Source organism: Poeciliopsis prolifica, unplaced genomic scaffold (assembly GCF_027474105.1).
Source record: "Poeciliopsis prolifica strain line A6 unplaced genomic scaffold, Auburn_PproV2 SCAFFOLD004, whole genome shotgun sequence".
NCBI lineage: Eukaryota > Metazoa > Chordata > Actinopteri > Cyprinodontiformes > Poeciliidae > Poeciliopsis > Poeciliopsis prolifica.
Window position 1 is genome coordinate 17,913,679 of NW_026562379.1, and position 143,155 is coordinate 18,056,833.

Here is a 143,155-nt window from a genome sequence, read left to right on the forward strand (position 1 = left end):
TCAAGTTTGGCTAATAGTCAGTTTGGCTAAAAGTCAGTTTGGCTAAAAGTCAAGTTTGGCTAAAAGTCAAGTTTGGCTAATAGTCAGATTGGCTAAAAGTCAGTTTGGCTAAAAGTCAAGTTTGGCTAAAAGTCCGTATGGCTAATAGTCAGTTTGGCTAAAAGTCAAGTTTGGCTAAAAGTCCGTATGGCTAATAGTCAGTTTGGCTAATAGTCAGCAGCAGAAAGTCTGAGTGGCTGCGCTCAACTTAGATACTTATTTTTAAAGGCGTTATCTGGCCGCAGTTCCCTTTCTCTCTCATGTTGGGTCTGTTTGTGGCGAAGACATTCCAGAGAGTAACGGCGCCGCGCCGGTGGGCGGGGCTTAGCCGCCGGCAGCCAATGAGAGGCCGCGGTGTCGCAGCGAAGCTCCGCTCATAAAAGAGTCCAAGCAGAAAAAATCTCACTTGTTGCTGAGCAGGAGCGGAGACCGTCAGCTGACCGCGGAGCTCCGAGCGCCTCGTCCCCGTTCAGAGCCTGGAACCGAGCCGGGAGTCCGCCGAGCCGAACCGGGAGTCCGCCGAACCGGAAGTCCGCCGAACCGAACTCCGCCTGCTGCCGCCCAACAGGTGAGGCGTTTCACCGCGTTGAGACGAAACACCTTTTCATGAAATGAGCCACGGGGGGTTTTGCGCGGAGCTTCTGCTCTCCTGCCTGAACCGTTTCAGTTCATTTATCCGCTGAAACCAAACGGAGCTTTTACTGGTTCCAGTTACCTGCTGAAACTGGGCAAACCGGTGCAACTGGTGCAACTGGTTAAAGGGTGGATTCAGAGCCTTTCACTGCTGTTGATCAGGAGGATGTTTCATTGGTTATAGTGAAATGTATCTGGAACCTAAACCGACGGACAGGCGCGGTGCGAGGCCAGCGCGGGCCAGGGCCGCTCAGCAGGACGCGGTTTGGTGCCCAACCCTCAGACATGCACCGAGGTGAAACTTTGGCCCCAAAACCTGTAAATATTTCAGGACATTATGTGTATTTTTCTATCCTTTCGACACTGAACAACAACAAAAAAGATGATGGAAGAAACCATTGGATGTTTTACTCATTGGACATAAACAACTGAAATCGACCAATATGCGTTAATTCCAATATTTCACATGTCCATATTTTATAAATGCTGATTATAATTGATTAATAAGCTAGGCAGACATTTGAATGGGTTATCCCTTTTAGCATGCTAAAGGATGTTTTGTTTATCGCCACAATATTGGTAACTTATGACGGGATTTAATGTTTTTCTTGTTGTTTTTGGAGAGATGCATTTTAGAAATGTTAAAGGATAAATTCAGAAAAAGTAGTTTTATGTACATGTGACGTGTCTGCATAACAATAGCTATGTTTCCATCCAAATGACATGCACATTTTAATAAATTGTTGCAAAGAAGTAAACTTTAAATTAATTAGTAAAATGTTACCATCCTCTATTGCTTTAAAAACAACAACAAAAATGAAGTATTTTGTGGATATAATGACTTTAAACATACAGTTTGGTGTATGTTTTGGGCACCAAACTGGCTTCAGCCCAGGGGCCCAGATCCTGCTGAGTCCGGCCCTGCTCACATTATTTAAATAGAAAATACATTTACAACAGAAACAGGCTCTATTGGAAGCTGAAAACCTGATGCGAAATTCTTAATGGTTAAAACGAAACTTTAGGAGCAGAAGTGAAACTCTGATGTTGCAGAAGCGTTTTTTGGATAAAAATGCCGATTTCGTGTTTTCTGGTGACCCCTCCATGATGGAGGGGTCAAAGTTCAGGAGAAAATCGGTTTGGATTCGGCTTCCACCCAGAACACAGCAGTTTTGAGCTTCACCTGCTGGTGTTTTGAGGTTATTTTGATGTAGTCGTTCTGCTCTGGTCCGATCTGTGTCAGAGAGCAGAGATGTGGTGAAAGCCCATCCCGTTATGCACTGTCAGCATTGTCTCTGTGTGCAGAAGCATGCTGAATGGCTTCTCTCACAGCTGACTGCACATATGAGCGTAAAAACAAAGCGTCCTGCATCCCAGAGAGCTGAATGTGGAGCTGAATGTGGAGCTGAATGTGGAGCCGTGGGGCTCCATCGCTCCTCGCTGCCGGGGTTTCCTTCACCTGGAGATGCTGTGAACTCATCCAGCCTCCTGCTGCAGCTAGTGATCAACCCGACTGCAGCGTTTTCATTACAAATACACACAAATCTCTATTTTCTGCAGACTTCTAAAAACTGATAACTAAGCTGTTGCAGAGTTTCTATTTAATCAGAAGTGAAGTTAAAAAGTCATTAAAAATCATGGCAGCGACGGATCTAAACTGTTGCATATTAGTAATTCAGCTGATCAATTTCAAGGTGATCTGCCAACCAGCCAATCAGAGCTACAAGGCAGGTTATAGCGCTGTCAATCACAATCTAGTATTGTGCTGCTCAACCTCCAGATTCCTTTTGCTCTCTGCTACGCTGCAGCTAGAATAGCATGTCATCAATGCTTAGCATAGCCACTGTTGACGGCGGAATAAATAGTTTTCCTTAAAATAAAAGTCATTTTTCCACCATTAGCACATTTTTAAGAGAGTACATCAGGATGATTGACAGCGCTAACCCCCTCCTGGCTCTGAATGTTTTTGTTTCATTTCTTCAGGCAATAGCAGCTCCTGGAGGAGGTGCAGGAGATCAATCTTCAACAAAATGTCATAAAAGAAATATATTTACAGCTGTTACAAACTGCAGGTTTAATATAAAGGCGGTTTGTTAGATGTGAGCCGGCGTGACTCTGCCGTCCAACCTGCAGCTTCTTCCTGCTCAGGGTTTTCCCCTCCCAGCTCCTCCTCTTGTCTGCAGCAGCGTCGCTCACGCTTCGCCTCGTCTTCCTGTTTGTGCCAGTTGAGTCGAATGTTGTGGCTGGAAACAAAGCGCATCACTTCCTGTGTCCCGGAAGTTTTTTTTCCTAGAAAAGGCGAACGATGCTCCTCATCCAGCCTGAAGACGTGTGTTGCATGTTTCCATAACCTGCTGCTGGGAAATGTTTGCAGCAGAGCGGCCGGAGCGAAAACCCTACAGGAGGAAACATCAGAATGCTGGAAACTTTCAATAAAAAGTTGCACAACTTCAGGACCAGATTCTGGTTTACAGATGAAAGAAAATGAGGGTTGAAATGATTAATCGGTTATTCAAATAATTGTCAACTAATTTAGTAATTGATTAATCGTTAGCTGGAGTACAGACTCTAAAAAAATAAAACCAATGTGCATTTAAGATGAGAAAAACCTTCTTTGTCTGTTAAAATGTAGTTTGCAGAACTCCTCAGGTTGCAGTTTTACCTTCATTTGGTTCAACTCAGTAAAAAACCCTCATATTAAGCACATTTTATTATCAAATTATTATTATTTTTGAAAATCAACAGATCAGTAAACATTATTTTTTTAGCTGCAGATGCATCCTTTGCTGCAAATGATCATCGTTCATTAAATAAATGCATTTTAGGCAATAAAATGGTTTCAAAATGAGCTTATTTGCATATTTTAATGTAATTTTGTAAAAAAAAATCAACTTTAGTTGTTAAATGAACCTGCAGTTCTTTAATAATCTTTTTTCATCCAACTAATTGATAGAGCAATGAATTAATCATTAGAATAACTGATCACGTGAATCGGCGCAGCAGCAGCTGATGCTCATCTGGTTTATGGCTGCAGGGAATTTATGACTCAACGCAGATTTTGTTCTTTATTCTGAATTCGACACGAGGAAAATTATTTTCTCTTACAGTTTTTCTGCAGCTGAAACAAATTTGATGCTATTTTTCTCATTTTGAATGTTTGATCAGCGGCTTAAATTCTGCAGCCTGCCTGGTTGTGACGGCAGCAGGCCTAATATCGGCGCTGACTAAGGCGCGGCGCGCCCACGCAGGTCGCGGTGGCATCAGACGGAGGTGTCGGCGTGTTCGTGCTGCGGTGGAGCCGGGCCCTCCCCGCCGCTGCTCTCGGGATGACTGGCATCCCCGTTGACATGAAAGCTCCCAACACACACACCGAAGGCGGCGAAAACACTCCCACACACCCACATTTTCACACACTGTGGCATTTGGTTTGATGCCGGCGGAGGTCTGGCGCTTCACAGGCCGCGTTTGTCTGGGAAGGAAGGAGAGAGGGGCAGAAACCGGCGCCTCAGGGGCCCTGCATGTTTTCCAGATGAGTGTCGGGTCAATATGGGCTCTGTCGAAACTGTAAACACTCTCAGGTGAGGGGTTTCACTTTGAGTCGGCTGAAAGGTTGCACTGAGGCTGGGTTTCATGTTGAACATGTCAAAGCTTTACTGCAGAAGCTTAAAGTGGTTCTTTGGAATCATTTTGCATCTATTTAACTGAAATAAAAGGGGAAATTGATCAGGGTTGATTTTCTCTGTTCTGCAGAAACATTTCATTTTTTTATTTGCTGATTTTGAACGTAACTCGGGTCCAGTGAGCGGCTGATGAGGTGCAAAGGTCAACAGTAACTGTACAAATGGAAAAATAGAGAAACTGTTGATCTGAAAACGGTCGTGTTGAAATAAAAAATTTTAACCGTTTGTTGAAATAATTTCCAATTCAAATCATTTTTTCTCTTGTAGAGAAATGACAAAATTACGACTGAAACAATTAATTGAAATGATCAATTAATTAATTGTTAATTAACAGGCACTTTGCTGAAATGACACATTCAGGGCAGCAATTAAGTCAAAACTGTACAAAAAATATATATTGTGCATTTTTAATAAAACTTCTTAAATATCTTCTACTTGGAGAAATAAACTTTTTTTCCATTCGTGTTCCCAAACGTCGTCATTGTGATACTTTTACCTCCGTTTGAAGCGTTTCTGCCGAGTCATGCAGCAAGCAGAGTAAAACGCGCTGCTGCCGTTTTTAATCTGCTGCAGATAAAACACTACAAACATGTCAGACCTTCAGATGTGGGACCAGCAGAACCTTCTGCCTCTCCTGGCTAAAGTGGGTCATGTTGAGGTTTGTGCTTTGAGCCCTTAAAGCTTGGAGGGCTTAGCCCCGCCCCCTGGGAATCACCATGGCAACCAGGTTCCTGTTTACGCGGCACAATTTTGTTGTTTGCTCTGCACATTTACAGGAAGCGCAGCCTGGGCAGCCAGAATAACCAGCATGATGCCGGTTGATGCTCTGATGGTTCGCGTTTTGTTTTCCTTGGCGCTGATTGGCTGAACCCCCAGGAGCAAAGATTCAACTTTAAAAACACTTTGATCCCAAAGGGAAATTAAGTTTTGTTGTAACTCGGGTTCTTTAAAGAGTTAATGTCGATGAAAACATGTTAGTTTCTACGGTAGCTAGCGCTAACGCAGCTCTGTGCATAAAGGCGTAATTGTTAGTTTTTAGGACGTTGTAAGCATTTTATTAGTGAAATAATGCATAAAAACCTGTTTTTTTAAATTTATGGGTTAGATTTAGAGCCGTTTTTAGGCATAAATGAAATTACTAAATGAATGGAGGTCAATATCTGACTTCTGAAGACCGATGGACCGTTTGGGACCAAAAGCCGGTTCTAATGAACGAAAGTCGATGAAAAGTGCTAATATGACGTCATGTGTGTGTTTTTGTTTGTCGGTTCTTGTGAAAACCTCTTGCTCTGGTTTTTCCCAGAAACCAGAGACCAACATGTCCTCTTTGGTCTGAGCTTTAAAAATATTCGTGTTGATTCTCTGAATGTCTTGGTGTGAAAATATTGAAATAAGTCGGGGATTTTTCTCTAACTCAGGAAGTTTGATGTCGGCGCCAGTCCAGTATTCATGGCCGATCGGACCCATCTGTCTCGTCTGTGGACTCCTCTTGGTCTCCTCCCCGCTCCTCTCTGCAGGTACTTTCTTCACCTTTGACCTTTCTATTGCCTGATTCTGACTCATTCTGAAGACTCTTTCTGATCAGAATGTGAAACCTGTTTGTGTTTTGGGGTTTAAAACCTGCCGCCTGGTTTTTCTTATCATAAATGTGTTTATTTCATCCTCACCTCCATTCCTGTGGCTCAGAGTCTGCAGGCCTCATGGAAACAATCATTCTAAACTGTTTTTCTGACTCACCTTGGGCCGATGACATCACACGTTTATGTGACTTTGTTGAAGACCCGACTCTTCAACAAACTTTTCATTTGCATGCGTCAGCTTTTGACCGATCGATCGTTCTGATTTTCTTTATCAGTTGAAACGTGGAAATTTCTTGACTAAATACTGAAGATAATCGTTAGCTATGCACAGATAAATCAATAAATTTAGGAATATATCAAACAAATTTTACTTTTTTCTCTCTGCAAAGCTTTTTAAAAATCTGCCTCTTTTGCTTTGCCATTTTTGTTTTCAGGTATTCAATGATTTTGACTTAAAAAATGTAAAATTGAAGGTTTATAATGACTTTATAGTGACAGTGTTTGTCATAAAAATAAAGAAAATCGGTCCAGATTGGAATCGGGCGTTTTAAAGATCGGAGGTCGGCCAGAACACTCCAGAACCCGCTCACCTGTCTGTGGTCCTGTTTCTGACCTCTGCAGGCCGGCTGAACTGCTCTCACCCTCTGGTACCAGAACATGGAGGTTTCCGCTGCGACCCGTCTCCATGCCGCGGGTTTTCTTATAAGACTGTCATCCGGGTCTTCTGCGAGAGCGGATACCACCTGGGCAACAAGAAGCCCGGCTCCAGGTGTCACCGGGGGAAGTGGGTCCCGCCCATCCCCTCCTGCATCCCCATGAAAGGTACGAATTTATTCAGAAAGATAATCATGATGAATCTGCGGCTGTTTTCCCACCTGACAGTCCCAAAGATTTGGTTCATTTGGGACAAAAATTGTTACATTTTTAGCTGCTGTTATTCTCTTTCACGCTGCACTGAGTCAAACAAACCAAACTAATTGAAAAAGCTGTTCCCCTCCTGGCCTGTGGGGGCGCTGCACCAAGAACCACCAAAGGAAATGACACAAATACCGATGAAGAAATGAAAACAAAAATGGAGTAGTGTCAGATTTTAGTGGCTGGAAGATTTCTCTGTTGTCTTTAACGAGGCGTTAGCGCTGGGCTAGCATGTTTGTTTTGGTTGTATTTACCCAGAATGCCCTGCTCTGTAGTCCACTTCCTGCTTAATTGCATAAATCATTTTGTCCAACAAACAGGCGCCTTTATGTCACCGATTTGAGCCGTAAATTCAGATTTAAGCATCAAGCTGAGCTTTAAAATAACTTTACATGTCTGCTGCTTTTATGGTGGACATTATATGAGATCAGATCATGTTTTCAAACATTAAATGGCGATTAGAGAACAATGATATTATTTCAAAGCTAATGTTGTTTTAAGATATTGGTGTCGATTAAACCTGTTGGATTCAACCTGATTAAAAACAGTCACTTGTTCCCAGTTGAACTGCATATGCAGGTTAGCAGGTTAGCAGGTAGCTTTGTGTACATGCACTTTGGTTTCTTACTGGTTTCTGCAGCTTTCAGTCAAAACCTCCAGTTCAAAAGTAGTGAAAGAATCTTGTGGATATTGTTTTCGTAATTCCTGTTTGCGATGGTTTCAGTGAATGAATTAAAGGGCTTCTTCTCTGTGAACTTTAAAAGCAGAACAAAACAGGTTTTGCTGATGAATGCTTTTACTGCGGCTCTGACTGAAATGGGGAAGAAGCTCAACGAAGGTTCCTCTGCCATTTACACAAAACTCAGAGGAACCTTCATGAACGTGATGCACATTTTACAGAAAAATGAGCAGGATTGTGTTTTGCGTCCCGATTTCTGGAGAAGAGGTTATTGGGTAAACATTTCCCGTAGCGCTGACCGACTGCGACGTTCCTCCGTTTATGATCTACTGACTCACTGGAGCTTCTGACCCAGATTCTAACAGCTGTTAGTCATTTTATGAGGGTTTGCTGTTTTTTCCAACATTTATAATTGGGGAGTTGCACAACTTCACTTCCCTTATTTGCTCACATTCTCTATCCTTCCTAAAATAAATGAAAAAACTTTAGTTTCTTTGTCTGTAAAAATCAGGAGAATAATTTCTGTATTTTGGTATTTTGGTCCAGATTCAGTCCGAAAACTCATTAAAGCCGGTTTAAAGCCACGGTTTGCTGCAACACGCAGCAACTTTGTCACCGTTATCTTTTGACCCATTTACCAGATCCGCTCACAGACTTTCTGACTCGTTGCTGAGGAAGTAAAACCTTCACTGTCTTCAAACTGTGCTAACTTCCTCTGTCGCCATTCAGTCGAACCCAAAGCGACAAAGTCAGAGCGCACAAAGAGGAAGCGGGCAAAGCCACCATAAATTAACCAAGATAGATTTCCTTCAAGATGTCAGACTGATGGAAACCTGCAGAAAAAACAATGATCTTTGTAGCTGATGAATGGGTAAAGTTCACTGTTTACTCAGATATAATAAAATGCATAAACAGTTAAACAGAAGCTGCACATTCCTGTCTCTGCAGTGAGTAATAATGGCTAATAATCTGAGAAATTAGTGGATTATTTGAACCAAATGGGCTCCAGTTTTATTATGGGGTAAAGGGATCCAAGCACTTAGCCTTGTGGAACCCCATTTCAACAAAACACCAAAAACTGTGGAGTGAACTCAGCAAGACGTACATTAAACCTTTAAAAACCCAATCTGTGTTTTTATTTAATGTTTTGCTAGTTTTTATTTTTGAAGTTTTGTTCGGAAGAATTAAATTCAGAAACACTTTATTGATCCCAAATCTTTGCAGTAAGTTGTGAGACGATATTCCACAGCAACATGTCCTTGATGACACAATCGCTTGTTGGGAAACTCTGCTGGTCCTCATCCTTTGCTTTTGCTGCTCCTCTTTCTCTCTCTCTCTGCATCCAGGATTCTTCCTTTTCAACTCTGCAGGGGTTTTGGTTTCTTCCAGCTGTGATCGGTGTGATTTATTTTTTTGGTAACGTTTTTTCGTCTCTCCTCCACAGACGGGTCCAACATGAAGTCCGACGGCGACATGCCCAGCATGGCCACCACCGCGGTGGGCGTGTCCATCTTCCTGCTCACCACCACTGCCTGCCTGATCGTCAAGTCCCGCCTCTATCCCTGCCGATCGCACGGGTAAGGAGAGGAAAACCGACCGGTTCAATCCAGCATCTGATCCACAGAAACTGTTTTAAAATCCAAACCGGGTTGAATTGAATGAGAACTGGATCTGTGGTCCCCAACTGGTTCTGTATCAATAAAATCAGCTCAGCTTCCATCAGGCGAACCGACCCGAATCTCACATTTTCATTTTCGTGCCACTTCCACATGAAAGTGACGATATGTGGAACTAAATTGGATCTACATTCGATTGTTTGCAGAGCAAACCGTCTGATCGTGGTCACGATTTATTGATTAGTTCTGATTTTTTTGCCATGGTCTGCAGCTTCTGTAGAGAAGCCAGCATTGGCATGAATCCGTATCAGACGACTACTTGACCTTAGATTCTGATTAAAAACTAATTTCCTGACCTTTCAGTAATGTGAGGTTCCTCTTCCCGTCTCCCTGCAGCCGTCGCTCCTCGGACCAGCTGGACCTGATGGTGGACGGCCTTTCCGTGTCTCTCCCGTCCTACGAAGAGGCGGTGTACGGCAGCTGGGGGCAGCGCCTCCCTCCCTGCTCCGCCCCGGGACCGACCCAGCTCCTGCTGGCCCAGGAGGAACCCGGCTTCTGCCCGGTGGCTCCGACCGGCCAGCCGGACGGCAGCCGCCAGCCCCTGCTGTCCGCCCACAGCCCAGAGAACCCCCCGCCGCCCTACGAAGAGGTCCAGTCGTCCCGCTCCAGAGACCGGCTGAACGACGGGAACATCCGCCGCCTGTCGGACGATAAAGACACTTGATCGCTAAGGCGCTCCTGTGGAGACGCGATTGTGTCAGCTGGTAATCTTCAGCGTTTCATCTGACGAAGATGAAGGAGGAGCAGCTGATTCCTCCACCACCTGCACTTTTCCTGACTGGCTGCAGCTGCGCAGCATCAGAACAGAAATGATTTTTACACAAAGCTGACGAAATCCGATCGGCCAGCCGTCGGCGCACAGAACACGGGACTCGTGTTCTTGGAGGCGGACGAGTCAATAACACGCTTCTGTTATTGATCATGTCAGTCACACGTGTTGAGAAAACGCTGACTTGGAAAACCCCCAGTGTTGTTTGGCGCCCGGTGCGCCGCCGGCTCTGGCTGAGGAGGAGAGTTTTCTAAATGAATCCTTGATGTATTGAGTGTTTATGAATGTAAGGCTCGGGCTGGACGTCGTTTCCCTCCTGGCCGGTTTCTAAGCTGTTAAAACATTAATTTATGTAAATGTTTGGCGTGTTTTCGGTTCTGGAGACGTCGTCGTTTTTCCCTCCCCTCAGTGATGGGGCTGTGTTTCCCGTTTCCTGTCTGAGACTTTTGCACGTCTCCATCTGACGGCGGTGCAGATTTTAAACACAGATTTATCAAAGTAATTTAAGCGTTTTATGAATTGTACAGAAAATAAATATATTTAGAGAATCAAATGTAATCGGTGGACAGCAGAATGTAAATACCTATATTTTTATTATATCATTTAAATCTACTACGTAAGATTAATTTTCTTTAAATCAGACTAACGGGCCTTTTTTGTTTTGCTTTTTATTTCTTAACTTGCAAAAAAAAAATCTTTAAATGACCTGAAAGCTTCAGACACTTTCCTGTTTTTATTTTTTGCCTTCACAGACCTTGAATGTATTTAATGTTTGATTTTGTGTAGCTGTTAAAAGTATTTTGGTACTTGCAGATGATTATTTGTACATTGTGTTATTGCACAGAATCCTAATATAAGAAATAAATGGTTGAGGTGTTTATGTTGGTCTGATTTGTCATTAGTTTCGGCTGTGAACTTGAGGCTCGTTTCTCTTTGATCACCTGGAAAAGTGATGAAGTTAAATTTAAAAGCTCAAATGTAAATATGGTTGTGTTTTGCCGGATCTTTCTCCTGCTGAAGGTTCGTCGAAACTGCCCTGCGGTTTGCTTCACTGGTTTCTGATGGCAGTTGCACCATTACAGTTCTCTTTCGAGACTTTTAAAAACCCATTTATTGCAGGAAATGTGACGGTTTCAGAGGCTGGCCACATCCAACAGTCAGAGGAACCAGAGAATCAGGTGTTGCACGGTGGAGTCGAGCCAACTGCTGCTCACATCCAGACTTTTTTCAGAGGAAAATTTTGGTTTCACATGACCAGAAATGTAAATGTTTTAAGTTGGTGAGATGTTGAAATTTCAAGTTACCAAAGCAACTGTTTCAGCAGAACAGCAGTCAGTGGGGCAATAGGTTTGTTGTTTTACTTTATGTGTAAATGGTTCAGATTGTTCTAATCCTAATGTTTAAAGATAATCTGAGTAAATCCAAAGATACACTTTAAAATGATTTTTTTTAAGGTGAAAACAACCCTAAAGCGGCAGGTTGTAAAATGTTAAATTATGACAGGAGTGAAATCGGTTTTTTTTTTCTTCAATAAGCAACACATGATGTCCCAGTCAGAGGCAAGGAACTAAAATATACTGTAAAGTAGCATCACTTTATTATATTCTTATTGAAGTAAAACTAAAAAGGTTAACTGTCTAGTAAAAATATTTAATAGGATGACTAATTATAAAATGCTTTAATCATTAAAATACCAATAAGCTATGAGTAAATATGGGACTTTAACAGTCAATGTCGATTAATATTTGATAGATTTTAACGCGTTAAACATTTTAACACCAACCGGAACCTTTGTGTCCGAGCGTTTCTGGTAGTCCCGTAAATCTGACGCACAAACGGCGTCCCCTAAAGACAAACCCACCGGAAGTTCATGTTTCACAGAGGATCTGATGGGAGAAAAGATTAATGTTGTTTTAAGTTTTGCAGAAAGGAGTTAGCACATCAGTAAAGCTATGACATAGCATCGCATTGCTAAACGTTGGTGACGTCAAAAGCCCACATTTCCAAGGAAAGGTTTGTTTAAATGTAATAAACACCTGAAAGATGAATGGACAGAACAGGAATTAGCATAACCTAAATAACAGACAAAAAATATAAATATCTTTGATGAAAATGTTTTACACGGAAATCAACTTTTAAATGAATTTAAGTCTGACCATATGAATAAAGTGCTTCCAGTGATTGTATGAATAGTTTCCATATTTGTTCACCTGACCTCTAGATAACAGGAAAACAAAGCTGGTGTATAAACAAGAGGTCTCACTTCAACATAAACTGATCATTTGTTTTTGGTTGAAACATGTTCATTCTTCATTCCGTGAAGTTATTCCCAGTCTGTACATTTTACTGAAGCAATAATTCATAACATTACCCAAACATAAAACTAATCCTAAAAGTTATTTTGTCTTTTTTCCCCCCCATAAAAATAAAGTAAATGTAACTATTAACTTTCCAACTCTTGGCTCAGATCTACAGAGGGGTCAGAGGTCATGGATCAGAACCGGATTCACCAAAAACATCTTAATGATCCTGAACGTTTTAGGTAGAAAAGAGCAGAAACGTCCAAATTTGTCCCACAGAGACATAAAGTGAATAATGCGAGTCTGAACAGCGAACTGGAGCAAACCAGGGTTTAGATTCCCACTTCCTGTTTTGGTTTGAATTCCGGCCACAAAAAGCGGAAGTGGATCGATGACTGGGGAATGGAGGCGGTCCGGTTCGGTCCGGTGAATGATCCTGACCCACACTTCCAGTCATTGTTTATGAAAGAGAGGAGTTTCAAAGTTACGCCAGCGTTTGTTTGGCAACGGCTGCGGGCGCGTCTGCACGCGTTGACGTCACGTCCTGTCAGAGCAGAAATGGATGAAGAAACGGAGCTGAAATGTCCAGAAATGTTGAGAAGGTCACAAAATGTTTGTGGATGTGCGAGCAGGAGGTGACGTCATCCATTCAGGTTAAAGGTTGATATATATATATATATATATATATATATATATATATATATATATATATATATATGTATGTGTATATATATATATATATATATGTGTGTGTGTATATATATATATATATATATATATATATATATATATGTATATGTGTGTGTGTGTGTATATATATATATATATATATATATATATATATATATATATATATATATATATATATATATGATTCTGACCTGATGAATGTAAACATCTGAATTAGAAGCCAGTTTTAAAACATCTAAAAGCTTCAACATTTTCTGGTTTTAGTAAATATAATTTGACTATTTCTGCCTGACATAAAACATAAAAACTTAACTTCAGGCAACAAAAAAATAAAATAAAGTGTGTATTTAAACTCCTGGTTTCAAATAAATAAAATAAATATACGACTAAATAATGGAGAATTTTAATCTTTTCTCCCTTTTAAGGCCAGAAGTTCTGCAGTTTCCATGAATCCATCACAACGAAACGACCATTTATCGGAAATGATTTATTCCAATAAATCATTAACCTGCTGATTTGTTGTCATGAGTGGATCAGATTAGCTGCGGCTCATGTGACGCTGTGTGTGACCAGCAGCAGAAAACCCCACAGAGTAACGCTGAAATGTGATTCTGGTTAATTTATGACCAACTAACCGAGTCTGGAGGAAGTTTGACCAAACAGACGACGGGTTCAGGTTCACTGTGATCAGAACCAACAACCGCTGATGAAGTCTCAACGCCAGCGGCGTGCAGGAGCAACACAGAAATAACCCTGAGGTTTCTGTTCAGATCAGATGTTTTTGGTGCTTTTCTGTTCGATCAGACAAACTCTCAGCAGTTTTAGTTTTAAACAGTTTTATTTACTTCAAGAGTACATACAGATAAACAGTAAAAGGTTCCAGAAAACAGTATTTCTTTCTGTATGGATTGGCCCCGGTGCAGAGAAGCAGAATCAGAGTGAAGGTAACAGTCTGGCTCAAGGTTTTACTGCATGGTGAAAAGGCACAGAGCTCTGTGAGAAACAACCCGGCAGTTTTATTCAAAGTTTGTTTGTTTGTCTCCTGAAAGCGACACGTTGAATGTTTCACATCGACTTAATTCATCAAAACTGTTTTGAGGTATAATTTGTTACAAGATTCAAACTTAAAGGAAGAAAATAGAAGTAAAACACTAGTGTTCAATCACAAGCATAGACATGCTAACTCTACTTTTATTCAGCTAGTAATGGCTTTATTTATTAAGCGGTTAGTAAAATACATGATTTCCATTTCAAAACTGGAGAAAATCTGTTCCAGTTTTCCAGCCGGGTCAATCACTGGGAGGTCTGGGAGTCAATTACTAAAACGTTTCCTTTAATTGATCGCTTCGCATTGGCTTGCAGGGAGTGTTGGATGAACCCCGCCCGCCTGGGACGCCGGGACGATCACAACGAGCGCCGCCAGAGTGGTTCCGCCGGCGGCTCGTATTTGACACGGTAAATAAACTCAAACTACAGTTAAAAACAAAAAGTAGAAAAAGTTGTAAAAATTGCCACTGATATTCGCTTTTTAAAAGGTTTTTGGTGTAATTATGAAAATAAAAACGGCAGAATATTGTCGAAGTGCTTCACAAGCGAAACATTTTCCGTTTTTTGCAAGCTGTTCATCTTTAAAACAACAGAAACGATTAAAAACGTGATACATCTGAATTTTAGCTGCACTAAGAAATCTGGTTTTCCGAGCGCTCCAGATGGAGAAAGCCGGCACCGCCTGCCGTTTCCTGGGAAACCGGCGCCGTCTGGGTTCACAGCAGAGGAAAGCGTCCCGGTCGGTTGAGTCGCTCAGCGGGCGGCGAGGCGCATGCGAGGCGACCATCTTGTGCGTAAAGGTTTGTGGTTTTGTTTAGATGTGTGCGCTTAAGTTGCTGTGTTGCTGCTGCAGTCGGACTCGGCGCCAACCTCTCTCTCTTTTTCTCTCTCTCCGTGTCGCTCGCCCTGATGGCCGAGGTGGCGCCGACCCCGGAGCTGCCTCAGGTCATGGGCGAGAGCGGCGGCGACAGATCGGCCGGGCGAGGGACGAAGATGTCCCTCATCAGAGCTGCAGAGACAAAGACGATTCTGCTTTAAATATGAGGGAAAAAAACATTTAAATGTTTTATTGCAGAAGAAAAGAGATTAAAAATCCCCAATTGTAATTTAAAGTGCTTAGAATGTCGATGAACTTTTCATCTCTGAAGAAACTATAATATTGAGCTTCTTTCAGATTCAGTTTGTTTTCAAATGAAAATTTTTATGACCTGAAGAGAAGAAAAAACTTTTTCTGTTGATGTGAAGAACTTTAAAAAAGAACTATCAAGGAAATGAATCACTATCTATGAGAAGTAGAAGTAGTTCTTTTTCTACTATGGACAGGAAAGCTTGAACCAGAAAAAGAACTACTGAGGAAAAGAACTGCAAGACGAAGAACTACTATAGTAAAGAACTAATAGAACTAAAACATAACTGATCATTTGTTCTCTCCTTTCCAATAGTTTCATGCTAATAATAAATCAGAGTCTGCGGCTGCACCTTGTGGGGTTGCTGTGGGTGCGCTTGTTTTTACCTGCGGTGTCGCACAGTTCTGACAGAACCGGGTCTCTGTCTGTGAGTAGCTGACTGCGTCTGGAGTCCAGACTCAGATCCGACTGGTCGCCGTCTTCCAGCGAACCCTGAAAAACAAAAACAAGAAAAAGATCAGGGAGGTTTTCACCAATGAGGCTCAGATTAGCTTTCTTTAGCTACATGCAACATGTTAGCATTAGCTTTAAATGACTCCTAGAACTTTCTACCAACTGAATATCAGAACATTTAATTTAAAAACAACTGGAAAGGAATCTGTAAGTTTTGAGTTTGAACCTGAAATGGATCCGATTGAAAGCGAATGTTCAGAGTTAAATGCTAACGCCAGCTAGCATCCTGCAGGCCTCACCAGCAGCCTGTTGCTGAGCAGCAGCTCCTCCTCCATGGAGGACGGGTCCGGCTTGCGTCTCTTGTCCTGGATCGTCAGCAGCGGCGGCGGCTCTTTGTCCGAGTCGTGAGTCCTGAAGGAGAAACAGACGAACCGGTGAAACCAGGCGGCAAAACTGATCAAAAATATATATAAAAAAAAAACATGCTCAAAAGCTAAAACCTCAGTTTGTTTTATATTTATGTACTAAGAACAAATCATTATTTAATTTAAATATTTATCAGAAGAAAAAAAATGTTGATCCTCATTCAGTGAAGTGGAGGAAAATGTTTCCTCTGGCGCCCTCTTCAGGACAAAGACTACATTTTCTATAAACCTGCAATAAAATCAAGTTTTTGACAACAAAAAATCTCAAATTATGTCACTTAAAAACAGAGTTGATTGACACCAAATTTGTTTTTTTATGTTGTGGGGGTTGGGGCAAGTTGACCTTTCATGACCTCAGAAAACGATTACTGACATCTCTAAAGTGATGGCAGCACAAACGTTTGACAACAACTTGGTTCAACTTGATTAAAGAGGGAATAAAGTTCTGTCAGGACCTGAACAAGGATCATCCCGACAGGAAGTGATGCGACTCACCTCTTCCTGCTGACGGCAGGAATCCCGTCGGCGCCCTGGAACAGCAGCGGCGCCGGTTTGTCGGCGTCCTGCGGCAGATCGCTGAGGAAGGTGAGCTGGAAGTCGTCGTCCATGGAGATGTACGGCGCGTACATCTCCAGCTCCTTCCCCTCCACGTCCTGAAACAAGATGGACGACAGCTGGGATTACAATCAGACTCAATCCATCAGCAGGATTCTGATCCGCTGCAACATCGGAACGTTACGCCAATCTACGTAGAACAAGAGAACATTTTAACTTCCTACAAAAAAATAAGTTCAAAAAGACAAAATATTTCAATTTTGAAACTAAGAAATCTTTTTTTTTGTATAATATTTGAGATTTACCTAAAGATTTGAGTTTTTTTCTTGCGAATGTTTGACTTTTGAAAGATATCGGGATGCATTTTTTAATATACTATTATATTTCTATTCTAATTATCTATCAATTATAGATCATTTTTATCATTTGCTTTAACCGTTGTCAGTTTGTTTGCTTTTTATTCCTTTAACACAGTGCTTCTCAATTATTTTCCGTTACGCCCCCCCTAGCAAGAAGAAAACTATTCGCGCCCCCCACTCCCCACCGTGACTATCCATCTCTGCATAACATTTTTTTCCTTATTAACATTAAAGAAAAAAAGAAAGACATGGTCAAACTTACAAAGAATAACTTAATTAAATTGTGTTTTAAGTCTGCAACAGAAAAGATTTTAAGTGCATCAATGCCTGAAATTAAAAATAAATAAATCCATGTCTACTGCTGCAGGCAGTATCAGCTCCTCTGCTATGGTGTGGGGCTTTTGCACTGCGCAATTTGGTACGCCACCTTATATGATGCTAGCAGCGCTCGATGGTTTACTGAAGTAGCCTTCACAAAGCGGGATGACTGTTGGCAATATTCAGCACGTTTTCGCTGAAAAAACTCTAGCGGCTTATCGGCGTGATTGGGATGTAACGTATTTAAGTGACGCGCTAATTTATTTGGCTTCATGCTGTCCGCTGCGAGCATTTTTAGACACAGCAAACACAGCGGTCTTTCCTCTTCTCCAACTGTAGTCACAGTGAAGCCAAGCGCTAAATACGCTTCGTCGTATTTCCTCTTCTTAGCTTTCGGTTGACTTTCTGTTGTCTCATTATCTTTGTCTCTCTCCGCTTTTCTTTTCATCCCTGTGAAAAACTTTTTCATGTTGGGGGTTGTTGAATAACGGAGGCCATAGACAGAACGCAGTCGGAGCTTTTTGTTGACTTATCACTGCTAACCAAGGCAAACCTGTTGTCTTGTAAGTCGTAAAATGTTGCACTGTCGCAAACGTGACAGAAGTAACAATGAGAGCGCCACTGCCCCCTACTGTGCGCAATTACACTTTATACTAGTACGGCCAAAAAAAAAGCCTGTTCCCCAGGATCACACGCCCCCCCAGATATCGCACCGCGCCCCCCAAAGGGGCCCGCCCCACTATTTGAGAAGCACTGCTTTAACAGTGTGTGAGAGATTGTGTCAGTGACATTCATTAACTTTAAATACTTTGCAGAACTGGACTTTACGAAGTTCAGTCCATTTCCAACATGGCGGACGCTCTAACGCATCGCATCAACAGGAAGTTATGGCTCGGTTCAAAAGCGCTGTTGCTTTGTTAATGTTGTGGCGTTTCTGTTGATATTTCCAAGTTTTTAAAATAACATTTCTAGCATCGTTGTCTAAATTTCCGAGCGTTTTGGCTGAAATTCCTTCCTTCCCGTCTAAACCGGCTCTAATGCGGCGCCGGAGTTTCCTGCTTCCCACCTCCACAGCCGGTTCCTGGAGCTGCGTTTCCTCTGGGCAGATGGTGAAGAAGCGCTCCACCTCGCTGGTGTCCATCACCTCCTCCTCACAGGGGCTCTGGGACCCAACGGAGACCAGCAGTTAGACCAGAACCAGAACCAGAACCAGCCGCTGGTTAAAACAGGAGGTTTGTTTACCAGGTCGGGCTCAGAGGAGGCGGCCGGAGACGAGGACGGAGACGAGGACGGAGACGAGGACGGAGACGAGGACGGATCCAGGCCGTCGAAGATGGGCGACAGCAGCTGCCGCAGCTGAGGGCTGCACAGATCCTTCGGATTTTCCGGAACCACGTCTGGACTGGGAGGACTGGCGAACGACAGCTCCACCCGACCTGACGGGGAAAAACCAGGAGGAGGTTGGAAATATGGCTGGAGCGATTAATCGGATTAATTATTAATCGGATTAATTATTAACAGGATTTTTGAAGTGATCTCCAACTAGTTTACTGATCGATTAAACGTCAGTGACGGAAAACAACAAACTAAGAGCAGAAAATGAACCAAAACTGTCCAAGAAATAAAAACATTTCAATATTTATTTTGTAGTTTTTTAGCTGCAGGTGAATTTTGTGCTACAAATGATTCAACTAGAACTAAAGAAATGTTGTATTTGCATTTCAGGCAATAATTTATTGGTTCATTTGCATTTATAAATATTTTTAATGTTGTATAAAACAATCATAAATGGTCAAATAAAAAAATCTTCAAAATGTGTCAATTTTTACTTTGGTCAATTAACTGTCATAATAATCTATAACTGCAATCATGATTAGCTACGAACCTAAATAATTACTGTTAATAATTGATTATTAAAATAATTGTTAGCTGCAGCCGCAGTGTGCAACGGGTCAGATAACTGGTCAGATAACGGGTCAGAGCGGCGGCTCACCCGCCGTCAGCGGCGGCCCCCCACTGTCCCCGCCGTCCCCGCCGTCCGCCAGGTGCAGCAGGTCCTCCGGTTTCTTCAGGAGGAGCTTCGCCGAGCCGCCGCCCTCCTCGCCGTCCGAGTCGCAGGTATCGGAGATGCCGCTGTCCTCGGCGGCGCGCTGCGGGGAGACGGGCTCGGTTTTAGGGAGGAGGCTGCGGCGGGTCTGCTCCACGGAGAACACCACGTCCGGCTGCTCCACCGCGCTGCGGGAACACAACCAGGAGGAAGGTCAGAGCCGCTGCTTCATCGCTCCTCTTCCTCTCGCTCCTCTTCCTCTCGCTCTGCGCCGGGCGGAGCACCTGAGGATGAAGTTGAGGCAGACGACGGCTTCGGGCTGCGACGTCTTGTTGTTGTACAGGACGGTGGCTTGAGTCTCGGCCCACACGAAGCCGCCGCCGTTGGCCAGGAAGCGGTAGGGCGACGTGTTGACCTGACCTTTGGACAGAACTGCAGCCACAGGAAGAGGAACTTTAATCCACTTTCACTCATTCACACGTTCATCACTGCAGGGAGAAATTCTGCCGTATTCAGCAATAAATCAACTCATCGCATGATAAATCAATCAGTTACATTTTCATCATTTATCATTTCTCTTTCTTTCTTCCAAAAACAGGAAAGTTTTCAGTCTGGTGTTTTAGTCTCAACTGTTTTATGAAGGATAATTTTGTTTATTATTCATTTAATTTGTTGTTTTTTATTTTTTGTTTTTAAAATGTCCTCCAGTTCCAGTGTTAAATGTTCATTATAATTTTAAGTTTATTGATCTTTGAAAACCTGTTCTTGCTTTATTATGCCATCAATATAATATTATTACAAACTTTAAATTTGTAAACATTTAACTCCAGAACTGGAAAACATTTTAAATATCAAAAATAAAAACAGATAAAAACATCACACAACTGAAACCATAAATACAATTCATTAATAATACTGTATTTTTAATACTTTTATATTTTATTTAAAACTTGATATTTTTCATGCATTTTAAAAAATATTTTAAGTCATTTTTATAACTTTGTATGGATCCAGATTTGTATATTCATATTTCTGCCTATTAATGGTATTAGAGGTTAAGCTCTTTTCTGGAAATATATTTAATATAATCAACATAAAGTATGATTAATAATATTTGATCTGAAGGAGTAGATTACATACATTTGTACTTCTTCAGGTATTTGATTTTATATTATCCTTTTCTTCAGATGTTTTTATGTTGGTAAAAACTGGATGTGAATATTGGGAGTAATAATTCTTAAACTCACGGGTCAGCAGGCTCTTCTTGATGCGATCCAAGTCGAGCGTGTGATAAAACTCGTAGGCTGAGCGTCCAATCAGGTCCTCCGGTTTGTACCCCACCAGCTCCGTGACCCTGATGACAGAAACCCGCAGAGTGAAGCCCGGTGGGCGCAGGGCGGGGCGAGGCAGGGCGAGGCGGGGCGGGCGAGAGAGAGAGCGACCCACCTGCCCTCGCAGTGGGTGAAGCGCAGGTCCATGGTGTGGCGGGTCAGGAAGGTGCAGCTGTCCAGAGGGAACTCCACGCTGGACGGGTGGGGGATCGGCTCGCACAGCAGCGTCATCACTCTGGCAGCAGGGGGCGACGCTGAGCCAAAGGGGCGGATGTGGCCGGTGCAGTGGAGAACCTGAGGGAGAGGAGAGAGGAAAACTGTTGCTACCATCCGGAAAGCAGGGAGGAAAACAAATAAAAGCCAACATTTTTTCATACAAGATTCAACTTTTATCTTGTTTTCTTATTAAAAAATAAATTACAAATGACAGAGAAGTGGATTTTGTTTATATCCTTAATGTGAGCCAGGCTACGAGAAATGTTCAAAAATAACAATGGAGTCAAAATATTAGAATAAAAACATAATGCTACCAGAACAAAGTCTTAAAAAAGGTTTTTTAATGAGACATTTTGTTATTTTTTGTGTTGATATGATCCACTAATGTTAATATTTTATTCTCATATGATTTCAAGCTTACTATCAATTAAGAAAAAGAAGAAAAAAGAACCAGCCAGAAGCTGTAAAACAAGATGGCCGCCCCAACATCATGCTGAAGTTTTTGGATAAAAATAAATAAATCCTGATTTTCCAGATATTAAATCTCCACCAGAGACGCAGCGATCAAATATTAAAAACTGTATCCGCCTCAGTAATTAAAGCAAAAGTTTTTTAGGGTTTTTATTGCATGACGTTTTGTTTTCATATGAAACACAATGAAATGTCAAAGTTCACGGTGGTACTGAACGGTACCACCTGCTGGAGCGCGTCTGGACCGTCAGAGACCGGTCCGGCGCGCTCCGAGTTCCTGGGATCGCTGGCGTTGACGCAACCTTGGCCCGTCTCCACGGAAACGCTCAGCATCCCGTGTCGCTTTCATCCTGGACTCACATGAGGGACAAATTTAACCGCCGCGCAGCGCCGCCGCCGCCGCGCAGCCGCGCCCTGCTGCATGCTGGGAACGACCGCATCACAAGTACTGCCTCACTGTAATCAGATTACTTTTTGTTTCCAAGTACTCTGTAAAGTAACCACTAATAAAAGTAATAATACGTTTGAGTTATGAAATCGTGACTTTGTTTCTGAGGATAACCATGCGTTGTCACGGTAACCGGCATCCTGCTACACAAATGAGATTTTGATTTTTTTTGTTTAATCATTATTACTCCTCTCTGTACTTTAGAGAAACTTTATTCATTTGTTGCACAAGAAAGATTTATTTAAATCATTGTATCATCTGTTGATCAAAGGCTTGTAAATGCAAAAAGCATAAAATTAGGCTGAAAAGTAAATTGTTTAAAGTGTATCTAGGTTGTGAATTGTTTGTTTTTTTTTGTAACTAAATATTAAATGAATGACTTTAGAAAAGAAGTAAACAGTAAATGACCAGATTTCTCTCTCTTTACCTTCCAGGTTGCAGATTTGATGTTGACGGTGCGCCCCCTGCTGGTCAGGGTGCTCTTCATTCGCAGGAAGAAGTTTCTCTCGCTCGGTTGCTCGGCCATCAGCTTCTTACTCAGACCTGAAGACGCAGAAGCAAAAGTTCAAAATATGACAAAAATAAAAACACGGTTCAAGTTTAGTTGAACTTTTTCTCGAGTATCTGAAAAATGTTTTCTTATGGCAGATATGAGATTCTACGTCTTTCTGCTCCTTTTCATTCATGACTTATTTTAGCTGTTACATGAATTATTTATGTTAATGGTTCTGATCCATGAAAACGCCGCCCAGCGGTTCTGACCTGGACGCGGAGTCAGAAGGTCTCGCAGCTCCTCCTGATCGCAGGGATGAATGAAGTCGTAGACGCTCTGGCCGAGCAGCTCCAGCTGTGAGACAGGAAACAAGCCGGTCAGACGGATCCGGCCCGGATCGGATCGGAACCGGATCGGAACCGGGCAGAACCTGCGTGATGCCGATGTGCTTGTTGACGTTCTCCGTCAGGAACACCATGTCTCCCTCCTCGGTCATCACCATGACGAAGCCCGCCAACGCCTGGGGAAAGAAAGCGTCCATCGGATCTTCATCCTCCTCCTCTTCCTCTTCCTTCACACTCTCTTCTGCTGAACGACAAAATTTATGCCTATAATTAGCAAATTTCAGGCTAATTTACTTTTAAAAACTGAATTGAAGACATTTTAAGGACGTGCAGACACCCTGACTTGTTTTTAGTGGATCTAAACACGGAGAGTTAAATCTAAATTATGTTTGTGATGTTAAAAGTTGCAAAGATAAAGAATAATGTTAGTCAAGTTAAGGTGTCCAAAGGGTGGCTCGGGGGCCATTTGAGGCTCTTGGATTGAGTTTTTGCGGTCCCCATCTGCAACTCAAGAATGATACAAATTTTACCCGGTGATGCAGATGTAGGCGTTTTATTTTTAATCTGGATGAAATCATTACCGACATAATTTAAAAAATAGAAGTATAGCACAAAGTTTTCTATAAAAAGCTTTTATCTCCATCCATCCAGAGATTCTGCTGCACAGAATCCAGAGGATTTCCGTCTCACCGGGTCGCAGGAGCTGCTGCATCCGCAGGAAGCTGAGCGTCACCCTCATGATGCCGGCCTTGTCCAGGTGGGTGCAGACGCGGCGCGGCAGCGGCAGGGTCCGGGCCAGTTCGTAGAACACCTCGGTCTCCTGGCTGCGCCGGCAGCGCGCCGCATCGCGAGAGCGGAGCTTCCTCTGCTCCGAGCTGCTCCTGCAGGAGGAACAGGAGGCGCATGAAGCAGATTGTCATTGGTACCGAGCCCAGTTCTGGTTCTGCTGCAGGTTTCTTCCTGCTAAACAGGAGCTTTTACTCTCCACTGTCGCCTCATGCATGCTTGATTTGAGAGAATGCGCTGAAGTCGATGACACAATGCGATACAGGAGCACCGATTTATCGACCAGCCTGTTTATCTGCACCAATTTCCTTAATTCAACCTTTGGTGATCAGCCGATACGTAAAACTGAAGCTGATTTTATCATCATCAGCAAATATGTCAAAATCAGCCGCTGTCCTCCTCTGACCTGCAGTTAGAGGTTTCACTGACAGACCGGACCATCAGGTCAATAATCAACCCACTGCTGCCAACTCAGCCACTTTCCTGCTATATTTAGGAGCAGCAAACAGTTTCTGCCATACAGTTTAGATTGAATTAAAACAGAAATGTGTTTGTATGCATTTATAGATTTTAGAAAGGGAACAACAGAAACTCAGCAGAAGACCTCAAAGAAAACCAGAAATCGTCGTTGGTCGGTAAAAACTGGATCTGTGTTTCTCTACTCTGAATGGTTTCTGTTTCTGAAGTGGTAAAATTTGTCCAGATCGACCGATTCCCGTCACCTGCTGTTAAATACAGTAAAAAGCTGCAGCTGTTTGGATCCTGACAGAAGTGAAAATGTTGAACGTGTTGCAGCTTGAGCTTATCAGAGTCAATCAGAGACGCAGCCAGTCCAGCCAAACATGGACGTCCCACACCCACTTCACAAGGCTAGCAAAACAATCTCAAGTGGAAAAATACCAGCAGGATCTGTAACTTGTGACATGGAGCGCAGCCTGGAGCCGGCCTCTTCCTCCTCCTCCTTTTGCAGGAAACCTAGTGAACTCTGCAGCGATTGAGTCCTCGGTTTGGACCGGACCGGACCGGAGAACACACACAGACCTTCCCACCATGTGTGGGGAGAAACTGAGATGTTTATCCTGCTTTGCGTCGCCTCAAATCAGAGCCAAACATGGCGCCTCGGTGCTGGAGGAGACGGCGACGTATATCTGAGAAGAAACTAAACGTTTCTCCCGTTTTCGTTCCTCAGATGTTTATCCATCCTTCCTGACTAAATCACTTCCTCTTTACTTCCTCTGAGAGATTCCCACTCTGGCTGCCACTAACGATTATTTTACTAATCAATTAATTGATTATTCTGACAATTAATAAATTCATCATATAAAAAAAAGATCGGAAAACTCAGCAGATTTCTGTTTAACTACAGTCTTTTTTAGTTTAACATAAAAAATACATTAAAGGATGGAAGTAAACTAATTTTCAATAAAATTTTTTAAATGGGAAAAAACATTTTATTGCCTAAAACGCAGTAACAGCATTTCCTTAGTGAACGCTTGATCATTTGAGTCGATGTCCAACATGTGATCTGATTATTTTTAGATCAGCTAAAAGTGATTAACAGGAAATTTTTTAAGGAATTTGAACAAAGTGAAGCTAAAACTTCCACTTGAGTAAAGCATATTTACAGAGACAGAATTTCTTTTTTTTTTTTTTTTTACTTAAATACAAATCGTATATAATTTTTTTTTTTTTTGTGGCAGTTTTGGCTTAATTTCTGCTCTGGATTTGTTGTTCTTTCAACAATTTTTCTTTATTGAGTCTTCTCTGGCTAACAATTAATAAATAACTAAATTAGTTGATGAATTGAATAATCGATTATTCAGGATGAATGATTCCATCCTGATTAATCGATTATTCGATTCATAACTGGGGTTTTCTGCCAGAACAGCCCAGTTCCCACCGGCCTCCTGCTGCAACAGAGCAGCTCCCAGGGACACCTCAGCGTCCATGCAGGAGCGTCCATGCAGGAGACGGGTGGCGCCGCCTCTGCTCACGTGAACCACGTTGTGGGTTGTTGTGAAAGTTTCTCCAGGGGGAGGAGGGAAACCGCAGAGAGCCTCTGGTAGGCATGCTGAACTCAGAAACCCCACAGGCTCTCAGATGCAGGACTGAAACCGTGCCAGGGGTCAAATGTCAAATACCTGCAGCAGATTACAGTGAGATAAAACCTGGGAGGAGACTGGAGGAACGCTGCAGACACAGATTCACGTGAAACCGGCAGGACCAGAGCAGAGAGGCACTGGAACCAAAATGACTGCAGCTCAACACAGAGCAAAACACCCAAACTCGTCACGCTGACTCATCGCCTTTAAATCTGTCACTTCTTCTTCTGATGCCGACATCAGGTAGTAAACAGTTCTGTTCAGTCCGCTTGGATCAAACTCCAGTCCGTTTCACTAGAAAGTCCGGTTCGTTTGGGGAGGCGTGAATGCTAACTGAACCAAAAAGTGAACTCTGGTTCAGTTTGAACGCATATTTAAACGCTCAGCAGACCAGAGACCAGATCACCAATATTTATCAGACTTATATACAGAGAAGTTTAACTGAAGCTTCAACCACAATCCTTATTTAAAAAGGAACTGAATGATTTGTGTATTGTATTGTTTTATGCATTTCTAATATATTAGAAAATAAGCTTCAGTGGTTAATTTTATTTTTTTTTTTAAATCAGCAGAATGTCAGTTTTTAAAAAAAATCTGATTAATCATCAAAATAAATCGATTGATTGAGGATGAAAAATTACCCAAATTAACTGTTAGCCCCAAAAAGCTGCTCAGGTAAAATGCAAAAAAACAAAAGATTGATATGGAGCAAAACAACGTGCCCAGAAAAATTTGATTGCGCATCACCACAGTGAAGCATGGTGGTGGGAGCATAATGCTGAGGGAATGCATTTCTTTGGCAGGAGAGACATAAATCCTGGAGGAAAACCTGTTAAATGCTGCAGAATTTAAAACCGAAGCTCTCGATGTGACGCAGCTGGAACGATTTCAAACAGGAAATCTTCAGTTTGTTGCCAAGTAAAGCTGGTAGCAACTTGCAATAAAATGCATTTCTTCATTACTTCATGTTGCTCCGCCATTTAAAACTGTTCAAACTGTGCAGCTGCTGCATGACGCCAAGCTGCTGCAGGCAACCAGAGGCTGGAATTTGGAATTTCACTCAGGATCAACGCCGATATAAAACCTCCAGCTTCAGTTCATCACAGTTAAACTTGAGTTAAACTTGAAAGGGAAAAAACCAAAATCCCAGAGCTAAAAGGTGATTGCAACACCTTTTAGATCATTTGGGTTGTTCTCGTTTACAGCTTAACTAGTTTACAGCTAATAAAACACGACGATCTCTTCCTGGCTGGCTGGTTTGTCTGAGCCAACTGTGACGTCCTCAAACTGCAGAACTCTGTGTACTGAGAACAGGAAGTACAGTTTACAGAACAAAAACACGGCGCATAAACAGACACGACGTTTCAGTTTGATCATGTTGCATCAGCAACCAGATCCAGATTGAGGTCCAAAAGCCGCCGTGTGCAGGCGGCGGAGCGTGCCAAGTCATGCCCACTCCCACAGCTGTCCTGAAACTTCACCGCGACTCCGCAGGAATGAGAAACTCCACACATCGGCTCTGCGGATTACCGTAAGGGAGGAAAACGTTTCTGCTTTCAGGGGTCGCCACATGAGACCAGGGGTCAAGAACGGCAAAGAAAACATTCTAAAATATTCCACAGGATGAATTAAGGATAATTTACACTAAATAATTTGAATCAGTGGAGGCAGGAGAGAGAAGCTGAAAGAGCAAATGTAAAGCTGCTGTTTAGGGCTAAAACAATTAATCATGATTAATCAATTACTCAAATAATATTTAACCAATTCCATAAATGTTTAATCAAAAAATGATTGAGCAACAACTGTACAAAAATTATGTACATTTTACAGTTAAGATAAAGTACAGTTTTTGTTTGTAAATACTTTCTATCCAGAATTACTCAACCGTCAATTTTAGCTTCACTAGGTTCAAACTGTGTAAAAAACAAACAAACAACAACAAAAAGAAACAGATCAGCGTTTATACCACGTCCAGAAAGGGTTTAACTTTTCATGTTTATGTTAGAAGAGTTTTCAGCTGCAAAAGACCAAATGCTATTATTGCATTTTAGGCAAGAAAATGTTTATCGTCTTATCTGAAGGAACTGAACTATTATTATTTATTTGCATCTTTAAATGTGTTTCTAATACTGTATAAATAAAATGTGCCATTCAGACACAATCAGGGTGTAACAGCTTGGCCTGAAAACAATAAATTAAAACAAACTCAATCATTTCCATTTGCATGATTTATCGCTTTTCTCCTTTTCTACTGAAGTCCTTTTTGTGAAGGACAGTTTTGTTTAGAGAGACTTCATGTTTAATTTATCGTCCGATAAAATTAGTTATTGCGACAACCGACTTTCTGAGTCATTTCCAAGGAACTCTGTGAAGTGTGCCAGGATTTTCACCATTAGGGAAACAACAACTGCTGCCCTGAGGGCATCATCCACCGTTACGGCTTTGAAACAGACAACCAAGCTGTGGAACAGCGTTCACATCGAACACCAAGTTGAAGATGCTGAACCAGTTTCAAGAAGGACTGCCGCACCGCGCCGCACCGACTGAGGGAACAAACCGGGCTAGGCGCCCAACTCGCTCATCGAACTCGCTGGAATCCATTTGGACGGTGGGAAACAACGACATTTATCATGAAATTGCCACCACATCACCCAGACGTATCGATAGCTGCAGAATGAACTGTTTATTTACACTTTTGTAAACAGACTGTCCACCCTGTTATAATTACAGGCTTGGATTACTTGGAGTAGTTAGGATAGATACTGATCACAGCAATTAGCAGTGTTCACCTGAAGCCAGGTGAGTTCAACCTTCCACAATAAAACAGACACTACATAAACAACGCTGCTGGCTTCTGAGTTCAAAACAAACAGAAGAAACACAGATCTGCTCCACACCTGTCAAACTGAAAGTGACTAAAAGTGTTTAGAAATGTGCAAAACACAACAGGAAGGAAGCCAGACTTCAAGAACGGAGACCTCTGCAGTCAAAATCGGACAAAAAAAATCACAAGAAGAGAAAAAACTTTGGCAAGAGGGCGGAGTTTAAGAGAACAAACTGTCCTAGATCAGAGGACAAACTGTGGTCATCATCTGTGTCAATGGCAGTGTGTGTGTTTATGTCCTCTGGAGTCTGAAACTGACTGAGAACATAATCTGGATTGTGGCCATGTGGATGAACTATATTTACCGAGTAATGGAGGATTACAGCAGGAGCTTTATTACTGTCCTGCAGCAGGAGAGGGACACAAATACAAACACTGGAGTTATTTATCAAACAATGGAGTAAGAGCACAGATAATTTCAAATTGTTTTTTTAATACAATTAATTGAAATTACATTTATATAAATAATTTAGACTTCTGCATAAACAAAAATAAAACACTTTTACCCTGAATGTCACCAGAACAGAGGAACTATCTGACCTTCTGCTGCAGCTCATTTTTTACAGGAAATACGGTAAAAACAAGCAGCACATAAACACCGACTCTCAGCAGACATTTCTGGCCAACGTGAAATTAAAAGCGAGTCTGAATCCACGCAGAAAGCCTCCGTCTGTGACCGTGGCGTAAACAATGGGGCAGAAACCAGAAGCAGGGCCCCACCGGAGCCCCTCCACGCCACACATAGGACACATTTTCCCCGGTTTGGCGAGCAAAACGGAGAAATTAGCTTAACACGCAGCAGCGGATTTAGCTCCTTTAATTCAGACACCAGAGATGCGGCCGTTTGTTCTCGCAGCCGAATTCGCTTCGGAAAATTTCGAGTAAATTCTCCAACATCTGAATCATGTAAACCCAGTTTTCATTAAAAAAAAATAGTGATAAATAAATGGATCTCACCGTTTAACCGCCACGACCGCGTCTTCCTTCTCCATGTTTCATCAGAACACCAAAGCAAAGTCTCTCTGTTTCCTCACGACGTTCAGTGAAGTGCAGAGCGGCGAATAAACTGATATCACTGCGCGGAGATAACGACGTCAACGGCTAGCACGGGCCACTTCCGCTCTTCCTTTCAGAATAAAAGCCTCACACAAACTCAGCACCGAAAACAATGCAAGTTAATATGAATCAGTGGAGGGAATGAATTACAACTTGCCCAGTTATTGTTTTATTAAAAATAAATAAATAAAATTTAAAAAGATCTCATAACTTTACCGAATTTGGGGTGATATTTTTACTCAGTCAAAATAAATATTTCAACGGCAAGTATTTATTTTTAATATTTTGAATAACCGAATAAATCACTATATGTACTGTATCCATACACGGGTTGCACATTTTAAATTTAAATGAAAATAAATCAGCTTTTCAACGTTAATAGCAAACGTTGGGTTGCGTTTACATTACCTGGGAATTTGGACTTTCAAAATGACGTCACGCTCAGCGTTGTTGCTCTGGGCAGCGTCCAGGCTAACTGTTGTTAGCAAAACATTGTGTTTGTTTGCGTTGTGTTAATTCAAAGTCCCAACATGTTCAGGGACTGGAGTTGAAAAGCTGAGAGGATCGCGGTGCTAAGGAGATGCTAACAGTCCACGCTACAAGGCTGAAGCCTTTTGGGAAATCTGCTGTCGGGTTTATGGAAGTGCTTCTCCAAATACACCTTTTCGGATCGGTGATTTGAATTATAGGGACGTTCAAATTGTCTGCGTTGGCCTTGAAGTTAGACATTCTTCCTTTCCCGGCGGGACTCGAACGCATCATGAAAGTAGGTCAACCAAGCGAAGGCGGCTTTTATTTTCTGTCTCTCTGTTTCCGCCGGTGCTTCGTTTCCAGCTTGACTCTTTCCACGCTGCCGTATCGCCTACACATCCACTCTACGTCACTCTACGTCCTGTTTGTGTCTTTTCATAGGCTTTGAAGAGGGGCGGTGCTGTTGAGGGAACAGTACACGGAGTATTACATAACCACATTTCCCCCAGCAGAGAACTGAGCATTTAAATCTAACTCGGCAGCATGCAGGTACAAAAATACAACTCTGAAACCTGGACACATCTCTCTTATAATAAAACAATGTATTTGGCAGAAAACACGGCAATACTGCAAAATAAAACAAATTATCGTAAGTTTTTATTTCTAATTTTAGTACCTATAGACACAAATTCCTCGAAAGTATAAGACAATTTCCAGATGTTTCTGAAGTTTATACATAAAGTCATTCTGCAAATTGCATCTTGTATTTCACAATTCCTCAGGTGAATGTTTTTAATTCTATATTTTTGTTTCTCCATTTCTCGTGTTGTTTATTTTTATTGTTTATTATGTTGTAATTTATGTGAAACAATTGCAGAAGGAGCTTCTTCCGCCCTCTACTGGCCAACTAAGGTCACTTTTTTAGGTAATTGTGCAGTAATCACATATTGTCTTATTTGTTAAAGCTTCAATTTTTCAAAATACATCATATATAGAGGGAAAAAAATCTAATTCACATTTTAGATGGTGGATAATCTCAATGTTTTCACAGATTATCTGTCTCATATTGCACTGACAACATTATGAGTTTTATTCTCCTTTTGGGAAAAGTATTTTTTAATTGATAACCAAGGAAGAGATGAAACCGCAGAGAGATGAGATAATCCAGTTTATTTTTGTGATCAGAGTGTTGGAAAAGAAAAACTGCACAGGTAGCAGAAACCCATGGATTGCCTTTAATGATGTGAAACGGCGTTGATTCAAAACTCACTCCAGAACCAGGATCCAGGTCTAAGCTGAGCTCGGAGGGCATGCTTTGACAAAAACATGAGAAACGCAGAAATTAACCCAGGATCACAAATTAATCCAGGAATGAGGTCGTTCTGTGGGTTGCCATTTGTAAAGTTACAGTAAAAAACAAACAAAAACAGCAATAATTTGGTTTATTTAGGTTGTCATAGAGAGAAAAGGGTGTTTGTTTTTTAAAATCATATTTTCACCATATTAGCTACATGTCAGACTTTTTTTAGAAATTAAAACAATTTCTAATTCTGAAATTTTCAAGTTTTCCCCAGAAAAATTCTCATTAAGTTGATCTAAAAATTTCAGCATTTTTTCTCAAATTTTTTTATTTGTTTTTGTTTCAAACTCAGAAATTTCCAAGATTTTTTTCCAAGCAAATTTTCAAGTTTGCAAACTTAAAAACTTTCAAGTTGTTTTTCAAACAAGTTTTTTTTTCTAGAGCATTTTTGATTTTCGGAGATCAGAAAATTTCTTGTTTTTTCTGCAAAATGTTTGCAGAAATTTACTACTTTTTTCCATTTACTGACACAGCGACATAGAACTGACTGTCTAGATGACTGTGTTTGATTTGTGTGAACATAGATCTGTCTGTCATGTTGTTTAACATGAGCTGTAAAATGGAGGAATTAAACATGTTTGGTAAATAATTAACATTTCACATAAATCAGCTTTAGAAGGGAACAAGTTCATTTGTTCTTCTATATACAAGCGGAAACTCCAAATCTGGTGCATTTAATCATAATTTAAAATAATATTCAACTTTCAATCTGATTATTTATTTTCTTTGAACGTTTAAATAGATCTTTTACATTTTATTACTGAAAAAGGTATGATTTATTATACTTAAAGTGACTAATTTGATCAGGTCTGCTGGGCTTCTTTAAAATTCTGGACTAATCTTTGACTCTGATCCACTTCTTGCTTTGTGACTTTATTTGTTGCATAATGGCACCAAGGAAAGGAAGGAAGGATAAAAGGAAACAAGGAATGGAGGACAGGATGGAGGAAAGAAGAAAGGAAGAAAAAAGAGAGAAGAAATGAAATGAGGGAAAATGTAAAGGAGGGATGGATTGAGTAAAGGTGAAAGTTGGAGGGAGAGGAATTCAAAGGAATAAAAGTCTGAAAATATAAATATGTCTGCAAATTTCATGTTTTATTTTCCCAAATTCCAGGAGCACTGATTCAAGTGCTCCTGGTTGCCCCCTGGTGGTCAAACAATGCAATAACACAAAATCTTACCAAGTATTTTGTTGTAGTTTTTACAGTGAACAGCTTCCTTCACCAGAAATAAGACAAAGCTAACTTACAAACTTGCAAAATGCACTGATTTAAAAACATAAATTAGCCTACTGTAATTTATTTAGTCAATTTTTAATTTTGCCTGCTCAACAATAAACTTTAATATTTTCATCAATATTAAAGCTGCAGTGTGTAAATTTTACAAAAATTTCATATTTTTTACATATTTTCTAAAACTGTCACCATGTTGTAACAGGTTGTTATCAGGCAGATAATTTGTGGAAAGGTCGACCTCCTCCTCCGAGATGCTATTGGTGTCTGAAGAAAACCACCAAAAACAACCAATCAGAGCGAGGAGGAGGATCTTAGCGCTGTCAATCAACCTCATGTAGTCATTGCTAAATGTGCTAAAGGCAGAGAAACAATTTACTATTAAAAGAAACTTATTTATCTGGTGTCATCAGTGGCTATACTAACTAGCATTAGCATTGACAACACAATCTGCTTGTTCAGGGTAGCAGAGACGCATAAAAGCTTGATTGACAACGCTAAGACCCGCCTCCTGACTCTGATTGGTTGTTTCTTGCAAGAACTGGGAGAAAATATTTTTTTCACAAATTATGTCTCATAAACTGACGGTGAACGTTTTAACAAAAATGTAAAAATCAAAACATTTTAAAAATAGAAGTTACAACTAGCAACTTTAAGCAATAACTGACCACTATAAGTTGCTGAAAAGTTACTTGTAAGTTTTATCTTATTTAAGAAATTTGCTCTAGAAACTAAAGCAAAAATAGTTGGAAATATTTTGTGTTTTTTCAGTGTGGCGCTGCTAAGCTGTGGCATATTTTGCTTATAACTCTGGCCGGCTCCCTTTAAGGCTTCTAACCTGCACCTTAAATTCAAACAGAAGTGATTCAGATTTAAAGGTTTCTGTTTCCGACGCTCGCAGCCGTGCACTGTGGATTTATTGGATGTGCAAAATGTTGCAAGAGGCAGATCAGGTGACAGTGATGCTACACCGTGACGGGCTCGTGTGTGTGTGTGTGTGTGTGTGTGTGTGTGTGTGTGTGTGTGTGTGTGTGTGTGTGTGTGTGTGTGTGTGTGTGTGTGTGTGTGTGTGTGTGTGTGTGTGTGTGTGTGTGTGTGCAGGATGAACCAGGACCGCTCTGACAAAAACACCAAATAAAAACACAGTGACATTTTCAGGCTCCCTAAACAGAAGACAGTTTTTATACAATAGAAGCTTCTTCATATATTAATAATCTTCGTTTTTTTTCCCTCCTCTGTCGCTGCAGAGTCATTTTCTCCCGTTTGCGTTTATAGAGCTTTTAATATTTACAGTATAAATTACTACGCAGTCCTGTGGCAAAAACAAATAAAGCAAACGGCCGTGGCTTTGCTGCACGATGAAACCGAGGCTTTGCTGAGGAAGAGGAGCAGAAAGAAGGCGGAGAATTCGTCCTGAACGCTGCAGCGTGTGGATCCAGCTCAACCAAACCGAGAAACGCTCAACCAGACACAAAGATGGAGGAGGAAAGTATAAAACCCAGACAAAACACATGATCTGAGAGTCACTTTGTAACTGTTTCTCATTGAAAACATGAAGAAAAAAGAAAGTACACCCATTTTGAACTCTCCAGATTTTTGTTTTGCTTCTCAGAGAGAACGCTCGGTTTCACCGGGAGAACGTCCAAACTTAATCTGAGAGCAGAATAACACAGAAAAACTGTGGAAAAACTAAGTACACCCCTTGACCTAACTTCATCCGATCACAGCAGAGAAACTTTTGAGATTTGTTCCAGCAGACCTGGAGCCCAGAGCATCACTCCTCCTCCACCATGCTTCAGATTCAACATTATTCCATTTAACTTCAGCTGAAACTAACAATTACTATAAATAAAAATTATTTTGACCATTAATTAGATTAAAAAATTGGCACATTCTGCAGATTTTTTATGAACCGCCAAAGATTATTTTATACAATGTCAGAAAAACATAAAAATGCAAATAAGAAAATAAACATTTTGGATCCTAAATTGCAATAGCAGAATTCTTTAAATTGTTATTTTTAAACTGCAGCTGAAACTCCGGTAAACGAAGGGTGTATTTACTTTTTCATCACTCAGATTGTATATTTAGGATTTGTTTTTGTGTAATAAGTAACGACTGTGTTGCACCTGATATGTTTCTCCCCTGAGGTTGGATTTAAATAGTTAAAGAGGGTGTACTTTCTTTTTCTGGCATCTGTGTTAGCAGTCAGTATCTAACCAGCAGCAGGAAGCAGTCAGGGTGATCTGTGTTTGGACAATCAGGGGAAATCTTGGTAATAACAAATGGCTTCTACAGATTGAACTTAAAGTAAAAAGTTAAAGTTTTAAGCACATTTAAAACATAAATTTGGGCATTTTAAAGGATTTCAGTCAAATTTCCTGTTCTCAGAGTTTTCACCTGAAATCTGACTCCCGTCTGCTGCAGGTAAGATACCACCAGCTCAAAACTGTCCTGCATAACCGCGGTTCTCTAATACCGACTTGTAAGTTTTGCATAAAATGGAAATAAATATGAGATTTTCCTCCAGTGAAAGTCCAGGAGGGTCAGAGTCAATTTCCACCTCAGAGTTTCAGCGACCAGAGACACTGAGGGTTCGGTTCTGGTCGTTGGCCCCAAAAGGAGGTTCAAGAAGAGGAACAGAGAACTGAAACTGAGGGACGAGTGCAAAGCTTGTCCTCCAGCTATACCACCGTTCCGCTCGGAGAGTTCCCGTTCTGCGCTGCCAGGTTCTGAACAAGAGAGGAAAACAGAATCAGCTGCAGATCTGACATCAATGAAGCTCTAAACTTTTATTCTTCCTTCTTCTTTAATTCCTGCTTAAACTGCAGCAGGTTCCTGACATCCAGGGAGACATTTTATAGAAAACACTTTGAAACATCTTCAGTTTGAAAAGTCAAAACATTTCTAGTCAAAAATCTGAATTTTCTTTAACTTATTGAAATTTTCTACAAAAAAAAGAAGAAAGAGTTGGAAAGTCAAAAATTTGCTAGAAAAAAATACAAAACTGAAATTAATCTCAGAAATATTTGAGAAAAAGACAAGAAAATTGAACATTTTCTTTTTAAAAAAAATAACATTTTGAGGTTGAGCTAAAAAAATGTTTTTGAGTTTCAAAGTTGAATGTTTTTATTTGTTTTTTCCTATAAAATTTCTAATTCAGTCTCAAAATTTCAGATTTTTCCAGCAACTTTCACAACTTTTGAAGCTCAGAAACTTTAAGGTTTTTCTAGAACATTTTTGAGCATAGAAATGATTTTGATGTAAATTTACTCCAGTTGTTTGTATCTAATGCTTTGTTCTGTTCCTCACGGGAACATTTCCAGCTGTTGACCTCTGAACTTTGACCTCACAGCTCAGCAGGAACCTTAAACTGCAGCGTTTGGCTGCAGTTTGGCTGCAGCGTTTGGCTGCAGCGTTTGGCTGCAGCGTTTGGCTGCAGTTTGGCTGCAGAGCCTCGGTGGAGACGTACCGTCTTGCCCGGCCGCGCCCAGGTGCAGATCAGGCCCTCCTGGCAGGCTGTGATGATGCAGTCGTCCATGAACACCAGGACGGTCAGCCTCTCGTGTGCGATCTTCTTGCAGACCAGCGGCTCCAGCAGCGGTACTTCGTGCATGCGGGGGCAGAGCGTCGTGCCCAGCACCTTGGCGCCGTCCAGCCGGTTGCTGCGGGGGGCGACGTTGATCTTGTCGTTGCTCTTGCTGATGTTGCCCAGGCTGTGGTAGCGCTTGTGCTCCTTCTCCACGCTGCCGCTCCCGGACTTGTCCGACTTGCGCTCCTGCAGGGACAACGTGGCGAAGCGGCCGATGCTGAAGGGGGCGCTGTTGCCCCCGCCGCCGCCGCCCCCTCCTGCGCTCACACCTCCGCCGCCCTCGGAGGCGCCCGGACCCTTGGAGGCGTTCGCCACCGCCGGGTGGGGCAGGGAGTTTGAGCGGGACAGGGAGCGGGGCAGCAGCAGGGGGAGCGCAGGCGGGTTGGCGCTGCCGGTGTTGGCGCCCGGCGGGTGATGGTGCCCCTCCACGCCGCCGATGCCGCCGCCGCCAGAGCTGCTGTTGACCCCGCTGCTGCCGGAGTTTGGCAGCGAGGGGCCGAAGGTGTTGGTGAAGGCGCGGGACAGGGGCAGGCGGGGGTACAGCACGTCGTCCGTCAGGTCCCACAGACAGAACTGCGTGTCCTGACCCACCGAGCCGAAGCGGTACGTGACGGACGGCGAGCCGCCGCCTTTCGAGCTGTGGCGCGAGAGCCGCGACAGCGTGCTGCTCGTCCGCACCCGGCCGAAATGCGTGGAGTTATTCTGCGCCCCCTGGTGGAGGTCTTCCTCGCTGCCGCTGAGCTCCATCGGCTCGTCGTCCTCCAGCGAAGTGGTGAAGGGGTCGAACGCCACCACGTTGACCCACGACTTGTGGCCGTGGCCGCGCGCCACCACTCGGCTCTCGGCGAACGACCAGACGGTCACCAGGTCGTCCTCGCCGCCGGTGGCCAGGTACTTCCCGTCGGGGCTCCAGGAAACGCAGAGCAGCCCGCCGAAGTAGCTCTTCATCACACCCTGCAGCTCCATGGAGTCGAAGTGGAAGACGCGCAGGCAGCCGTCCTGACCCACGCACGCCACGTGAACGCCGTCCGGCGAGAAGGCGAACTCGTTCAGGCCGCCCTCGCCCACCGCCCACCGCAGCAGGGGGTTGCGCGGCGTCTTGCTCTTGCAGGCGTAGACGGCGAAGCCCTCGCCCTGCCGCAGCAGCGAGTACTGCGGAGCCGTGGTTCCACACGGATGATCCACGTTGTACAGGTAGAGGTGACCGCTGGCGTGGGAGGCCAGGAACAGGTTCTCCGACTTGGGCAGCCATTTTAGACACGTCACCTTGGATTTGTCGATCAGCCTCTTGAGGACGAGAAGGAAATCCCACAAAGTTGGTTTGTTATAACAATTAGAAAAACACACCGATTACACAATGAAAAGTATGTGACTTATGCTGTGCATTTAAGATGTGACACTGATGAACAGGAAGGAGTTTTTATAAATGTTGTCATGAAGTGACATCCAGTAAATGAAACAGGTTTAGTTCTACTAGCAGAACATTTCACTGAAGACATGGGAAAATATCATGAGTGAAATAATCAGCCAGTGGAGCTGAACTTCCCCTCAAACTGGATGAATGTCAGAAGTCGTACCTCCTCGTTGAAGAGCTTACTGGTTTCCTTCTTGATGGGGTCGAGGTACTGGACCTGGCCAGCGGAGAAGCCCACGATGAGCGCCACGCTCTCCGCCGTGGCCGAGTACTGGTTGAAGTCGTGGCACGTCGGCTGGGTCCCCTTGTAGATCCTCTTGTCTATGGGTTTACTGAGGTCCACGGCCTGCAGGGCAGAAAGGTCACTGAGGAGAAACTCCTGGTCCACAGCGGCTGCAAAGCCACTGAGCACAGAACCCAGGAAATAACTGAGCTTCATAGGAAGAAGAAAAAGCAGCAAAGCTTCTTGTTGTAGGATGAGGAGACCTGGTGCAGTAATTAATAATTAATCACATGACTTTCATGACGAATCGTTTTCCTCTTCCTACCAAAAACTGGATGATAAAAATCTTCAGCTTTCTGCTTTGGACTCAATAAACCTTATTTTACTGAGACTTCAGAATTCATTTCATTTGTTGTTTTACTCATTTATTTTAGATATTTAAAATGTTTTCCAGTGTGAAATGATCATTAAAAATGTTAAGTTTATTGGTCAGTCAGACCATGTTCTTGCATTATTACCATTATAAAAATAAAGATATCATTTATTGCGATAACTTCTGGGACAATTTATCAGTATCAAAATGGATGTATTTTACAAAACTGCAGTGGAAAGTTATTTAAACCGCCAGATGTTACCACTGGCAGAAATGATGAAGAAGACAGAAAGTAGCAGGATGATGACGGCAGCCGCTCACAAGTAGGCGGGGCTTGTTGCTTTCTCACCTAAATAATCATCCTTTGATTGGCTGATAGGTTATGAGTGCCATGGTTGAACTACTGATTTATCTCCTACCACTTCCTGTCTTCTTCTTTGTTGTTTTCGCCAGTAGTAACATCTGGCTGTTGATCCCATGACTCAGTAGTAACATCTGGCTGTTGATCCCATGACTCATCTGATGTGGAAAAAATTATTTCTGTTGCACTTTCTATTCAAAAACCATCTGATCCTACAGCATTAAAGGCTTTTATTCAAACAACACAATTTTGTTTTTAAATGTTTCAATTCAGCAAAGGAATTTTCTTCATGTAAATTTGCTCAATTTTACATTAATGGACATGCAGTTTGTGAGAGCTCAGCTGCACCAAAAAACAAAAACAAACCATCATCCTCCTACTTCCTGTCGTCTTCTTTGTCGTTTCTCCCAGTAGTAAGATCTGGATGGTGATCTGGAAGTGTTTCTATTACAGTTTTCCCAAATACAAAGATAGATGGATGTAAATATCCTCCTCCTTTCGGAGGTTGAGTGTTTCCCTTAAGAAACTGGATTTTCGATGTTCTGTTATGGTGATTATGGTTCATTTAAACGCAGCAGTGAGGATTTCCGCTGGATCCTCCTGCAGCATCACCGGGGCCCTCGGACTCTGCATCCATTTTGGCCCCTCATCCAGGTTAGCAGGCTGTGCTAAAGCTGGGCTCACCTTCTTGATGTTGGTGTAGGTGTAGAAATACAGCTCCCTGCCGATGTTGAAGCAGACCCGCTCCGACTCCTCGCTCGGGTCTTCGGGCTGCAGCTTCACCATGGAGACCCGGACAGGCGGCAGGAAGCCCGCCGGGGAGGAGTTGGCCGCCGCATTGGAGGAGGACGAGGCTGCGGCGGCCCCGGGCCCCTGCAGCAGCCCGACCCCTGCGCCGGGGATCGGTCCGGGTCCTGCGCCGGGCCCCAGCGTGGCTCCGGCGGCCGGGCCCCGCGGCAGGCCGCCCCGCTGCTGCGAGTCGGAGAGGGTGAGCAGCTTGTAGAAGCCCTCTCTGGTCCGGAACTGGGATTTAATCTCATTGATATCCTTCAGAGCGCCGCCATCTCCGGCCATGTTTAGTGCAAAGCGCCGCACAGGAAACGCTGGTTCTGACCTGGAAACAAAAACACCGCGACGGGAGGAAAAACAGGAGAACCGAATCAGGACAGATGGGGATGGAAGAGAGCAGCAGCCGAGCTCAGCCGGGCCCGCTCCAGCACGCCAGGTCCGGTCCGGTGCATCCTACAGCCGCGCCGCCGCCGCCTGCAGCCGAACCCCGCGGAGGAAGCTGCTCTGCGCGGGAGCGAGCGGCAGCATCCTCCCGCCGGCTTCCAGTGTGCGTGGAGTGCGTGAGGCGCGGTGGGTCAACTGCTGCTGCTGCTGCGGGTCGGCCTGGCGCTGCGTCGGAGGTCCGAGGGAGGGCGGGAAGAGACGAGACATCCGGGCTGGGTCAGCCCGCGGCACCGAACCGGAGCAGCTGGGAAACCGGCGGTCCAATTAAAACACATGGAAAACAATAAAACAACAAAAGCCGCAGCGCGTGAGGGCTGAGGATGGACAAGAGCAAACATCAGCCAAAAATCTGAAATGTTCATGAAAACATGAACATGTGAAAAGCTCATTTTGAAAGAAAAAAATAACATGAATCATCTGAGAAAAATTTTCCATTTTTTTTATTAGTCTCAAAAGTTTTCTAGAAGAACTCAAGAATTTTTATAGTTAAAAAGTTTAAAAATTTTCTGGAAAAAAACTCGTAAATTTTGAGATCAATCTCCAAAAATTTCTACAGAAAATATTGAAATTTGTGAGATCCAACAATCTAAAACTTTTCTAGAAAAAAATATTTTTACTCTGAAAAAATTGAGAAAAAAACTTTGAGAAGTAAAAAAAATGGCAGGATTTTAGATTCATATCATAGGTTTTAGGTTTTCTAGAAAAAATGGCAATTTCTGAGTTTTAAAACTTGAAAATTTGCTAGAAAATGATCAAAATTTTAGAGTAAGAACAATTTATCAATTACTGCTAAATTGGAGCTGTAAAATTTGAAACAAAAAAATGAAAATGAACAGTCTTTAAACTGAAAAAAATATTTTAAACTCAAAAAATTTAAACAGAAAAAAGTTCAAAACTACTTTTCAGATTCACGGGTTTTAATTTTTTTTTAACTAATATTTTGGCCCCAATTTAGCTCCATACGGCTCCTCTCCCATCCCTTAAAATGACACTCATCCAGCCTCTTGTTGTATTATTTATCTTTATTAGAGTGTAACGGCAGTAACACACACACGATGCAACACTGACACACAAGCTCAGGTCACACAACGCAGCTCAGCAGCTTGTTTGTGGAAATGTACGGAAGCCATTTTGTCAGTCCCTGCAGGCTGCGGTCAATAACTGTGCAGCAAGGAGGCTGCAGTGGGACCTTCTTCACTCATTTTCAGGGTTTTCTCAGTTCTCTGGTGTCTCCAGAGCGGAAAAGAGCATAAATAGAGAGCAGGCTCCCTCTGACCGAGGCAGAAGAGCTGCAGACCAACCGCCTCTGCGTGTCGTCACGTCGTCCTCTGCCTCCGCATAAGATACAGTCGCAGCAAATGTTCAACAAATGTTCTGCCTGCTGTTTTTTTGTCTGTTTTTCGTTTCCAGCTGGTTTCTGGGAAACAGGAAGTTGTCGCGGCGCAGCGTCAGGGCAGCAGGACGTAGTTCTCGGCAACTTCCAGGAGGTAAAGGTTGGAGAGTCCGAGCTGGTCCTCGACCTGATGCGTCTCCAGAACCACCATCCTGCTGGACAAAACACATTTAAATCATTTAAACTAGCTAACATGCTTCACTCTACAAAAAACACTTTACAAAATGATAAAAAAAAACACAGTTTCAACTCACTATCATGTGATAATTTATTATTAACAGTCTTGTGAAAGTATTCTGGGTAAACAAATGTAACACAATGTTTATGTTTGCCAATTTCAATAATGTTGCAAAAGATATGGAATGGAAGACAACCTTTATTTCAAGAGCAAAGAAAGACAAGATACTAAATTGTCACAAAAACAAACAAAAAAAAGAGTTCTTGCTAAATTTTCTGGCATTTAGAAAATAAAACAACATTTTGTGATTCTGTCCTAAAATAAGAAAAGTTTATTCTGATTTAACTAGACGGTGAGAAAAACTGTCTATTTATTGGTGCATGAAAATATTTGGTTTCAAACAAGTAATTTTACCCAAATTTAGGCTTTTAATCCAACATCAAGAATTGCACTTTAATACAAAACTGAGCAGTTTGAATATCAGGAACTTTCAAGGACTTTATTCAGAAATCAAGCACTTTCCAAACCCTGAAAACCCAAAATTCAGGGAATCAAGCACCAATATGAACTCTGAACTTGAAACATAAAGATACCCTGGAATATCGAGTGTTTTTCTTTTTCGTCAATAAATATTTAGTATCGAATGAGAACGATACTAAAAACAATAATTAAAGAAACAGATGAAATGCTGCTTGTAGGGGAGATATTATGTGTTTCCAGGCGCACAGAGTCATTTCATAGCACAACAGAGTAACTATGTAGAAATGCTCAGTGGGTACAGAAAGTATTCAGACCCTTTTAAAAATCTAAATAAATAAAGTTCAAATTATTTCTCAGCGTCTGGACAGAAAAACCCCAAAGTGTAGAACTTTCTGCAAATTTATCAAGAAAGAAAACTCGACTATTATTGACAGAAACAGAAACCAACATGGCCGCCGTCCCTCACAATGTGAGAGCGCAGCAGGTGAACGACTCACCTGTCTGACTTCACTATCCTGTAGATCTTCCTGTGATCCGTCATTTCGTCCAGAACCTCAGAGAAACTTTTCGTTCTCCTCTGCCAGCCGTGACGCCAAACAGCCAGCAGTGTGTCTTCAAAATACACTGGAGACAAAAATGTACCTTTAATATGTGTATGTATTCAGAATGAAGGAGTTTAGAACAGCTGCATGGTTTCTAAACTCCTTCAGGAAGTATTTTGGCCTTTCAGTGAGAGTAATAATAGTTAACTGTTCAGTGTCTATCAGCTGATTGATGGCTTTTCTCACCTATAGATTCAACGTCATGAGAGAAAACGGTTTCCTGAGGATGTCGGTTCGTCTTCAGCTCTCCGTCCAGGTTGACGACTTGAACCGACCCTGCAGGAAAAACCCGAGTTAAAAAGAGGCGAAAACCAAGGATCTGAAAGCAGAGCGCAGACGAAAGAGGAGGAGAAAAATACAGAAGAATGAAAATGAACAGAACAAATTATACAGTGGAAAAGAAAAATGTATAAAATATAAAGAAAAAATAAGAAAAAAAGAACAAATTATAAAATATCAGAAAATTGAAACAAAAAATAAAGGAAAAATCCAAATTTAAAAAATAGAAAAACAGGAAAAAACTGATTAAATAAAAAAACTGAAAAAATACAGAAAAGAAAATAAAGTAAGAAAGGAGAAGAAAGAAAAAAAATAGAAAAAATAATTTAAAATAAAACAGAAAAAAATAGAAACATTTAAGAAAAACTATTAAAGGAAAGTATCTGACAATAAAAAACAAAAAGAGAGAATGAAAAAAGAAAATGAAGAAAATACTGAGAAAGGTTAGCTACAATCCAAGATGGCCGACTTCATATTTGTTGTAGAGTGTAGGCGCAAGAGACTTTAACTAGACCTTGGGAAATTTACTACCTTTACCATAAATTTAACTGAATACGACTGACTGGAAAATTTGCTGAGTGTTTGTTTATATTTAAGCTTAAAAAAAGCTAATTTATTTGACAGAAGGACAATAATAATAAGCAGAAAATCATGCAGATAATTTTCACATCAGATCTGCTTCAGTTAGTTTGAATGACCTTTTACAGTTTCTAATTTTTATGAGTTAATACTAAATATTCTGTTTAGTTTCAGTTTTTTATATACTTAGGTTCATTTTTTGGTGCAGAATTGAAAAAGGTTAAATTATTGTGATTATGTACATATAGTTTGGTAATGAATCCTAAACAGATGACAGTATTTTCAATAAATATAATTGATTACTGTTGAAAGTCGGCTGACTGGAGTTTCATCCTGATGTTTGCTGCCACCATTTTGAAGCACAGAGTGCCATAAATTAACATAAGTTGGTTGTGTGGGGAAAAAAAGGCTGATAATCAGGTTCATAGACACAAAAACAAAGGATATGCCATCAATAATTTCAGCATGTAGTTTTGTCATGTCGTCAGTGTTATTACAGTAACCGTGGGACTTACTCTCCATGAGCACCAGCAGCGAGTTTACGTCCAGCTGGTTGACCTGGACGACGTCGGGACAAGGCTTCTCTGTGGGGACAGAAACGCCGTCAGCGACTCGACGCAACGGCTGCTGGGAAACGTCCTGAGGGGAGCGGCAGCTCACCTGAGCCGGATTTGAAGAACCAGGACGTGTTGGAGTTCAGGTTGATGTATTCCAAGCTGACTGGAGCGCCGGGGCTGCAGCCGCGCGACACGCCGATGCACACCATGGGATACTCCTGCAGCGGCGGCACCACCATCTCAAACACCCGCAGGGGGCTGGGCAGCGGGAAGTCGAAATGCTGCGAGGCAGGGAGACAGCGTTCACTGAATCAGGCCTCATCTCTGGGACACATCGATTATCCAAACACAAACATGTTTTACCCAATTTTTTAACTCAATTAATCATTAGAATAACCGATTAATCATTAGAATAACCGATTAATCATCATTATTAAATGATTCAATTAATCATTAAATAACCAATTAATCATTAGAATAACTGATTAATCATTAGAATAACCGATTAATCATTAGAGTAATGAATTAATCATTGGAATAACCGATTAATCATTAGAGTAATGAATTAATCATTAGAATAACCGATTAATCATTAGAATAATGGATTAAAATAATTGTTCATTGCCGTTTGATAATTGTTAGAAAACTTTTCTGATAGTTTTCTAACCCTCGTTAGCGCATCTCCTCTGAGTTCCTGTGGTTTATCTGAACTGTGGCGTTTAAATGCGCGTACCTTGATTAGCATGAACTTGTGCATCGGCTCGTACCACTGCAGCAGAACCACGCTGGATTCCAGAGCGCAGCAGAGGAACAGGTTTCCCCCTGGAAAATCAAAAACAGCACAGACGCTCTGAGTTTTCATCTGAAACACGTCAAAAATCCGTCTTTGCAAATGCTTGTAGATTAAAATAAAAAATCCCGTTCAGTGACTCGGGTTTTCCTGCTCACCGACGGCGCAGGTCTTGCAGCCCTTAGTATCCGGTATTTTGCTCGTCACCGGACATTTTCTAAGCAAAACACAGTTTTAATGTGGCGAATTCTTCCATCTTTTCACTGTGAAATAAAATGGCGGCTGAAATACAGCCCTCCGTTACCTTGACAGCAGCCTGTGAGTCGGTAAGGGAACCATCCGCTGGTCTTTCCTGGCCTGTTCGTATAATTCTTTTAGTGAGTGCGAGTGGAGCTGCGACGATTTACCTGGAAAACAATCAGTTTTAGAGAAATTTTCCTTGAACAAAATCCACAAAGTTCAGCTGAAATCTAAATTCTACAAACAATGTTATTATTTATGCATTTGCTGTAAATTAACTAGAGATTAGAAATGGGAACTTTTGACCCATCAGTGTAAATGTAGTTATGATGCTAATTAGATACCCTTAAGGAGTCAGAGGCTTTTTAATCCCAGTTTATTAATTGTTTCATTGATGCTGCTTTTGCTCAAACAAAATGTTCAAATTCTATAAAAACATTGATTACAGTGTTTTAAGTGCAGCATCTGCATTGTTCCATTAGGTTTCATATTGATTTTTGCAACATGAGGCTTCATAATCAAAATATTTGATTTGATTTTGAATTAACTGTTTGTACAATTATATTGATTCTTAATATTCTTTACTTCATTTATTATTTCCATTCCACTTTTGCCCAGAGTTTCTAAAAAACTTCAAACTCAAAATTAGAATAAATTTAGAATTATAATTTTTTTTCTCTTTTAAAGCATCTTTGAGTTTCTACATAAATTTGATGTATCATAAATAACTGGTTATTTGGGTTACATGTTGTCTATTTTAATATATAATAAATTGAATTTAGCAAAGAGTTAATTTTATTTACTAAAATGTTGTTCCATGAACCGCCTGCAGTTCTCACTTTGACCACCAGATGGAAGCAAAGCGCTTCCAACAGAATGAGCGATTAAATATCAACAATAAATGAAATTTTGTTGAAATGGGGAGTTTGTTTATATTTGGGGTTTCTCGCCATTTTGTTTGAACTAATTTCTAATTAATATTTTATTTCAGATGAGATTTTCACTTTGTTTTCCGTTAATTTTGTTTATTTTTATGCTTGAAAACTGAAATATTTGATTTCTGTTTGTAAAAATTGGTGGAAAAATGAATGCTTGAGATGCTAAGTAGATTTTTTTTTTGTGCCATCACGTTTAATTTAACATTTATTACTCTACGGGGGAAGAAAGGTTTAATAAAAAACTACAATCAATACTATTAGTTCAATCTTTTGAGCGTTTAAATGAGCAAAAAATTTAGGAATATTCACATTGATGGCTAAAAAGCATTAAACTCAATATTAGAATTATTTTATCTGATTTTTTTGTCTTGCAAAGTATCTTTGAGCGTCTTAAAATGCACTAGAGAAATTTGAAGTGTTGTAATTATTAGAAATAACTTTGTTACCTGTTGCAGAAAACATTCGTAAGTTTGTATGACTGAATTTAAATGATGTGTTTGTGTGTAAAATGTCTGGAGTCGACGCTTGTTGTAAATTCCTGCAGCCTGAATAAACCAAACTGATCCGAACTGAACAGCTGTGATTATTTACCTGACACAGACATGAGGACGTTATTAATGGTGTAAACCCAGGAGCATTTCCCAGGAAACAACTGGAAGAGAGGAAACAAACACCGAGTTCAAACGTTTGTCCTTTCAGTTGAAATGTTTAGTTTCAGGCAGAGCGTACCAGCTCCATGGTCGCCTCGGAGCCCTGGAGGTTCAGGGTGTAGATCCCCTCCTCGGCCCCCAGGATCAGGTGCTGCTCTGCAGGACGAAGAGGAGGAAGAGGAGGAAGAGGAGGAAGAGGAGGAAAAGGAGGAAAAGGAGGAAGAGGAGGAAGGGAAACAGGTCACCTCATTTTTATGCATTTCTAAAATAAATAGCTGTGTCTGCATTCGGTAAGGACTGATTAAAATTAAATAATGTTGAACATCTGTCTACATTGGAGAGTCCATCTTTAATTTCATAACTGTTTTCAATCCAAAAAATATTGCATTAGTACTTATTTAATAACCATTATTTATTTATTCTTTTCAAAATAAATTCAATAAATTTCTTATTTCTACAATTAGATTCTTAATGCTAGATTTATTTCTCTGTCTATAAAAAGCTTCAAACTCAAAATTATAACAAATTTATAATAATTTTCTTCTCTTATAAAGCATCTCATTCTGTCCTAACAGCTCTATGCGAATTTGATGCATTATTATGATTAGAAATAACTTTTGGTCGCATTTTGTTCATTTTAATATATGTGGAAAACTTTAGTAAGTTGAAATATATAGAAATATATTTTCACAACTCAACTGTGTGAAAAGTGAGAATGTTAGCTTTTAACATAATTAGTTTTAAATTTTTTCAAAAATGAACAAAAATTATTATTTTAAAAAAATAAAAACAATAAAAATGTTTTTATTTAAAAAAAATTAAAGAAAATTATTTAATAAATTATTTTAAATAATTTAATTAACAAATTAAATAATCTTAATCTTTAGTTAAAACTTAATTTGATCTTAATTAAACTGTTTTTGTGATTTTTTGCAATAAAACCACAGATTGTCTGCCGCTAATTTAAAACTACATGCAAGAAATTTGGCTCATTTTTCATTTCTGTGACGATAAACGTTTTAAAAAGTTTCTGGCTGTATTGAAATTGAACTTCACCTCGACATTAACTGAGGCTCAGCCAGCAGTGGAGCAAAAGAAACACTGCCACCTGCAGGTGGGAGTTAACATCACTTAGTCCCAGACATGTTTTACTTTTATCCACTTCAGGATCAGGAACGTTTTTTTTTATTGAATTTGAAATTCTGTGATGGGACAATCACATAAACTGGAGGGATTGATTGATGTGATTTAGGGCCACATAAAAAGCTCTGAAGGGCCAGATTTGGCCCCCGGGCCTTAAGTTTGACACATGCAGAGAAAACGTAAAACAGCCGGCGGTTCGGGACAGGAAGGAACCTTTGGACGTCGGGTTTTCCCAGGTTGTGGAGCAGTTTATTTTCAGAGGGCAGCCGTGAAAAATCTTTTTAAAATAGACCTGAAGGCAGAAAGAGAGAAGGCGACTCAGATTAAAACAAATTAAAATGAGTTTATTAAGTTTATATGGAGGAGGAACTCACAGGATGTTTCTTCAATACGGGGCTGGGGCATTCTGGGAGATCCTGAGGAACAAAGACGGAGAAAAAACTTACAAATCTGACGGGATGAGCTGGGAAGCAGGAGAGACCATAAGATCTAATATTTCATAATCTAGATTAGCAATCTGCAAACTGAGGCTTGTTGGACCTTCATAACGTTGGCTAAAAACAACAAATGATTTTAAAGATAGATGTAACAACAAAATGCAGATTTTGTACTTGTGAAAAAGATGCTATTTTACTTTCCGTGTTTTCAAATTTAACTTGAAAACAATATATATATATATATATATATATATATATATATATATATATATATATATATAATATGCAGAAAACAAAATCTGACTGATTGCAGATTGAAATCAGAGTTTATGATTATAAAGATGTCGACGCCATACCTCATGATTTTATAAACATTTTATTGTTTGAATGAACCTAAAAACCATTAATAAGATGTTTACTCTTATTTTGTCTCAGTTTGTCTTTTTTCAGGCGGTGATTTAACTTTTATAGTTGTTGTTTTTTTTGTTTTTGTTTTTAGCTCTTTAGACTTTAAAGTTTGCAGATCTAAAAACTGATTTGATTTTCCTGAAAACTTCTTCTTCTCTCCCACCTTCGGTTTCCGTCTCCGGAAATCTTTAGGAGGCAGTTCTGGAGGAATCGGGTCTGCTGGGATGTTTTGGATCTGGGTCGGTAACAATGGAGGGTCTGGATCACACAAAACACAAAAACAAACATTTTTAATTAATCTGAACCGGAGATTAATTTACATATCAATGTTAAGATCGATATCGGACGATATTTGATATTTTTAAGCATATCGTTATCGGCCGGATAAATAAAACCAATATTTCTTTCCTTTTTTCATTTTCTGTTCATTCTACCTTTGCTCCTTTTTTCTTTCCTTCCCTTCATTTCTTGAGTTCCTTATTTTTTCTCTTCCCTTATTTTTACCTTCTTCTCTTCCTTCTTTCTCACCTTCCTGTTTTACTTTTTTCTTCTTATCTTTCCTTGTTCCCTTTTTATTTCCTCCCTTCTCTCCTTCCTTAGTTTTTCCATTTCCTTCTTTCCTCTACCCATCTTTCTTTACTTCTTTCTTTTCTCTCCTTCCTTGCCTTGTTTCCTTTTTTCCTCCTTTTCTTTCTTTTATTTTCTTCTTCTCTTTTTCTTTTTCTCCATCCACCTGTTGGACGTTTGCTCCTCTCTGATTGGCTCGGCTCACCTGAGTGCCGTGAGGCCCGCGGGTGCGGCGTGGGTCGGACGTGCGTCCCGCTGGAGGTCCGTATGAGCGGCGTGGGGGGACACAGGGAGCCCAGTTTCTTCGACCGGTCGTCCTCCGACGCCATGCTCTCCTCCGAACTGGTCCGGGCTTTGGGCTGAAGGAAAACGGATCGACAGAAACAACGTAAAGGCCCCGGACAGAAGAACCGGTCCTGAAGGCGAAACCATCGATGATTTTTACTGGTTTCAACAACATTGAACATTTGAGGATTGAGGCTGATGACGCCCAAACTTCATCACTTCGACTCACAGCTGATTTTTCTTACATTTGATCACTGATGGTGCACTTAGTTTCTCCATGCACATCTTTACCAGCTCAGCGAAGTTTGTCCCTCCACACTTCTTTATATTTAATCACATTGGAGTCAAACATTTCTGCAGTAAAACTGTTTTGTCATTTAAAAGATAAAAAAGCTTCCAGAGGTCATGAAAGGTCAACATCTTGAAAACAAAAGCAGCGCAAATGAACATTTTTTTGCTTCACTTTAGGCAACAATGTTGTTTGATGTGAGTGATGTGGAGCGACTGGTTGACCTTTTGACCTTCAAACCTTCATAAACGTCTTCAAAGCAAAAGCGGCACAAACGGTTTTGACGCCAATTGTGTCTGATTTGAAGGTCGAGACTCTGGTTGACCTTTCGTGACCCCTAGAAACTTTTATGAATATCTTTAAAGTGACAGCGGCACAAGCAAGAACATTTTGCAGCACAAAATATTTGACACCATTTTGTTAAATTCATGTATTTAAACGAATCTTCAGTAATGAAAGTGAAAAATGTGATGTTTTGTACGTCAGAGGTTTATTTCTCGTTCTGCGTTTTGGGCCGGTTTTCACCTTTGGAGGAAGCGGAGGAGGAGTTTCATCGTCTGGCATTATGAGGCTGTCGGAGAGAGAAAGCTGCGTCATTAGTTGCCTTGGAAACAAGCCGAAGACGTTACGATTTATCGCAAATGCTTCGCAACATCGGCGTGAAGTAAAAAACCGCCGGAGAACGGTGACTGTTGGCTGACATATCAACTTTTGTTTTTCATGTTAGTGTAAAATCAGGCATCTGGACGGAGTCTCGCTCTGAACAGCAACAATATTGACCTAAAGGTTAAAGGTCACAGAGTGAAGGGGGAAACAGGCAGAGGCCCAAACTCATCATTATGTGACAAGTGAAGAGAAAAGTAGAATAACGTTAAAATATTATCAGAAAAAAAGAAAAAACTAGACAATAAAGTTGTAATAATATGAGACAAAAGTTGCAAATTTATGAGAATTTATTGAAATATATAAATGAGGAACGTTGAGCTTCTTGTTAAGTTACATATTAGGAAAATCTTGACCTTTTATCACATTGTCATAAAATGATATAAGACTTTTCTTTTGGTCATATTGAGTCTTTATTATCATAAAAATGTGACTTTATTCTCATAATTAAATAAACACTCTGTGTCAAAGGTTTTCTGTCATCATGCAGCAATAAAACAAACATGAAGGAAAGTTAGTTGGTCTCACCTGGACGGCTGCATCGTTGGTCTGAAGCCACCAAGAGAAAATATAAATGATTTTACAGCCAAAAACATCATTAAAGACCCAAAGACTAAAAACGTATTTTTAATTATTTCCTCACATGTCCACGTCATCGTAGTCGTCCGAGTCCGAGTCCTGATCCCTGAGAGGTGAAAGGTCAATCAGTTTGCTGCAGATGAATTGCTGTCATGTGGGATTTAATGGGATTAACTGGTTACCTGGGCGGGCTGTTGATGCTGCCTGTGGATCCTGATGACGGCGTTAACTGTGAAAACAAAAAGACGTTTCATATAAAACACATCAAATGACTCTGGACCGTCCGATGAAGGGCAAACACCAGATCATCATGAACTTAAAGTGGACTTTTAATGAAAAGTTACATTTTTATCCATTAAATAGATTTTGTTGTGTAATTTAAATGTGTTAATATCTTTATATTCTGTTTCAATTTTTTATTTTTACATCTCAGTTTTTGCTTCAGAACAAAGTCACAGCTGTGAACCAACGTCAACGTTTTGATTTCTGGCAGCCATTTTGAAGATGCAAGTTGTAAAGCCAAAATGTTTGATTAAACTTTATTGAACTAGAACATTTCTATCCACATTCAGGAATTATTTATCTAAAATAAGCTCCTACATCTTGCTAAAAGTTACTTTATAAGGTCATCTTGACTGATTTAAGACACTAGAAACTAAGTCAAAAAACTTGCCGGGATTTTTAGACACAAATATTGCGAAATTTAAATCAGAAATTTAATTAGCAAAAAAATCACAAAAACAATTGCAAAATTGTGGAGGGACTGATCAATATTATTTAATTTTAAAGAAACACATTGATTACAGGGACAGCTATTTCCTGATACTTTATCAGTTTTGATCAATATATTCTGGCGCAACCGGCCCTTTAAGAACAGTCAGAGCAGGAGCAGGCGAGGAATAAAGAAACTGGAACTGGAATCGTACCGTTACGTTTGGCGATCCGGTCTTCATCGGCCTCTTAGTGTAAATCTGTTCGACTGATCAGACAAAGACGATTGAAATGTGTCCAGATGGGCTTCCAGTGACACTAACGAAGCAGAGCGGGTTTCTTACAGCTGATGTCGGAGTTGGTCCTCTCGGCCCGGTTGTGTTTGTTGATAGACTGGATTCTTCTTAACGACGCAGGAGGCGCCACCTTCAGTGACAAAGAAATGAAACAAAAAAGCAGAAAACGCACAGAGTTTCAGAGGAAGGAGCTAATCAGCTAATCTGAGGACGGCGTGTTTCATCCCAGCGTCTGATCCGGACCTCCATGTCGTCGTCCTCCGTCGACACGCAGCTCTTGTGTTTCTCAGGATTCTTGAACTTGTCCAGCAGATCCAGAGTCAGTTCCTGTTTCAGACACTGCTGGGTCAGAAACGGATGCTGCACAGAAAAAATAAACATCAGAGGATCTGAGGAACCAAAGCTGCAGGTTAGCAGTAAATCAGGGGTTCAAAGTGTGGCGTGGGGGCCAAATGTGGCTCTAAACGAACTCCTAATTCTTGCTGACAAGATATTTGTAAGTCGGTTTTGTCTTAATTGAGTTTTTGCAGTGTAGGTGAATGTGATGCAGTCAGATAAACCTGATGAATGGATGAATGAATGCATGGATGAATCTGAACTCACTGAGAGCATCTTGGCGGCGCTGGGTCTCTTCTTGGGGTTCCTCACCAACATGGCTTTCACAAAGTTGTAGAAGTTGGACGACCTGTGAGCAGGAAGCGAGTCGTGAGATCAGGGACCAACCGATCCTTAAAAAGCACAAACAGATCAAATCCATCCGCTGCGGCTGATGTTTGAAATAAAAAGGAACAACACTAATAGTCCAGCAGACTCGGTGCAACACTGGTTCCACCTGCAGCTGCTGTGGTTCTCTTCCTCAAACCAACCAAACCCTTTGAGAAACCTGTTCCCCTCCTCACCTGTGGGGGCGCTGTGACTGAAGGAAACAACAGGAAAACCTCACACAACTTCACAAAACAAACAAAAGTGGAATGGCACCAGATCTTAGTGGCTAGAGGAGCCATTTCTCCTGCTAGCTCAAGGCTATCGTGTTTCTATTGGTTAGCTTTACCCAGAATGCCCTGCGCTGTAGTCTGCTTCCTGTTTTTGGAGCGGCCTCTGGTCCGAACCAGAGTTCACTTCAGCCGAACCCAGACTGAGGTTTGTAGGACCAGAGTTAGCGTAGCGTTCACGCCTCATGAAATGAGACATTTGCACTAAAAACTAGACAAAAATACCAGATAAGATTTTGTGTTTGTGCCCATTATTCTGCTGCTTTTGTTTTTTTATCTGGTTTAATCAAGGTTTAATGACATAAATAATAAGATTACCATTTGGATTTGTCCTTCAGTTTCGGGGGCTGGTATCCGCTCTTGGACATGAGGAACAGGACGCTGCAGGAGGGACGAAAACAGATCCATGAGACACAAACCAGCAGAAACTTTGTGTCTTCAGAAAATTATCTGCAGCTCATTTTGCTTCAGGCAGATAAAAAAAAAAGTCAGATTCTGTTAATGATCAGCAGTGGAGCAGTTGATGGACAAGAGCCAACATTTACCACGATTAAATGTCTGCACAAAGAAGAAACAACGGAAATCTTTAAATAATCTGTGGTGTGACTGATGGCAGCTGGATATATTTATGCTCCTTTTTATAGTTTTCTTGTAATAATTCTGCTCTTCCACTGACTGTAAACATGTTTATTCTTATAATGCTTTTTAGCATTACCCAACAGTGATAAATAATTTTTTAATATTGATTTTTTTAAAACAATGCTAATTCCACTGGATGATTATTTCACTGAAAACATTTTTCACTCGTTAAAAGTGAAATAATCTGCCAATAGAACTAAAACGTTTTCATCAATATTAATGAATTAGATTTAAAATAAGCTCTTAAGTCTTTACTAATAAGTCAGTTTGTATTATTCCAACTGTATTTACACTAGAAACTAGATTTTTAAAAAGTATCGGTAAGATTTTGTGTTTTTGAAGTTTTGTTGGTTTAACTTACAAAAAACTTTTCAGGAAGACATAAAATCCTATTTTGCATAAATAATTCATTAATATTCATGGAAAAGTTGTACTTCCAGTCACAACACGATATTTTCTCTTTTCATAAGTGAAACAATCAGCTAATTGGTTGCTAGGCAACGGCACAGAGTCCGTAGGTTACCAATTAATATCCTTCAGCAATTTGAACGTTTTCGACAATAATGAATTATTTATTTAAAATCAGCTGGAAAGTTACTTGTAAGTTACTTTTCACTAGAAATGAGAGAGAAAAAAAAACATAAGAAACTTAAAAACCACAGAAATGGAAGAGTTTGCAGATTTCCCAGACGCGCCAGCCCAGCAGAGGGCGCCATCGCAGGAACCGGCGGCTCCTCCGGCCTCCTGCTGTGAGTGCGAGCGCTTATTCACCGCAGGGGGTGGACGTCGAACAGGGGCGGCTGCAGCTCTGCCAGCTCGATGGCGGTGATTCCCACTGACCAGACGTCACACAGCTCGTTGTAGCCGCCTTTAATCTCCACAGCTGCCACCTCTGGCGCCATCCTGAGGACAGGAGGGAGAACAGTTTTGAAAAACACAAAAATCTCCAAGTAGTTTTTTTTGGATTCTTGTAAAAATATCTTAATATCGTTGAATTAAGACAAAACTAACTTATCTTTTCAGCAAATAGCAGCTTGTTTCAAGTTAATTATTCCTTAATATTGCAGTGTAAATGTAAATTTTTTACAGAAATGTAAATGTAACTAGTAACTATCTGCGTCTGCTTGTCGGTTAGTTTTGACTTTTTTCAAGCTTTTTGCAATATAAACTAAACAGTTTGAGGTTTATATTTGTCTTTCTAATTATTATAAAAGCCATGAAGAAGCCTCCAGGTGGGCGTCTTCATTTGAGGCTTGATTTGCACAATCATTGTTTTGTTTCGTAATAAACTGAGACTACAGTTAGCAACACGCTGCATTCACAGTGATCTGAGCTGAGGAGGAAACGGCGGCGGCGGCGCGTCTCACCAGTACGGCGTCCCGATGAAGGACATCCTCCGAGCCAGAGTGGCTGTGATCTGAGCCGAGATCCCGAAGTCGGCTGCAATTAAACAGAAACAAGAAAAAGACATTTAAAATCGAAAACATGCGACTTATTGAGCATCTCTTGCTGCTGAGGGCTGGAGCGTTCACTCAAGCGATGTGAAAATAAGCAGTTGTAAATGTTTGTGTTTTTGAAGTGATGCCACAGTTTTACGAGGCTGCAAAGGTGTTGTGATGAGATCTGCCACCTTGGCGGTGAGTGACTCACGCTAACCACACCGCGACATTGCAGACGCTGCAAACTTCCACCTACCCAGTTTGACCTCGCCCTGATCATTCAGGAGGATGTTGGCACCCTGCAAGGAAAAGAAACGCAATGTGAGAGCAGCTGCACCACAGAAACCTTTCTATGCTTCACAGCTTCTCCCTCTATCTGCCCGGCGATCCGTCAGCGAAGCCGCGCAGGGCGGAGAGCGAAAACACACGACTGACAGCTGGAGACTGATTAGCTGGAGCTCAGATACCCGACGGTTTACCAGGAATGTTATTTCTGGACTTCAAAACAGAAACTGTCATCAATCTAGTTCTGCAAAAGCAGAAAAAGTGTTTTCCAGAAAAAGTTCTGCACTGCAAAAACACAAAGTCTGACCAAATATTTTAGTCTAGTTGAGGAATTATTTAGATTTGCACAATGAGAAAAACTAACTGACAAGAAACCTTTCAGCAAAATACAGGAGCTTATTTTGAGTCAATAATCACTGATTATTGATTAAAAAACGTCTATTTCAATTGATTTAAGATATTTGCACTAAATTAAACCAAAAATACTTTGTTAGTTTTGGTGTTTTTGCAGTGCAGGAGTCTGCATGTTCAGGTGAACAGAACCAGGTTTTGTCTCGGTTTCGGCCGGCTGACCTTGATGTCTCTGTGGATTTTCTTCTGTGCGTGCAGATAGTCCAGGCCCTGCTCACACAAACACAGGAGACTTTTACTTTGAAGGTCCTTAAAAATATGCAAAGAAACCTGGAAAACAGAGCGGTTACCTGGAGCATCTCCCTGCAGATGTAGGCGATCTGTGGCTCGGACAGAGGGCCGGTCACTGCAGGACAGCATTCATGTTTAATCATTACAACCAAACGCAGCCGTTATGGCCTTCAAAATAAAATACATGAAGAATACTGAAATCAAAGAAAAGACAAATGAACAAAACAAATGCAAACTAAAAATGCTGCAGACACAGAAAGTAAGAGCAAGAAAAATGCTACAATTAGTGAAAACAGCAAAAAGTTTTTGGTTTTTTTATTGTTTGGGGTTTTGACCAGGTGGGGATCCACTGCACCTGTTTCCAAATGAATAAAAAACAAACTATTAACACAGAATCTAATTTTGATGAAAGATTTCTGTTTTAGTTCAACACTGGAGTCAATTAAAACCTCAGCATTAAAGCAAAGATGTGCTGCAGGCTTCAAACAAAAAAACAAAAACCGAACTAAACTAAAAAAAAAAGTAATTTAAAGTTTGTTGACACATTTACAAAGTGAAAAAATTCAAGTGTTCAGTTTTATTGAAAAACAGTAAAAATATTGGCAGATTCTTTCTGATCACCAGGATAAAGATCAATATTAATAGCAGTAGAAAAAACTGATTTTAGTAATAAAAACAAACTACAATGTGAATCAGGGAAACTGTAAAAACTGTAAAAAAATAAAATAAAATAAAAAAACAGTAAATATCCGCCCAGAAACTCTGATATTTTTGAGAATCTCAGACACTTTCAGAACAAAACTTGGAAATTTCTGAGTTTGAAAAGTCTAAAATTTTTTCAGAAAAACATAAAAATTCTGAAATTTTGAGATTAATTTCAGAAATGTTCTAGAAACAAGCTTGGCAAAGCTGAAAAATTGCTTAAAAAAAAAACTATAACTAACAGATCAACTTTTTTGTACAAATTTCTGAGTTTTAAAGCTGAAAAGTTTCAACTTTTCAAACTCTAAAATGTTCAGATTTTTCCTTCAAGATTTCTATAGAATTTCTGAGTTTTTAGAGGGAAATTAACTCCTTCTCCTTTCTGTCCCATCTACAATATCCTTAGAGAAACACTGCACAAAATAAACATGTTCATTTAAATTTGTGGAAAATTCAACTAATTATGGTTTTGTTTAAATTTTTTAGTTTTAATTACTGGATTTAAATTTTTCCTCCATGCATAATGTCGCCAATGCTTACCTGTGTAACCAGTAATACTAACATTCTTTAAAATAAAAATCTATTCTTTATTTATTTAGAAAAAAATGTTTTTGGAGACTTACTGGAGGATTTTAAAAGAATATTTTAACAAAGAAGGGAGTGAATACAGAAAAAGTCTGACCGTGGTAGATGTCCTGGAGGGAACCGCCGCCACAGAACTCCATGCAGATCCAGAGTTTGTTGGCTCTGCAGGAAGACAGAAAGTTAGCGACTGCGTTCGAAATAAATAAGCAAACGGAGAAACGGAGACGTCCAACCGTATGTAGCTGCCGTAATACGCCACGATGTTGGGATGCTTGCAGCTCTTAACGATGACGATTTCCTGCTGGATGATGGAGAAATCGTCTTCTGTGGAGACACACAGACACAGCCGCTTTCAAAATAAAATGCACCCAGACTTTTTTTTCTCGTTTGTCCGCTTGGCAACAGGTGAGTCATTCCGATGGGCTACAACTTGTTTACCATGAGTCACGTTCTGTTTAGGGCTCGGATGTTTTTCTCATGTTTTGCGCGGGTGGAAGGTTTTTTTTCCAACCACAGTTCCTCCTGTTTACAGATTACAACATTCAGGCCTGGGGGGAAAGTGCACCCTCTTTCCATTATACACTGCAAAAACACTAAATATTACCAAGTGTTGTTGTCTAGTTTATAGTGTAAGTAAACTGGTCTTACTACACTTGAAATGAGAGAAAATGAACAAATAACTTTTCAACAAAATAAAAGATTTTATTTTCACAAAAGAAATCCTTCATATTGATAATTTCACTTATATTATATTATATTATATTACATTATATTATATTATATTATATTATATTATATTACATTATATTATATTATATTATATTACATTATATTATATTATATTATAAAGATGTCATAAGGTATAACAAGATATTTTCCCATATTAAAAGTGAAATAAGTTTTTGTTCATCAATATTAGTAAATTATTTACTTAAAACAAGCTCTTCTATCTGGCTAAAAGTAACTCTAAAGTTACTTTTGAGTTTTGTATTAATTCAAGTGTAGTAAAATATTTACACTATAAACTAGACAAAAATATTTGAAAATGTTTCTTGCAGTGTAAAGTTTTTAAAGGTTGAAGATTCAACAAAAACTTTTTATTTCACCAAGTTCTATAGATATTAAAATATAACTTGTGGTTCCATCCTGTCATTTTCTGCTAAACAAAGAGATGCAAAGTTTCAGTGGGGGACTTATGACAAGATCAAAATGAAAAGATAAAACAATTTAAACCGATGCTAATGCCAGTATGTTGTGCACAGCATGTTATAAAGTGACAAAATAAAAACTCAGAGGGATATGAATCACTTAATTTACAGAGAATTTTATTAAAAAATAATTTTTTTTCAATATTTCCTAATTTCTCAGGTTTTCTTCTCAGAATTGAAGCGGATGAATTTAGTGGATTTTAGTTTCTGGAAGTAAAGAAAATAACCCAAAATATTTAATGGTTCGATAAAATGTTGATGCAAAATCTCATCTAGAAGTAGAAATAAACTTCTTTATCCAGCAAATTAACATTTCAGTGCATTTGAGTTTCTGGGAAGCCTGAAGAAATCAAAGAGTCTGAAGGTCGAAGAAGTTCTGAAGTTTTATGCAAAGTTTTGCCTGAAATCACCTGAAATATTTATTTATGAAGCAGATTTGGCCTTTTTTTCCACTGGAAACGGTTTTCAGATTTTAAATACGGGTGACAACTTTCTGCCACCAAAAAAAATAAATAAAAAAATAAAAATGAATAAATAAAAAGTAAAACAACTGATTTTTAAAAATCATTTTCCACACATTTATAACATTCAATCATAATAGTAGAGTTAAAATATGATGAATCTAAACTATTTGTTACAAGTTAACACAAAAACAGTTCTGATGATTAATCGATTATTCTGATGATTAATTGATTATTCTGATGATTAATCGATTCATTGGATAAAACTATTGTCAAATTCTGCAGATTTTTCATTCAACCTTTTAAATCTTTTCACACAACATTGGAAAAAACCCATTAAAAATGCAAATGAATAATTTAATTCCCTTTTTGTATAAGAAGATAAACAATTTGTTGCTGAAAATTCAACTACAAAGCATTTATTTAGTGATTATTTGTAGCAAAGAAACTGTATGAAACTAAAAAACATTTCCAACAACAAGTGAAAACCTCTAAACTTCCTGTTGGACTTAAACACAGTGAAGGGCAGATTATTTTTTGCATTAACAGATTAATAATCAGACAGCAAAACAGTTTGTTTATTATGATTTTGCCATGTTAACATGGCAAAATAGATACTTTATTAGCATTTCCCTCTGAATGCTAATAATATTTCTGATCCGTTGGGTTTACAAGGAGAAAAAAGTAAACATGAAAAATATTGATAGAAAATAAGAAAAGTAAAGGACAGCATTGGTTAAAATCAGCTGATATTTTCACACAAATATGCAACAATATTTTGCATAATAATTTGAAAAATTAACCTGAAGCCTTTTTTCTCAAACTCAATAATCTGAATTATTGCAGTTTATATTTGTGTAAGCATAAAAAGGGTTCTAAAAATACCAATAAATTAAATTTTGATCCAGATTTAAAGTTTAATTCTGGATACTTTTTGGCAATTTGCAAGAATCTGAGTTGAAATGACGAACGTCGGCAGCCATGTTGAGCTTTTCCACTCTGAGCACCGTATCAGATGCATTCGGCAGAAAAGTGATGCAACTGCTCTGCTTCTTTTGGGCCATTTTGATGATGCAATTTGTCTTAAATGCCTGTCCGACTAAGAGAATAAAAAAAAAATCAAACATCTTCCAAGGTTTGAAGATGCTAAAGCGTTTCTATTTCAACTAAACTGAGAATAGAAACTAAAAATTGCACTGAGTTCAGAACGAGTTTGAGGTTTTTATGCAGGTTAAGCTGCAACACAATTCAAATTTTCTTAAAGACGCAGTACCTTCCCTTCCAACAAGCAAATAAGAAACATTAATTACACTTAAAACTGTTAAAAAGAAACAGATTTTTAGATCATATTAAAAAGCAGAGGTGATTAGGGTCAGAGAAAGATTCTTACCTGGCTCCATCTTGATGACTTTAATAGCTGCCAGCTCTCCATTCTGCTTGTTGCGGGCCTGAAAAGAATCCAAACATGAATATTCACTGTAACATGAGTTTTTTGACAGTAGAGCTCTCCAACTGCAGAGGTTAATGTGCATGTTTGCAGTCCACATCTGTGGAGTGCAAGAAACAGCCCACGACACAACTCTGTGGCTTGCACACACACACACACACACACACACACACACACACACACACACACACACACACACACACACACACACACACACACACACACACACACACACACACACACACACACACACACAGCAAGCACTCAAGCGTCAAACACACATGCATGCCATGACCTTTAGAGGTGTGGCACATGGTGGTGTTACTTCTCTTTACAGGTCTGTGGCAGCGATAAAAAAAGAAATAGAAATGAAATCATTTTCTGTGTTTTTTGTTTTTTTGGGCCACAAAAATTTAACATCCATCAATAGATTCTTGCATGTTGATAAGAAAAACCTGAACTTAGTAGACGAAAGGAAAATAAATCATCAGGGGTAAACGAACACCAAACAACTTTTGATGTGAAAAAGTCAGAAATTTATGAGAAAAACTGACAGTTTTCCCTGATTAAAAACATAAATTTAAGATATTAAAACTAAACTCAGACATTTTCCCAGAGGGCTTTGAGGAGAGACGAAATACATTCCAACAGGCCTGCAGCCTTATAACTGAACCAACTGATGTGTGTAAATGGAGAAATGGAAACACATCCAACTGGTTTTAAATAAATCATAAAGATGAAAATGGGCTGATAGACAATACATGTCTATCATTGAATAGGAAAAAATTCTTAAATTTGTTCAGTATGAATGTAAATACACTCCTATTCATGTCTTAAAAAGATCAGCAAAGTAGCTAAAACATGGATCCAAAACGCAAGCAATTGATAAGGAAATCACTCCCTCCTCCTCCCATCCTTGTATTCTTCTCTATTAATCGTTTTCTAATAGATGACTGTGTGTGTTTTAAAAACTCAATTGTTTGTAAAAGCTTTGTGTTTCTTTTTCTGTTTAAGTTAAGAGTTAGTCAGGTTTTTATTTCACTTTTTCAAAAGAATGACAACAAAAGTATCCTCAACATTATCTTAAATCTATTTTTCTCGTCATTAGGTTGAATACTACAGTCTACGCTGGTTTTGCATAACGTTCCACAAATATCTACATCCTCTTTTTTATGAAGATTTTATTTTTTCTTCATTTTAAAACCTAAAATTAGAAGCAAACTTGAGGTTCCTCTAATAGTTTTACACACTGAATTTTTTTTGCAGGTTGTGTAACATTAGCAGTTGACTTTATTCATCTGGACTGAAGATACAAATGGCTGTTTGGATCATAAAGATTGCTGATTTAGGATATATTTTCTGCATTCTTTCACATTTATGTCCCTTGGCATTATATAAATGACTGATTTTATCTGATTGGTAAAATAATATGTGCGTACACGACTGTTATCTTGAAATAATGGGGCCACAGAAAAAGATAAAGTGGGCCAGAATTAGCCTGAGGGCCTCGAGTTTGACATATGTACTTTATGTCAGAGTATATCTTACATTAATATAATATATTATGGCTAACGCTCTGTGTATATTGATAAAATGTTTAGTTGTACTATCCCTTTAAAAACAAGTAAATAAATAAAAACTTAATTAAAATTTTTGTTTAAATAATGAAGCGCCATCGGAATCTGCAGCCATCGGAATCTGCTACCATCGGAATCTGCTACCATCGGAATCTGCAGCCATCAGAATCTGCAGCCATCGGAATCTGCAGCCATCGGGATCTGCTGCCATCGGAATCTGCTGCCTGCTGATCCCTTTACGTCAGAGATGGGGAACTCCAGGCCTTGAGGGCTGGTGTCCTGCAACCTTTAGATGTGTCCCTACTTCAAACACATCCGAGTCAAATAATAGCAGGACTCTGGAGAACTTCACTGCGCTATTTGATTGAAGCCTGTTTACATCAAAGAGTTGCAAGACACCAGCTCTCATAGACCTCAAATGCCCACCACTGCTTTAGGTTTTAGGTCGACAGTAGGAAGTCAACCTAAAACAAGAGCAACAAATATCACAAGAAAAAGGGCAAAATAGCTTCAATTAGCAATGAATTTCCTCTTAAAGTGGGTACATAAAACAGAAATAACTACACATTTCACACATGGCAGAGCAGCCTTCCCACGACAAGCAAAGGAAACACCGATTCACATTGTAACTCCTCAAAGAGAAAACAGTCATCTGCGTACGCAGCCAGCCAGTCAGGGCAGGACAGGTTGCACAGAGTGAAACGGAAACTCAGAGGGAGTTTTCAAAACAGCAATTATGGCATTTAAAGCTCACGTTTCTCCAAAGTAACAGACGCTGTAAAAGTGTTGAAAAGACTATGAACATCATCGTCAAAAGAAGTAATTCAACCTGAATCAACTGATTCATTTTGTCACTTGAACCGTAACCTTTACATCGTGGCAAAAAAATGTCATCAGGCTGAGTTAAATTAATATTACGATGTTATTTAAAAAGAGAACGTGGAACATTTCAGGGACTCGACTGGAGCAGCGGCCAGCTCCGCGTGATGAGCTTGATTTGTCGGAAAATCGGCAGCGTTTTGATGCAATGGAAGCAGCAGTTGTTTTAGCTGTTGGTCTGATTTAAGCGTTACTCTGACATTAACATGGAAAGTTGTTGTGGTTTGGTTGCAGTGGGGGCTTCACAATAAACTGCATCAGACAAACATTTACATAATTTAACCTTAGCTCAGCTTCTACGCTGCCTCACTGACTGAACTCTAAGTCAAAGACGCGTCTACACTGTGATTTAATTTCATGTTTACAATATGGAAATCTGATCAAACTACAAATATCTGAGTTATACATCTAAATTTGATTATCATCAAATCTAGGGTTTATATAGCTACATTTTATCAATTATACAAAAATGTTTGGTGGAACATTTGATTTGTGTCCCATCAAACTTAAATTGACACAAAATGTTTCTGAAATGAGATGAGAAACATACAGATTATATACAATCTATTTTTCTCTAACTAAAAATGAAACAATGTCTTATCTTTATATGGAGCAAAAGGAATAAAATGGCACTAATTCTGTCACAACAGCAGACCAACAAAATAAAACCGTTAAAAACTTTTGTGCTTGTTTTAATTCATGATTTACTGCATTTATTACATGAATGATTCATAATTATCGGGTGAATGAAATAAAAAACAGAGACAAAAAATATGGAGAATCATATACTTATCACCATTGCAATCAGTATGACAAAGAGCTGCATGGATTATAATAAAAGTAATTATTTAAGCTCAACACTGTGGTAGATTTGGTGACACTTTAGATCAAATATATTTTTAAGTTAAAAAGGTGAATAAGAGGAGCTGAAAAGCCGAAATGGGATCTTTCTACTCCAATGTAGAAAGATGTTGGAGCACATCCCCTACTCCAACATCTTTCTAAACATAAAACCAGACAGAGATTTAAAGAGGCAAAAGCAAATTATGTAGATTAGCAGAGCTTTCCAACAACTCGCCGTGTGGCAAAAATGGTTTTATATAAGAATTACAATTCTCATCTACTACTATTCCTGTCATGATAAATTTTGCTGGGTGATAAATTCTCCCACAAGTTAAACAACAACATTGTAATTTTCAGTCCATTTTCAAGTAATATAATGACAATAATTCAAGAACCCATTGTCAATTCCAATAAATATTTAACAGCAACTGGAAGACATTTTATTGAAATGTATCCAACAAATATAATGAATTATGAAATCTGCAAACAAAGTTAATAGGCTTGTTTACTATGATTCAGAATCAATATAAAATGTTTCAAGATCGATTTAAAAAATCAAACAAATTCAAAAAGTTTGGATTTGTTTGTAGCTATGAGGAAAGTCCTAGGAGCTTGTTTTAAGTTGATAATGCTTTAATATTAATAAACATTTCTTCTTCCCTTAGATTATTTCACTTAAACATGGAAAAATATCTTTTTATAAGTGAAATGACCTAAAAGTGGAACTAGTGCATTTTTCTATCAATGTTGAGGAATCATTGACTTCACAATAAAGCTTCTCTTTCTTCCTGAAAAGTTACTTGTAAGTTAGTTTTATCTGATTTCAAGTGCATTGAGACCTTTATGCTGAAAACTAGTCCAAAAATTCTTGGTAAGATTTTGTGTTTTTGCGGTGAATATCTGCAGAATGAAACTAAGATGTTAAGAAATGATCTGGATCAGCAACTCGGATGTGAAATCACTTCAGTCCATCATATGATCAGAGTTGGGCTGAACCTGACAGAAAATGTTTTTTTGGTGAGTTTGTGTGAATTTGGAGACGCTGGAAGTTACGCTGAACCTGAGCATCGATCTGATGTTGATCTGTGTTTCTGGGAAAGGTTAGTCACTCACCATTACAGAGCAGATATGTCTGTGCAGAACTTTGTTCTTGCACAATAATTCTGAATAAAAGCGAGCCGCACGACGCGTTCAAAGAAGTCAGGTAACTTCTGGGAAGCCGAAAAGCAGTGATGTCTAAACTTTCTGCACCTTGAGCCAAAATCACAACTTATTTATGCATCCAACATATTTTTATAGTAAATTCTTTTATTTTTGCATCCTCCTTTAATTACAAAGGATCGTCTTAAAGTTGTTCAGTTTCCTAACTTGTTGGTCAAAATTTATTTTATTTTAATCCCAACAACATAAAAGCCTTTAAAAGCATTTATCCGATTTAAATTATTGGATGTGACTGAGTCTGTTTAGAGTAAAAGGTTTCTGAAGGTTTATGGCCCTACTCACATTAAATTGAAAACAACACAGATAATGATTTGTTATTGATAATCTGCCACAGAGGAAAAAACACTCCTAAAATGCGACCACACAATCAACTCCTGGGGCCACAAATGGCCCTCGAGCCTCATTTTGGAAACCTCTCCCCTTGAAGAGAACCAGTCAGGCCTGCAGTATCAGTAACACATTTTGCTTGATGATAAAATGTCCCATAAGTTATTGGGATAAACAATAATACACATCAACATTTAACACTGAAACTGGGAGACATTTTAAATACACAAAATAAACAAAACAATAAATAAAAGACAACAAAAGAAGAAGCTATTTGAGACACCAAACTGGAGGCTTTTATCATCCAGGTTTTGGTACGAAGTGAGAAACGATAAATTATTGAGCTGGTTTCCAATTATCATGCGATCGATCGATTTATTGACATGCCTGGAACCAGTTCAGTGAGGCAGAACTGCTGAGGTGACACCATGAAAGCAGCAGCAGCTACAACGGAAAAAGTGTTGAAGTGAAGAAGAGTCAGTGGCAGGGAGACCAAAGAGGTCAACGAGGGGAAAGACGAGCAGCAAACAAACAAAAACAGAGCAGGTAAATGTCACATTTCCACCAGACGTTTCCACTCAGGTCCTTCCACTGACCGGCGCAAAGATGATGAAACACAAACATGCTCTGATTTTCATTCCTTAAATGAGGCTGATTTTTACGATCCGCCAGAACAGAAATGAGGAAGTGAATCCCGGCCGCTTCCTTTTACTACCAATCACAAACATTTGACCCTTTGCAGCAGAAAGGTCACAGGGGACAAAGTGCTGCTAGCACAACCATCACATGAAATCCACAGGAAATTCAACATAACACAGCGGTGTGTGTGTGTGTGTGTGTGTGTGTGTGTGTGTGTGTGTGTGTGTGTGTGTGTGTGTGTGTGTGTGTCACTAATGCAACAACATAAAACTTTACACATTTTGTAGGGGGGTACCAGGTTCTAATGTATTCAAATTACGCCACAAGTGTAAAAAAAAAAAAAACAAGTCTACGCCGTCATTTATACATCAGATATTTATGTGTTGACAAACTAAGAGTGCATTCACAAGAACACAAACTGCAGTCAAAATGCAGATGTGAACACCAAGCGGACCAGAGTCCAAATTACACAAACATTTCATAAAAATGTTAGGAGGCATTCGACTCGTTTGCATAGATCAGAAGTGATTGGAACGAAGAATCCCAGCTGCTGTTTTCCCACTGATTTAAGGTTTATAAATTATATAAAATGGTTCTAACAGGCAATTATGGATAAATGGAAAACAAAACGTTATTTTCTAAAGTCATTGTTGATGTTTTTCCACCTTGGCAATGGTTGCAGTGAGAGTGCATATTATGAACAGCATCTAGATTATACTTTCTATCAGAACAGCAGGGGTGCACTTAGTTTTACTCCATTTCCCTTCTTTCTTAAGAACAGAGTAAAATCTGAAAGCACAGAAGTGAAAGGTTTGCTTTCCTTTTCTGCTGCTATGACTGTCTATAAAACCACAGACCCAACTCTCAACCACATTTATCTCTTATCTTCCAGACGTTCCCTCATTTTAAAGATCAATGAACTCTCAGACCGATCGAGTCTGATCGTTTCGTTCAGCAGTGGGATGACAACGCGCCTCTTCTCCCAGTTCAACGACAGAAATACAAACAGTCAGGAGGCAAAAAAACACGTCAGCATATAAACGCTTCATACCAGTCGATAATTATTGATTTGTTTTTTGTTTTAAACATAAATATTGCCAAACTGGAGAGTTGACTTAACCTGATCCATGAAAACTTCAAACTGCTGCTGCGCAAGTTTCCCAGCAGCTTGTTGCTAGGCAACAGAAGAGCTAGTTGATTCCACCAACCTAGCTTAGCTAGCAACGAGACGTTGAGCAGCTGAAGTCTTTTCTCATATTCGCCAACTGTTTTCTGAAAAAACTGAAAAGACACATGTTTTCTTTATTCATCATTTCATATTTAACCAGGAAGTTACTAAAACTAAAGTGACAAGTGTGTTGCTCTCTCAGCTCTTCATTTCTATAGTCTGTATATTTCTGTTAATGTTCAGTCAATTACCGAATTGGTCAATTTTTTATCAATTAATCTGCTTGATCGTTTCAGTCCTAATCCAGACTACCAGTCTCATCCCAGTGAGGCAGGATTATTATTTCTCAGTGGACATAATTTAGACCAGTGGTGTGCAAATCAAAGGAGCCAGCAATATCACAATGAAACGATTCATTTTTAAATGAAATGGCAAAAACTGATCTATTTTTATTTTATGCGAAATGTTTGGATGCAAATGTTTTACTATTTGCTAAAAGCCACAACAATATACTTTAAAAAACACTTTCTTTAACCTGTGAAGCTTCTCAACAGTTTGCTGAAGTTCTGGTCCATTCCGCCTGACAGAACCGGTGAAACTGGGTCAGATTTGAAGCACCTTTTCAGATCTGCAGGACTTTTCTGACCTTCAGCCATTTTGTATCTCTTTGAAGGTCGTTGTCCATCTGGAGCCATTTATGTCTTTAACTTTCTGCCTGACGTCGTCAGACGTTGATTTGATACTCGATGTTCTTTCCACATGATGCAATTTACTTGGTGACTCACACAAGTTACAACCCCACATCATGATGCTACCTCCCCCGTACTTCAGTTAGGCTTCCAAATTCACCTTCTACTTCCTCCAAATGCAGTTAGTGTCATCATGTCCAAAATGCACCAGAACACAGGACATGTTTGACCTAATTTGGGTTTCTATGTTCATCTTCAGCCAAAATCTTCATATATATTAATGATTAATCAGATTAATTGTGATTAATCAGTTATTGAAATAATCGTCAACCAACTCAGTAATCGATTAATCGCTATCTGGAGCATACAATCTCAAAAAAGGCCCTTTGATGAAAGAGCAACATATTCAAAGTGGTAATTACAAAATGCATATCAATTTTATACAAGCATTTTGCAGTTAAGATAAAAACACCTTTGAGTTTCAGGTAAGAGAACAAAGATTCACAAGATGCCTATTTGCTCGAACAACAACATCCTCAGTAATCAAACCAAAATTATACGTTTAAGATAAAAACACATTTGCACGTTTTATTCAAAACTACTCAACTATGATTTTCATATTCACCCTGTTGAAATCCACTAACAAAATGCTGTTATTGCATCAAATGTTTTTTTTAAGAAATTGTTTATTTGCACCTTTTAATGTATTTGTAACATTTTACATAAAAATTATTTTACTGTAGAATATTCCAATTTCTTTATTCGATTCTTCTAATCGAATAAATATGCACATTCTGCATATTCGATTAATCGTTAGAATAATCTATTAATCAATTACACATTCACTACATATTATATGTATAGTGAACGAGTCATGCTGCTCAGTCAAATCAGCGCCGTTTTCTGCTGGAGATGAAACATGAGGGGAACCTCATGGTTCTGTCGTTCGTCAAGCATCTGTCTTTGAAAGCTGAACAGTGGAGTGAGACCCCGACACCTTTCTCACCAGGTCTCACCACACAGCACCGCCTTCCTGTCACCCGTTCTGCACTTACTGTATCGAATGTGATGCATCAGGATGCAGAGGGGGATTCTCGCTCGCTTCAGCCTCCTGAGGAAGCGCTTCCTCTGCTGAGGTTTGTTTCAAACCAAGCTTTGCACCTTCTTTACCACCTGCACTCCAGCGCCATTAATCCAATCCGCAATACAAATCTGTACCTTTGTTCAGGTTTTCTGTCCGAATGATCAGCTATTTCTATTCAGAATGAGTTCAAGAGTCTGTCATTATTCACATTTTACATGGAAACTATTTAAATCGACAAAATGTTTGAATAAATGTCCAGGTGTTGTTTGAAAAGATTAGAATGCAGCTAAATGGAACTCAAAATCTCTGTTTCTAACTTTAACTTTGTTGAACAGGCCAGGATGAACAGGATATGTCCTACACAAAACATCAATCTATTTTCTTCCACACAATCAATCTTCAATAAAGAGAAACAGTCTGCTCCTGTCTGAGCTCTTTTAGGGCCTCTGTCGCTTTAAATCCAAATAAGCTGCTGATGGCCACGCCCCTGCAGCAAATTAAAAATGGCTGAAAACAATTATACAACCGCATATCTTTGAAAAGCAGAAGTGGAGCCTCCTGCACAACTAACAAGAATGCAGCAAGTGGTTTATGGATGGTAAGTCAAAAAAATAAAAAATGCCAGCAGCCATTGTACAGCGCAAACAGCGGTAAAAGCAGCTGAACAATCGTGCTGGAACCCAGATGTGATTGCTGGGTAACAAGCAGCGCCTGCTGGGTTGTAACGTTATATTCTGGAAGTTTCTGAAACGACTCGTTTTCCAGACACCAAAAAACATTAAATTATTGCCAAAAACCAGCTGGACGATTTTTTTTACAAGCAGCTGAAACACAAATGATGTAAAAAACACACAAAATGTAAATTTTGCATAATAAGTCCCCTTTAAAAACCTATTTTAATGGATGTGTGGTATTCTTCTCATGATGATCACTTATTCATAAAAAAAGGAGGGAAAGGAACACACACACACACACACACACACAAACACACAGCACAGATGCCAGTTATGCTTATTAGCAGTATTTGTCTGCAATTTGTTTGAAATTCTCAGCATCAAAAGTCATCTCTCTTCCTCTTTTTGAGTTAAAGATAAATCCAAACCAAAAAAACTCAAGAACACACACACACACACACACACACACACACACACACACACACACACACACACACACACACACACACACACACACACACACACACACACACACACACACACACACACACACACACACCAGACCGCACTGTTTCAGCAGAAACCTGACACGGTTATTGTCTCTGCAGGCAGGTCTTCTTGTGCTGCTTTCTGCTCCTGTATCTCACTTCTTCATTTTGCTTCTGAGGTCGTGCATAAACCAGGTGCAGGCTGCAGCCGCCGCGCGTCTCTGCGCCTGAAACTACAGGCTGCAGCGCCTTGTAGAGCAGAGAACAAGCCACATCAGATAAGGAGAGTCAGGTCGTTTCTGTAAGAGGAGGAAGATCCTGACATGGCAAGATGTGAAGCTGCGCTCTGCCAAATCTGAGTCAGTTCCCAAAAGGCGGCAGGTTGAGCCGTGATTCAACGCACCGATGTTTCATACGGTGAAAATCTCTCCATCTCCTCCTGCCTCTCCTTACTTTAAAGCAATATCGGTTCACTTAGAACATTTGGTTTTGAAATTGGCTTCTGCAGGACACAGTGATTTATATCACTAAATGAACTGCATTCATCATGTTTTCTAATCTACTTACATCAGTGGAACACAGAGTGGAAAAAATAGTGAAGAAAAAATAAATAACTTCATCATTATTTGTAATTTATCAAGACCAAACTATATCAAAGTTCTTATAAGACGTTTTTCACGATAAATGATAAGCGATGCGATAAATGCCCAGCCTGAACAACCTGTGCTTTAGGATTTGAAGGAAAAACTTTCACAGCTCTTCTTCTGCTGTCATTCCTGCTGTATAGCAGTATTACTTCCTCCACACTGACCCCTACTGTTCAGAAAGCGTCCTGCAGCCATGATATCACGGCTGCAGACCTCGATGTGGTCGTCCACTTCAAATCGGTTCATTAGATTACAGATAATTTAGTAAACTAATCGTTAACTTGAATATAAGGGCTATTAAAAAGGCAATTTGATGAAAAAGCAACATATTCAGAGATTTAATTGAGCCAAAACTGCACAAAAAACATAAATGTTTCATTTAAGACAAAAACATATTTTTCTGTAAAAAGGGTTTAACCATAACTCCTCAAGCAGCTCCACCTGTTATCGCATTTAAGGTAATAAAATGTTTTTTTCTTATTTTTTCAAAACATATTTGTTTATATTGCATCTTTTAGTACATTCATAATATTATATTAAAAAAAGGCTTAAGTGGATAAATGAAAAATCTGTACAATGTGTCATTGTAATTGGTGGTAAATATATCAAAGTTTAAAGAGTGCACACAAGAATTAACATGTTACAACTCGGTTGTATTTACGTTAAAGGAACAATAACATGTAACTGATGGTTTTTCTGTGCTGTGTGCCGCCATGCAGGTCCAACATGGACATATTTTTATTGACTGATCAAGTTTGGGAAATCCTGACACTGAAGATTGCACTAAACGATTTTCAGCTTGGTAAATCAATAAATGATCCAAATTAAGTCAAGTTTAATTGCACAGCCCTTTCCATAAAAACATAAAACAGTAACCAACTGTAAAACAAGCAAAACATTTTACATTTCGTCCAATGCAATCAGCAAAATCATCAGGCAGATAATATGAATCAAAAGTGAATCTACACAGGTGGGTTTTTGACCTTGATTTGATCAGTTTTCTGGAAGTTTAATAAACTTTAATAGCTTCAATAAACCAGTGATATATTGCATCATTGCTCATTCTAACATAAAAGTGGCTGAGAAAGTACAACTATCAACAATCCTGACATTTTAAACCCTGTTTATACTAAATAATATACAAAAAAGCAACAATTCAATTCAAAGGGTGGAGAAATTTTGAATCTCAAAGTTTTCCAGACGTTATAATGCTCCATAAATTATACTAAAGAAGATTTTCACGCGTTATTAGCTCTTTTAAAAGTTGTACAAGTGAAGCTCTGGATACATTTTAAGAAGGAAGTAGCTTGAAGGGGGAGAATTATGTACTTTCTAGCCATAATGTGCCATTTTATAACATAATCAAGTTGCTAAGTTTCCTTCATTTGTCTGTAAGAAACATGACTTGGAGAAATTTGACTTTGTGTCTGACGCCTTGAAATTGGGCATTTGTCTCTTTAAAAGGCTCCTGATTTTTCCGCACGTCATCACAACAATGCTTCTCCATGATGCTGTTTAAAACAGTTCTTAGGAGTTCTGCAGACGCACTTCCACCAGGTGTATGCTAACTGCTGCTGCTAGTCTGGAGGAGCTTCGTGGGGAGGAGCTTCGTGGGGAGGAGCTTCGTGGGGAGGAGCTTGGCTGAAAACTGAAGCTTTAAGGTGGAGCTTTGGGTAAATGGGCGGAGCTTTGGGTAAATGGGCGGAGCTTTGTGTGAGCAGGCGTTAACCAGCATCCTGATCCTGCTTCATAGTAACTGTCTGAGGAAAGATACTGACTGCTCATACATACTTCACATATCTAGCAACCGAAGTCCAGTTGTCTGGGAGATTCGTTCACTTGTATTAAAGTTATTTAGGAGCTTATGCTAAATAATAAAAAAGTTCCACTGGCAGATTTTCACACTTGTCACCAAATATTTCTCCCATTTTTCCAGTGAAATAATCTGACACTTTTTTTAAAAAAAATCTACATTAGCTTGAATTAGTTTTGTCTTAATTCAAGCTAAGCTATTTCCAGTAGAAGATGGATAATTAAAAAAAAAAACACTTGGTGATATTTGGTGTTTTTGCAGTGTGATGGATATGTTTGGTGAATTAATGTAACATAAAAGTTCATCTGGACTCGGGTCCATGTGGGATCAGGTTACAGAACCTGCCCATGAACAACTAGTTTAGCAGGTTTATTTCAGTGCAGACAGACAGAATGCTTTATGTGGTCAGAGTGTTTTCCAGCGTAGAGAAATGTAGACTGGACCAGAAACTCCAGTTCCTCCAGTCAGTCAGCAGAAAACCCCATTTATCATCAACTCCAGTATTCCTACTGCTTAGAAACCGAAACAAGTTTTTATAACGATTTTACAGGTGGACATTTTGTTCATGAAGAATCAAGTTGCTCAGTGTCTTCAAAGGTTTTTAGGTTGTTCCCTTCAGTGGTTGTTGGTGCAGCGCCCCCACAGGACAGGAGGGGAAAAGGTTTCTCAAAGGGTTTGGCTGGTTTGACTCGGCATCAGTGTGAAAAAGAACCACAGCAGCTGGAAATGGAGCATCTATTACAAATGTGAACCCAAGTAGAGCCAAGTCTACCGGACTATCAGGTGTGAAAACAAACTCAGAGACCCCAAGAGGTCAGGTTAATCCCACTGTGACAGACGGTGAAACTTCCTATCAACCCACAGTGAGTGAACCGTCTCCACGGCAAACCGAGATGAAGATGTCATCATTGCTGCAGCGTGGGGGCGTGTGCATGTGGGCTTCACATGATGCGGCAGAGCTGCGACACCAACGCTGGAATCTGACGAGTTGGTTGGCTAGTTCAGATCAGACTGTAGGAAAGCAGTGGGGGAGTGATAACTTTCTGACGTCACGCCTTCTGTGACCAGCGTAAAGATGGAGGAACTCTTAAAACGACATCACAAACTGAATCTGACAGCATCAAACTGAATCTGACAGCATCAAACTGAATCTGACAGCATCAAACTGAATCTGACAGCATCAAACTGAATCTGACAGCATCAAACTGAATCTGACAGCATCAAACTGAAACGCGTATGGGAAAGAAAAAAAGTAGGAAGTGAATACGCTTGAAACTCCGGAAAGCTGAACTTTTCTCCAATCTGATGGTTAAACAACCTGAAAAACAATAAATATCTTTATTATTGAGCTCCTAAGTCTATTCATGCAATAATTTAGCAACAAAATGTTGTTTTTTTATTGAAAATATTGCTTATTTTGTAAATACTGTTTGATTAGACCCTGAAATTAATCTGATTAAAATATTTAACTGAGCTCTACCATTTGTAATATCAAAATTATACATTTCTGGACTTGTTTACATCCAGATTATCCAACATGCATCTTGACGCATGTCGGATAAAATGCGACGTGATCTTTCTGACTGCAGACCCTTCAAAAAATTACTGGTTACTGAAATGAACTTGATTTAAAATTACATCAAATCCCATAGATAGCATTGAAAACTGAATTGTAATTTATCTTTTATTAAAGTTATACTAAAGATAGTTCTTGTATTTTCATACAAGATAAATTTGTCATCATCTGCAGCCAAAGATGGTTAACATGCATGTGAATAAGCAACAGAAATATTTCAGGTATTTATAATCAAACGTATTGAAAGCGAAGAAGAAAACAAACTAAATATAAGACAGCTTGAACTTTTTTCTTAAATAAACTTTTATAAAAATGATTAAAGGGTTTTTATGTGTTTTGGCTTCTTCATCCACACTAAAATTAATATCAACAAAACTCCGACCAGATTTGAGAAAACTTTGTATTTTACGTGTTGCATTCCTAACCGGAAGTCATGGCAACAAAGATATATAGAAAAAAATTATTTTATATTAGTTTTCAGTTTTGAAATTACCAGAAAGTAAAATTTTGAAATTTTGATGTTGGTAAAGTTGAGATTTGTTGGTTTTCTGGCACTGAATTATGGAAACAAGCTTTAAACATATGTTGCATTAGTAGCTGGTTTATTTCTGCAGCTTTTAGGACGCTGATCTACTGCATGACTTCTGTAACACAAACGATGCGTTTGGACACGAAGCAGGTTCAGATCTAAAAACAGCAGCAGACTGAAGTGCAAATGCATGAAGCATCACCCTTAGTGAAGGGTTTCCTTCACACTGAAGTGAGAGGAGGAAGTCTCTGAAAAACTGACTTTAAGATGAGCTCAAAATTCCTGGTTTTACTGTCCAAACGGAAAAACAAACAGTATCACCAACTTTCTAGTGCAAATATCTTAAAACACTTGAATTGAGATTAATCCAACTTAAAAATAACTTTTCAGAAATGCATATTAAGCAATTATTGACTTAAAACAAGCAACATATTGCTGAAAAGTTACTTATAAGATTTACATTTTTTTTCCAGTTTATGGATGTTTCACTGAAAACTAGACCAAAAATATAGGTAACATTTTAATTTTTGCAATACAAATAAGTCTGTAGGAGGAATTCCTGAAGATTGTGACCAAATCTGAAGAACAAAATCTAACCAGCAGATTTTGGCTCAACGTTTTACCAGGTCACACCAACCGACGCACGGCTGCGAAGAACCAGAGACTTTCTGTACAGGAACGTCTGCTTTAAGTAAAAGCAATTCGATCGGGGCGAACGCTTTAGCTTCAACGTTTTTGTGGAAATGAAGTGAAACTGAGGAGCTTTGACTAAAGGTCAACACAATCTCATGCCCACTCCGATAAGTTGCCCATAAAGTTGTTCTGCTACCAGAACATTAGACGATAAACGTTGCAACAAAATGAAGCTATGAAACCTGAGTTGCTGCTGATCGCAGGCAAACTAAATTAAATCTGAGCTGCTCCAAACCTTCAACTGCCAGGTTGTCATCAAGGTTCGCACACGAGCCGAATATGTAAACTATATTTAAACTGCTTCTTTTTCTGCCTTTACACCACAGAGAGAAGAGAATAAAAACATTAACATGCGTGAAACAGACGGTTGAAAACAGGGAAACAGTTTTCAGGCGATTGTGATGCAGATGTTCTGCTGGGATACCAGAAAATGCGTTAAAGGGAACTAATTATGCAAAATTCATATTTTGCACATTTTTGCACTTCCATCTGCTTTTCAACTGCTTCCGAAAACAGCCCAAACGTTTAAAAGAACAAACAACCAGCCGTTTTTTGGCAATACATAGTTCCATAACTCTGAACCGGAAGTGATCTACGCCGTCTTAGTAGGCAAGCGCAGCGCAAAGCGTAGCGGACTCATGGCTTCCCGGCCAACAAAAAGCAAACAATCTTAACCGATGTGCAAGAGAAAGAAACACAAACAAAATGGCTGCTGTTAAGATCGACCCGTATGAGAAGAAAAAGGAAAATACGTCAGACGATGTGGACAAGCTGCCTCCGATCTCATCCTGTGACACAGTGAACAGGAAGAGCCTCATCTGAAATATATAAACGCATCCAATCAGTGTTTAAATGGATTTGTAAAGGATCCATGTTAGCTAGCAGCTAAATTAGCTAATTTTGTTAGTTCGGCGGCCATACAGTAAATATCAGAAACTGCTATCAAGCAACAGTTCTAATGCACTTCTGTAGTTTATAAGTCAGACAGGAAGGAGGCGAGAACTCGTTCAAAGCTGTCAACTGTCGTCATAGCAACTGCCTACCAAAATGGCGGTCGGTTACAAAGTTCACGGAAGTGCAACGTTGCATGACAGCTGTTTATAAGTTCATGTATTTTGGTGAAAATGAGCCGTTTTCCAGACACCAAAATTCTGGATCTGCAGCAGAAACCAGGGATGAACTAAAACGATGAAAATAAAAACGGCAACGGTTAATTATGCAACTTAATAACAAATATCTGCATTTACTGCACTTCTCAGCTTCTCTGCAACATGATTTTGGGAGCCAAGAAAGTAGGGTTGAAACCAATAATACGATTAATCGCAATTAATTGATTATTAAAATGGTTTTCAACTAATTTAGCAACTGATTGATCATCAACTGGAGAACACAGACTCAAAAATGGGCCATCAGCTGAAGGACAACAGGAGCAGTAATTAACAGCCGCTGACTCCTCTGATGACAGAGTTTCAGCTTCACTTGGTTTAAACTTTATTTTCAAAAAATCTCCTATCGGAAACTTTTTCTATCTGCTCATGAATCTGTGAATCAGAAGTTTAATCCCCGGATCAGAAAGAGTTTAACTTTTCACATGTTGATGTTAGAAGAATTTCTTAGCTGCAGACAGCAAAAGAAACAAAATTAGCAAAATTACTTATTTATTTGCATTTTTTAATTGCAAAAAAACAATTAGGATATTAATTACTAAAATAATTGTTGATTGCAGCTCGACAACAAGATAAGAATGTTTTACCGACTGAGAAACGTTTCTACTCGCTATAAACCAAAGCTCCAACTTCATCTCAACTAAAATAAAATCATAAATAAAGAAGCTGAACATGTTAAGCCGTTTCAGAGGCCGGTTTGCCAATATGGCCGCCTCTTCAAGCTGCTTGTGCCATTTCCAAGTCGGCCACGAAGCCTCCAGAGACTTTCAGTGACTCGGTTATTCACGCTGCTTCCACTTCGCTCTAACGCTCCAACCTGGACATTTAAAAACCTCCCAGATAACGAAGCAACTTCTGCCCGGACCGAAGCCTGGATCTCCACGTTCATCACCCCAAAAAGACAAGATCGACACCAACCACACTGCAAAAACACAACATCTTAACAAGTCTGTCCAGAGCAAATATCATGTGAAATGAGACAAAACTAACTTACAAGTTTCAGCAAGAATAGAAGTCTCTTTATAAGAGATTATTTCTCTTATAATGAGAACATTTTTACTTCTGAGGAAGTATTGTCTTTATTTGCACTGGAAATCAAACCAAAATTACTTGGTAACATGTTGTGTTTTTAGAGTGTAAGGTCCAGACAGTCCCAACATGATCAGGACAAATCCAGCATATAATCTGCTGCCTAATTCACTGGATCAACATCTCCACGGATTAAAGCATCAGCTAAACGTCTGCAGGGCAGAAACCAACATCATGTCCATTTGGTAGATTTAATAATTTAGTTTGATACAAAATGTTTAGCAGCAGGAAGGATTTCTGGTAAATTAAACCAACAAGCCACAGATGACAAGATATATTTAAGAGAAAACAGAAATAGGAACAAAACTGAATCATTTAAAATGTCATCTGAGAAGAAAAGACTCTATAGAGTCAGTCTATATATATATTACTTCATAAATACTTTCACTTCATGTGAAACCAGTTCCTCCAGCTGCCGCGTTTAACTTATGATTGTGATGAAACAGTTTAGCTACAAACGATTCCTGCACTCACAGAGGAGCTCAATATGAAAAATGAAAACTAAAACCCAACAGGTTGCTGTTCTGGATGATCGGAGAAACTGAGGCCAACCAAACTTCCCCCACACTGTACACTGTAAAAACAGAATCTGACCCAGCACTGCTGGTTAACATCTTAGTGCACAAGAACTAAAACAAATCCAACTCGCATTTAACCTTTCAGCATCTTATAGGAGTTTGATTTACGTCAGTAATTCCTTAATATTGATGAAAAAGTTCTGATTCCACTGGCAGATTGTCCTGATATTATTGGAACTGGACCTTTTTCACCAATATTACAGAATTTTTGAGCTTATATCTTGCTAAAAAGTTAGTTTGGTCTAATTTGGATATTTGAAAAACACTTAAATTCTGTGTTTGCAGATTTAAACTGAACATGATTTAAAACGACGCCGTCGCCTTTGGGAGGATTTTTTTTTTCTGATGATTTTTGGCAGCCATGTTGTCAAGCAGCAGGCCGGGACTCTGACCTTGTAGACTTCTCCGTAGGTTCCCCCTCCGACTCGCAGCAGGATCTCGAAGTCGTCCTGAGGGTTCTTGGTGGAGATATCCAGAGCAGCCCTCTGATGGAAATCCATTGCGAAGCGCTGAGACATGAATAATCCCCCTTAAGGCATGTCAGAGCTGCCTCTCACACACTCGCCGTCATCCACATCAGAGGAGGTGAGCTGCTGAGTCTGACTCGTTTTGGGCTCAACCGCCGCCGTGCACACACACACCTTCCTGTTTGTTTCTCAACCTGCAGCAGCAGCAGGTCCTCTGTCACTCTCTCCCTCCGCCTGTCACACCTTCCTCTGTTCTCTAAAGCATTTCTGCAGCTCATTTGCATAATCTCATGTTGCTTCCTGTTCAGCGTGTGTGTGATGCATACTGGCCGTCAGAGCAAAACGTTAGCAGAGCTCACTCCGGATTAGCTGGCAGCTAAATCATGAGAGTTTAGAGAAACACACAGAACACAAGATGAACACGTCTGGCTTTTTGCACGTGTGTGAAAATGATTAACTGCAGTTTGGAGTTTTTTCAGTGCAAGTTTCAGTCTCAGCTTAACACCCACTGAACTGTGTGTGCGTGTGCGCATGTGTGTGTGTGTGTGTGTGTGTGTGTGTGTGTGTGTGTGTGTGTGTGTGTGTGTGCTGCAGAAAGAGCCACTCATGCTTGGAGCTCCCTTTTCTGCTTCCTGTTCATATCCTGTTCAAACGAGGGGCACCCGTTACATCCTGTTCACAAGTAAAAATTACTTTAACGTCATCTTGATCAAAAACTTGTTTCCTTGTGCAAATATTTTCTATTGTTCGGTTTAAAAAATGCTTTATTTGTGGGTCAAACAACTTGAGTTTGTCTCTAAAAAAGAAAGTTCATTTGAATAAAACTGTCTGAACTGGAAGTACTGAGTTTGATGTACTGTAAAAACACAAAATCGTGCCAAGTATTTTTGCTGTAGTTTGTAGAGCAAATATATAAGAACACTCCAAATAACACAAAGCAAACTTACAAGTAACTTTTCAGGAAACTTAATTTAGGTCAATAATTTCTTAATATTGATAAAATAATTCTAGTTCCACAGGCAGATCATTTCACTTAAGACATTTTTCTATGTTATAATGTCAATGTTGAGGTAAATTTATTGATATAGCACATAAAAACAACAGAAATTGACCAAAGTGCTGCACAATTAAATGTAATAAAGCAAATTATGCAACCCTACATCATTGTAAAGCTGAAGTGGAACCAACAGGGATCCAACGAGTCACAAACAAAACACTCGTCTCTTCCAGCAGCCATTGTACAGCACATGCAGAAAACCAGCTGACCAAACGTGCTGGAGCTCAGCCTGGGTTGCTAGGTAACGGGCTGTTCTTTTCTGGGGTTGCTAAGTAACGGGCTGTTCTTTTCTGGGGTTGCTAAGTAACGGGCTGTTCTTTTCTGGGGTTGCTAGGTAACGGGCTGTTCTTTTCTGGGGTTGCTAGGTAACTCGCAGTGCCTGCAGATTTACGACTTTACATCCAAAGGTTTTTGAATCAGCTCTTATTCCACACACTAAAAATATGAACTTATTGCCAAAGATGCTGCAGGGTGTTTTTTTCTCAGTGCTTGGAGTGTAATTAGATGCAGTAGAGATTCAAATGAAGTACAAATATGTGCAAAATGTGAATTTTCCATAACGTGTCCCCTTTAAGAGCTCGTAGCTTGGAAACAGACAGAGGAAGGGAGGCGGGTTTGATAACGTACGCTCATGTTTCTCTATTCTCTCCTGTTTCAGTTAAAGAATCATCATGCTTGTCATGTCTGAGAAGAAGTCTCTAATGCTAGATCTGCGCGTCGGCTAGCGCAGCGTCCCGAAGCCCAAATCGCAACACCGGTTTAGTCCTTGACGATAAATCAATTGCAATTCATATTGTGACAGACACATGATCAATATCAATAGATAATGTCAGAAAGAATATTCAATAATTTCACTGAACTTCGCACGGCATTCTGGGAGATGTAGGCAGAGGAAAGACTTAACTCACTCACTCTTTGGTTGCCTAGCAACTCACTCACTCTTTGGTTGCCTAGCAACTCACTCACTCTTTGGTTGCCTAGCAACTCACTCACTCTTTGGTTACCTAGCAACTCGCTCACTCTTTGGTTGCCTAGCAATGACCTGTTGAGTAAGTTGCACAGCAGCAGTTTCAGGTTTCACCAGTTTAGAAATAAATAATGATATGGAGCGAAAACTGGATAGCAGCAAAGGTCTCGCCTCCAGTTTGACAGAACTTCAGATGCTTATGACAAATAAAGTCAATAAATAATCAACAATACTGACTGACATGAAACACTTTTATGTGACCATTTTTTCAGCTTTGCTCAGATTTCTGCTCGTATTCCAGACCAAAATAGCCACGGCTCATATTTAAAAGCTTTCATGTTGATTCGTTTTTATGTTGAGATTTCACTGTAAATACTGCTAATGGATGACGTTTTGATCTTCAGTATATTTATTTCCATTTCTGACGGCCATTTACGGCCGCTTCAGATGCAGATCAATCTCTTACTGCTTTTGGACTTTCACAGAGCAGCTAAATAAAAATGAAGCCTCCTGCTTACATGACATATGATAGAAGCAGCAAAACCTTGTGATTAACCTTCAGACTGGTGATGCTGAGAGATGTTAAAATGACTGAGATGGAAATAAACCAGTGGGCCCATTAAAGGTTAAGAAATGAAGCAAATAAAACAAGGGCCAAAATCTGTATGAGTAGATATCATCACCCTTTGACATTTATCATCGCAGGGCAAACAGCCTGCAGGCTCAGTTATGCTTCTCCCCTCACACCCACATGTGACAGACACATAAAACAGGCCAGTGAACCACAAATAACTGCCTCAACCGCAACCGAGACAGAAACGAGCGACTGAAGGAGTTTCTAAAGTTGATAAGTGTTGTGAATAACAAAAGGATGAGGAGGCCTGAGTTCATGTGGAAACCTGCCTCCAGCCGATCTGCAGGGAGCTTCTGGAACGAGCCGCCAGCCAACATCTGGGCCAAAACGATTTTATCTGTTTTCATCATTTTGTTTTCAGAACATTTAGCAATATAAATCTGAGTAGGTCAGGTCAGGCCTGCGGGAAACAGCACAAGCCTAAAAACATCCGCTCGCTACAAAATGCTAATCAGCTTCAGCCTTTGTTGCCGCCTCCGAGCTGCAATTAAAGGTCCGATTAAACGCCTGTCACTACAGCCATGGTGATTTTATTTCTAAAGAGAGAAAGTCGTCCAAACTGAAGGATTTCTCTCAGCTCTGGTTTTTAACATTTTCCGCACTGATAAATGACGTCGTCCTTTCTGAGCTCTGCTGGCCTACTTCCTGTTGTCATACAGGTTCTATTTAGACAACTTCTCGATTCAAAGTATTCTCACCCTCACAAAAAATGTGGTTATAGGGGCGGTGTTAAGTATTTTCCAGATTTAAAGTTACATTTTCTAGTAAAATGTAGTAACTGTCTTCAGTTTTTATGAAAATTCAGCATATATCAAACATGATGTAAAGTTTGTGCTTCACTTCATAGCTGTATCTGGCGTCTTGAAATTGGTCTCTGTCTCTTTAAGAACCTCTTATTCTTCCTGCTAATAGCTGCTGCCGCTAGTCTAGAGGAGCTGAGAGGGGGAGGAGCCTGGCTGGGGACTGAAGGATTTCTCAAACACGCATGAAAGAATCAAAGCAACGCTCCAGGTATGTTTTTCATGACAGAAAGACAGCTGCTAGGAATTGACATCAACTTTAAAACCCAATCTGATTGGATACTGCAAAAGACTTCTGTTGTGTTCAAGTTGTGCTAAAAGGAGTTAGCCTATTAGCAAAGCAATTCAAGCCTAAAATAGCATGTCAATGCTAAATTGACATGTTATTCAGCATCACCACAGATGCTAACGCTAATGTTAGCATCAACAATTCACATTTCTATCAACCATAAATAACAGAATAAAACAATAAATATCTTTGTTATTGAGTTCATATGTCTATTTATTCAAATAATTAGTTCTAGATTATTGCTTGTTTTGTCAATATCTGGTTTTTGATTAAAATGCAAATTATTAGTTATATACCCTGAAATTAGCCTCTCATTAAAACACAACATAAAGCTAAAAAAAGTTGACTTTGCATAATATACCACCTTTAATGGTAGTTAATTCATGAAAGGTGATGATTTTTCTTAAATAAATAATTTTCAAACTGAATTTGATCTATTATGGTTATCTTTGCTTTATATTAAAGCTACTACATTTTATTTTAAGGATCTGAAATGTGTTGCTAGTAGGTACTCTGACTTTGTTCCTCTAATGGTTTCTTCATTTCTGAACTAGAGTTTGACATATTGTGCTAATTAAAAGGTTAAAGTTGTTGTCTGAAACATGGTTGCCTCATGATGCAAACAAGTGAGCTATTCTGGTTTTCAGGTGGGCTTGACTGTAAATCCACCTGGGGAAACAGGCTGAGCAGTAGGTGTTAGAAAGACGAAACCAGAGACCCACTCCTCAGTTTTCTTCTCACTTCAGTCTAAGGAAACCCTACACACACTGACCTGTGCCTACAGATTCACTGTAGGCACAGCATAAAAAGAAACAAATTAAAAGCAAAAAGACAAAATCAGTAGAAGAACAATTAAGTTTTCACAGTTTAATAAGAAATGCATGTGGGCCTACAACCTCCAAACACCTGCAAGGAAGCAGAGCTCATAAATCTCCCTTTCCCTTGATGGATTATCCAGCTTTGAGTGAATGCTGACTGCAGCGAATGCTAACTGCTGCAAATGCTAACTGCAGCGAATGCTAACTGCTGCAAATGCTAACTGCAGCGAATGCTAACTGCTGCGAATGACAACTGCTGTGAATGCTAACTGCTGTGAATGCTAACTGCTCTGAATGCTAACTGCAGCTTGCACCTGGTCTTTCACTTTCATAGGCATGTCTAACAGAAGCTATAAACAACATAAACAAAGGAACAAGAGTCTTAAATCAACTATAACTGGTGAAAGAAGATTCAGAAACTTGAAGAAACTCAGCCTAATCTGCATCAGATAACTGGAAACTTTATTTTAGCCTGTGGTTCGTTACATTTGTTATTCACCAACTAGAATGTATTATTAAATATGAATGTTTAGCTGTAATCAGCAAGCAGTCAACAGCCTAAATACGTCTTGTTATTATGTATTTATTAAAAGCAGCAGGCCTCTGGTAGATAACGGTCTCTGAGTTATCTGAGTAAAAATCTGCCTGTCTTGAGCGCGCTCTGACTGTGGCCTCGAGTCACATGGCTGAAGGTGGAAAATAAAAGGTGACTGGAGTTATTTTGAAGGGTGGAAACAGCAAGATAAAGGTTGTGTTTTGAAGGTGTTAGGTCAGCTATTTAAATACATGTTTGTTTCTGCGCTGAGCTGGGTTTCTCTAAATAGTCTTGATAAAATAGTCCTGTTTTGGCATCTCCGGCATACCATACACAGAAAAAAGAACACAGATGATCCAACTTTTAAAAAATGGACTTAATTTGTTACAAGTATTAAATGTGGATGGTACGTGGGTTCTGGCTTACGGAGTCCAAAAAGATCAAAAAAGTCCGTATTCAGGCAACAAGTGAGAGGCTTGATTCCTGAACCTGTTCTCTGACTGACTGACTAGATAGACTGGTAAAAAAACCGTCTGACCACCCAGGTGCATCATGACCTGTGAAACACCCACGTCCCAAACTGAAATTAATTAACTAATTAAGTGAACTGATAAACTACTGAAACAAATAAACTTGATTTTTTAAACTCCATTTTCTTTTTTTCAGTGTATAGAGAAGCTGGTTACCAGCATGACTCCACCCAGCATCACATCAACCCAATGTCAATAACTGTCAACCATTTGTGTGTCAGACTGAGCAATATGGCTGAAAAACCTATCACAGCATAATCATTTCATATGATATGTGTCATTATTGATTCGTTTTGCTTTTAATTATCAAAATACTCCCAAGCTGGTGATGTGACCTTTCTTCTTATAACCACAATTTCCTTGAGCTGCTGTTCTCATTTTTCACTCCACCCCGATCTTTTTTATTTTTAAGCAGTTTATGGTTTTGTGGTGAAACCTGAAACTCCCCACACACACTCAGACGTGCCGTGTGTATTCTGTGGACCACGCTCTGTCCACCATCAGGTCAGAGGTCATATCGGCGTGAACCGATTGCCAACATTTTCAACAATCCGAATGGATGGTAACAGGTTTGATGGGTTAGTTGAGAGCCTGGCTGGTTGCTTCACTATCAGAGCTTACGGCCATTTTTTTTGACACTTTCTTTCAATATTTATAAATGACCTTTCAAAAGACATAATTTATTATTTTTAATTTATTGTGCTTGTTGACTCCAGCGATGGTTTGAGGAAACAACTGTTCTAGTAATGAGTAATCTACCAATTATTCATCAATCAATCAAATAAAAAAATCTAATTAAATACTGGAAAACACTGCCAGAGCAACAGTATTAATAATAAAATGCCTGTACTCCAGTTTTTGTTTATGAATTAATCTTCAGTCAGTTTATTAGGTTAACTGTCACTTTTTTCTAGCCATTAATTGCATGTGTGTCCTTGTTGGGATCTTTGGTAACTTTGTCACAGGTTTGCAGGTAAAAGATTGGGATCTGGAGATGTTGGTTTTGGTGCAAAGGGCAAAATAATGCAAAAAGAAACAAAATGTTGAACAATAACCCAAAACCACTTTTCTTTCTCGTTCTCTCTGTGAGCGACTAAACACAGCCTCCTTACCATCGAAACTGTGACCACAACAATGGTAAATGTATTTTCTGTTTTGTCTGTAAAGCTACGCTAACCATCAGCAACAGCAGGCCACTGTGTTCCGTCTACTGCATGAGTCTCCGCTCCACCTGGACAAAATGCACCTGCCGCGCACTTCGCCGCCGTTCCGGGCTGCAGCTCCGGGAGGAGAAAGGCTGTCCTGCTCCAGGCATCACGTCAGGTGTTTTAAAGATGCCTATTGGCCCCTGAAGAATGACAAAAACCCGGACATTATCACCTGTCAGTCAACTCAAATGCCTCAGACCGAAATTGGGTGTCATGCTATGCTACTATGACTTAGCATTCATAGGCGGGAAATGGAGGTGTGTTCTTCTTCTTCTTTTCTTTTGTGGGAGCTCGCAGGCAACTTTCAGGTGCATATCGCCCCCTGCTGTACATCAGCGTGTAGCAGCAATACGTCAAATAAATTGCATTTTTGAATTTTGTATTAAGAGGATAAATAAATAATGCTTTCCTTAATCTATAAATATTCCCCATGTTTCCTTCAGTTCCTAATAAGCCTCCATTCCTGTCCGTCTTACTATTTCTTTCAGTCTCTCCTTTTTAGGGAACATCAATACATGTTTCACATTTTCTTTCGCTTCACATTTATCATTATTTTTCCTCCCAATAAGACATAAAATGTAACTTAAATTGGTCTGACATACTCCTGATCTCATCATCATTTCTTCCCTTCTGCTTCACTGATATTTTTAACCAACGCTGATTTTTGTATTTTATAAAAATTCCTTCCTTTCTTGTCTTCATTTCACCTTTTTTCCCCCCATAATTCCATTTCTTTATACATTCTTTCCAATCCAAATGAGGCCTCTCTCCCACAAACATGATTTTTTTTATTAGAAGAAACATTTGTCAAACACCTAAAGCATAGAGAAACATTTATTTTTATAAAATGCATTTAATAAATTCCAAGTCTTTAACATTTACAGTGAGATTAATCAATTGGACTCACACATATCCTGTAGTTGATCTAAACAAACCTTTGTGGGGGTCGTGCAGCGATCCTGAGGTACTTTAATGCAGCAGTGGAGCCACATTGAGGGGTTTGTTTGACTGACTGGAGGTCAGTATTGTTATTTGGTTGTGAGCCTTAAATTAAAGTAGATTAAATTGTAAAGAACCAACATGGCACGAAGTGGACAAGTGAAGCTATCTGCTAATGAAACACCAAATGCTCGAATATTGGTTGAAAACTTAATGAAATAAATAACAGTGGTTGATATTCTACTGATGGAAAGCCATTAAATCCTTAAATTGAGATCTTACTGTGGTGGAAAAGTTCAAGTTCTCAAGTTGAGCAAATGCAGATGAACATTTCCCCGTAAATTGGAACAAACGAGCCTTCTGATTGGATGCCTAAAGGTTGATTTGCCAAATTGGAACAATTCCACCTCCACCTGAACTTATATATCCTCTAAAGGTAAAACATCAAGAAATAAGTAATTCCTTTTTAATACTTTAACACAATAACCTGCTGACCTCTAGTGGCGATAAGAGCTAACTGCAGGTCTGAACTTCTACTTGTGCTATAGAAAATACATTTGAGTTGTTACAATTTTACAGGTTTAGATATATAGCAACTTGCAACGATTAAAGCAGATATGAACAGTTATTATTTTTTATTAAATATGGTTGTTCTTCCCACATGAACTTTTCTACAAAATAAAAATCCAGATCTTTCACTTAGACTTTGGAAAATATCCTGAAGCTCATTTTCTACATTTACCCAAAAGTACAAATACTTGCATAAAAATATATTCTAGTAATAGTAAAAGTACAGGTTGGATTGCAGCAAAGCGACTGTTTTCTGTGTTGTACAGGCTGGACCAGCAGGGGCAGCCAAAACACAAGGATTCCTCTCCCTTGTGTCTGTTTGGCAGGAAATGTGAATTTTGCATTAGTTTGTTTTGTTCCAGATGTTGGAGAGGAAATTTCAAGTGCTGCTGAAATATATTGATATTTTTCTCACTTCTAGGGAAGTTTTCTTTTCTTTCTTTCATAAATTTACTTCACGTTTTTTTTATATGTTAATCTCTATTTCCAGTATTTAGTTATTTTTTTTATTTGTTTTTGCTTTCAGTTTATTAAATTATTGTTGCAGGTATTTTTGTGTTTCATTTACTATTCTATTGCTGTTAATTAAGTTAATGTTTTGATTATCTTATTAATATTTTTATTGTTTTATTGCTTTCTTTTTCTTAAGCTAGTTTACATGTACATCAGGTTTTTTTTATCAGTAATCTTCTTATGCATCTTATTATTCACCATTTTTATTTTATTTCTTAAACTGTAAATATATATAATTTATCATATATATTTATTTTCCTTAGCAATTTTTATTCTGGTTAGTTTTCTGATATTTTAAACTGTAATTATTTTATCTCTTTTATGGTTGTTCATAAAACATCTGAAATCTCTTTTGGTGTTCTTAAAATAGAAAAACTATACGTTTACTGTACATAAAACTGTTTTAATGGATCAAAGTTCATCATAACCTGATGTGGAAACATCAGCAGCTAAATCTGGGAGATAATCATTCATTCAACCTTTTAGAAACTGAAAACATTATGATATGCTGTGAATATTTCTGAGCTGACCAATCACAGAGCTGTTGATTTACAATACTATTACAGTATGCATATCCCCCAGCAGCTATAGTGACACTAATCTGCCAAGACAGTGTGACCTACTTCTGCTGGTTGCTCCTGCAGGCAGGAGAGTCACCATACAATCGGTGCAAGGCGCCTCCTGGGAGGAACGATGAATGAAACTGCAGCCCAGCTCACTTTGCTTCAGGAAACCTGTGGTTTGGTTCGACATTTCTTAACAGAACACAGTAAAAGTTTTTTTTTTCTGTTTTATGTTATGGCTTTAGCAAGTAAAGTCGGAAACAACTCATCAAAATCTAAAAACCTTTTCAATTAGAAATAAAAAGTTTCTTAACCAGCAAAATGTATGAGCAATACCAGATTTTTCTGTTAAAAGAAAATATTTTCTGTTTATTTGACTGAATGCAAATCAAGATGTAACGCTACATAAAAGTATCCCCAATAATTAGCTGCACATTTGGATGCAAATTCCACTTTATCATGTTAATAAACAAGAACATCACAGCAACATTTTTACTGCCACTTCTACTTTATTGGATAATTATTTGTGCTCTGCAAGTTGGGAAATAACTAATGCAGGAGGCTTGCTAGTCATTAGCATGCTAGGCTAGCTTCTGCTGACAGGAAGAACAGTGCTGTATTAAATTAAAGCATCCTCAAACAGAGTAAATATTCAACAGTTAATATAACAAACGTCACTGAGCTGTAATTTGAACATTCTGTGCTTTCAATAGTAACTTATTGCACTGAGGTGCTAACAGTAGTTGCACTAATAAGCTAATGTCAGTTTCTTGTATTGCCTAGTTCTGAAAGCTAACATTAGCTTGTACTTAGCATGTAGTTGTGTTGTAGCATAGATGCTAATATCTTGTAGTGTTGTAGCTAATAAGGCCAATTTCATTTGCTGCTACTTGTGCTTGTAGCTAACGATGCTAAATTTTTACAAATTCTGCTCAGCTTATTTCTATAACACCAATTCACATCACATCGTCTCAAAGCATTTTACAAACACAGTCATTTTACTTCGATCACATACATTCCACCTGATGCTAGCTATCAATCATTGCATCAAGTTCAATTAATTATTCAAATCAGTTTAAAACATTACATAAAAACAACATTTTTATGTCCTTGCCACCTGGAGACAAACAGGAATTATCTCTGTTCTTGCAAAGTGTCAGCATAAAATATGCACAGGCCTGCAAAAACTGAGAGAACGCCCCCAAAATAACTACTCACAAATGAGTTGAAACATTTTAAAAGCTTGTTACTTAGGATGTGATTGCAGTTATGTTTAAAAAAAATTTTTTTGGACTAATTATTGTAAAAAAAATAATTTTTTAACTGAAGCTAATGCTAGTTTGTATGTGAAAAGGAAACAGTTTGGATTTGATTTCTGTTATTTTTAATTAGTAGAATCAATAATAATCATTTAGCTAAAGAAAATCCAACTTTCTCTCCAGCTGTGTTGAATGAAGATTCAGAAGAGTTTAGCATCTACAGGCGATGTCCCGGGTCAACATATATAAACGTTGCAGAATTAAATTTAAATGTTCACCAATTATTTTCTTTGAATTCATGAAACATTTGAAAATTTGTAACAGAAATTCAAACCCAAGAGCACGCAGGCAATTCTTGTCTCACAAAATAAAATGTGCTTTTATTTTGAAATCTACCTATCACGTTTCGGTTTTTGTGCCTCTCATGCTCCAAGTGATTATGTGATATGAATCATGCACAATTGACCTAAATTATCTCCCTTCATTGCAAAGTCAGTATTTCTTCATTGTGTACGTATTTTTACTATTATTTTTATGTGTGTTTTTAAATTTAACATTTCATTGGTGAGCAACTCAAGTTGAAACACTGGATTTATATTCATGAGCTGGACCGGTCCATATCAGCTACAGGCAAGCACGACTCTGTCAAGCTACCAGATAAAACCAATAGAAAATACATGAAGGCTCCTTCAAAATAAAAGCTTTTTTATTTGGACTTGGACGAATTTCCAAAAAAATAAAACAAACTTCCGTAAACTCAATCAAATTTGATAATGTAGATATTGTTAATTTGGTGCTGTGCTCCACAGCAAAGGGAGAAACCGATAAAGCACAACTCAAAAACGCATCTTCTGGCTCTCTGCATCATTTATTTATTTATTTTTGTAACCATTTCTATGTCTTTATAATATCAAAAACACACAATTTCACTATTAAGTGGTTTGATTTTACCATAACATATATTTCATAATTAGACTTAGACTTAGACTTCCTTTATTGTCATTGTACAAAAAAAAACACAAGGTGAATCTTGACAACGAAATGTTGTTACTTGGCTACCAGTGTAGCAGAGCTAAAACCTTATACTACACAATAAATAAATAAATACAATACAAGTGCCATAGAATACACAGGTTCAGTGTTGTGAACAAAACTAAACTAAAGTGCATGTATTGACCATGTCCATGGGGGGTGATTTGGTTTGAGAGTGTGTGGAGGGGTGTTATGTGGCGTTAAGCAGTCTGATGGCCCGGGGGAAGAAACTGTTCAGTAGTCTGGTTGTTCTGCACAAGATGCTGCAGAACCTTCTTCCAGACGCCAGGGGGGAAAACAGTCCATGGTTGGGGTGGGTGGGTCAGAGAGGATCTGGTGAGCACGAGATAGGCAGCGCCTCTCTGCGATGTCCTTGATGCAGGGGAGCAGAGCCCCCGTGATCTTCTCCCCTGTCCTCACCACCCTCTGTAGAGACTTCCAGTCAGAGGCCCTGCAGCTCCCAGACCAGATGGAGATGTAGCTGGTCAGTTGGCTCTCGATGGTCCCTCTGTAGAAGGTCTGAAGGATGGGGGGCGGGAGGGATGCTCTCTTCATCCGACGCAGGAAGTGCATGCGCTGCTGGCCCTTCTTCACCAGTGAGGAGATGTGGGGAGACCAGCTGAGGTTTTCGTTGATGTGCACCCCCAGGAACTTGGTGCTGCTGACGACCTCCACTGCTGAGTCGTTGATGAGGAGTGGTGTGTGGGTGGGTCTGGATTTCCTGAAGTCTACGATGATCTCCTTGGTCTTGTTGACATTCAGGATCAGGTTGTTTCCACTGCACCAGTCCACCTCCTCCCTATAGGCCGTCTTGTTGTTGTCCCGGATGAGGCCCACCACTGTGGTGTCGTCCGTGTACTTCAGGATGTGGTTGGATCTGAAGTGTATGTAGAAATCATTATTTTATGGATAAAAAGAAAATAAATAAATTGCTCTTGGGGCCCCCTGGTGGCCGCAGTCGGTGCCGCACGGTTTGTCGGTATCATGAGCTGCTGTGCGATTAGCAATTAGCAATTAGCATCCAAACGTCCAAAGCTCCGGTCATAAGCTAAGTTAGCAAAACAATGTCTCAGAAAAGGACGTATCGTTCAGGGAAGGAGAAAATGAAGAGGAATAATAGAAAAGAGCCACGATAAAGGTTTGTTTTGAAGAGCCCTGCTAATGTAATGTAAAAGATTCCTAAAGCTGCTAATAGAACATTAGCTTGATAGCGACCTGGACCGGTCCAGTTCAACTGCCAAACATTTTAATCTGCGTCTTAAATGAGTTGATTCTCATGGTGGCTTTGAATATTTCTGAGGTATTTTGGCTTCAAACGCTGCTTGATAACGTTTGATAGCAATAATTAAAACATTTAGCTTGACATCATCTCGCTAAATGTTGTGACGTCAGGCTGCGTGGCTGCTACAGGCTGTAGTTTGTTGTTTGCTGACGAGCTTCATCATTTTGTGGCTAAAACAAACATTATGTTTACATCAACTTCTAAATATGAGAAACTTCTGTTAAAATCATTTGAATGCACAGAATCAGTCCAGTACCGGTACCGGTCCAGGGGAGAAGACTCACCTAGTATAAATGACATTGTTAGCTATTGGCGTTACGCTTAAGAGAAATTAATTTAATCATAGGATGTCATGAATATGTGTGTATTGCTGCACCGATTGCAGTTTTCTGGCCCATCCCTGGTTGCCGATCTTTAAAAAGCTTGACCTGCTGACTTTGGTTTTGTCTATATAATTTTTTTTTGTCTGAAATGGGATCTTGAGCGCCCCCTGCCATGAGGCAAGAGAACTGCCTGCCTCACCTCGAATCTGATCTCTGCTGTTTCTGATCGCTCCTCAGCACATGAAACACGTTTCACACACAGCTGGTGACAAAAAACACTGTAGATTATATACAAATAAGCTAAATTGTGGAAAATCAGTTCCTACATTAAATGTTTTTGAAGCAATATAAATTATTTTATCATTATATTATTTTTCCATTCCTCCCCTGACAGCACATCAGTAGTACCCAGTGAGAGATGTTTACGACTAATGAAGTGGGTTGATAAATTATTCGAAACCAATGTATTGATTTCATCATGTTAGTATTGATCCAATATTGGTGACTTGCAATTGATATTATCAATCTTTTGGATCAGTCTGTCCAGCTGTGGCATTCTTTTCTACAAATAATCAACTGCACACTATTACATCAGACAATAAAATGGTTATTAAAAACATACATTACTGTTTTTCTAATATTGTATTACAAATGATAAAATTCAGAATTCATTTTTGGAAAATATAAAAAAAATTATTTTTATTTTTAAGAAACATTTGTCTGTCGTCATCATTACCTTTACCAAAGGCACAAGAAGGCCTAAATAAGAAAATGTATTTAAATATGAATAAGTAACATAAAAAGAAAATAGAAAAATCACAAATATAAGTCCCATATTTTTAAAAAATGCCAATTGTTCCATATTGTGGACTTAAACCTGACTGAGCTTTGTGAAATATCTGTTAGTATCAGGATAACTTATATAACCTGAATTACAGGTTGAATTGCATTCAACCTGTAATTCAGGTTGAATGCAATTTCCCTTCCACATATTCTTCCATTGAGGTCCGGGGCCACACAAAATCCTTCAGAGAGCCACAGATGGCCCCCGAGCCGCAATGTGGCCAGCGCTGCTCTGAACCAGTTCTTTCTCTTTTTTCAAACTCTTCTTTAGTGATTTCGGTGGCGGCTGGTTGAGCTTTACTTTGAAGGGCATAACCGGAAGTGCTCCAACCATAATGGCGGAGTAAGTCGAGGCAGAAGGAGCGGCCGGTTCCTCCTCCTCCTCCCATCAGCCACACCGTTTCACTGAGAGCTTTTCTTCTCCGCAGCAGCAGCGGGATCTTCTGACTGCTCACACCGGAGACTGATTACCCTAAAGAGCCTCTCGCGGCTGGACGAACACGGACCGTTTCCTCGGTTATCCCTCCCCGCCCTCACCGCTCTGATTTGGGCTCGTTCTCTCCCCTCTTCGTCGGGTTTTTGTTTTTTATTTTTCGGATCTGTGACAGTTTCTCCGCGGCGTTCTGTGCTGCCATGGTGGATTATCACGCCGCCAACAACCAGTCTGCCGGCGGGGCGCAGACCTACATGGAGCAGGAGAACGACTGGGACCGGGACCTGCTGCTGGACCCGGCCTGGGAGAAGCAGCAGAGGAAGGTAAGGCCCGGCCGACAGAAAATGGACGAGTGGGGGTCAGAGACCGAACACGGGCCTCGGCGAAAGGAAGCCTGAAGCACTCTTAGAAAACCCAATGTCTCTCTGAGCGGAACCGGACGCGGATCGCTGGTAGAAACCCAAGCTGAGGTTGTGCCGAGCTGTTCGGCCCCATGATGGCTCATCAGGCGGGGTTTGTGCGGAGGGCGGCCGGTACCGCTGGCTCCAGCCCGGTTCCGCTGGCTCCAGCCCGGTTCCGCTGGCTCCAGCCCGGTTCCGCTGGCTCCAGCCCGCCAGCCCGGTTCCGCTGTTCCTCGAGTTGGTGGAACCAAGCCGAACCCGCCAAATGGACCATTTCACCACTTTAAACCAGCTTGAGTTCCAATTCTGAATTACTTTAACCTGGTAAAAACCAATTTTAGACCCAGAACGTGTTTTATTCTCTTTCTGAATAAATCTCGGTTTATAACCGTTTAATTGGCTTCATACCACTGCTTCCAATCACGCTAGATTCTTTAAATCATAGTTTTGAAACTTTTTATTGCTGAAGCTTCAGAAAGTGTTCTGTGTTCATTTAGACTGAGAACAACAAACATCTTTTAATTCTGACATTCCTTCTCAAGAATGATTCAAACACGGAGTTAATCAGACTCTAAAAAGGCCTTTTACTGAAAGAATGACAGCAGAAAGTAAGAAACACAAATCACACATTTTCCACATGAGATTAAACAAAGAAACATTTGTCTGTCAACTTGTAACTCCTTTAGTTTTCACTTGGTCCAAATTATGTCAAAATGTATCAATTATTATTCATAGTAAATTTTTAGCTGCAGATGCATCCTGTGATACAAATCTAGTGTTCATTAAAGAAATGCTATGGTTTTGCCAATAAAATGCATATTTTACTAAAGAGAAATTAAGTTATTGGTTTTTTTGGATCTTTTAATGTGTTTCTAATATTTGTGCCAATTCTGTTAGTCAAAATGATCAGCAGAATAATCTGTTACGAATTGAATTGCAGCCGTATTTGAATGTTTGTTGGTAATCTGGACCATTGTGGATCAGTTCCAGTACCAAACCCACAAAACTTAAAGCATTACTGGACGATTATATGATTATATAATAGGAATGAAAAGTTTCACAGCTCACAAACTGAGTTTAATGGCTTTATAACGAGCATATTGTCCTGCAGCCAATAGGTTGGGCGGTTGTCTGATTTTGAACTGGGTGGATTTAATCGGCCCACGTTCTTAACTAAGGTGTGAAGCATCCCTCCATTGAGGCGCAGCATACCTGTAAATCTGCTGGGATTTGGTCGCCTCGGTTTGGAGACTTTAGGATCTAAAACTGGGCTGAAATGTTTTTCATCTGAAGCAGAGCTGCTGTGGCCTGTTTTCTGACTCCTGGTTTAAACGCTCATTTCATTCCAACGTCAGAAGAACGAAGAAACATTATATATTCTGAGCTGGTTTCCCCTCCGTGTTCTCGTACCGTAAACTCATTAAAACTTTTTTCTTTACTGTTCAGAAGGGAGTGTTCCCAATGCATTGTTTAAATAGGCTGCATGCCTGTTTGGTGGTGTGACGGCATGCCAAGCATCTTCACGTGTGATTTTTTTTTACGTTCGCTGCCACACATTCCCTCCTGTGCTGGACTGGTTGGGCGTTGTTTGTGCACACACTCATTTAGCCCTCAGAAAGGAAAAACTCATCTCAGAAATGATTAACAGAGCGAGGCTCAAACCGAGAGAGCAAATCCCTCGCAGGGTTTAACGCTCGGGGGGGAAAAGTAGGGAAAGTCTCAGGGTTCATACAGGTGCTTGAATTTCCATCAGGTGTTTTCAAGGTTTGGAAGGTGCTTGATGTTCAGACTGCACAGCTTTGTAATGTTTTAATAAAGGCTTAAATATGTAAAATATTTACAGTTTATACATCTTGCTCATACGTCAAATCCGATTAAACTTTTCTTTTAGGTCGGTTAGAATCAACAAAATTATTTCTATTTGCTAAAAGCCAGAAAACATGAACATGTTAGTGTTATTTATTTTTATTAGCAACTTTCTTTGCATTTTGAGTTTTTGGATTTAATTTGAGCAGGAAGGTCATTCCCCTTCGCACAATTACTTTGGACTGTTTGAATGTGAATAATATTTACTAACGACTCAGTGATTTATTGATCGTGTTGCTGGAAAAGTTTGAAACCTTCCCACAGTCGAAGTTCTTGAATTTGACTGTGGGAAGAGAGTGAATATTGAGAAACAAGGCGAAGATGAGTGTGGGAACGTTTTTTTTTTTGTTTCCTGCACAAAAAGGTCAAACTCAAGTTGTCAACTTTCAGGTTTCCCTGAGCAACGTTTCCCTGCAGCTGCAGAACCGAGCCCAGCCGGGTCCACTTAGCTGCACTTTATTACAGGCGAAGCTCCCCCTCCTGACAAACATGTCATTAAGCTGTTTTTGTTTTTTTGTTCCTCTCCTCTGCCATCACTGCTCCAAGAGCCGCTACAAGCTGAAACATGTCGTATTACGGCGCGACGCCACCGCCGGGTCTTCCGCATGCCGGTCCTGATTCTGACGGTTGGGCTCCGAGTGATTCCCATGAAGGAGACCCGAATTACAGCTCCACTTGTTAAAAAATGTCCTAATAATTCAGGGCTGCAACTAACCATTATTTCACTAATTGATTAATCCTTTATTCTGATGATTAATCGGATAGAAAAACTGGCACATTCTGCAGATTTTTCATTTAAAACTTTTATTTTAGAAATTAGAAATGCATAAAAAAGCAAATTAGCAAAATAAAATGATTTTTTAATACGACAAACATTTTTTGGCCAAAATACAAACGCAGATTTTCTTTAAACATTTTATTGTTTCTGGCAAATGATGCATCTGCAGTTAACAAATCCTTCTGACATCAACATGTGAAAAGCTCAGCCTTTTTTGCTGGACCACAAATCAAACAAAAGTGTTCATTTGTTTGATTAATCGATTAATAATTGGAAAGCAGAAGATGTTTAGTAGAAGATTAATTTTTAGAACATTTATAAACTCAATTACAGCTCTATTTCATCAGTAAATTGCCTGTTTTTGAGTCTGTTTGCTCCATTTAATGATTAATTAAATTAGCTGGTGATTATTTCAATAATTGATTAATCATGATGGAAACGATTAATTGTTTCAGTCTTACTGTAATTTGATCAACTTTCACTGTGAAACGGGAGAAAATGGCGGATTTTCTCCCATGTTTCAGTGTTTTCTCAGTCTGGCCAGGCCTGAGTGTTTTAGGCGACTGAATCACGACCAGTCAGTGCAAAATGTCTCAGCGAAGTGTGAACTGTCTGTGTCTAATAGTCTGCTCCATCAGGAGAGAGACACACAAACCCAGCTGAATGAGGCGCCGATTTCCCAAAGATGATCTTGAATAAAACATTATTTGCATTCAGAGCAAAAAGAATTTGCAGCAAAGTTACTGAAAATCTGCAGAAAGTAATCCAACCGTTTCTATGTTATCTCAAAGAATGTCTTTAAATCTGACTCCACCGTCTGTGAATGAATTCAAAAGTGGCAGATTATCATCTGCAGTGACAGAAGAGATAAGCTAACAAAGTTCTGACCTCTGTTTGCGCTTTTTAAACATTTGTTACCAACGCTGGGAGATAGAAATGTTTCGAAATGTTAGCTTGTACTTTCTGATTGGCTTGAGTCGTTTCTGGTCCAGCGGGGCCGGAGGGCCGCGCCGCCGGGGGCCGGAGGGTTGCGCTACCTGGTCCATCATCTACGCTTCCTGCTGCAAAACATTTGTAGTTTATGAAAAATGAGGCTATTTTTGCATGCAAACATGAACAAACTGCAGAAATACAAAATATCACTAATTATATTTGTTCTAATTTCTTGAGCAAATATCTCACTTTTGTCTCATTTCAAATTTACTAGTAACTTTTCAGCAACATGTCGGAGTTTGTTTTGATAAATAATTCCTTAATATTAATGAAGCCATTGTTCCGACACCAATGCTTCATGGAGCTCCAGAGTTTTGGATCCCAAACTTCAGGTTCTCCTGCCGTAACTGGGAGCTGTGGAAAGGCGAGCGGCTCCATCCTGTTTGCTGAAGCAGCTTCCTGCCTCCCCCTCCTCTCCGCCGCGCCGCGATCCACGCTCTCATTTTTGATGCATTGTTTGCGAGGTGGGCAGCGAGACACAATGTTTGTTTGTTCTTTTTGCCGCCCACTGTGGCGAGCTTTCCCCTTTTGGCTCGGGACGAGCTGTGCTTCCAAACGGACCTCACTGCGCCGCCCGCTGCAGCAGGCAGGCGCATGCGGCCCGGTGAGGTCGCCTCCATGCGAATTAATGAAGAACAAAGATGCAACTGATTGGGCGTGGCAGAAAGAGGAGAAAGCTTTTAAAGTGTGAGCTGCACAGCTTTGCTGTGTAATCCTGAAGGAAAAGCAGCGATGCATGCCTGCAGCGATGCATGCCTGCAGGATGTTGCAGCTGCATGGATCATCTTTAAATCAACAGAAGCAACTTCATGTTCACAAAACTCCAGATCTACTTTCTGTGCATTAAGCAACAGGCTGTGAACATTAGGTTCAGCTTCTTCTCTAAATGTTAGAGGAAGTAAAATTGTTAAATTCATGTTTCAACATTTTTCCTGGTTGATTTTAGTCAAAATATTTCAGTTGCTAAAACTGTTACTTGGTAAAATTTGGGGCTTTTGCAGTATTTTGGTTTAATTTCTACTGCAAATATTGTTTTACACCCAAAATAAGACAAAACTAACAAACTTCATCAAGATGTCGCAGCTTGATTTAAGTTGATTATTCTCAAATAGTTTTAAAGTGCTGGATTCACTGGCAGATTAACTCAATAATGAGACATTTTTCCTTAAGTAACATAATCTGCCAGTATAGCAAGAACTTTCATTAACACTAAGGAATCATTGACTGAACAAGCTCCTCTGACCTGCTGGAAAGTTATTATAAGTTAGTTTTCATATTTTAAGTGTACTAAAATATTTTCACAGGAAACTGGACAGCAGAACTTGTCGTTGTTTTTGTAATGTGGACGCAGCCTGTACCCGAGTTATTTTCTCTGGATCTGTTTATCTTTTGCAGTTTAGTTGCAAAATGTTTTTGAATATGGTAAAAATCGATTCAGCAGAATTGGAGGTAATTTTCTGAATATTTAGCAACAGTCTGACGGTTAGGATGAGCTGTAGAAGAGAAATTTGGTTCAGTTTTTTAGTTTTTGCTCAAACAAAATGTCAGATGAGTTCCTGAGTGTTTGTTACTGGGATTAATAATTCCAGTACGTTTCTCCTGCTTCTTGTTTACAAGCAGCTTTTCAGTAAAACATTGTTTTCCTCTTTTCTGTGGGGCGTTTGCGAAGGTCCCCTGCAGAAACGTCTGCCCGGCTGGAGGCGCCAGCGGCCCCAGCTGATTCCAGGTCAGCTGTGGGAAAGCCCTCCGGACCGATCAGGGTTCTGCCGGCCTGAGCAACGCCCCGGTCCGGGCCGACGGAGGCAGGAATGTCTCACTGCTCCCCCTGCTTTTGTGTCTGTTCTGCCCCTGGCTTTGCTCAGAGGAAACATTCCTTTGGTGGGCTGCAGGGCCGGAGGCGGCGGGGGGGTCCGGGCTGAAACTGGGGGCGGGGTGGCCTCGTTCTGCACAGCAGCAGAACGGCTAGCAGAGCTCAGATTGGGTCTGGGTCCCTTTAAAGCTGCAGAACTCAGAGCTCCGTTTGCAGAGCATCAGATGCCGATCTGATCGTTCACTCAGGATTAGCGAGCGGCATTTCCTACCGACCAAGAATTTCCTGCTGGTCGGCAGCCAGCGGCCTGCTGATGCCGTTAGCTTCCACTCTGGTTTTATTTCTTCTTTTGTGTGTTCATTCAGCACACAGTCAGTCTCTGGGTGCGTAAAGTATGTTGAACTCGTTCTGGTCGACGCGTCCTGCTTGAATCCTGGGGAAGAGTTTGGGTTTTGTTGGAAAGCAGCGACACAAACGGATGTTTGGTTGGGCGTGTCAGCAGAGGAGGAGGCTTGATTGGGTTTAAAGTGAAACCAGGTGTGCAGCTTTTTTATTTTAATGCAGAGAAATAAACTGAGCAGCTTTTACCAAGGGCTGAAACAATTAATCAACCGATTTAGTGACTGATGAATCATTAACTGGAAAATAGACACAAAAGAAAATTTGCTAAAAGAACAACATATTCAGAGCAATAATAAAACTAAAAGTTTACAAAAATAAACATTTTGCCTTTTAAGATACAAAACAATGTTTTAAATATGTTTTACTTAGAACTCCTCAAGTTGCAGCTTTAGCTTCATCTGGTTAAATTTATGTAAATAAAATGAAACCTATGAAACAGTTTTCTATCAGTTATTTATCAGTTAATCCAAACCAGTCAACAGATCAGACCCACGATGCACCAATATCATCAAGAACAGAATCAAATTCTATAGAAATAAACAGAATTGTTAACATTTTTGTTTTTATGCCAAATTTGTCCAAGTGAAACATCAGCAGAATAGTTGATACAATTAGTGATCGTCAGTCTATAGATTAATCATGTTCCAAAATACACAATAGATATTTTGATTGTTGGAATAGACGACAGATTAATTGCCATGATAGTTTATATTTATTGATTAATGGTCAGAATAGTAGATTAATCTGTTACTCGGCTAATCTTTGGTTGTATCTAATGAAATGCTTCTGATCCACATCCTGTTTTTGTGCTGCAGTCTGTGGTAAATAAATTCTTTTTTACTAGATTATCAACAGATGTTTCACGCTAACGGCCGTTCCTGCCGCTGCAGCACTGTGATTTCTAGCCTCAGTATTTTACAGCGTAGTGATGCATCTCGTTTTGGAGATGGCTCAGCATCTCTCGTCCGTCTCCATGGCTGCAGAAAGCGCTCGCTGTTTCTATCTGCAGCCTCTATTCTGAGCCTCTCGGCTCTGCAGGGCTCTTTATTTTTGGTATCGGCTGTTCGCAGCGCCGCTGTCGTCCTGCAGCTGACTGAGAGCAGCAGAGCTCAGCACCAAACCTCTGCTTGGTGTCTCACCTCAGAGCTTATACATAGACCTTCCCACACTCCTAACACGTTGCTCAGCACCCTGTGAGGGCGGTTTGTAAGGTGCTGCTTCTATGTGAGAGGATGTATTCATGCACCGTTTGTGTGATTTGGGTTTTAGAGCAGAATTGCAGAACTTAATGTCCGAAAAAACCTCATTGTTGAAATTGGCAGGCGAGAAGTTGAGGGGGAAGCGAAGCTGCAAAAAACAAACTCCAGCATTGTGTTTAACTTCTTCCTCAGTTTTAACAACATCTATTTATATTTAAATCACCAAAATGCTTTGTAAACTTCACTTTTTCAGAAATGAGAAGCAGTTTATTGTCTGCAAGCGCTCGGTGAAATATTTTGAACGCAGCTTTTGTTTTCATGCATAGTTGCTCGTTTAAACGAGAAGTTAAAAACTAACGCAAGGGTGTGAAAAACTGATCCATGACTGCATGCATTAATGTTTTCATGATGTTTTAAGCTGCAAACATCGACTGAAAGTGTGAGACGGATTCGGTTTTAGCATGAGGTCGGCCAGTTCAGCGTGAAGACGCTGCATGTCTTTAAAAAAGCCTTTTATTGATGCCTGACGCTAACAGGTGCAGCTTTCTGGAGCAGAAACGAGGAGAGTGGATCATTCAGAGCTGCAGAGTTCAGCCACAGAGACAAAGCAGAAGGAGATCAGAGCGCTGATTATATGAGGCTTTCATGAATTTATGTTGCTGCAACAACTTCACTTTCCACTTCTGCAGTTAATCTTTTTATTCTCAGCTAACAGGCGACGTCAGGGTGGAAAATTACACAATTGCACCTTTAACAGTTTCACAAAATCTCCCCAAGTATTTTAGATTTTAGTGCAAATTTATTACACTTGAAAAAAATACTAAAACTAGCTAGGAAGTAACTTTTCAGCTTGTTTTAAGTAAATAATTCCTTAACATAGACAAAAAAAGTATGAGTTCTTCTCTAACATGTTTTGTTATAAGTGAAATAATCTAGAACTTTTTCATTAATATTATACTATAATTCCCTCCAGTCCTGTTCAATCCGATTCCACTCTGTTTGCCTAGTCAAAGTCTGGTTCATTTGAGGAGCGAATGCTAAGCTAACTCCTTTCACCTACAAACCTTATTCTGGTTTCAGTGGTTTCAGTGAACTCTGGTTCGGTTGGAATGTGAACGCCTTGCAGACCGGAGATCGCTCCAAAAGCAGGAAGTGGACTACTTTGAAGGGCATTCTGGGTAATAAATACAACCAAAACAAACGCGTTAGCTTAGCACTAACAGGAGAAAAGCTGAGCTTTGTTGACTAAAGAAAAATCCTTCAATTACTAGAATTTGACACCTCATTTTGTGAAGAAGGAATTTGATCTCAGTGTCTTCAGAGGTTTTTGTCGTTTCCTTCAGTGGTTTAAGGTGCAGCGCCCCCACAGGCCAGGAGGGGAACAGGTTGCTCAAAGGGTTTGGTTGGTCTGATTTAGAGCAGAGAGAAAGAGAAACACAGCAGCTGGAGATGGAGCAAATGTTTAACATTTTGTCCCAAATCACACCAAACCTACTATCAGGAGGAAAAACAATGCAAGACGAGTCTTTTTTCTCTGTCGTGTTATGGTTGGTGAAATGTTTGATCATGAAGAAAAACCAGCTGATTGTTGATGTTGAGTCCAGCCAGTCTGACTCCATGATGCGAGTTGTGATGGAGATGTTTGGTTGTAATGATCTGTGTCACTACTCCGTCTTAAGCAGTAATTATCCCGACAGTATCGAGATGAAGCGCCTGAGCAGCACCAAACCGGACGGGCCTGTTCTCTGTCCGTCGTCTTCCTCCTGTCGCCTCTCTTCCAGCGGTTAGCTTCGTCTCTCAGCGCTCACCAAACATCCTGCTGCTGGAACGCCAGCGCAAAGCAAAACAAGCTCATCTGAGGTGTGATGTTTAATGGCCGACCCACAATAACCTGCTTGAAACGGAGATGATTTGTCCTTATTTCTGTGCCTTTAGTCAAAGTGGAGCAGAAATGATTCGAGGTAGTTCGATGCGTTTCTGGAGTAACGTTGCTGTTCTGCAGCTCAGACTGAGTCGGATGGTCTGGGTGTGGCTCATGCGGCCACACCTAGACGGGTTCTTCTCCTTTCAGGGCGTGTTGGTGAAACGGCCTGTAAAGCCTCTTCTGCTGTGGAGCCGCGGCTCAGCTGACCAAACCTCTGAGCTCCGGCATATTAATAATCAAACCGACAACTTGTTATTGTCAGGGTTTCTGTCTTCTCTCTGCTGAGAAAGAAGAGGTTTCCAACACTTCTTGGTCACTTTTAGTCTAAATTCAGGAACTTTTCTCACATGGATTTCAAAATGTTTATCATTTGGAGTTTAAGAAAGTGATACAGATTATGATCTACAACAAATATAAATACATTTACTTGTCGTCAAGAGGCCATTTGACTCTGTTATTATTTAAACCAGATATTTTTCCATTCATTCATCATCTGTACTATTTTTATCCTTGCAAACAGGTGTCCAGTCTTTGGGCGATAATTTAGCCAGAGCTCAAATGATTAATTGTAAATAATTGATTATTGAGACTCAAAAATAGGACCATTATTGAAAGAACATAGATTGAGCTGTAATTAAGCCAAACTGTATAATAAATGGCTTCACCAGTTTAAATTCTGTAAAAAAGTATTGTGCAACTCTTTCCTCCAATTATCAGTTATTAATCACTAATAATATCAGTTATTAATCACAGCACTGCACTGTGTTAAGTCAAACAAAGAGCTGAGTTTTGTTGTCGTTTGAAGCATTTTTAAGTGCAGATGCATCTGTAGTTGCACATAAGGTGTTGACTAAATGAATGCTGTATTATTGGATTTTATTCAATAAATGTATTTTTATGTTGCTTAATACAATAATACAAGGAATTTATTTACATTTTTAATGTATTTCTTGCACAAAAAGATTCCAGATCTGCAGAATGTGACGTTTTATTTACCCAATTAATTGTTAAGTGATCAATTAATTAATAAGTTGTTGTGTGTTTTGAGCCAAACCCATCTGGGGAATCACCCGACCGACTGATTGGAGCGCCATGGCTGCCGGTTCTGGAGCAAACGGACCTGATTCAGGCTGCGTCTGATTTCTCCTCCTGAATCATTTAGCAGGTTGGAAACGGAGCGAAGATGCACCAACATGAAAACATTTGTTTTATGAAGCGTGGATAAACGCCGCTGTCGTCTTCATCTGCACGGACACCAGAGCTGGATGGTCCTGCAGGAGTTGAGTCCCGACCGAGGCCCGTTCTCTTCAGAACCGCTCCGCTGGTCGTCGGTGGAGCCCGTGTTGGTTTCAGGCCACTGAGGAGCGGCGTTAAATATTTAGCGGCCGTTCCCAGCTGTCAGGTTCCTCAGAGCTCATCAGATTGTCCCTCGATTCGCTCGGTTAAAGAAACGGGAACCGGGTTCTCTGGTTCAGGAATCATCTGGTGGGACGGGTCGGTTTCTGTCTGCTCTGCTTTCTCTGGGGGAACATTCAGACGTTCAGCTCTTTGTTTCTGTTCCACAGAGGAATAAAACCCTCAGGCTCCTCCAGAAATCCATAAACAGACAGTGAAACCCCTTAAACGAAGCAGCAGCTCAACATTTCCAAACAATCATGAACATTATTGTTCTGGATAAACAAAGGAAGACAGTGTCATCATGATGCAGCCTTTAAATGTCTGTTTATATTATGCATGCAGGCAGACAAAGCTTTACCACCAGGCATGATAATATCTCCCTGCAGGTTAGCATTAGGGTCATTATGGAGAAATTAGTAGATTAAACATTTATTTCACATCTCTGCAAGAAAATTCAGATGCTAGAAAGTTGAAAATGTGCAAGAAAACCATAATTTTTCATGATTATAAAGGCATAAATTAGCAAATTTAAGATTAAATTTGGAAGTGAAGAAAATCTCAGAAGTTTGCTGAGATTGTAGACAGATGTTTGTGATTAAAAATGGAAAAAGCCAGAAATCCTCCCAAGATTTGGAGAGTCACATCTGGATCAGGCTCCTTTCTGGATCAGAGCAACTCTGGTCCAGACTAGAGCAATATCTTGGTTTTAATATTGAATTTAAGCCTTTTAACCTTAGTGTTTTAAATCAATTTATTGGCAACTTACTACTTTTGTGAATCAGGGTGAGTAAAGGGTGACGTGCTGGTGGATCGGTGGTGTCGGCGTCCTGGGAGCCGCAGCAGAAAGAGGAAGGAGGCTCTGAGGTTTCTGTGGTTTTTCAGCTCCTCTCCTGCCTTTAAATAAAGCGGCGGGGCGAATCCTCCAAGTCGGGCCTGAAACGCCGACGGATCGCTTTGTGTGTCAGTCCGGGTGTTGGTGGACCAGATGGGGAAACCTCACTGAATCAAAGAGCAGAGAGGCCCTATAGCTTTATTAATACAAACAAAGATGGTTTTTATGTTTTAGTGTCTGTGCAAGAGCCAAAAACAGAGCTTAGTAATCAATCGTTCTGACAGCTAATCAAATAATAAATGGCATATTTGGCAGATATTTCTTTTAACAACTGAAACCTTTGATTGTACAATATTAAAAGATGCAAATAAACAATTCTGTTCTTTTTTATAAATCAGGAAATTAACATTTTTATCATGCTTAAAATGCAATGACATATTTATTGGAAATAATAATTTTATTAAAAAATCTGTATACTCAACGATTAATCAAATTGAAAGATACTTTTGATTTCGAAGGGAAATTAAATGTTGTAATGTTTGCAGAGGTGGTAAATGTTTACAGTGCTTAAAGCCGAATGTATATGCTGAACTTTAATGCCTGGTTGGTTTTGTATTTTAAATGTCAACATGGGAACAAAAGGCATAAGGTGGAGAAGTGCAGCCATTGTTTGCTGGATAAACTGTCACAAAGCTGCATCTTTTCCTGCAGCTGCACCGATCTCCATGTGGGTCAGGGAAGTCCTGCTCCCTCACGATCCCGTCTGATCCAATCAAAGCGAGCCTGCAGGGATTACCCGGCCGCTGTTAGCAGAGACGGCTGCTCTGACTCACCGCGGCGTAGTAAACGCACGGCGACACTCACGACCCCGCGCTGGCTTCACTTCATCAGCAAAAATTATTTTGGTTTGCTTTGCTACTTTTACAAACCACACTGAGCAGAAAGAAAACTCAGCTCTGATTAGTTCGACCTACAGATGCATTTTAAGCCTCCTAAAAATAAGATGCCGTGGTCTTGCGTTGCTTAGCAACAACCTCATGCTGCACTGGCGTTCATCTGTGTGGCCGAAGTCTGAGCGAGGATTTCCTCAGTGAAACTCCCGGCTGATGAGAAGCAGTCACAGGAGTCAAGAGTCGCAGAGCCGAAGCAGCAAGTGTCGAGTCATCTCTCGACCCGGTTCGGTTCTGAGAAACGGCGCTGGAGAGCAGGAAGCAGCCGAGGTGTGAGGCTGCAAGAGGAAGTTCCTCTGAGTTTTTACTCATCACAGGCAGCAGCTTGGCTCCAAAAGCTGCAAAATGAATCCAGTTAGTTCAAAGGTCAAACCACATCCAACTGCAAAAACGCAGATTATCAAGAATGTTGATGGAGTTTCTGATGTAAACATCTCAGCACATGAGACGCAAAAAAACCCATAGTAACTTTGTTTTAAGTCAATAACTTCTTAATATTGATTAAAAGAGGATTGTTTCTTGTAATAAGTAATTTTTTAAAATGTTGGAAATAATTACTGAAAAGTTACTTGTAAGTTATTTTTGTCTTATTTCAAATATACGAAGACATTTGAACCAGAAATGAGACCAAAACTACTTGGTGATATTTTGTGTAACTTCTAGAGAACGTAATTTCTAAGGATGCAGTTTTTTCTGACGGAGTCTTTATGTCAAGTTGTTGTTTGTCGATCTTGTGCATCTCACCAATATGCATCATTTCAAGAAAAACTAACAGAAAAACTTGGGTTCCTCCGTTCAACTTGGTGCCTTTTTTTAAGCTGACCGATTTAAAGTCAGAGCCTTTTGTTTTGCTTTAGGGCTGGATCCATCAAATAACACAAATCCAGATTGCAGTGGTGGTTTTCTTCATATAAGGCTTATTTTAAAGGGATCTTATGGACCCTCCCACATCTGCAGCCATGTGGGGAAATGTGGGTTTTTCTCAGCTCAATCTATGATTATCTGGAATACGAGGTTCTCTGAGTTACATTAATGTAAAGTTTCAGGCTGATGTGGTCGAACTGCCAGGAACAAAACACGATCTGATTGGTCACATGATCGATGACGGTTCACAGGAAGGTTACAGATGTGATGTTGGTCAGGCAAAGGATGACTTTAGTAATTGATTAGTTACTCTGACGATTAATTGGGTATTCAGACAATTTATTGGATAAAAAAACCTGCACATCCTGCAGATGTTTTTTGTTTGCTCACTGTTAGAAATGCATTAAAAGTTGGAAGTAAATGAATGCAGTTCATTTAAGTGAGAAAATAAACATTTTATTGCAGCATTTCTTTAGTGATGCATTTGCAGCTAAATACCTCTGATATTTGTTCTGGTCAATTTTTTTTCTTTCAATTTTTGGATTAGCCAGTGATTGAAAGTACAGGATGCTTTTTTCGCTGGAGTTTGAACCAGATGAAACTAAAACTGTCCCATTGAGGAGCTGTGAGTAGAACATTTACAGATCATAATCTTGGATGCTAAATGCATGCATTTTGTTCACTTTTGGGTTAATTACGCCTCTGTTCTTTCAGCAAAAAGTCTTTTTTAAGTCTGTATACTCCACCTTAGCGATTAATCGATTACTAAATTAGTTGACAGTTATTACAGTAATCGATTAATCACGATTAATCTGACTGAAGACATAGAATTTAAAAAAAGTTAAATTTCACTTTCAATGCAAAATATAGAAATCTGTACAGCTTTGGCTTGATTTCTGCCCTGAGCTCGACGTGCTTTGATTATATATATTCCAGTACACATAATACTGCATTTGTAAGATTAATCAACTTATAATAGTTGATTATTTCAACAACAATGAATTGTTTTGGTCCAACTTGCAGTAATGTAACAAAATAAACCTAAAGTCATGCAGCTGTTTAATTTAAACTGCGGCGGCGGCTTCGCTCCGTTAGCCATCCTGCCTGCTGTTGAGTGATGGCTGCTTTCCATGCTGATTTGCCTTTGAATCCGTTTCACTCACTCTGCTGACTGAAGTCTGTGAATCATAAAACCATAAAGGCCCGGCTGCGCTGTGGAATGTGTGACCAAGCTGAACTTTGGTAGCGGGGGGGTGGATGTTACTGCACGGGTCGTCAACAAGCGGAAACTCAGAGGAGCAAACATGCTGTTCCTCGTTCTGGAGGCCTCACAGAATCCCAACTTAAACCTTATTTCTGCAACGTGGAATGCAATCGCAACTTCATCCATCTGTAAACATCCTCAATTTGCATAAATGTTCGTGTTTTAATTACAGTTAAAGGAGAGACTTTACACACAGCTACTGCCAAAAAGTCAACACTCACCGTCTGACTTTTAACGCTGCTGAAGGAGAAGAAGAAGCAGCTAATGCAACAACCACAGTCACAAAAATGTTGAGGTTGCCATGTTCATTCCTGCTTCCCTTTCTGGGGAGCAGGAAGGAGGGGGAGCTAAAAGCGCCACTCTGCTTTGTTTTTTCATCAGACAGAAATTCAGGCTAACAGCCGGTGTTGAGGTTTGAGACGCTTCAGCTCCAAATCCTGAGATATAAAAAACAGTTTTTGGTTTTTGTTTTGGCATTTGTGCTGCATGATTTGAGATTTTACAGAAAACATAGTGAAAGTAAGTTGTTTATTACTTTAAACATTTCAGCAGGAAAGGTGCTCCGCATGAGGGAAATGTAAAAACAACAAGCATAAACAAATATTGGAATGCGATTAATAACTGCAAATTTTTTTATTTTAGTCTAATGGCAGCTCCAGACCAGTGGATTTTTAGCCTTTTATAAGGAACTGTGTTTCAGCAGTTTTGCAGTTTCTGGAAGTTTATTCCAGATCAGAGGAGCTGTGGTTTCCTGGTTTTAGTGAGAACGCGAGCAGCTGCTGTCTGCATCTGACTAATCTTTTAATCAGTGTGAATAAAGATGAACAGTTTCATCTCTAGAAGTTTCTGGGACATTAGTCCTCTAATCCTGGAGATGTTCTTCAGGTGACAGAAGGCCGACTTTGTAACTGTCTTTATGTGGCTCTGAAGGTTCAGGTCAGAGTTCAGCCTGATCTCTAGTTTCCAGCTAGAATACCTGAAGCTGTTTGGTGATGTATTAAATGGGAGGAGTCCCAGGATTGAGCCTTGGGGAACCCCACATCGTTTTTCTCAGCTCTGATAAAAAGTTACTGTCTGATGTTTTGCTTTGTTTGAGATCCTTTCATAGATTTTTCCATAACTTAACAGCAGAAATACACAGAAACTTTAATAATTTAAACTTATTCCCCTCTTGCATTGTGTCCTCCCTCACTGGTCTTAATATTTTCTGGTTATTGTCTCCTATATATAATAATCACTGTCTGCTAAGAAACAATATAATTTTGACTGTTTTAAAAAGTGGATCAGCTTGTATAATCATTCTTTTCTGCAGAATAAGTGACTGTTGAAGTTTTGTGATCATCTCTGAACGGTAATCTAAAGATGGCAGAAGAAGTGAGCAATAATCCTTCAGCTATCAGAGAACCATGAGGAGTTTTTGCTCCTAACTTGTGGTGGATGTGGGTCAGGTGGGCAGTCGGTCATTTCCCTGGACGCTCCTCCTGCGTGTCAGCGGGGGGGCGCACCTTGCCGGCCTCTTACATCACTGTTGTCGCGGCGACAGCCACTTAAACTGCTGCCTTATAAGGTAAAAGCGCGGCAGGCGGGTGGAAAGGGGGAGGGGCAGGAAGAGGCTGTTAATGTGACAATGCTTCTGCTGCCGGGCAACTGGGCCGGCCTGCAACTCCCGTCCAACCGCATTTTCTCCAACACACACAAAGATCCGACTGTTTCCTTTTACTTTCCCTCCTCTTTGATCAAACCAGACGAATAATCAGATGTTGAGGATTTTTCTTTTCTTCTTGTCTGTGGAAATACTTTGGCCCTTTGTTTGCTACCTTTGTTTCTCTTTGAGGTGTGTGCACATGCTGGTTGTCATCACAGTCTGGGAGTAAGCAACCCTGCCCAGCGTGAATGTTTCAGTTTGAATGCTTGTCATACCCAGCATGCAGAAATAACCAAGCAGGTTTTAGTTTTATGCCTTACTTTCTAATTCCTTTTCTCCTCTTTCTTTCTGTACGCTGGAACGTTTTGACACAGTCCTGGCCTCGCTGGTTTATGTTGTTTGACCAAATGGTGGAAAATAGATTCATTTGTACCTGAGGGTTCGTTCACACCGGCTCTGTTTGGTTCACTTTAATCCAACTCCAGTTTGTTTGAGTTTAAATCCAGTTCAGTTGGTGAGGTGTGAAGGTGAAATTGAACTGCTCCACCTGAAAACCTCGTTCTGGACTGGACCAGTGAACTCCCATTCAGTTTGAATGCGAAGCGGACCAGAGACCGCTTCCTCCACTTCCTGCTCCAAAAGCAGGAAACATAGGGCATTCTGGGTAAAAACAACCAAAACAAATGCACTCGGGTTGTTTTTTTAATACCAAAGACAAAAAAGAAACCCTAGAAGCACTAAAATCCATTTTAGTATAAATTTTTTCAGAGGTTTTTATGTCATTTCTTTCAGTGGTTCTTGTTGCAGCGCCCCCACAGGCCAGGAAGGAAACAGATTCCTTGGTTAGTTTTACTCAGTGCAGCTGAAAATATAATAAAAGTTGGTATTTTGGTCCCAAATCAAACCAAATTTACAGCCTACCAGATGTGAAATCATCTGCACGTTAACTTATTTTTATGTTTACGGTTCATGTGTTGCTTTTGTTGCCTAGTTTAATACTTATTCTGCTTATAGAGATGTTCACTGGAAAATATATTGAAACTGGTTGGACACCGTAGATTTTATGAATCCAAAGTGCATCTCTGGGTCGTTAGACATTAACAGGCGATTATCTCGTGAGCTGCTGACGTGTCTGACATCAGTGTGTGGAGGGAGTTTTCCCAGTCAGTTATTTGTAGTTCGCATTTGCATGCTAATGTTAGCTGTTAGCATCCTTCTTTCAGTTGAGACTTTGGTGCATGAAGATAAAAAATCTATTTTCCTCACCTTGTATAAATTGCTATGTTCTTGGATTGTTGGTTGATAGTTGTATGACTCTAGATGTTTTTGATGTTAAAACTCAGCATTGGGTTGCTAATGTTATCTTTAGCTTTGTTGGCTAACTCGGGGAGTAGCGCATCATTTTCTGTTTTCACAGGAAAATGGAAAATGAGTTGGTTTTGAACGCCACTGTGAATGTGAGCCATGTGGTTAATGAGCCATTTCTACACTGGAGACGAGTTTAAGGCTGTACTTCAGCAAACACAACTCATGAGTCATCAGGTTGAAGGAAAACTTGTATCCTTTACATATGAGGCATTTTCTATGAGATTAAATTGTGCAAGTTTACAAACGGACGTTAATTTCTTTCTCAGTTCTGCTCTCAGCACAATTACTTCAGCTCTTTCACCAACAACTTCCTCTTTCTGGTTTCAGATGGTTATTATCAGTCACTCATGAAAGAAAACTGACGTTTTGAACTTTTTGAAAACGGAAGCAGCGCAGTTTGGCTGAACCAGTATTGCAATATGCCCATTTTTAGAGTTTGAGCCTCTAACTGTTGTGTTTGTTTCTCAGTAAATGAGTGTTTTCATTGTATTATTATGAGTTGCTGATTTCGGTTTTCAGTAAAACCACATCAGCTCCTGCTAATCTCTGCTGGTGTGCCTTTCAGACGCCGCCCAGATTAACGTTAGTCAATCAATCAACTTTATTTAAAAGGCACATTTCAGCAGCCAGGCACTTCAGAGTGTTTACCTCATAAAACACAAAAGTACAAAGTCATAGAAGACATCATTAGTAAATGAGGCATTGCATTTTGCCAAGTACCGTTGATGCACATAAAAATATTGGTTGCTTTAGTTGTTACGGTTCAAAAGCAACTCTAATCAGCTGCGCTTAGATTTAAATTCACTCAGTGTTTCAGTTGTTTTGCAGTTTTCTGGAAGTTTATTCTGGATTTATGGTGCTTAGAAGCTGAATGCTGCTTCTTCATGTTTGGTTCTGGATGCAGAACCAGAAGAACCGAGAGGCCTGGAAGGTTGGTCCATCGGCAGATGTTTAAGCCGTTCAGTGATTTATAAACTACCAGCAGTGGTTTAAAGTCTCTTCGCTCAGTGGAATGACTGAAGGACTGGGCTGTCGTGCTTTGTCTTCCTGGTTTTAGTCAGAACACCAACGGCAGGTTTCTGGATCAGATTGATTCTTTTAGACAGATCTGTAAAGACACTGCTGCAGTAATCAATGCCACTAAAGATAAACGCATGGAGGAGTTTCTCTACATCTTGCTGAGACATTATAGATGTTCTTCAGGTGATAGAAGGTTGGATTAATCGCGGCGTCGCAGTAACGGCTCGGCGTCGCTCTCGGTCCGAGGCGGTTTGGATTAATCAGGTGGTTTTAATGGACAATCAGCGCGGAGCGACGTAAACAGGCCAAATGACTTTCACATGTCAGTAAATCAGGTTTCCAGGATTTCTCAGCTCTTTGGCAGCGGCAGACATCTGGCAGTCAGAACAGCCCCTGATGAAAAACATGTGCTGTCACCAAATACATTTCCATCGTCATTCAGATTCTTTTTCTTCTGTCACTGACTCGGTGGCAGTTCTTACATGAGTCACTTCCAGCTTCAAACCTTTTTTTTGTCGTCTTTCACAATAAAAACTTCAAGTAATCTGTATAAATCTGTTGCTCTGTGATGTTGCACTTCGCTAACGTGGTAAATTACCTACTTTTTGTTGCCCCAATCCATCTTAATCAGCAAAATAATTGTAGTTTAAGTCACTGCCGCGCTCCTGTGCAACCTGATCTTTATGTGTTTGGCATCTAGATAATGGACTGCTTTCTAGCAAAGAGAGGCTGGTGGCTGGTTCTGTTTTCTGCTGCCTAATCTGATGAACGGAACCAGAGAACCGACGTGTAGCTCTGGAAAGATTCAGCCAGCGGTTTTTCTAACAGCTGACTCCTGCCGCTGCCAACTGCTGTTAGCACCTGCCAAACTCCTGATGTGGATGATGCAGGGGCACGCTCACGCGGAGGAACGTGTGTGTGCTGTAATAACGGTGACCTCAGCTCATTCAGTGATTAAACCGTTCTGGTTTCGTAATGGGAGGTCAAGCCGGCGAAGGAAAGGGACACCTCTTCGGCTACTGGAGACGGCCGGAAAACAGCTGGAAACGAACAGAACGAGTAACTGAAAGGGTCGGCTTGTACGTCAGGGAAAGGCAAAGGTCAACTCAGGAGAGTCATTCGCTAAACAGTCACTGTACCAAACTATCTCCTTTCAACTGAACATCAACCTGAACTAAGTGGAGACGTCTGCTTTAAGAGCACGCGCTGAAAAAACACAAAATATTACCAAGTATTTCTGGTCTGGTTTCTAATACTTTTGAAATAAAATGGAACCAACTTACAAGTAAGACATACGAGCTTGTCTTAAGTCAAAAATTCCTTAATATTGATGTATAAATAGTTTCATTGGCAGATTATTTCACTGATAACATGGAAAAATATCGTTATAATCTAATTTATCTGCCAATGGAACAATAACTTTTTCATCAATATTAAGGAATTACTGACTTAAGAAAAGGTCCTATATCTTCCTAAAAGGTTGCTTGTTAGTTTTCTCAGTTCAAGTTAATTAAAACATTTGCATTAGAAACTAGACCAAAATACTTGGAAAGATATTTTTCAGTGCATCAGAGGAAATGACGGCATATGAGGTTTGAAAATAGTGGAAGGAAAATTACATAAACATAATCTCTGTTGCTTTAAAAAGTCTTTCTCTGGTGCAGGCTAATGGCAGAAACCAGGAGTTAGTCACAAAGGGTGAAAACAGTCACAATATTCTGCTAGCCTTTCCATGATGGACAATCACTTAGGAATAGAAACATCCGTCCATGTGAGAGAAATCGCTTAAAACCTGGGCTATAAAAACAAAGACCAAATAGTTTTCAAGTCTTTAGCATCTTCTATCATTTTAAACGCCTCACTGAGCACAACTAACTTACAGCAGCTAAGAATGATGTTGAAGCGCTACCATTATGATGCTAGCACTAGCATTACGACAGCTAGCTTAATGTGTACAAGAAAAACAGTGGTTATCAGCAAATGTTTGCTAACAGAAGGAATAAAGCTTTCAAAAGATTGTAACTACTGACTTTAAAAAAATGCTTTTTAAAAAGTGTTTTCAATGGAAAAGATGTAAAATAAAAAAGGTTGCCTTGGTAACAAAACTGATGGCAGCTAGTAGCTAAACTGGTTGCAGATTACCAAGGATTTGTTGGTGAAAATATTTTAGTTAGCTATTGAAATTAATACTGAGAATGTCATTTTAAAAAAACATAACCTATATGATCATTATATTATCTGAATTTGTTTGGATGAATTGTTGGGAATCCTATGAATTAGCATTTTACCACTCATGACTGAGTTTGGATGAAGCCACAAAGTGAAACTGTTTTCTGTTTGAACACATAAAAACATAATTATTAGCATGACAAGCATTCAGCGTGTGTCGAGTTAAACGTTTGATTTAGTAGCTTTTCAAAGCGGTGGTTCAGTAATCTGTAATCACATCATTAAGTTGAAGTAATCATTAACAATGTACAGTCGCTGTTTTCAGTTTTAAGCAAGTCTGGCTCTATTTGTAGTTTCTTTTCCTGAGCGACTTCTACATACATAAACACGGCTCAGAAATGCAGAAATGTTTTCCTTTTTCCCCTGGCCTGTAAGGCCGCCGGCTCCCTCCTGAATGCAGCCTGTTCACCTCTCATCTGGAGTTTGCATTTCTTCCTGACCTCACTTGGCTCTCTGCACGAGTCAGATTGCTCCTTCGACTCGCAGCAGCGCGGCGCCCTTTCATGAACTTCCCTGCCTTTTCGTTATTGGGCTCAGGCAGATGTGTCATGATTGGACAGGCTGTAAATGTTCAGTTTTACCAGGTTTCCCTGCGTTAATGTTTGACGTCTTGTACAGTGGGATTCATCCGCCACATTCCTGGGGAATTAACATGGACATCCTCCACTCCCACTGCTTCCTGTGCCTCTGAAACACAGGAAGTGGAATACTTAGCAGTCGATTGGCTGAGGAGGGAAAAAGTGATGACTTGATGCGAGCCGCCAACAGTGAGCTCAATACGTTGGCTGGGAGTTGGAGCAGCTTTTGAAAACTGATTAAAGCTGCTGCACCAGACCTTTAACTAACCCTGCTGAGGAGATGAGCAGGAAACTGATTTGATCATTTTACAACCTACTGCTTGGACAAAGATTTTTAAACTTTGCCTTTAAAATGGGGCTGGAAAATATGGCTGAAAAACTTATTACAATAGACACATTTCATATCAGACTATTGGTGATTATTACATTTTTTATTTTAAATACCTAAAATAATTACCAACTTGATGGCGTGACCTTTGCCCTTTCACCCAGTTTTCACTCCATTTGTTAGTTTTTATTTTTCAGCAGTTATGAGGGAAACTTGAAACCGCTTCTGCACAGGTTCCTAAATGGGCTGTTGCTAGGCAACCGAAGTTTGGGGAGAACTTGAAACTGCCTGCTGACCAGCAGGTTGTTGCTAGGCAACCGAATAGCGAGTGAGATGGTTGATCCCACCAACCTAGCTTATCTCTGTGAGAGCGGCTAAAGTCTGTCCTCTGCCTACGTCTCCCAGAATGCTGTGCGGCTCAGGGAATACTCCATCGGACAGATTATCTATTGATATCGATCACGATACACATCATTATTCGAATGCTTATGTAAACACCAAGCAGATTGGAGAAAGCTTCAGAAGGAGGAAGTGGACTACAGTGCAAGGCATTCTGGGTAAATGCAACCAAATCAAACATGTGAGCCTAGAGTTTAAAATAGTCTTGGTCTCATTGTAGATTCCAAAGTTTGCAGCTTTTATTTTTGATAAGAGTAAATTGGTCTATTCTTATGAACAAGATTATGATTTTGGTACCTTTTTTGTTTTAAAACGCTTGCTATAAATGTAATCAAACGCAGATTTAGGTCTTTTGATTAAAACCAACGGGACAGATGTGGTCACATTTCCCATGAAATTAAACAGAACAAAGTGGTTATTAAAAAATGGCATGACCTTTGCCCTTTGTTTGCTGTTGTGCATAACACTACGCATTGCAGAACGATTTTAACTTTGCATCAATGAAAAATAAAACCTCTCCAACTGCTTTAACCAGCTGGTCATGTTTAAATCAAATGGCCCACAGTTACAGGGGTATGCTTTCATTTTACACTGTTTGTAATTTAGCACAACTGTGTCAATAGTTTAGACTACAGATGGTTCATCTTAACCTGACTGACTGCTTGTGAAAAGAGACAAAGATCGGAGATCAAGCAGACGATGATGATGGTGATGGAATGAGGAAGGAAGTGAGGTCTCAGTCCCGGAGAAGATGCATCGAAGGGGCTGCAGGGAGGAAGTGCATAGCACGCATTCCTGGCGTTGTCGCGCTGAGCAGAGCTGACGTGAACGCAGTGTGAAAAAACCAGGCGTTTGATTTGTTCGGAGACGGGTCGAGTCCTCCGCACAAGACGCTCGACAAAACGTGTTTCTGCCGACGAATCGACCGGAGGAGGGAAAGTCACATCTGGAAAGGATTAGTAGTGAAAGTTTTGCAGCAAAAAAGTCTGAGCTTTGCTTGTTTTATGTCCACAAATAGCAGAGCCTGGTAGCAACTCGCTACATTTACTTTAGTAACTTTTTGGAGTAAAATTTCTGGATTCTCTGAATAAAAAACAAACATGTTTTAACCAATAATTCAGACACACACTTGCAGTCTATTTTTTTTTTTAAACTTAATTTTTTTTTTTTTTTTTTGTACTGAAACTGATTTAGATTTTTCTTTTGCTTGATTTAAATTTTTTTTACCAATATGAATAGTTGTCAGTTTTGTCCTTAAAATATCCAATAATGTAATTTTTAAATATTAATTTGATCAGTTAGAGTTTTTATCAAATATTTTTTACTCTTGAGTACAGTTTTTGAGTACTCTGCCTGTTTTAACATTTAGTAAATGTTCAGTCACGCAGAGTTTTAAAGCGTCTCCTCTTTACTTGAGTCCAGGAAGACTTCCTGTTTCCATTAAATCCCCTTCTGCTTCAACCTGCCACAGAAAAATTCAGCTGATGACAGAAAACCGTTTTAATTAAACACGTAGAGATGAACAACACAAATCAACTTTCTCTTTTGTTTTACTTGTTCAAAGGGATTCAGATTTGGAGATTTTTGATTTTCTATGGAGAGTCAGGAGTGCCAAAATACTGTCAATAATTTTTTAAATGTCATTTACTTACTAAACTTGAAAAAATACAGAAATGTAATAAACTTAGTTTGAAATATAAATTATAGTATAGATGTCCCTGTGCAGAAGCACAAAATGAATAAATTTAAACAATATAAACTCAGTGGGCAGGATTAGGGGAGATCCTGACATTTGATTGGCTGTTTCAAACAGCAAGTCAAAACAACTTATTACAAATTTGCACGACTGTCAATATTTTCAGGGTCTCTATAAAAGCAGCTCTGAAACCCACCCACTGAGATTGATGGATAAAGTTGACAGTTTTAATTAATTCATGATGTGCTTCAGCACATGAATGTTTTCTTTAATTACTAAATCATTGCATTTAAATGAGATGCATATTTTAATTCTATGTATTTATTTCCAGCTTTATTAAATTAATGGCACTCTTCACCCTCCGTAGTTTTCATGTAGTTTTCGCTCAGATGTTATTTACCCTCACCGACTCCTCAGCTTATTGCCACCCTGCTGCACTCATTACCTGCTAAAGGAATTGAAAAAGGTGGTAACTTCAGTTTTTACTTCCTCCTTAAGCTCCAGAGCCTTTGTGATTCTGCATTCTTTGAAGGATTAATATTTCTAAGCTCTTAGTTTCCTGGTGAAAACAGTAAAAAGTAGTTGCTTTGCTGAGCCTTTTATTACAAAGTGGATTCAGGTGAAAAATCCTCTGGCAGATGTTTAAATTCTCTGGTCAAACGTCGTAACAACCAAACGGGCCGAGTGAAGAAATGGACGCGAGGTTTTTTGCGGTGGACAGTGTCAACACAGTTATGCAACATCCGACTGAGATATGGAGTAAAGCTGCGTTGCCCAAGTCTCAGCCAGTTTCTGTTGACACACAGCAGCGAGATGCGGCCTCCTGTTCTGGTGAAATATTCACTCCCAGTGGGGAAGAGGCCACAAATATGGCCGACATCCTAGAAATGGGAGAGGGATGTTCATGCTGCGACCGGCGGAGGGCAGAGAACCCAAAAACTGAGCAGAACAACTTCAACATGAGTTTCCTTAGGTAAAATGTAGCAAGACTTCAGTTCACCTCAAGGAGTGAGTAACTGATCAAATTCAATTGATCTTAAATTTATTATAATTAGACCAAATTACAAAGTTAAGTTAGAATTTTGGTATATTATGGAAGAAAACTACAGTAAATGACTAAATGTTTCCAAATCAGTTTCTTTTAATAAAAAACGTGTGAAAATGTTCAACTTTTGACATTTATGAGTTAAAATTTCCACTTAACTTCATATTTTTTGTTGTCAAGATTCACCTTGTGTTTTTTTTGTACAATGACAATAAAGGAAGTCTCTAGTCTATTTTGGTTTGTTTATTAATAATTTGATCAGTTACTCAGTATTTGAATAGACTTTTTATCCAGAAAAACACATTATTTGTGTAAAACTGTTGAAGTAGTGCTTCTCTTAGTTCAGAACAAAATCAGACAAAAGTTTCCCAAATCGGTTTCAATAAAAAACTGAAACTTAAAAAAAAACTGCAGGAGTGAATCTCTGGTTAAAACATGTTTGTTTTTCATTCAGTGGGTGAAAAATCCAGAAATTTTACTCAAGTAAAAATAGAAATACTTCATAATAAAATTACTGAAAGTATGGAGGAATAAGAATACTCAAGAATTTTATTTTATTTTTTCAAAAAGTTACTCGTGTGACTGATTGAGTAAACGTAAGGGGTGACTGCCGGACGGGTTCTTGGTGAGTGTTGTAAGTTGTATTATTCAGGTTTTAGGCCATTTCCTCCTCCACCTCGCTGATGCTGATGCAGACTAAACGCTGGCTGTGGTAATCGCAGCGTTTTGACCTGGCAGGACTTGGCGACCAACAAAAGCAGGAAGAGACATAAATGGATGGAGAAATGACCGCTTCTATTGACATTTAGCCTTTTTTCCTCCCACCATCATTTCCTTTCTCTCTTTATCGTTTAAACCTTTGAGCTGTGGAGAATAAAATGCTAATTTATAAAACCTGGAACGCATCACGTAAGCACTAATGTGAGATTAGATTTTGTTTTTTATGAGCCAAGTTGGAATTTTCCAAAAATGAAACATGGGATTCAGCGACTGCAGCATTTTTGCTAGCTTGAAAAATAAACTATTTCTACTCTACAAGGTGTATGCATCAGATTTTTGTTCCTTTCTAAAAAAACAACAACAAACTTTTAGACAGTTATGATGTATAAGCATGGCAACAAGGTGGTGTTTTTACAACCTGACGTCAAAAGCTACAATAAAGCCTAAACTGCAACCCAAAGTCATGGATGCAGAGAAAGACTTTGGGCAGGGGTCAGATCCCCTACTCCAATGTCTCTGTAACCACATAGATTCAGAGATAAGCGGAGAAAGCAAATGATGTGGATTAGCTGGGTTTGCTAAAAACTGATGGCCTCATCTGGGATACGATACTGTCTTCATTCATAAAATGTCCATTTCTTTGGAATAAAGTATTTTTGTTTTGGATGCACCAGGCATCAACTCTTGTGCAAGTTGGATTATAGATGCTACTTATTAGCATCCTAATGCTACTATTGAGCAAAAATCTCTTAAGTAGACATGTAGGATGTGATGCAGTGGTTAATAAGCCTAGAAATGCTAGTTGTTGAGTAATGCATGCTAATAATTGAATGCTTGTAACCATCAGAAAGGGCCGAACAAAATCCTTTCAAGGGCCATAAATGGCCCCCGGGCCTCACCTTGGACACCCTCCTACATTTTGTGAAAAAGTGTATTTATTTCAACTGAAATAAATGTTTGTATTGTAAAGCAGATTAAAAATGTTTTTTTTTTCCACTTGACGATGGAAAAACGTGGAGAAAAGGTCATGTCGCCGTTTCCGGCTGCAGTGCTTTTATACGATTTATCTCCATATTTTCTCAGTCATTTCCCCTGCAGTTCTTCATCCTGCCTTCCCTTTTGTTTCTGTCGGCTGCTATATTAAGGCTCCTCAGTGAGCGAGGAAGCTTGTTGAAAACAGTCTGTGTTAAGTTGTTGACTCACATAATGGTATATCTGAGGGGCATTAGGCCAGCCAAGAAGTACACAGCAATTACGCCTGTGTGTGTTTGTGCCAGTCTACCTGTCAGCACACGAAGCTGGAGCAGAGGCCCCCTCTGTTTCTGTGTTTGTGCACACATGTTAATGATCACCTGTCCAGACTTGAGGAGATAATGAGACCGGAGCAACCCCTGCTCTGCTGTGGGGCGTCGATCTCCCCGCTCTGGGTCGCCGCCGCTCCTCTCTTCGGCCTGAGTCTTTCTGTTTTGCAGGATTTCTGCTGTTTTTCTCTTCTCCTTCCCAGCTGTCTGAGTTGTGCAGATGTGAAATTGCGCCGGTTGGGCCGCGGCCTGCGGGGGACGGTGTCCCGTTCCTGCACTGCTGCTGTACAGTAGCGAGCTGCAGATCCGGTTACGCCGCCGTCTGAATGGGCCTGCAGGAACCCGGCTGTGAAATCCACACTGTGCTGAGAAAACACAAAATCTAACCAAGTATTTTGTTTAGTTTCTACTGCAAATGTCTTGGTTCACTTGAAATAAGACAAAACTAACTGATAGATGGTCTTTGAGTAAGATATGGGGAGTTGTTTAAAGTGAATAATTCCTCAGTAGTGATAAGTTCTAGTTCACTTGGCAGATTATTTCACTTATTGACCCCTCGCATGTTGTTGTTTTTACATCTGGAAATGTTGCGCATGCGCACAACGCTGGAGGACAAAAACACGATTCTTTTAGTCGCCATTTGCAGCCAGGCTGCAGCGATGGAACCGGAAACCGACTGAAACTGATGGATTCATGGATCCGTTTCATTTGGAAATGAAGCAATTATTAATTTAATGCAGAAGAACAACTCAAAACCACTTTTCACGCTCGGTGTCGGCGACGCTACACGCAGAGTCGTTGCCATAGCAACCAACAACAATATTTCAGGATTCAACAGCAAAAAACTAATTGGCATAATGTTGACAATTAGTAGCAAAGATCTGCATGCATTTTATTTTATATGTCAGGTGTATATTTAGGATTTAGCGTCATATTGACAACAGCTAAACCCAATGCTAGCCATGGTTAGCCAGCAGCTAAGGAGGCGGGTAGAGTTAGGGTAAAGATTGGGGTTAGGGTTAGGGTAAAGGTTAGGGTTGGGGTTAGGGTCAGGGTAAAGGTTAGGTTAAGGGTTAGGATAAGGGTTAGAGTTAGGGCAGAAGGCGGGGTAGGTAGGATCATATGGGGAAAAATGTTATCTGTGAAATAATCTGCCTGTGAACAGAAACCTTTTCATCTATATTGACTTACAACGAGCTTCTGTTTCCTGCTGAAAACTTTTCTGAGAGTCAGTTTCGTCTTCTTTTAAGTGCACTAGCATATCTGCACTAGAAAATGAACCAGATTTTTGCACACAAACATTTTTTGAGATTTAACAATAACGACATAATTACTGTAAATTTCTGTTAAAAAAATTGTAATTTGTGGTGAAATAAGATGAAACATTAATAGTAATTGGTTGTGTGATCCACAGCACAGCCCTTTATTTAATCTAAGAATAGGAGCTCTGCAGCCGGACCGGACCAGAAGCTGGACTTCTTGGTTTTGGCCCGGTCTGGTGCAGCAGCAGATCCAGTCCAACTTCCTTGAGGTTGTTCCTCCTGCCAAAATCGTCCACATATAAAACTTTTACTGTCGCTGCTGTTCTTGTTTTTACGGTTTTCAAATTCCTCGATTTTGGTTTCAATGTTTTCTCATCGCTGAGCTGCACCATAAAAACGGTGCAGAAGTTTGATTTTAAATCACTTTTGGGTCACAGTTAGTGACCAGTCTCATCTGCTTTTTCTCTGATTCTGTAGAGTGTGTTTACAATGACACACCGACGGGCAGCAGACTAAAGACTTTGGGATCCAACATGAAACTTACTGTATATGTTGCAGTTTATCTTTTGAATCAAAGAACCTTTTTATGCCTCAGTTATTTACGTTGATAAGGTAAAAGGCTTGGAAATTCTTTTTAAAATTATCTGGTGATGAAATTTGAAAAGCAAACAACGATATTTATCTCCACTTGCTAAGTAGTAAGTAGGCCTCGCATCAGTTAATAGAGGAATCTCTGACGTATAATTGGGGCTGAAACGATTAATCAGATTCATCATTGAAATAATTGTCATGTAATTTAGTAATTGATTAATCGTTAACTGGAGTATACAGACTCAAAAAAAGACAATTCGCTAAAAGAACAAACTCACGTAATTTAGTAATCATTACGTTGAATCAACACAAATAATGTATACATTTTGCATTTAAGATGGAGAGAAAAAAAAACTTTCTCTGAACCCAGAATTCCTAAAGTGGAAATTTTAACTTCATCCGGTTTAAATTCTTTACAAAAACATCTGTTAAGCACCTTTTGTTATCCAATTATCAATTGATTAATCAAAAATAATCAACAGTCAAACTCTGTAATGCGGAGTGGAGCAGAAGTATTGTTGGGAATATTTTATTTTTCTGCAGATTCATCCTTTGCTACAAATGAAAACGTTCTTTTCAGGAATGCTGTTCAGGAAACAATGTCTTTTTTTATTTCAGAAATTTGTTTTGTATCTTTGAATGCGTTTCAAATACAAAACAGCTTTAAGTGGTCAATACAAAATCTGCAGGTTTTATTTGATTTAAGTTCTTCTGTTAGCTTCTAACTATGACTGTGAAATGTTTTGTTTTTCTGTTTTCATGGTGTAAAGTTGCTGGAATGTGCTACACAAACTAACTTTTGAAATTGTTTCTGAATTGAATCATGATCCTAAAAATCAGAATCAAATCGCTGGACGCTGTAAAGTGTCGTCCATTAAAGAGCCACATTCCCCAAAAACATGGCGTTCCCACGCAGATCCTGACTAGTCGAGGTGCTGATGATGATTTTTAGCTTTTCATGATGCAACGCTGAATTTTGGAAAACAAACAAACTTGAGTGATTGATCGACAGGCTCCAGAGACGTCGGTTGCTGTTTCTCACACCTCCGCTGGCAGGTGGCGGCTGGTTAAACTGGTTCCCAGTGGGGCAGGCGGGTGCAGACCTGCATCCAGGTAAGCTCAGAGGAGGAGGGCGGTCAGTCGGTGGCAGATTCCCTCAGAGGACAAACCTGAGTGCTGCAGAGCAGAGGATGCGCTTCAACATGCAGCCGCTGCATGTCTCATTACTCAAACCGGTGGAAGGTGATGTCACAGCACCGGTGCCATCCAGCTTCCTGTGTGCCGCTCTGAGGGTTTTATGTTAGCCGTTTGCACAGAGAAATTAAAGCAAAGTGAAGTTTAAAACTGAAGTAGAAAGTTGAGATCAGCTCGTCTGCCATCAATTATTTTTAGTGATTAATTATTCTGACGATTAATCGATTAAAATCTCTGAGCTCCAGGGACCCAGTAGAAGCTAAAGCATGGATGAGTTCGTCTAAATGTTACTGGGACATTAGTGACTTAGTACTGGAAATGTTTTTTAGGTGTTTTTCTTAGAAGGCCGTCTTTGTAACCGTCTTCATGTGGCTGTTTGTGTCAGAGTCCATCACTGCGCCCAGATTTCAGGCCTGGTCTCTAGTTTCTGGTTTCCTTCTGAGCTGAGTCAGACCTGCGTTTGAAGGAGCTCTTGTGGCGTTGCAGTTGGATGTCGGTGCAGGCGGCTAACTGCTGATGAGCTCATCGGTGTTTAACGGGGAGGAAAAGCAGGCGTGTGATCCACAGAAAGCACACGCCCTCTCTGCTGCCGTCATGAGAAGATCTCACAGCGGTTGTGCAACAGCAGCTGTCAACCTGGCTCATTCTTTCCAATCTTAGAAGGACACATCCTTATCTCTCTGTGTGTGTGTGTGGGTGTGTGTGTGTGGGTCACTAACACACGTATGACGTGTGTGTAGCCCGAACATGGCGGATGGGTTGAGAAATTGGGTGTGGGACAAATTAGTGAGCTTCAAGCATGTGGCAGGTGTGAGTAGGTGGTTGGATTTTTGTGACTAGAGTACATTCCTGTTCAAGGAGTGGTGTGTGTGTGCGTGCGTGCGTGTGACGGACTTTCAGGGGTGTGTCTGCTCTGTCGTGTCTTTTTTGCCTGGTTTTGTCTCTTTAATCTGATATCAGTCTTATCTGTAACCTTTGACCCCATCAGATCGGAGAGGAAGTGGATTAGGGATCAGATGATTTGTTTTAGAATAAACGCACGAAGGATTTATGGTCATTTTTCCAAAAAATTAAAAGATCCCAACTTTTCTTAAAAAGAAAAAAGAAACTTTTCACTAAAAATCTGATACGATTTAGTTCCACATGTCCTCAAGCGTTTTATTAAACTTTTGCATCATTAAGATGCATCGTAATTCTGTACCAAAAGAATATGCGGTAAGCAATGTCTGAAGATTAGAATGATGAAATTATGAAAGCAGTTTGTCAGTGAACGCATCACAGTTTCTGTAAAGGATGAATCAAACCACAATCTTAGCTTTTTCTCTGTTTTAGCATCATGACTAGAGCTGCCCCAGAAAAAGATTATTTGAGTAATCGATTATCCTGGCGAGTAATCGGTTTTAAAAAAGCACATTTTGCTCAGTTTTCTTTTAACCGCTGAAGTTTTTTATGTAAAATCAAAAATAGATAGAAAAATGCATTTGAGCAATTCAGTTCCTTTTCAAAACAAGAAAATAAACATTGAATTCCAGGCCTTTATGCTTGAGTTACATCAGTACAGAGAAGAAAAAATGCTTAACAGATTTATTTTAATATAAAATACTGAAACAAACCAGATTAAACCAAACCTGCTGTTTGAGAAATTCAACAGTGGATGGAAGATTGAACTTTACAAAAATGTGTCTAATTACTGCTCTGTGTCAGTAAATGCAATTTTTAAAATTTATTTACTTCAGTTAACAATAATTACTAAATTAGTTGATTATTTCAATAATCGATTGTGATTAATCCGATTAATCATTTCATGATGCAGTGGAATCTGTGCTTTTGGAATAAAAACGTATAAAACTGAAGCCACGGACAGCAGGAAAAATAAAACTTCGCCACCTTTTAATTTAGAAAGGCAGAGGTTTGACCCAGTTTCATAAGAACTTTAAATGAAACATGAAAGATTTTTTTTCTTCTTCCTCTCTACAAATTTAGCCTCTGCAGCTGTTGAACCCAGCAGATGAAGTCCTGTAACCTGCAGTTTGCTGGTCCACAGCGAAGCGGCTTAATCCTGCTGGAGGAACTGCAGGTGTCTAGTTAAAGTTCACTGATGTGGAAAACAGCCAGAAGTAAATGATTTTATGAGGCGGTTGCAGCCTGACGGAATCAGCGGTTACGTAAGAGCTTCACACTCTAGACCGTCTTAACAATCAGATCCAGATTTGCTGTCCTTCAGCTCGTTATTCTTGGCTGAGGTCAGAGGTCACGGCACCCACAGTTGGACAGATTAAATAGGATTCAGCAGCTAACTTTCTAATTCAGCCTGCAGCCTATTAAATCTAACAGGAAGTGAATGCGAGCAGATTCCCTGGAGCAGAGCTGGGCGTATTGAGCGGGATTGGCCGTCGTAAAGCAGATGGATCACATGACAGGCTGCGTATGAGTGATGAGCGCATGCCAGGGTCAAAGGTCGCAGTCACATGCTGCCCCTGACGCTCAGCTGCCCCTGACGCTCAGCTCTCCTCCCTCTGCCAACCCAAACGGGCCGAAGCGGAACGAGACACGGCAGAAAGTCAGAGCTTTTCCTTCGTGTTTCACTTGCAGCCGCAGATCCAGAACGGGATGGATGCTGAGACTCAGGATCTGATGAAAACATGTCCGCCGTTTGGGATCGCCCTGCAACATGTCGCTCCGACACGCAGCAGGTCTCCACCTGGCTGGAGTTGATGCATGATGTGCAACAATCTCACCAAGACGTATAAAACGCAATTTACAATGGATTTTTAACTCTAAAGGTCCAAAATGTTTTTTGAAAGTCTTGATGCATCTCAGCTTCACCTGAAAAACGCTGTAGGCATGCAAAGCGTCAATTCCTGACACCTTAGAGTTCATCGCTCTAAACATGATCAATCAGCTTCCGATTGATCAGCAAAAATGTAGCTTAGAAAATCCACAACCTTGTGAAAAAGCTGCCAGAAATCAGTCATTTTCTTGCGCAGCAGTCAGAGAAACTCGGCGACATGATGGAGGGACTGTTGATCCAGAGTGGGAGCAGCTCTGCATGTTCAGGCCTGTTGGGCTTAGACGGAAATCACTGCAGCGCCTCAGAAATGTTGCTCTTACAGTAAGGCGCTGTTGCGTCTGCACAGGAGGCTTCATAATGGCTGGGTGTGTTGAGCGGCTGAGCTCTGCTGGGTTTGGTACAAACGCTGATGTTGGATGAAGCGAAGGACAAAGAATCGGCTCAACTTGGCCTTCAGCTGCAGGAAAACGAGCCTTAACACGTCCCTAATGTTCCTCTGCAGACATGTAGGAGTTCACAGGTAGATCCTGCCATAAATGAAACACTTTAACCAAAGGCTGAAACAACCAATCATGATTAATTGATTATTGAAATGGTGGTCAAGAAATTCATCAAAAAGATGAAAAGCTGACTTTACTACAACCAAATCACAAACTTGGCTGAAAACATTTTAGCACAGAAACAAATAATTAGATAAATTGTGATAGATTATTTCAATAGTTGTCAAAATAATTGTCATTGATCAAAAGTTCACTACAGAAATATGTTGCGTTTTATGCAATAAAAAGTTTATAATAAAATGAATCTACATATTTCTAATATTACATACAAAAGCTGAAGTTCTAATTTCTGCAGCTTTTATCTGATTAATCGATTTACTAAAATTGTTCGTTTTAGGACATGAGTGGAAAATGTTGAGCCACTTCAACTTGATGTGTGAATGTTGCAGGAAACTCTTTCTGCTCAGCAAAATTCAGATTAAAATGAAGTAGAGTCACTATTCTGAATAAAAACGGATTTATAAAAATCTCCATGCTGGTGAGATCCAGAAAAAACCGGAAAGCAGTTTCTTGATGATAAATAGGAAGTTTTTAATAAACTTTGATTAATGAATCTTCACCGATTGTCTTCAACTTCCTGTCACTGCAGTGCCACTTCCTGTTGCATTGTTGCCGTTTCTGAGCGCCTGAGGCGGGCGGACCATTGTCCTGCCACCGCTGCCCACCGAAAATCCCTCCACCCTCCTCTTCCTCCGGCCGCTCACAGACAGGCTGGACTGTCGGCCGGTCTGGGGGAGGGGTCTCTCTCTCACTCACACACACACACACACACACACACACACACACACACACACACACACACACACACACACACACACACACACACACACACACACACACACACACACACTCGGTGGCTTTGGGCTGAAGGGTGCTATTATCCAGCGGGATCAATGGGCGCTTTGTGCCGCCGGCCCAGGGGGACGGTGGGCAGCGGGGCGGGGCGGCCAGCAGCACCCTGTCATAATGTTTTTCAACAGGAGGAATTACAAACATGGCGGGGGGGCGAAGGTGTTTTTATTCTGGGAAACCAAACCCAAACAGTAAATGAGCTTTTCAATGCTGCGTGTTTAGCAGAAGTTTTCTGTTTGAGTCCATGAGCGGCTAGTTATTCTGAAATAATTTAAATGTCTGCATGTTTAGAGTCGTGATCTAACAGCTTCCTGGTCGGTTTTATTGGTTTCTTACTTCATTGTGGAGAATCTGCTGCTGGTTGAGGTCCTTGTTCTGTTTCCGACCCGGTTTGGGTCACACGGGGTCCCGTCAACATTTTATATTGAATTTCTTTGAACAAGCTGTTCCCCTCCTGGCCTGTGGGGGCGCTGAAGGAAAGGACACAAAAACCTCTGAAGGCATTGAGCACGACTTCTTCATGAAACGTAAATAAAAATGGAGTGGCATCAGATTTTAGCGGTTGGAGGATTTCTCCTTTTAGCAGTTTTTTTTCTATTTTTAAGCTGGAATAAAAGCTGAAATTATGTTTTTGTCGTCTTTTTTAGATCTCTATGCGTTTCTGCTGCAGTGCTGCTTTGCAAGCTTTTCTGCTGAAGCTGTAAATGTTTTTTGGGGAGAGGAATCCTGTGGCGTTTATCGTGTGTTTTGGCGGATGGATTTATTGTTCTTGAATCGTGGCTCCAGCCGTTCCACGAGCCGCCTGAAAATAAAATGAGTTAAAACACATTTTTTCAGGAGTACATGTGCAGATGTTCTTGTTTACTAGATTACTAATCAAACCTTCTGGATGCGTTTGCTCCTCTGCAGTGGCGTTTGTTGGTTTATCGTTTCTTTTTATTTGTACTTGTTGTTTCCTGAAGTTGGTGAAATGTTTATTTCTCAGAAGTCAGATTGTTGTGTGAAATCAGGAGGATCATTTTTATTCTGGTTCTTTGTTTAGACGTTCACGGCGTGGTGCAACTCCCACCTGAGGAAAGCCGGGACGCAGATCGAAAACATCGAGGAAGACTTCAGGGATGGACTCAAACTGATGCTGCTGCTGGAGGTCATCTCAGGTCAGTTCTGCCGGACTGGGGACGGGACGGTCCTGGTGGGTGGACGGTCCTGGTGGGTGGACGGTCCTGGTGGGTCGCCAGCACCGGTCGGTCAGAGTTTCTGCTCCGTCCAGAAAACCTGGAAGTTATTTTAGGAAAGAAACTCAGTTCCATCAGCAGATGTCCAGTCAATCCGACTGTTTCTGTCCATCCGTCCGTCTGTCTTTCTCAGTCCATCTGCATATCAACCATTCATCGATCCAACCGTTTATTTGTTTATCTAAAAGTTCGTTGGTCTCTCCATTTCTCATCCATACATCCGTTTCTTTGTTTGTGCATTCGTCCATCCAACCATTTGCCTGTTTGTCCAGCCGTGCGTCTATCCACCATCATGTGTCTGTTTTTCCAGTTCATTTGTTGGACTGGTCTCCATCCATCCATTCAGTATCCAGTTTCTCCATGTCCAAACCTGGACGGACGGACGGATGGACGGATGGATGATATTCCCAGTAGATTTGTGTTGGACTCCTAAACAGCTTGAGACAGTTTTTGGAAACCAGATTGTCTTCAGTCAGAGGCTTTTTCAGATTCGCTGCAACACATACTGCTACAGGAGATCTTTCCTGCCAGCAGCCATCTACAAAAACTCTTTAAAGAATCTGAGTCAATGAGCTAAAACAACATTTATTTTCCCTCCGGGGTCAATAAAGTATTTTTAGTCTGAGAAACGTCCAGCTCTTCCTCCGACAGCCTGGAGAAGTTCAGAAACCGTAGAAACCCTGCGGCTTCTTCTCTCACATGCACTTCATTTTTGAGTGATGCCGACGTCGCCGCGGTAACCTTAGCCTCCCTGACGGAGCGGCCGTTCTGCTGAGCGTGCGGAAACGCGTCCTCACCCCCCCGTCCTCTGTCTCTGCAGGCGAGCGGTTACCGAAGCCGGAGCGAGGCAAGATGAGGGTCCACAAGATCAACAACGTGAACAAAGCGCTGGACTTCATCGCCAGCAAGGGAGTCAAGCTGGTGTCCATCGGCGCCGAGGGTAAGAAAACAAGATGGAGGTCTGGGGGCGTCCAGGGAACCAGCCAAATTCACCAGGATGATTGTTTACATCCAGAACCAACTGATAAATGATCCTGACAAACAGTTTGATAATCAGTCTGTGGTTTTAATCCAGCCGGCGTCCAGATGCTGCGTTCAAAGTCGGCTCGGAAAAGTCTCATTTTTACTGCGGTCTGACTGGAAACACGTCGGTCCAATTCTGTGTCTGACTTAAGGTAGATGTAACCATACGGAGGACCAATGATGCCAACAATATAACACAAATGGATAAATTCTAGTGATGAGTTAATAACATTTTAATGAACAAAATAAGCAACATTTTCAATTCAGATAAACTTTTTTGCTGCTAAATTATTGCATAAATAGACAAAAGAGTCCATCAACAAAGATATTTATTTTTAATCTATTATTCAACCAACAGATTGAAGAAAAGTTTCTTTCCAGAGTTTCAGAAGCTCTGATCATTCAGAGAGCTTCTTTTGAATGTTGACCATAGATGCAGACATTAGCGTTAGAGGCTACATGTTTAGCTTGCAGATGCTATTTTAGGCTTGAGTAGCTTTGCTAACAGGCTAAATCCTTTTAGCACAACTTGAACACAAAAGTCTTATCCAGCGTCCAGTCAGATGGTTTTGAAGCAGAAATTAACCCGCCGAGCGAAGCGGCTACGTCGGCCGACGCTGCTGTTAGCGGGTGCAGGTTGTGCGTCATCTTTACAGGCGTACCAGAAACATGCCGATACAAATAAATGTGAAAGAGGTTTAGTCTGTGAAGATGTTATTCAGATTAATTTAATCATGTCTTTCTCTCTATTACTACATTTCCCTTAATATGGAAACTGGAGTAATTATTTCTGTGTTCAGCCTTGTATCCTGACATGTTGGTTAAATGTCTCGGCTGCGTGATGCCACAGATTCAGAACCGGGCTTTTTCGTCACACTGAGGTCATTATGTGTTTAGCGAACTCTAGGGGATGGTGACCTTTCTCCCACTCTGCCAGGACAACCACGACATTCCTGCAGCATGATGCAGCTGATACTGAAACAAAAAAAAACATAAAAAACATGGCTGCTCATCCTAGAGTTTGAGTCTGCCCTCCTGTGAAAGCAGCCGTCTAAAGGTCACCAGCTGGACAACGGGCTGAGAAAAAAAGCCGAGATGACAGCTGGAAGCTGAAGGAAGGTCCAGATCTGCGTTTGAGCTGCTGCAGTTTGGGTCCAGCTGCTGAAACTGAAGGAATGCTGCTTGGAGAGAAATTTAAAACATGGAAACTGACAGCAAACCTGAGGAATGTAGACACAATGAGGAGTATTTGGGTCGAGTTCACAGGTGACGGGTGATGGTGAGAGCACGCCCGATAAGCTGCTATGAAATGGGCGAAAGCACGAAAGGATTGTTTGAACTATGACTGGAATTCGAGCCAAACTACCAAACTACAGGATGACTCGCTGCAAATCAGCCATCTGGTTCACGAGATCCCCCTGCAGACCAAACCTTTTATCTGTTACAAACTGTTTCATCCTCTGGGGCTGCAGCTGGCAATTATTTTACTAATTGATTATTCTAACGATTAATCAACGGGATTAAAGCCTTAGAATGTTTTTTTGTTTCTTTTTGTTCAACCTGTTAAGATTTTATGTACAGTAGAATACTTTAAAACAATAATATAACTAATTTGATTGCTTTCAAATAAGAAAGAAATACAACAACAGCTAGGTGTACCACAATAGATTTCACTGGATGATAAATTATTGCAATAAACATTATTGATTTGATACCATTTTTAAGTCACATCATGGTAATAATGGCATACATAATAACGCAAGGACATATTCTCAAAGATCAATAAACTTTAAATTCTAGTGAAGATTTAACACTTGAAAAGGAAGAAATTTTAAATATTCAAAATTAATTAGCAAAACAACAGAAATGACTTAATGAATTGTGAAGCCTAAAAGTCTCATTTAATAAAAAAGAAAAAGTTTAGTTGATACCAAAGCACCAACCATCTACTAATGTTTGGTATTTTGTGTAAAATGAAGACTTTTGTCATCCAGGTTTTGGTAGAAAGAGAAACTATAAATCATAATTAAAGCTGCAAGCAGCCTCGAACGGCCCTCGCAGCCAAGCGCCGCTCCGGCCTATTGTCCACCGCGGGGTACGACCAACCGCCGCCTCACGCCAGCCACCACAGAAGCTCTCACGCAGTCTTCAGCACCTCCGCCCGCACCGCAGAAGCTGTTGCTCAGTTTCCATCAACGCTGGCCACGTGCTAACACAGAAGTTGTTGCGCAGTTTCCGCGCCCGTCCACCAGGCAGTACGCACTGATGCGTTCGGAGTCGCTCCTTGACGATGCAAAAAATGTGGTGCAGATTCATTGGTTTAGCGAGGAAATATAGCTGGCGGATTAATGTAGGACGCGCAGTGGAGTCAAAATATATTTCAATGCTGTTGTTCTTTTTAGAGGTCAACAAAGGTCATACGTATCCAATTTGTCGTCAGTCGGATGATCCACGTGTCATTTACAGCCGATCGTATGCACATGGCGAAGTACTACAGTTTGTCATTTTTCATCATTTTCAGCTGTGTTTCTAAAGCACTCTATTTCATTGTTGGAGTAATACTTACTCAGAGTGGCGAATTACTGAAATGGTTTGTAAGAAGTAAGAAAACGCTACATTTACTGCATGATATAATTCAACAAAAATTATATGAGACATTTCTATCCTTTTAGAAATTTCACGGCAACGCTCTCACAAAGTTTTCATGCCCATATGCCCGTGGATCTGTTTGTCATTGGTGGAGGAACACTGACACCTACTGGCGAAATACTGATATTGTTCTTCATCCTGTTTATCTGCTGTTTCATTTGTGGAGCAATACTGACCCCAAGTGGCGAATTACTGAAATGGTTTATAAACACCAAAAATGGGGTCAAAATCTGAACTTCAATCTAAAATGGCCGACTTCCTGTGGGGTTTAGACCATGGCTCCAAGAGACTTTTTTGTAAGTCCTGACATGGTACACATGTGTACAAAGTTTCGTAATTGTAGGTTAAAGCATGGCTTGGGGCTCATCATTTAAAATTTTCTAGGGGGCGCTAGAGAGAAATTAGGCCACGCCCACCAAATATTGTGATGGATTCCTGTCGAGGAGTGGATGAGGGTCCATCCTTGTGAGTTTGGAGCAGCTGGGCCCGAAAATGTGGAATTGAGAGCCAAACGTATGGCGATGGCGTTACAGGTCACTTCGCCACGCCACCACGCCCACCTGCTCCATCGAAGCTGGTCGGGGTTGGAATCCTCAATACACCAACATGTTTTCTGTTTCTGGCACAGTTTCATGTTGATGAGGTCAAAGGGGTCAGATAGCGACAGTTCACAGTAAAACATTACACTTCCTGTTCTCAGGGGGCGTGGCCTAAGTGATGTCATCATTCGACCATAGGGTATTGTAGGACACCCGATGATGATCAATCACAGTAACTTTGGTGACTCTGTGAGTTTCTGTGTAGGAGATATAGCAGTTTATTTTTATGGGGAGTAGGTGAACTTTGACCCCTGCTAACCCCCTTCAGCATACTCAAAAACTAACCGTTTTGATAACTTTAGATGGGACATGCCTTATGAACAGACTGACGGATTTTGAAGCCGATCAATCGAAATCCCTAGGAGGAGTTCGATCAAATACGAAGGCTGTAAATGGCAAAAATGGGTCAAAATCCAAACTTCAATCCAAAATGGCTGACTTCCTGTGGGGTTTAGACAATGGCTCCAAGAGACTTTTTGTAAGTCCTGACAAGGTACACACGTGTACAAAGTTTCGTAATTGTAGGTTAAAGCATGGCTTGGGGCTGATCATTTAAAGTGTTCTAGGGGGCGCTATAGAGAAATTAGGCCACACCCACCAAATATTGTGATAAATTCCTGTCGGGGAGTGGATGAGGATCCATCTTTGTGAAATTGGAGCAGCAGGGCCCAAAAATGTGGAATTGAGAGCCAAACGTATGGCGATGGCGTTACAGGTCACTTGGCCACGCCGCCACGCCCACCTGCTCCATCGAAGCTGGTCGGGGTTGGAATCCTCAATACACCAACATGTTTTCTGTGTCTGGGCACAGTTTCATGTTGATGAGGTCAAAGGGGTCAGATAGCGACAGTTCACAGTAAAACATGACACTTCCTGTTCTCAGGGGGCGTGGCCTAAGTGATGTTATCATTCGACCATAGGGTATTGTAGGGCAGCTAATGATGATTAATTACAGTAACTTTGGTGCCTCTATGAGTTTCTGTGTAGGAGATATAGCAGTTATTTTTTTACGGCGAGTAGGTGAACTTTGACCCCTGCTAACCCCCCTTCAGCATATTCAAAAACTCACAGTTTTGATAACTTTAGATGGGACATGCCTTATGAACAGACTGACCGAGTTTGAAGCCGGTCAATGGAAATCCCTAGGAGAGTTCGATCAAATATGAAGGCTGTAAACGGCAAAAATGGGCTCAAAATTGGACCTTCAATCCAAAATGGCCGACTTCCTGTGATACTTGCACTATGACATTAATTGTAAATTCTGAGCATCTTGGGAGCTCTACAAGTGTACCAAATTTCATGTCTCTACGATGAAGTAAGTGAATAGCAAAGGGTCCTTTGAAAATTTCTAGGTGGCGCTATTGAGCCATTTCTTGTGGAATTTTTGCGACGACTTTAAAATACGTAAATTTGAAACAGGCTTAAGGCCTCCGCCAAGTTTGGTGAGTTTTTGAATATGATAAAGCCCCCAAAAAGCCAATTCATTTGGAGGGAGAATAATAATAATTAAAGCTGCAAGCAGCCTCGAACGGCCCTCGCAGCGAAGCGCCGCTCCGGCCTATTGTCCACCGCGGGGTACGAGCAACCGCCGCCTCACGCCAGCCACCACAGAAGCTCTCACGCAGTTTTCAGCTCCTCCGCCCGCACCGCAGAAGCTGTTGCTCAGTTTCCATCAACGCTGGCCACGTGCTAAGACAGAAGTTGTTGCGCAGTTTCCGCGCCCGTCTACCAGGCGGTACGCACTGATGCGTTCGGAGTCGCTCCTTGACGATGCAAAAAATGTGGTGCAGATTCATTGGTTTAGCGAAGAAATATAGCTGGCGGATTAATGTAGGACGCGCAGTGGAGTCAAAATATATTTCAATGCTGTTGTTATTTTTAGAGGTCAACAAAGGTCATACGTATCCATTTGGCGTCAGTCGGATGATCACGTGTCATTTACAGCCGATCGTATGCACATGGCGAAGTACTACAGTTCGTCATTTTTCATCATTTTCAGCTGTGTTTCTAAAGCACTCTATTTCATTGTTGGAGTAATACTTACTCAGAGTGGCGAATTACTGAAATGGTTTGTAAGAAGTAAGAAAACGCTACATTTACTGCATGATTTAATTCAACAAAAATTATCTGAGACATTTCTATCCTTTTAGAAATTTCATGGCAACGCTCTCACAAAGTTTTCACGCCCATCCCGCCCGTGGATCTGTTTCTCATTGGTGGAGGAACACTGACACCTACTGGCGAAATAGTGATATTGTTCTTCATCTTGTTTATCTGCTGTTTCATTTGTGGAGCAATACTGACCCCAAGTGGCGAATTACTGAAATGGTTTATAAACGCCAAAAATGGGATCAAAATCTGAACTTCAATCTAAAATGGCCGACTTCCTCTGGGGTTTAGACCATGGCTCCAAGAGACTTTTTTGTAAGTCCTGACAAGGTACACATGTGTACAAAGTTTCGTAATTGTAGGTTAAAGCATGGCTTGGGGCTGATCATTTAAAATTTTCTAGGGGGCGCTATAGAGAAATTAGGCCACGCCCACCAAATATTGTGATGGATTCCTGTAAGGGAGTGTATTAGGATCCATCCTTGTGAGTTTGGAGCAGCTGGGCCTGAAAATGTGGAATTGAGAGCCAAACGTATGGCGATGGCGTTACAGGTCACTTCACCACGCCGCCACGCCCACCTGCTCCATCAAAGTGGTCGGGGTTGGAATCCTCAACACACCAACATGTTCTCTGTGTCTTGGCACAGTTTCATGTTGATGAGGTCAAAGGGGTCAGATAGCGACCGTCCACAGTAAAACATGACACTTCCTGTTCTCATGGGGCGTGGCCTAAGTGATGTCATCATTCGACCATAGGGTATTGTAGGAGACCCGATAATGATCAATCACAGAAACTTTGGTGCCTCTGTGAGTTTCTGTGTAGGAGATATAGCAGTTTATTTTTTTATGGCGAGTAGGTGAACTTTGACCCCTGCTAACCCCCTTCAGCATACTCAAAAACTCACCGTTTTGATAACTTTAGATGGGACATGCCTTATGAGCAGACTGACGAGTTTCAAGCCGATCAATCGAAATCCCTAGGAGGAGTTCGATCAAATACGAAGGCTGTAAACGGCAAAAATGGCCCCAAAATTGGACCTTCAATCCAAAATGGCTGACTTCCTGTGATACTTGCACTATGACATTAATTGTAAATTTGAAGCATCTTGGGGAGCTCTACAAGTGTACCAAATTTCATGTCTCTAGGATAAAGTAAGTGAATAGCAAAGGGTCCTTTGAAAATTTCTAGGTGGCGCTATTGAGCCATTTCTTATGGGATTTTTGCGATGACCTTAAAATACAAAATTTTGAAACTCCCTTTACGCGTCCGCCAAGTTTGGTGAGTTTTTGAATATGATAAAGCCCCCAAAAAGGCCCCTCTTTAGGGGGGCAGAATAATAATAAGAAACAGTAGGAAAACAATAGGCCTTCGCAGCGCTTAGCTGCTCGGGCCTAAAAATAGAATCTGAGCTCATTTTAATTTATAATGCGATTAATTGATTTATTGCTTATTGCAGCAGGACTACAGTTGAGTCAATACTTAATTATTTGTATCAAAAGTTTCATCTTCAGGTACAAATTCCTTCCAACATCAACATGTGAAAAGCTCAACCTTTTCTGCTGGAAAACATTCTGCTAAAACGATTAAAACTTAAATGATTAATCGTGATTAATCAGTTCTTTAAATAGTCGACAACATTAGTAATCGATTAATCGTTGGAGGATAGACTCAAAAAATAAGCTGTTTGCAGAAACAATGAATTGTGCTCAAGCAAAAATTACAAAAAGTATAAATATCTAAGATTAAACATTATCTTCATCTGTAAACATCTTCAACTAGAACTCCTCAAGCGGCAAAAGTTTTTTTAAAAAGATATTTTTTAAAGTTTGGGCTTAATTTCAGCTCTGACTGTGGGCAGAGTTTCGTCCATATTCTCCTGTTAACGATCAATCGATTACTAAACTGCTCTCCCAATTATCTTAATCAATTAATCACAATTAATCTGATTAATTACTTCCTAGATTTGTTTAATCTATGGTAAGACTTTGCTAACTGAAGTGTCGAACTTCTCTTTGTGCAGAAATCGTTGATGGGAACGCCAAGATGACGCTGGGAATGATCTGGACCATCATCCTCCGCTTCGCCATCCAGGACATCTCTGTTGAAGGTACGGCAGCCTGGAGGGTTCAATCCGGGTGAACGACAAAACAAATGGAGAGATTAAAGCTCATCAGAATATATTCAGCTCTTTTTGCTTCCTTCTCTTCTCCTATTGACATTTGGTCAGGTGTTGCTTAAACTCTTTCCCCAAATTAATAAAATGTAAATAAAGTAGAAATAAATCCAGGAATTGCAAGCAGGAGAAACCCTCCAACTCCTCTGCTGCTGGTGAGGCTTTAATTTATTCATTTTCTTAACCGGAGCAGTAAATTTCACACATAAATGCAGATTTCAGAGCTTATTGTGCAAAGCAGAATGAAAAACAAGCTGTTCCCACTCACACCGCGAGGTGAGAATCGGTGTAGAAAAGCAGATCTGACCTGCATGGCGAAGCAGAAACTGAATATCTGCTGATGTTTCTCTCTTTAATGCCCTCAGAGGGGAAAACGGTGCCTGTTCCACACTCAGCTCAGGGTACTTTATCATCATGTTAGCAGACTGTTAGCAGACTGCGGCGGTTGGTGCCACGGTACAGCAAGTATCATGATGTGGGATCAGTTTTGGGAAGAAGCTGCTGACTGGTGAAAACGTGAATGTTTCTCTTCATGAGAGCCGATGCTTGAATAGATTTTACATAGTAAAAATGAAGTCGATCATTTTTAATCCGTTTCAGCAGCAGGTCTTTACCAAAACTCTTGAAGTTGAGACAAAAGTCAAATTTGTGAATGTTTTTTAAACTCCATCCACTTTTCTCTTTTGGGCCACGTCCTCTTCTACCTTTGCTGTGTTTTAGCTCCGCCCCATTTGCACTCTGCTATTTTTAATTGTACTTTATTCCTCTTTCAATCCCGTCTTTTTCTCTGCCACACCTTCGAGTCATTTTATAAGCTCTACCTACTTTATTCATTTATTGCTTCTGTAATTTAGTTCAAGTTTTAATTAACTTTCTGTTCTTTGGCTCCACTTTTAAACTTCTGCCTTTGAGCTTCGCCCTCTTCTCAGCTTCACTACTGCGTTAGCGTTAGCATATTAGCTATTAATTTTTTCTTTTTTTCCTCTAATAGACTGATTAATTTCTCCTTGGATGTGATTAATTAAAAAAATAAGGAATATTTTTTCCTGGTGGTGTCAAATCACCACCATTTTTCTTCCTGTGATATGACATTGAGTGATATTTTTTCATGCTTGCTGTATAAATGTTAACCTTTCCCTGAAGTTGTGATGAAATGGGCGCTGCTGATGAAGACTGTTCCTCTTCCTCCCTGCAGAGACGTCTGCTAAGGAGGGTCTCCTCCTGTGGTGCCAGAGGAAGACGGCTCCTTACAAGAACGTCAACGTGCAAAACTTCCACATCAGGTAGCGAAACTGCAGACGGTTTTCTGAAACAATTCAGATAACTTGCAGAAATAGAGCTTTATTTCCTGAGCTTCGTAATCTTTGTAATTAGTTTGCCAGTTTTTTAATTAAATGAAACGATAAGCTTAATCAAGGCGCACATTTTGCAGTAATCTAATTAGATTTTCCACAGACATTTTTTCGTAATTCTGTTCAAAGAGTGCCACCTGCTGGAGAAACTGGAGCATTCTTTAGGAGAAACCTAGAAATGTTTGCATTAATTGTTAAATTTTCCTGTCAGCTGGAAGGACGGCCTCGCCTTCAACGCTCTGATCCACAGACACAGACCCGACCTCATCGACTACGACAGCCTCAGAAAGGTTCTCCACTCAACCGGAAACATTTCCCAGACTTCATCTGCGCTGCGTATAAACTGAAATACTGACTTCACTGTGTTCTCTCTGTCAGGACGACCCCGTCACTAACCTGAACAATGCCTTCGAGGTGGCTGAGAAGCACCTGGACATCCCCAAAATGTTGGACGCTGAAGGTACGAGGCTGAAAACCGGAAGGGAAAACGTCTGACGATTCATTCTGAGAAAGTTTCTTTAATCATTAATCGTTTGAGTTTGCAGAAAGTGACTTTTACTGCTGCTCTGCATGTGACTGCAGTCCTTCACCAGTAAATCCAGTTTTTACAGGAGCTACTTTTAGGTCAACGCTGCAAAAATATATATATATTTTTTTTTTACAGGATGGTGGTGAAGGGAGCCGGAAGAGCCCGTATCGAGTTTTAGTTTAGTTTTAGTTTTACGTCAGTAAGCCGGGTTCCGGGTCAGGCCGTTTCCTTTCTGGAAGCTGTAATCTGTAATCTTAGCAGAATATAGAGATTAAAAAATGTTCAACATGCACAAACATTCACTTTTTTTTTGTTTTGCTTTTAATTCATCAGGATTTAGTGGCTCAAACTTTATTTCTGTTAAACTTAAAAGAAAAATCAAGTTTTTCTCCTTCAGCCGTCTGATTCTGAAACGAACACGACGTTAAAACCATTTGAGATTAGTTTTTTCCTTCAAACCACTTTTCATTCAGATTGTTTTCACATCAACATGCGACACGATCAGTTTGGTATCAGGACCAAACTAAGAGAAAATAAAAAGTCGTAACTGCACAACTTTAATTGTGAGAGTCGAAAGAATAAGCAAGGAAAGTTGCAACGAGTCTAAAGTAGCAACAATATCAGAATGAAGTCAAGGAACTTTTTATTTTGACTTTATTCTTGTAACTTTTTAATTCTCAGAATTTGATCTTATTTTCTTAGCTTGACCCAAATACTCTGCCTTTCATTTTAAACTGTAAATAAATTAGTAAATAGATTTTTATTGCTACCAGTAAAAACGTGTAAAAGCTCAAACCTTTCCGTTTTGATTGTTTCTCCTGATAAAAACGTTTTTTCGGTGCAATCGGCCCATCCTGCTCCGCTCCTTCCCATCATCCTTCGGTGTAGATGTTGCACCTGAGCCGCAGCGGTGAGACGCTGCCTGGCGCATGCGACGCTGCCTGGCGCATGCGACGCTGCCTGGCGCATGCGACGCTGCCTGATCTGTTTATTTTTTGCAGATAAGACGTCTCCAGGACTAATCTGTGTTGTTTGTGGTTTTATGATCCGCTCTGAGCCGGGTGCCGGCCGTGTCTCTGTTCATAACCTCGTCTCCCCCTGTAGACATTGTGAACACCGCTCGACCCGATGAGAAAGCCATAATGACCTATGTGTCCAGTTTCTACCATGCCTTCTCTGGAGCACAGAAGGTACCGCTGACCTGACCTCTGACCTCCTCCTACTAACAACCGCTTCCTGTCCAGCATGGCCTCACCCGCTCACCACAGGCGATGCACATGTTGGGACACAAACGCGAACGAGTCGGTTCTGAAAAGAGTCTGCAGAAAAAAACTTGCTGCTTAAATCTTGAACTTGATGATTGAAAGTTGGATTTTCTCCTTTTTTTAAAAAGTTTTTCAGCTCAGAAAACTTTATGACCTGAACTGTAAGAGTTCAAAGTGCCAAGTAAGCAAAACGATAACCAGTCCACCCAATCCGCTCTGCACGCACAGGAAGCAGCAGGAAGGTTAAAAGGTCACTTTGAAGCAGGCGCTGACATCTAGTGGTCAAACTGGGAATATCAGCTGCCTCTTTTCTGAACATTCTGACTTTATTAAGCAGATCATCCAGAATTTTATGAGTTTTTTTCACAATCAGTAAAGCTGATTTTGTGAAATATTTGCAAGGAATTTTGTAATAAATTTTCCAAATTAAACCTGTTTTTAAAGACACTTAAGTTCTTTAATTCTGGTGTTTATTGTTTGTAAAATGATATTCAAACTGCACAGTTTGTAATAAAGTGCAATCTAACATTTCATTAAAATCCTAAATTTGGAGAACAATGTTTACAGTTGAAACCAGATAATCAGACCAAACCTGTTTTATTCTTAGTTGGATACCAAAATTATTCCAGGATATCTTTATAGTTCTACTTTTGTATTTAATTTGGACATTAAGGATTTGTTTTTATTTTAACACAATTTGTTTGGATTGTTTCTGTTCTACTCAAAACTCAAGTGGCAGTTTAAGTTTCACCTGGTTCAAAATCTGTAAAATACATTTATTAATCGGATTATTGAAAAAATCTCCATCATATCAGCAGACAGAGTTCGTTTAATTATTCTGGCTTTCTTTTAGTTTCAGATCCATTCTTTGTTACAAATAATCAAACATTTTACAATTAAAAGGAATCAAGTCATTTGCATTTTTAACATTGAAGTATAAGTGATGAAAAATCTGCACAATGTGCCATTTTTAGATCTAATTAATCATTAAAATACGTCTACAATAGTCTAAATCTCCCCTGCAGGGTTTTTTTTTCTGTTTTTGTTTCTTTCACCCTCATTTGTTGTGAGCTTTCAGTGGATGAGCTTCACTTTGACCTTTTCTCCTTTTGTTTGAGAAGAAAAACTGAGGTTTTCTCTCAACCTTCAGTGCTCCAGTTTGGAGCCAAGTTGCTGATGTAGCATATTTTTAGAATCAGCAGCTCACTTCTCGGATTTCCAGACAGTTAATTTAGACGGTGGATTCTGGGATTATGACGGTTTGGCAGCATTCTGCAGGCAGCGGATCTGTTTCTGATCTGCAGACTCGTTCAGGTTTGTTCCCCTGTTCGTGTCCCAGCCTCTCAGACCTTTCTGGTGTCTCTTCCCTCAAGGTGATCTGAGTTTTAGGAGGAAGCTGAAGCTGTGGGCCCCCTGCTGGGGGCCAGGAAGCGTTGAGCTCTGGGTGTTTTCAGCTTTGGCTTCACTCTTTCTGTTTTCCCTCTGTTTCTGTTCTGCTGGGGATGCCTTTAGACATCGTGGGTACTCTGAGGCCGGATGAGAAGGCCATTATGACCTATGTCTCCTGCTTCTATCACGCCTTCTCTGGCGCACAGAAGGTGAGCTCCTCACGCTTCAAAATCACACTAACGCCTCCACCAAGAAAATCCTGCAAACGCCGCAGAGTTCCCCATCAGCCGACACGTTTAATTCAGACAGGACCGGCTTTTATACATCAGAACATGACTTCAGATTTGATTTAATTTATTAAACTTCGCTAAATACAGCAACCATTTCAGAGCTGCAACAATTAATCGTGATTATTCAAATAATCATTTTACAAAAGCTGATATTGCTGCACCAGGACCAGATTTGATTTTATTTAAACGTGGCATCAAGGGCTTGAGGGCTGAAATGATTAATCGAGATTAAATTTTGTTTCAAACCAACTAATTTAGTAATCGATTAATCATTAACTGGAGTATACAGACTCTTTAATTAATTGATAATTGATGGTTTCAGCGCTGGTTTTAAATATTTAAGGTTGATTTGTAAATTAATGAACATGATGGGGGCTCTGTAAACGACAACCTGTCCGGTTCTTCTGTTTCTGCTTTGTGATGTCGGCTGGGTTTTTCGCTCTGATCCGTTTTTAAACCGACTGTTTCTGGAAAACCCAGCTGACGACTCCAGTTTCTTCCCTGCTGTTCACACTTTCCAAACAAAGATGAATATTCATTGTAAAGTAGAACATTTTAGACTCATTCTAGCCTTTGGATGATGAAGGTTTTGATTGTTTTGGATATGTTGTCTTTTATTCCAGTGGTAGTGTTATATCCTAGACGCTCTGATGTGGACTTCAGCGTTCCATAAATCTGTAACTAGATGGATGGATTTGATTCCCACGTTTGGATGGGAGACGCATGGAGTTTCAGCACTGATTTTTTGGGGGTTTTTGTGGCACTTTGCACTAATCATCAGAAGCGATTGCATGCCATCAGTAGCTTCTCATTTTAGACAGCTTCATTTGTCACTTTTTAAAACATTAATTGCCTGCGTGTGGAATATGTTTTCACGAAAATGGAAGGAGACAGTTATTAAAACCCAGAGGCACTAATCCAAACAGTTAAGCTTAGTGATTGTAATATCTGCTGGAGATGATCAGAGCAAAGTTTAAATTGGAGGTTAGTCACTCTTTGTCTCCTGATAGGCTGAGACTGCTGCTAATCGCATCTGCAAAGTGCTGGCTGTCAATCAGGAGAATGAACAAATGATGGAGGATTACGAGAAGCTCGCCAGCGACGTGAGTTCGACGCACCGTTCATTAAACGTTGCAATATTTCTGCATGTATTTTTTTTTTTTTACATTTTCTGGGCTTTTCTTCCTACTTCAATCCAGCTGCTGGAGTGGATTCGTCGGACGATCCCCTGGCTGGAGAACCGAACCCAGGAGAAAACCGTGAAAGACCTGCAGGCCAAACAGGAGGACTTCAGAGATTACCGCACAGTTCACAAACCACCCAAGGTCCAGCAGTAAACTGTGTTTTTACCTGGAGCTCATTAAAAGTCTGACATTGTCTCTGCTGAACGATC

At 40.2% G+C, this 143,155-nt stretch overlaps 5 protein-coding genes and 1 long non-coding RNA gene across 14 annotated transcripts in view; 3 read left to right on the forward strand and 3 right to left on the reverse strand.

Annotated features, from left to right (window-relative positions):
- The first annotated feature begins 450 nt into the window (after positions 1–450).
- On the forward strand, positions 451–10,851 carry zgc:152863 (uncharacterized protein LOC562658 homolog). Its single transcript, XM_055029069.1, has 5 exons — positions 451–607; positions 5,771–5,861; positions 6,546–6,754; positions 8,971–9,103; positions 9,539–10,851. Exons 2-5 carry the CDS (start codon positions 5,779–5,781, stop codon positions 9,864–9,866), a joined length of 753 nt encoding a protein of 250 aa, XP_054885044.1. The 5' UTR covers positions 451–607; positions 5,771–5,778; the 3' UTR covers positions 9,867–10,851.
- Positions 10,852–13,780: 2,929 nt separating this feature from the next.
- On the reverse strand, positions 13,781–29,457 carry hif1al (hypoxia inducible factor 1 subunit alpha, like). Of its 3 annotated transcripts, XM_055027974.1 has the most exons (16): positions 29,325–29,396; positions 28,673–28,711; positions 23,286–23,476; positions 22,682–22,839; positions 22,521–22,605; positions 22,186–22,301; positions 20,739–20,917; positions 20,540–20,646; positions 19,577–19,724; positions 19,239–19,480; positions 18,488–18,681; positions 18,312–18,407; positions 16,509–16,666; positions 15,888–15,999; positions 15,522–15,627; positions 13,781–15,017 (listed from the first exon to the last, which is right to left on the reverse strand). In XM_055027974.1, exons 3-16 carry the CDS (start codon positions 23,332–23,334, stop codon positions 14,950–14,952), a joined length of 1,818 nt encoding a protein of 605 aa, XP_054883949.1. In that variant the 5' UTR covers positions 23,335–23,476; positions 28,673–28,711; positions 29,325–29,396; the 3' UTR covers positions 13,781–14,949. The 3 variants fall into 3 exon arrangements, with proteins under 3 accessions (XP_054883949.1, XP_054883948.1, XP_054883947.1); XM_055027973.1 differs by lacking the exon at positions 28,673–28,711 and having other exon boundaries at positions 22,682–22,836; positions 29,325–29,457; XM_055027972.1 differs by lacking the exon at positions 28,673–28,711 and having other exon boundaries at positions 29,325–29,457.
- A 409-nt stretch (positions 29,458–29,866) lies between these two features.
- Positions 29,867–32,296, forward strand: LOC129358812 (uncharacterized). The gene is made up of 3 exons (XR_008605841.1): positions 29,867–30,189; positions 30,336–30,443; positions 32,153–32,296. It is a non-coding gene; the product is annotated as an uncharacterized LOC129358812 (long non-coding RNA).
- A 32-nt stretch (positions 32,297–32,328) lies between these two features.
- zmp:0000000529 (WD repeat-containing protein 20) lies at positions 32,329–39,947 on the reverse strand. Its single transcript, XM_055027971.1, has 4 exons — positions 39,134–39,947; positions 37,656–37,838; positions 35,959–37,365; positions 32,329–35,218 (listed from the first exon to the last, which is right to left on the reverse strand). Exons 1-4 carry the CDS (start codon positions 39,521–39,523, stop codon positions 35,171–35,173), a joined length of 2,028 nt encoding a protein of 675 aa, XP_054883946.1. The 5' UTR covers positions 39,524–39,947; the 3' UTR covers positions 32,329–35,170.
- A 739-nt stretch (positions 39,948–40,686) lies between these two features.
- On the reverse strand, positions 40,687–78,530 carry LOC129359246 (mitogen-activated protein kinase kinase kinase kinase 5). Of its 3 annotated transcripts, none has more exons than XM_055028735.1 (32): positions 78,219–78,530; positions 60,090–60,147; positions 57,264–57,354; positions 57,128–57,192; positions 55,803–55,858; positions 55,675–55,722; positions 55,073–55,115; positions 54,745–54,817; positions 54,149–54,280; positions 53,057–53,119; positions 52,350–52,431; positions 51,990–52,106; positions 51,795–51,876; positions 51,666–51,718; positions 50,922–50,968; positions 50,804–50,845; positions 50,689–50,709; positions 50,023–50,068; positions 49,129–49,282; positions 48,520–48,614; positions 47,886–47,927; positions 47,725–47,803; positions 46,448–46,524; positions 46,310–46,370; positions 44,845–44,947; positions 44,699–44,757; positions 44,484–44,572; positions 43,854–44,031; positions 43,709–43,777; positions 42,522–42,611; positions 42,231–42,357; positions 40,687–41,227 (listed from the first exon to the last, which is right to left on the reverse strand). In XM_055028735.1, the coding sequence occupies exons 1-32, from the start codon at positions 78,342–78,344 to the stop codon at positions 41,131–41,133; spliced, it is 2,565 nt and encodes an 854-aa protein (XP_054884710.1). In that variant the 5' UTR covers positions 78,345–78,530; the 3' UTR covers positions 40,687–41,130. The 3 variants fall into 3 exon arrangements, with proteins under 3 accessions (XP_054884710.1, XP_054884709.1, XP_054884711.1); XM_055028734.1 differs by having other exon boundaries at positions 40,687–41,230; XM_055028736.1 differs by lacking the exon at positions 78,219–78,530 and adding an exon at positions 66,753–66,792 and having other exon boundaries at positions 40,687–41,230.
- Positions 78,531–92,793: 14,263 nt separating this feature from the next.
- LOC129358778 (alpha-actinin-4-like) overlaps positions 92,794–143,155 on the forward strand; it is a 59,394-nt gene continuing 9,032 nt past the window's right edge. For 2 of the 5 annotated variants that reach the window (XM_055027918.1, XM_055027916.1), the window contains exons 1-10: positions 92,795–93,211; positions 128,191–128,305; positions 129,204–129,323; positions 136,785–136,871; positions 138,133–138,220; positions 138,501–138,579; positions 138,668–138,749; positions 139,923–140,008; positions 142,773–142,865; positions 142,962–143,087. In XM_055027918.1, coding sequence (XP_054883893.1) covers positions 93,089–93,211; positions 128,191–128,305; positions 129,204–129,323; positions 136,785–136,871; positions 138,133–138,220; positions 138,501–138,579; positions 138,668–138,749; positions 139,923–140,008; positions 142,773–142,865; positions 142,962–143,087 — 999 coding nt within the window. In that variant the 5' untranslated portion in view covers positions 92,795–93,088. Of the gene's footprint in view, positions 93,212–128,190; positions 128,306–129,203; positions 129,324–136,784; positions 136,872–138,132; positions 138,221–138,500; positions 138,580–138,667; positions 138,750–139,922; positions 140,009–141,595; positions 141,682–142,772; positions 142,866–142,961; positions 143,088–143,155 lie in introns of all 5 variants that reach the window. The other 3 variants (XM_055027917.1, XM_055027914.1, XM_055027915.1) reach the window with 3 other exon arrangements.

What these genes read in the sequence shown, in the direction of transcription:
- zgc:152863 (XM_055029069.1), top strand. Translation starts at nt 5,779, where the DNA reads ATGTCGGCGCCAGTCCAGTATTCATGGCCGATCGGACCCATCTGTCTC. An exon ending in TTGGTCTCCTCCCCGCTCCT is followed by an intron (nt 5,862 to 6,545) that starts CTCTGCAGGTAC and finishes CCTGTTTCTGAC; the next exon opens with CTCTGCAGGCCGGCTGAACT. An exon ending in TATCCCTGCCGATCGCACGG is followed by an intron (nt 9,104 to 9,538) that starts GTAAGGAGAGGA and finishes GTCTCCCTGCAG; the next exon opens with CCGTCGCTCCTCGGACCAGC.
- hif1al (XM_055027972.1), bottom strand. Translation starts at nt 29,359, where the DNA reads ATGGAGAAGGAAGACGCGGTCGTGGCGGTTAAACG. An exon ending in GCAGCAGCTCCTGCGACCCG is followed by an intron (nt 22,840 to 23,285) that starts GTGAGACGGAAA and finishes TTTGTCGTTCAG; the next exon opens with CAGAAGAGAGTGTGAAGGAA. An exon ending in CAAGAAGAGCCTGCTGACCC is followed by an intron (nt 19,725 to 20,539) that starts GTGAGTTTAAGA and finishes CTGTGGCTGCAG; the next exon opens with TTCTGTCCAAAGGTCAGGTC.
- zmp:0000000529 (XM_055027971.1), bottom strand. Translation starts at nt 39,523, where the DNA reads ATGGCCGGAGATGGCGGCGCTCTGAAGGATATCAATGAGATTAAATCC. An exon ending in GTAAGCTCTTCAACGAGGAG is followed by an intron (nt 37,366 to 37,655) that starts GTACGACTTCTG and finishes CTCGTCCTCAAG; the next exon opens with AGGCTGATCGACAAATCCAA. An exon ending in GGGCGCGGCCGGGCAAGACG is followed by an intron (nt 35,219 to 35,958) that starts GTACGTCTCCAC and finishes TCTCTTGTTCAG; the next exon opens with AACCTGGCAGCGCAGAACGG.
- LOC129359246 (XM_055028734.1), bottom strand. Translation starts at nt 78,344, where the DNA reads ATGTCTCAGCGCTTCGCAATGGATTTCCATCAGAGGGCTGCTCTGGAT. An exon ending in AAATCCACAGAGACATCAAG is followed by an intron (nt 55,116 to 55,674) that starts GTCAGCCGGCCG and finishes TTTTCCTTGCAG; the next exon opens with GGTGCCAACATCCTCCTGAA. An exon ending in CTGCAAGACCTGCGCCGTCG is followed by an intron (nt 44,573 to 44,698) that starts GTGAGCAGGAAA and finishes TTGATTTTCCAG; the next exon opens with GGGGAAACCTGTTCCTCTGC.